Source organism: Canis lupus, chromosome X (assembly GCF_048164855.1).
Source record: "Canis lupus baileyi chromosome X, mCanLup2.hap1, whole genome shotgun sequence".
NCBI lineage: Eukaryota > Metazoa > Chordata > Mammalia > Carnivora > Canidae > Canis > Canis lupus.
In genome coordinates this window covers 17697312-17839649 of record NC_132876.1, presented here as the reverse complement: position 1 = coordinate 17839649, position 142338 = coordinate 17697312, and the positions used below count along the sequence as shown (strand labels likewise).

The 142338-nt window shown below is 48.1% G+C and overlaps 2 protein-coding genes and 1 non-coding gene across 18 annotated transcripts; 2 read left to right on the top strand and 1 right to left on the bottom strand.

Annotated features, from left to right (window-relative positions):
- The first annotated feature begins 40074 nt into the window (after positions 1-40074).
- On the top strand, positions 40075-103925 carry ZNF75D (zinc finger protein 75D). Of its 14 annotated transcripts, none has more exons than XM_072816854.1 (9): positions 40273-40538; positions 42062-42588; positions 44038-44230; positions 44952-45043; positions 45378-45504; positions 70022-70200; positions 70367-72029; positions 91002-91079; positions 99569-99952. In XM_072816854.1, exons 2-6 carry the CDS (start codon positions 42142-42144, stop codon positions 70027-70029), a joined length of 867 nt encoding a protein of 288 aa, XP_072672955.1. In that variant the 5' UTR covers positions 40273-40538; positions 42062-42141; the 3' UTR covers positions 70030-70200; positions 70367-72029; positions 91002-91079; positions 99569-99952. The 14 variants fall into 14 exon arrangements, with proteins under 14 accessions (XP_072672943.1, XP_072672955.1, XP_072672954.1 ...); XM_072816853.1 differs by having other exon boundaries at positions 70022-70568; positions 71177-72029; XM_072816848.1 differs by lacking the exons at positions 70022-70200; positions 70367-72029 and adding an exon at positions 100537-103837 and having other exon boundaries at positions 99569-99735.
- On the bottom strand, positions 65119-65225 carry LOC140628914 (U6 spliceosomal RNA). The gene has a single exon (XR_012026839.1). It is a non-coding gene; the product is annotated as a U6 spliceosomal RNA (small nuclear RNA).
- Positions 103926-110431: 6506 nt separating the features above from the next.
- Positions 110432-125046, top strand: ZNF449 (zinc finger protein 449). 3 transcript variants are annotated; one of them, XM_072816857.1, is made up of 6 exons: positions 110698-110984; positions 111364-111437; positions 112675-113122; positions 114906-115110; positions 121751-121864; positions 122068-125046. In XM_072816857.1, exons 3-6 carry the CDS (start codon positions 112769-112771, stop codon positions 122949-122951), a joined length of 1557 nt encoding a protein of 518 aa, XP_072672958.1. In that variant the 5' UTR covers positions 110698-110984; positions 111364-111437; positions 112675-112768; the 3' UTR covers positions 122952-125046. The 3 variants fall into 3 exon arrangements, with proteins under 3 accessions (XP_072672957.1, XP_072672959.1, XP_072672958.1); XM_072816856.1 differs by lacking the exons at positions 110698-110984; positions 111364-111437 and adding an exon at positions 110432-110554; XM_072816858.1 differs by lacking the exon at positions 111364-111437 and having other exon boundaries at positions 110663-110984.
- The last annotated feature ends 17292 nt before the right edge of the window (positions 125047-142338 follow it).

Here is a 142338-nt window from a genome sequence, read left to right as displayed (position 1 = left end):
AGGCAGCCCCTGGGCTCTGGAAGCGCTTCAGACCGGAAACGGGGACGCTTCCGAAGCGGCAGGAGGCCCGACCCACGTCAGCGTCGTCTGGGGCCCAGCCTCGTCTGGGGCCCTGGCGGCGGGGCGGGAGGCTCAGGGCCTGCCCAGGAGCTGGAGTCCGCAGGGCGGGCACTGCCGGCCTGGGAAAGTGGTGCGCCCCGACGCAGTACCTGTCTGAGCCACCGGAGGGCGCGTGGGTCTCTGGGACGCGGGAGGCGCGGCTCCCCGCGCGCGTGCCTGGACCAAGGACCCGGGGCGCGCGCGAGGACGGAGGACTGGCACGTAGAGGAACGATGGGCGCGTGGACGAAGGACGCGTGGCGAGCGCGGGGACAAAGGACACGCGGGGGCGCGGGGACAGAGGACAGGCGCGTGGAAGAATGATGGGCGCGTGGACGAGCACGGGCGGCGGGCGCGAGGAAGAGGACGAGCGACACGTGGGGGGCGCGTGGCCAGAGGGCGGGCGCGTGGACGGAAGATGGGCGGCGGGTGCGTGGACGAAGGACACGCGCGGCCCGCCCCTGTCCCGCCCGCCGGACTCCCTGCCGCCGCTCCCTGCGCCCCAGGCCGGGCCTTGCCCAGGTTGTCTGGGGCGAGGAGCGCCCGGCGGGGCCCTGGGTCATCCTGGTGGGGAGCGCGCCCGCACCCGCACCCGCACCCGCACCCGCACCCACACCCGCACCCGCCCGGGCGCCCCGGCAGCTGCCTGGTAACCGGATTTTGGACGTTCCCGAGACGCGTGGCCCTCGCTTTTCCCCGAGTGCGTGCCCGCTTTGCACGCAGCCTTCTTATCCCGGGGCCGAGTGAGCGCGGGCTCGCTCAGGCGGCTTTGGGGAGAAGCCGCGGTGCATGCAGTGAGGCTGCCCTGCGGGAGAGCGCATGGAGGGACGGCCGGACCATCTGGGCCCTCCCTGGTGGTCGTGCTGGAGGGTTGGGGCCCGTGTGGGGAGGGCTGCCAGCTCTGAGGCCCAGCACGGTCAGGGCACGTATGTCCACAGCCCAAGCGGCCCGCTTCCTGGATGCCTCGGAGCCGCGAGGAAGGCTCGGGGCTGAGGGCGGGCGACCGCGCACGCTCTCAAGGAATGGGTGCTCGCGAGCAATCCCCCTGCAGGAGCGCTTCCTCTGGGCCAGGCCGGCCTGCTGCCCGTGGCTTCCGTGCAGCTGCATGCGCCGCCGCGGGAAACCTGGGGAAACTGAAGGTTCAAGGAGAGACCCTGGGCGTCCTTGCAGATACCTTCCCCGAGGTGGGGGGAGGGGGGGCAGAGGCGCGGCGGCGGGCGGGGCCTGAGCGGCTCAGTTGCTTGAGCTTGGGATCCTGGGGGTCAGCTCAGGCCCTCAACTCAGGGTCCTGAGGTCAGGATCTCCCGCGCTTGTCAGTCTCTCCCTCCCTCTCCCTCTGCCACCCGCCCTCCCTCAAGGGAAGAAATCATTCCTTGTGCAAAAGAAACTTGCCCAGGGATGGGGTGGGAACAGCGCTGTCTTCCAAGACTGGGCAGGAAGAGTCCTGAGTCGTTTTCTGTTTCATGGCCTCCAGGGACGAGGCCGGGGACCCCAGGGCTGTGAGCAAAGAGAGGGAGAGCATGTGGGGGGCGCGGGTGGGGGCCGGTACAGGTCTGGAGACCTGTGCTGACGTGCACGTGACCACCCCTGTGTCCACCAGCCTGGCCCCAGACGTTGCACTAAGAACCTTTGGATGTTGCTACACGTGAGCATTGCAAGGGCTATCCACTCTAGCCCGGTCGCCATAACCCTCTGGCATATTCTGTGTGACCTGGGACGCGTCATTCAGTGCTCCTGAGCCACAAGCCTCAGGCCCCTCCTCTGGACTCCGGGCATGAGCTTTGGGTGAGGGCTGGGGGACCCGGCCTATGCATACGCTGCCCCCACTTGTGCGTCGGCCCGCCTATATACAGAAACAGAAGACGGCCAACAGTAGAGTGGCAGTGGGGTTACAAGCCGCCAGATGGATAGGGCTTCGCTTAAGGGGTGGGGTCCTTAGCCTTAGGCCTGTGGAGTTTCAGAGCCGAGCTGTCCCATAGGACTTCCTGAAATTCTGTCTCTAGAGCACTTGAAATGTGGCCAGTGGGAATGAGAAACTGAATCTTTCAGATTAATTCAACTGAAACTGCCACACGGGACGTGCACTATCGTATGGGGCAGCACAGTCATAGAGGGCCCTTGGATGTTCATGGACATTTTGTAAACCTTTGACATGGGATGTGTGTGTGTGTGTGTGTGTGTGTGCGCGCGCGCGCTGTGTATTTCTGGGAAGTGAGTCCGTGGCTTTCATCAGCTTCTGCTAACTACGGAAGAGGTCAGGACCTGCAGCTTTATGGCTTTGGGAGAAAGGAAGCAAGGTGAGGGAGGTGAGTGTGGCCTCTGGTAACCACTGCGGTTGCCCCTTTCTGCATTTGTCTGTGGCTGGCTTCTCGGGATGAGCTCCTACGTCGTTGACTTCTTCCCAGCAGGCTAGGACCGCTAGCCCAAAGCGCACTGGTGTGAAGCTCAGACTCTGATGCATCCTGCGGTTTTATATTTTTTAAGATCTTCTTTATTTGGCAGAGAGAGACAGAGCGCAGAAGCAGAGGGAGCAACAGAGGGAGAGTGAGAAGCAGGCTCCCACTGAGCAGGGGACCTGATGCGGGGCTCTGTCCCACGACTCGGGGTTCACGGCCTGAGCCAAAGGAGATGCTCAACCGCTGAGCCACCCAGGCGCCCCTCTCTCTGTGTCTCTCATGAATCAATCAATGCAATCCTTTTTAGGAAAGGAATAGAGTGTGACCCTTGAACTCGGGGGTGTGAGCATGAGCTCCTCGTTCAGTGCAGACAGGACTCAGAGGCAAATAAGCTTTTTACAAAGGGAGCACCTTTTAAGTGCGCAGCGCCCATTCTAGCCCTCCCACCACAGTCCAGCCACTAGCTTTCTGTCATATCTTATGGACATTTTAAAAACTTTCTATGAAATAGTTCATCGCATGGATGTCTCGCACTTTATGAAAACAACCGGCTCTTTTGGATAGAGCCCTTGGTTCCACATCTCCAAACCTCTAAGTCACGCTTGATGGAAACGCCTGGGCACGCAGACCCACTTGCTGTATGTTTTAGACCCGTGACAACGGATGAGCTGGAACACTGGGCCGTGTCCCCTGAAAGGGGAGTCACTGGAGAACGGTCTAAAGATATGAACGGAGAAGAGACAGCTCAGAGAATTCGGAAGAGCAAGTGCCCTGAGGTTTTAGGAGTCAATACCTTAGAGCAGGCGCCATATCTGAGGTGGAGTCTCAGTGTGAATGAGGGCGAGGGGGTCCCCGGTTGCTACTCCTTCTGCCCTAGGACAGGAACAGCTTCCTCGCAGCTCTGCAGAAGCAGCTTCTGCACGCGGCTGTGGATCTCCTGGGACAGGAGGGCCAGGAGCTGCACGGACACCAAGGGACCTAGGACCCGTTCCAGGGTGCGCATCTCGGGCCGAAGCCACCGACCGCTGGCAAAGCTCCAGGAGCCGCCTGACGGTTTCCTGGGGCCCAGCGGCACGATCCACAGGGGCAGGTAGGAGGCCACCAGGCTGCGCCCTCCAGCTGGGCTGGGCTGGGCTGGGCTGGGGGCAGCTCCTGGCGGCAGGTGCAGGAACTCCCGGGCTGTCACAGTCGGGAGGCCTTTGGCTCCTGGGAGCACGGGCCAGACGCCAGGGTCAGGTTCCGAGCCCTCGTGACCCCGAAAGCAGACGCGACCGCCGCCGACCAAGGAGCCCGCGCCCGGGGCGGGCTGGCGGGCGCCAGACCTTAAAAAGCAGGTGCACGACCGCCGTGCCCCGGGCTCCCAGTCACAGCCCGGAGGGGCCGCGGCCTGTGTGGCTTCGGGGAGTGGGGCTCCCGCCCCCTCGACCCGATTCTGCGCGGCCTTGGGAGGCCCCATCGCGGGCGGCTGTCTCCTCTCTGTCCGGGACCCACGCACCACTAGGCCCTGCTCCCACCAGGGAAGTGGCAGCAGCCCTAAAGTCTGGCGTCCGAACACCAAGGGCTCCAGCTGAGCTGCGGACCAACGTGTGCACCACTTGGCCTCAGTGACAGCCTCTGCCTGGCGCCGGCTCAGCCAGGAGGGAAAAAATGGGACCCCAGCCGCGGGGCGGGGACTGGCCCAGCCCCGCCCCGCCCCGCCCCGCCCCGCCCGCCAGGGACCAATTGGAAGACAAGAGGCGGGGCGGCGAGGCCAACCCCAGCCCCCACGAGCCCTCTGCTGGCGGCCCAGGGCGGAGAGGAGAGCACCGGGCTAGCCAGGTGGAAGCTCAGGTGTCCAAGGGAAGAAAGTAGGAAGGTAGCTCAAGGCCACTGGGACCCGCCAGACCAAGGTCAGAGGCATCAGCCCAGGAGAGCTTCTGAAAGTGCCAACTGTCCAGCTCCTGCGAGATGCGGTGCGTCAGGGTGTCGGGGTGTCGGGAAGGGGGGCCCCAGAGACGTGCAGTGTTCCGTGCAGGGCCTCCCAGGAAATTCTCCCTGCACTGAGACGTTTGAGAATCAGCGACCTGGGCGGAAGAGCCCGAGGGGGTCCCCACCGCTCCGGTTCCTCTCGACTGGACGGCAGAGAAGCCCTCGCTAGGATCAAAAACGGGGGATGTGCCACCCAGGCAGCCCCTGGGCTCTGGAAGCGCTTCAGACCGGAAACGGGGACGCTTCCGAAGCGGCAGGAGGCCCGACCCACGTCAGCGTCGTCTGGGGCCCAGCCTCGTCTGGGGCCCTGGCGGCGGGGCGGGAGGCTCAGGGCCTGCCCAGGAGCTGGAGTCCGCAGGGCGGGCACTGCCGGCCTGGGAAAGTGGTGCGCCCCGACGCAGTACCTGTCTGAGCCACCGGAGGGCGCGTGGGTCTCTGGGACGCGGGAGGCGCGGCTCCCCGCGCGCGTGCCTGGACCAAGGACCCGGGGCGCGCGCGAGGACGGAGGACTGGCACGTAGAGGAACGATGGGCGCGTGGACGAAGGACGCGTGGCGAGCGCGGGGACAAAGGACACGCGGGGGCGCGGGGACAGAGGACAGGCGCGTGGAAGAATGATGGGCGCGTGGACGAGCACGGGCGGCGGGCGCGAGGACGAGGACGAGCGACACGTGGGGGGCGCGTGGCCAGAGGGCGGGCGCGTGGACGGAAGATGGGCGGCGGGTGCGTGGACGAAGGACACGCGCGGCCCGCCCCTGTCCCGCCCGCCGGACTCCCTGCCGCCGCTCCCTGCGCCCCAGGCCGGGCCTTGCCCAGGTTGTCTGGGGCGAGGAGCGCCCGGCGGGGCCCTGGGTCATCCTGGTGGGGAGCGCGCCCGCACCCGCACCCGCACCCGCACCCGCACCCGCACCCGCCCCGGCGCCCCGGCAGCTGCCTGGTAACCGGATTTTGGACGTTCCCGAGACGCGTGGCCCTCGCTTTTCCCCGAGTGCGTGCCCGCTTTGCACGCAGCCTTCTTATCCCGGGGCCGAGTGAGCGCGGGCTCGCTCAGGCGGCTTTGGGGAGAAGCCGCGGTGCATGCAGTGAGGCTGCCCTGCGGGAGAGCGCATGGAGGGACGGCCGGACCATCTGGGCCCTCCCTGGTGGTCGTGCTGGAGGGTTGGGGCCCGTGTGGGGAGGGCTGCCAGCTCTGAGGCCCAGCACGGTCAGGGCACGTATGTCCACAGCCCAAGCGGCCCGCTTCCTGGATGCCTCGGAGCCGCGAGGAAGGCTCGGGGCTGAGGGCGGGCGACCGCGCACGCTCTCAAGGAATGGGTGCTCGCGAGCAATCCCCCTGCAGGAGCGCTTCCTCTGGGCCAGGCCGGCCTGCTGCCCGTGGCTTCCGTGCAGCTGCATGCGCCGCCGCGGGAAACCTGGGGAAACTGAAGGTTCAAGGAGAGACCCTGGGCGTCCTTGCAGATACCTTCCCCGAGGTGGGGGGAGGGGGGGCAGAGGCGCGGCGGCGGGCGGGGCCTGAGCGGCTCAGTTGCTTGAGCTTGGGATCCTGGGGGTCAGCTCAGGCCCTCAACTCAGGGTCCTGAGGTCAGGATCTCCCGCGCTTGTCAGTCTCTCCCTCCCTCTCCCTCTGCCACCCGCCCTCCCTCAAGGGAAGAAATCATTCCTTGTGCAAAAGAAAGTTGCCCAGGGATGGGGTGGGAACAGCGCTGTCTTCCAAGACTGGGCAGGAAGAGTCCTGAGTCGTTTTCTGTTTCATGGCCTCCAGGGACGAGGCCGGGGACCCCAGGGCTGTGAGCAAAGAGAGGGAGAGCATGTGGGGGGCGCGGGTGGGGGCCGGTACAGGTCTGGAGACCTGTGCTGACGTGCACGTGACCACCCCTGTGTCCACCAGCCTGGCCCCAGACGTTGCACTAAGAACCTTTGGATGTTGCTACACGTGAGCATTGCAAGGGCTATCCACTCTAGCCCGGTCGCCATAACCCTCTGGCATATTCTGTGTGACCTGGGACGCGTCATTCAGTGCTCCTGAGCCACAAGCCTCAGGCCCCTCCTCTGGACTCCGGGCATGAGCTTTGGGTGAGGGCTGGGGGACCCGGCCTATGCATACGCTGCCCCCACTTGTGCGTCGGCCCGCCTATATACAGAAACAGAAGACGGCCAACAGTAGAGTGGCAGTGGGGTTACAAGCCACCAGATGGATAGGGCTTCGCTTAAGGGGTGGGGTCCTTAGCCTTAGGCCTGTGGAGTTTCAAAGCCGAGCTGTCCCATAGGACTTCCTGAAATTCTGTCTCTAGAGCACTTGAAATGTGGCCAGTGGGAATGAGAAACTGAATCTTTCAGATTAATTCAACTGAAACTGCCACACGGGACGTGCACTATCGTATGGGGCAGCACAGTCATAGAGGGCCCTTGGATGTTCATGGACATTTTGTAAACCTTTGACATGGGATGTGTGTGTGTGTGTGTGTGTGTGTGCGCGCGCGCGCTGTGTATTTCTGGGAAGTGAGTCCGTGGCTTTCATCAGCTTCTGCTAACTACGGAAGAGGTCAGGACCTGCAGCTTTATGGCTTTGGGAGAAAGGAAGCAAGGTGAGGGAGGTGAGTGTGGCCTCTGGTAACCACTGCGGTTGCCCCTTTCTGAGTTTGTCTGTGGCTGGCTTCTCGGGATGAGCTCCTACGTCGTTGACTTCTTCCCAGCAGGCTAGGACCGCTAGCCCAAAGCGCGCTGGTGTGAAGCTCAGACTCTGATGCATCCTGCGGTTTTATATTTTTTAAGATCTTCTTTATTTGGCAGAGAGAGACAGAGCGCAGAAGCAGAGGGAGCAACAGAGGGAGAGTGAGAAGCAGGCTCCCACTGAGCAGGGGACCTGATGCGGGGCTCTGTCCCACGACTCGGGGTTCACGGCCTGAGTCAAAGGAGATGCTCAACCGCTGAGCCACCCAGGCGCCCCTCTCTCTGTGTCTCTCATGAATCAATCAATGCAATCCTTTTTAGGAAAGGAATAGAGTGTGACCCTTGAACTCGGGGGTGTGAGCATGAGCCCCTCGTTCAGTGCAGACAGGACTCAGAGGCAAATAAGCTTTTTACAAAGGGAGCACCTTTTAAGTGCGCAGCGCCCATTCTAGCCCTCCCACCACAGTCCAGCCACTAGCTTTCTGTCGTATCTTATGGACATTTTAAAAACTTTCTATGAAATAGTTCATCGCATGGATGTCTCGCACTTTATGAAAACAACCGGCTCTTTTGGATAGAGCCCTTGGTTCCACATCTCCAAATCTCTAAGTCACGCTTGATGGAAACGCCTGGGCACGCAGACCCACTTGCTGTATGTTTTAGACCCGTGACAACGGATGAGCTGGAACACTGGGCCGGGTCCCCTGAAAGGGGAGTCACTGGAGAACGGTCTAAAGATATGAACGGAGAAGAGACAGCTCAGAGAATTCGGAAGAGCAAGTGCCCTGAGGTTTTAGGAGTCAATACCTTAGAGCAGACGCCATATCTGAGGTGGAGTCTCAGTGTGAATGAGGGCGAGGGGGTCCCCGGTTGCTACTCCTTCTGCCCTAGGACAGGAACAGCTTCCTCGCAGCTCTGCAGAAGCAGCTTCTGCACGCGGCTGTGGATCTCCTGGGCCAGAAGGGCCAGGAGCTGCACGGACACCAAGGGACCTAGGACCCGTTCCAGGGTGCGCATCTCGGGCCGAAGCCACCGACCGCTGGCAAAGCTCCAGGAGCCGCCTGACGGTTTCCTGGGGCCCAGCGGCACGATCCACAGGGGCAGGTAGGAGGCCACCAGGCTGCGCCCTCCAGCTGGGCTGGGCTGGGCTGGGCTGGGGGCAGCTCCTGGCGGCAGGTGCAGTAACTCCCGGGCTGTCACAGTCAGGAGGCCTTTGGCTCCTGGGAGCACGGGCCAGACGCCAGGGTCAGGTTCCGAGCCCTCGTGACCCCGAAAGCAGGCGCGACCGCCGCCGACCAAGGAGCCCGCGCCCGGGGCGGGCTGGCGGGCGCCAGACCTTGAAAAGCAGGTGCACGACCGCCGTGCCCCGGGCTCCCAGTCACAGCCCGGAGGGGCCGCGGCCTGTGTGGCTTCGGGGAGTGGGGCTCCCGCCCCCTCGACCCGATTCTGCGCGGCCTTGGGAGGCCCCATCGCGGGCGGCTGTCTCCTCTCTGTCCGGGACCCACGCACCACTAGGCCCTGCTCCCACCAGGGAAGTGGCAGCAGCCCTAAAGTCTGGCGTCCGAACACCAAGGGCTCCAGCTGAGCTGCGGACCAACGTGTGCACCACTTGGCCTCAGTGACAGCCTCTGCCTGGCGCCGGCTCAGCCAGGAGGGAAAAAATGGGACCCCAGCCGCGGGGCGGGGACTGGCCCAGCCCCGCCCCGCCCCGCCCCGCCCCGCCCGCCAGGGACCAATTGGAAGACAAGAGGCGGGGCGGCGAGGCCAACCCCAGCCCCCACGAGCCCTCTGCTGGCGGCCCAGGGCGGAGAGGAGAGCACCGGGCTAGCCAGGTGGAAGCTCAGGTGTCCAAGGGAAGAAAGTAGGAAGGTAGCTCAAGGCCACTGGGACCCGCCAGACCAAGGTCAGAGGCATCAGCCCAGGAGAGCTTCTGAAAGTGCCAACTGTCCAGCTCCTGCGAGATGCGGTGCGTCAGGGTGTCGGGGTGTCGGGAAGGGGGGCCCCAGAGACGTGCAGTGTTCCGTGCAGGGCCTCCCAGGAAATTCTCCCTGCACTGAGACGTTTGAGAATCAGCGACCTGGGCGGAAGAGCCCGAGGGGGTCCCCACCGCTCCGGTTCCTCTCGACTGGACGGCAGAGAAGCCCTCGCTAGGATCAAAAACGGGGGATGTGCCACCCAGGCAGCCCCTGGGCTCTGGAAGCGCTTCAGACCGGAAACGGGGACGCTTCCGAAGCGGCAGGAGGCCCGACCCACGTCAGCGTCGTCTGGGGCCCAGCCTCGTCTGGGGCCCTGGCGGCGGGGCGGGAGGCTCAGGGCCTGCCCAGGAGCTGGAGTCCGCAGGGCGGGCACTGCCGGCCTGGGAAAGTGGTGCGCCCCGACGCAGTACCTGTCTGAGCCACCGGAGGGCGCGTGGGTCTCTGGGACGCGGGAGGCGCGGCTCCCCGCGCGCGTGCCTGGACCAAGGACCCGGGGCGCGCGCGAGGACGGAGGACTGGCACGTAGAGGAACGATGGGCGCGTGGACGAAGGACGCGTGGCGAGCGCGGGGACAAAGGACACGCGGGGGCGCGGGGACAGAGGACAGGCGCGTGGAAGAATGATGGGCGCGTGGACGAGCACGGGCGGCGGGCGCGAGGACGAGGACGAGCGACACGTGGGGGGCGCGTGGCCAGAGGGCGGGCGCGTGGACGGAAGATGGGCGGCGGGTGCGTGGACGAAGGACACGCGCGGCCCGCCCCTGTCCCGCCCGCCGGACTCCCTGCCGCCGCTCCCTGCGCCCCAGGCCGGGCCTTGCCCAGGTTGTCTGGGGCGAGGAGCGCCCGGCGGGGCCCTGGGTCATCCTGGTGGGGAGCGCGCCCGCACCCGCACCCGCACCCGCACCCGCACCCGCACCCGCACCCGCCCGGGCGCCCCGGCAGCTGCCTGGTAACCGGATTTTGGACGTTCCCGAGACGCGTGGCCCTCGCTTTTCCCCGAGTGCGTGCCCGCTTTGCACGCAGCCTTCTTATCCCGGGGCCGAGTGAGCGCGGGCTCGCTCAGGCGGCTTTGGGGAGAAGCCGCGGTGCATGCAGTGAGGCTGCCCTGCGGGAGAGCGCATGGAGGGACGGCCGGACCATCTGGGCCCTCCCTGGTGGTCGTGCTGGAGGGTTGGGGCCCGTGTGGGGAGGGCTGCCAGCTCTGAGGCCCAGCACGGTCAGGGCACGTATGTCCACAGCCCAAGCGGCCCGCTTCCTGGATGCCTCGGAGCCGCGAGGAAGGCTCGGGGCTGAGGGCGGGCGACCGCGCACGCTCTCAAGGAATGGGTGCTCGCGAGCAATCCCCCTGCAGGAGCGCTTCCTCTGGGCCAGGCCGGCCTGCTGCCCGTGGCTTCCGTGCAGCTGCATGCGCCGCCGCGGGAAACCTGGGGAAACTGAAGGTTCAAGGAGAGACCCTGGGCGTCCTTGCAGATACCTTCCCCGAGGTGGGGGGAGGGGGGGCAGAGGCGCGGCGGCGGGCGGGGCCTGAGCGGCTCAGTTGCTTGAGCTTGGGATCCTGGGGGTCAGCTCAGGCCCTCAACTCAGGGTCCTGAGGTCAGGATCTCCCGCGCTTGTCAGTCTCTCCCTCCCTCTCCCTCTGCCACCCGCCCTCCCTCAAGGGAAGAAATCATTCCTTGTGCAAAAGAAAGTTGCCCAGGGATGGGGTGGGAACAGCGCTGTCTTCCAAGACTGGGCAGGAAGAGTCCTGAGTCGTTTTCTGTTTCATGGCCTCCAGGGACGAGGCCGGGGACCCCAGGGCTGTGAGCAAAGAGAGGGAGAGCATGTGGGGGGCGCGGGTGGGGGCCGGTACAGGTCTGGAGACCTGTGCTGACGTGCACGTGAGCACCCCTGTGTCCACCAGCCTGGCCCCAGACGTTGCACTAAGAACCTTTGGATGTTGCTACACGTGAGCATTGCAAGGGCTATCCACTCTAGCCCGGTCGCCATAACCCTCTGGCATATTCTGTGTGACCTGGGACGCGTCATTCAGTGCTCCTGAGCCACAAGCCTCAGGCCCCTCCTCTGGACTCCGGGCATGAGCTTTGGGTGAGGGCTGGGGGACCAGCCTATGCATACGCTGCCCCCACTTGTGCGTCGGCCCGCCTATATACAGAAACAGAAGACGGCCAACAGTAGAGTGGCAGTGGGGTTACAAGCCACCAGATGGATAGGGCTTCGCTTAAGGGGTGGGGTCATTAGCCTTAGGCCTGTGGAGTTTCAGAGCCGAGCTGTCCCATAGGACTTCCTGAAATTCTGTCTCTAGAGCACTTGAAATGTGGCCAGTGGGAATGAGAAACTGAATCTTTCAGATTAATTCAACTGAAACTGCCACACGGGACGTGCACTATCGTATGGGGCAGCACAGTCATAGAGGGCCCTTGGATGTTCATGGACATTTTGTAAACCTTTGACATGGGATGTGTGTGTGTGTGTGTGTGTGTGTGTGTGTGCGCGCGCGCGCTGTGTATTTCTGGGAAGTGAGTCCGTGGCTTTCATCAGCTTCTGCTAACTACGGAAGAGGTCAGGACCTGCAGCTTTATGGCTTTGGGAGAAAGGAAGCAAGGTGAGGGAGGTGAGTGTGGCCTCTGGTAACCACTGCGGTTGCCCCTTTCTGCGTTTGTCTGTGGCTGGCTTCTCGGGATGAGCTCCTACGTCGTTGACTTCTTCCCAGCAGGCTAGGACCGCTAGCCCAAAGCGCGCTGGTGTGAAGCTCAGACTCTGATGCATCCTGCGGTTTTATATTTTTTAAGATCTTCTTTATTTGGCAGAGAGAGACAGAGCGCAGAAGCAGAGGGAGCAACAGAGGGAGAGTGAGAAGCAGGCTCCCACTGAGCAGGGGACCTGATGCGAGGCTCTGTCCCACGACTCGGGGTTCACGGCCTGAGCCAAAGGAGATGCTCAACCGCTGAGCCACCCAGGCGCCCCTCTCTCTGTGTCTCTCATGAATCAATCAATGCAATCCTTTTTAGGAAAGGAATAGAGTGTGACCCTTGAACTCGGGGGTGTGAGCATGAGCCCCTCGTTCAGTGCAGACAGGACTCAGAGGCAAATAAGCTTTTTACAAAGGGAGCACCTTTTAAGTGCGCAGCGCCCATTCTAGCCCTCCCACCACAGTCCAGCCACTAGCTTTCTGTCATATCTTATGGACATTTTAAAAACTTTCTATGAAATAGTTCATCGCATGGATGTCTCGCACTTTATGAAAACAACCGGCTCTTTTGGATAGAGCCCTTGGTTCCACATCTCCAAACCTCTAAGTCACGCTTGATGGAAACGCCTGGGCACGCAGACCCACTTGCTGTATGTTTTAGACCCGTGACAACGGATGAGCTGGAACACTGGGCCGTGTCCCCTGAAAGGGGAGTCACTGGAGAACGGTCTAAAGATATGAACGGAGAAGAGACAGCTCAGAGAATTCGGAAGAGCAAGTGCCCTGAGGTTTTAGGAGTCAATACCTTAGAGCAGGCGCCATATCTGAGGTGGAGTCTCAGTGTGAATGAGGGCGAGGGGGTCCCCGGTTGCTACTCCTTCTGCCCTAGGACAGGAACAGCTTCCTCGCAGCTCTGCAGAAGCAGCTTCTGCACGCGGCTGTGGATCTCCTGGGACAGGAGGGCCAGGAGCTGCACGGACACCAAGGGACCTAGGACCCGTTCCAGGGTGCGCATCTCGGGCCGAAGCCACCGACCGCTGGCAAAGCTCCAGGAGCCGCCTGACGGTTTCCTGGGGCCCAGCGGCACGATCCACAGGGGCAGGTAGGAGGCCACCAGGCTGCGCCCTCCAGCTGGGCTGGGCTGGGCTGGGCTGGGGGCAGCTCCTGGCGGCAGGTGCAGGAACTCCCGGGCTGTCACAGTCGGGAGGCCTTTGGCTCCTGGGAGCACGGGCCAGACGCCAGGGTCAGGTTCCGAGCCCTCGTGACCCCGAAAGCAGACGCGACCGCCGCCGACCAAGGAGCCCGCGCCCGGGGCGGGCTGGCGGGCGCCAGACCTTAAAAAGCAGGTGCACGACCGCCGTGCCCCGGGCTCCCAGTCACAGCCCGGAGGGGCCGCGGCCTGTGTGGCTTCGGGGAGTGGGGCTCCCGCCCCCTCGACCCGATTCTGCGCGGCCTTGGGAGGCCCCATCGCGGGCGGCTGTCTCCTCTCTGTCCGGGACCCACGCACCACTAGGCCCTGCTCCCACCAGGGAAGTGGCAGCAGCCCTAAAGTCTGGCGTCCGAACACCAAGGGCTCCAGCTGAGCTGCGGACCAACGTGTGCACCACTTGGCCTCAGTGACAGCCTCTGCCTGGCGCCGGCTCAGCCAGGAGGGAAAAAATGGGACCCCAGCCGCGGGGCGGGGACTGGCCCAGCCCCGCCCCGCCCCGCCCCGCCCCGCCCGCCAGGGACCAATTGGAAGACAAGAGGCGGGGCGGCGAGGCCAACCCCAGCCCCCACGAGCCCTCTGCTGGCGGCCCAGGGCGGAGAGGAGAGCACCGGGCTAGCCAGGTGGAAGCTCAGGTGTCCAAGGGAAGAAAGTAGGAAGGTAGCTCAAGGCCACTGGGACCCGCCAGACCAAGGTCAGAGGCATCAGCCCAGGAGAGCTTCTGAAAGTGCCAACTGTCCAGCTCCTGCGAGATGCGGTGCGTCAGGGTGTCGGGGTGTCGGGAAGGGGGGCCCCAGAGACGTGCAGTGTTCCGTGCAGGGCCTCCCAGGAAATTCTCCCTGCACTGAGACGTTTGAGAATCAGCGACCTGGGCGGAAGAGCCCGAGGGGGTCCCCACCGCTCCGGTTCCTCTCGACTGGACGGCAGAGAAGCCCTCGCTAGGATCAAAAACGGGGGATGTGCCACCCAGGCAGCCCCTGGGCTCTGGAAGCGCTTCAGACCGGAAACGGGGACGCTTCCGAAGCGGCAGGAGGCCCGACCCACGTCAGCGTCGTCTGGGGCCCAGCCTCGTCTGGGGCCCTGGCGGCGGGGCGGGAGGCTCAGGGCCTGCCCAGGAGCTGGAGTCCGCAGGGCGGGCACTGCCGGCCTGGGAAAGTGGTGCGCCCCGACGCAGTACCTGTCTGAGCCACCGGAGGGCGCGTGGGTCTCTGGGACGCGGGAGGCGCGGCTCCCCGCGCGCGTGCCTGGACCAAGGACCCGGGGCGCGCGCGAGGACGGAGGACTGGCACGTAGAGGAACGATGGGCGCGTGGACGAAGGACGCGTGGCGAGCGCGGGGACAAAGGACACGCGGGGGCGCGGGGACAGAGGACAGGCGCGTGGAAGAATGATGGGCGCGTGGACGAGCACGGGCGGCGGGCGCGAGGACGAGGACGAGCGACACGTGGGGGGCGCGTGGCCAGAGGGCGGGCGCGTGGACGGAAGATGGGCGGCGGGTGCGTGGACGAAGGACACGCGCGGCCCGCCCCTGTCCCGCCCGCCGGACTCCCTGCCGCCGCTCCCTGCGCCCCAGGCCGGGCCTTGCCCAGGTTGTCTGGGGCGAGGAGCGCCCGGCGGGGCCCTGGGTCATCCTGGTGGGGAGCGCGCCCGCACCCGCACCCGCACCCGCACCCGCACCCGCACCCGCACCCGCCCCGGCGCCCCGGCAGCTGCCTGGTAACCGGATTTTGGACGTTCCCGAGACGCGTGGCCCTCGCTTTTCCCCGAGTGCGTGCCCGCTTTGCACGCAGCCTTCTTATCCCGGGGCCGAGTGAGCGCGGGCTCGCTCAGGCGGCTTTGGGGAGAAGCCGCGGTGCATGCAGTGAGGCTGCCCTGCGGGAGAGCGCATGGAGGGACGGCCGGACCATCTGGGCCCTCCCTGGTGGTCGTGCTGGAGGGTTGGGGCCCGTGTGGGGAGGGCTGCCAGCTCTGAGGCCCAGCACGGTCAGGGCACGTATGTCCACAGCCCAAGCGGCCCGCTTCCTGGATGCCTCGGAGCCGCGAGGAAGGCTCGGGGCTGAGGGCGGGCGACCGCGCACGCTCTCAAGGAATGGGTGCTCGCGAGCAATCCCCCTGCAGGAGCGCTTCCTCTGGGCCAGGCCGGCCTGCTGCCCGTGGCTTCCGTGCAGCTGCATGCGCCGCCGCGGGAAACCTGGGGAAACTGAAGGTTCAAGGAGAGACCCTGGGCGTCCTTGCAGATACCTTCCCCGAGGTGGGGGGAGGGGGGGCAGAGGCGCGGCGGCGGGCGGGGCCTGAGCGGCTCAGTTGCTTGAGCTTGGGATCCTGGGGGTCAGCTCAGGCCCTCAACTCAGGGTCCTGAGGTCAGGATCTCCCGCGCTTGTCAGTCTCTCCCTCCCTCTCCCTCTGCCACCCGCCCTCCCTCAAGGGAAGAAATCATTCCTTGTGCAAAAGAAACTTGCCCAGGGATGGGGTGGGAACAGCGCTGTCTTCCAAGACTGGGCAGGAAGAGTCCTGAGTCGTTTTCTGTTTCATGGCCTCCAGGGACGAGGCCGGGGACCCCAGGGCTGTGAGCAAAGAGAGGGAGAGCATGTGGGGGGCGCGGGTGGGGGCCGGTACAGGTCTGGAGACCTGTGCTGACGTGCACGTGACCACCCCTGTGTCCACCAGCCTGGCCCCAGACGTTGCACTAAGAACCTTTGGATGTTGCTACACGTGAGCATTGCAAGGGCTATCCACTCTAGCCCGGTCGCCATAACCCTCTGGCATATTCTGTGTGACCTGGGACGCGTCATTCAGTGCTCCTGAGCCACAAGCCTCAGGCCCCTCCTCTGGACTCCGGGCATGAGCTTTGGGTGAGGGCTGGGGGACCAGCCTATGCATACGCTGCCCCCACTTGTGCGTCGGCCCGCCTATATACAGAAACAGAAGACGGCCAACAGTAGAGTGGCAGTGGGGTTACAAGCCACCAGATGGATAGGGCTTCGCTTAAGGGGTGGGGTCATTAGCCTTAGGCCTGTGGAGTTTCAGAGCCGAGCTGTCCCATAGGACTTCCTGAAATTCTGTCTCTAGAGCACTTGAAATGTGGCCAGTGGGAATGAGAAACTGAATCTTTCAGATTAATTCAACTGAAACTGCCACACGGGACGTGCACTATCGTATGGGGCAGCACAGTCATAGAGGGCCCTTGGATGTTCATGGACATTTTGTAAACCTTTGACATGGGATGTGTGTGTGTGTGTGTGTGTGTGTGCGCGCGCGCGCTGTGTATTTCTGGGAAGTGAGTCCGTGGCTTTCATCAGCTTCTGCTAACTACGGAAGAGGTCAGGACCTGCAGCTTTATGGCTTTGGGAGAAAGGAAGCAAGGTGAGGGAGGTGAGTGTGGCCTCTGGTAACCACTGCGGTTGCCCCTTTCTGCGTTTGTCTGTGGCTGGCTTCTCGGGATGAGCTCCTACGTCGTTGACTTCTTCCCAGCAGGCTAGGACCGCTAGCCCAAAGCGCGCTGGTGTGAAGCTCAGACTCTGATGCATCCTGCGGTTTTATATTTTTTAAGATCTTCTTTATTTGGCAGAGAGAGACAGAGCGCAGAAGCAGAGGGAGCAACAGAGGGAGAGTGAGAAGCAGGCTCCCACTGAGCAGGGGACCTGATGCGAGGCTCTGTCCCACGACTCGGGGTTCACGGCCTGAGCCAAAGGAGATGCTCAACCGCTGAGCCACCCAGGCGCCCCTCTCTCTGTGTCTCTCATGAATCAATCAATGCAATCCTTTTTAGGAAAGGAATAGAGTGTGACCCTTGAACTCGGGGGTGTGAGCATGAGCCCCTCGTTCAGTGCAGACAGGACTCAGAGGCAAATAAGCTTTTTACAAAGGGAGCACCTTTTAAGTGCGCAGCGCCCATTCTAGCCCTCCCACCACAGTCCAGCCACTAGCTTTCTGTCATATCTTATGGACATTTTAAAAACTTTCTATGAAATAGTTCATCGCATGGATGTCTCGCACTTTATGAAAACAACCGGCTCTTTTGGATAGAGCCCTTGGTTCCACATCTCCAAACCTCTAAGTCACGCTTGATGGAAACGCCTGGGCACGCAGACCCACTTGCTGTATGTTTTAGACCCGTGACAACGGATGAGCTGGAACACTGGGCCGTGTCCCCTGAAAGGGGAGTCACTGGAGAACGGTCTAAAGATATGAACGGAGAAGAGACAGCTCAGAGAATTCGGAAGAGCAAGTGCCCTGAGGTTTTAGGAGTCAATACCTTAGAGCAGGCGCCATATCTGAGGTGGAGTCTCAGTGTGAATGAGGGCGAGGGGGTCCCCGGTTGCTACTCCTTCTGCCCTAGGACAGGAACAGCTTCCTCGCAGCTCTGCAGAAGCAGCTTCTGCACGCGGCTGTGGATCTCCTGGGACAGGAGGGCCAGGAGCTGCACGGACACCAAGGGACCTAGGACCCGTTCCAGGGTGCGCATCTCGGGCCGAAGCCACCGACCGCTGGCAAAGCTCCAGGAGCCGCCTGACGGTTTCCTGGGGCCCAGCGGCACGATCCACAGGGGCAGGTAGGAGGCCACCAGGCTGCGCCCTCCAGCTGGGCTGGGCTGGGCTGGGCTGGGGGCAGCTCCTGGCGGCAGGTGCAGGAACTCCCGGGCTGTCACAGTCGGGAGGCCTTTGGCTCCTGGGAGCACGGGCCAGACGCCAGGGTCAGGTTCCGAGCCCTCGTGACCCCGAAAGCAGACGCGACCGCCGCCGACCAAGGAGCCCGCGCCCGGGGCGGGCTGGCGGGCGCCAGACCTTAAAAAGCAGGTGCACGACCGCCGTGCCCCGGGCTCCCAGTCACAGCCCGGAGGGGCCGCGGCCTGTGTGGCTTCGGGGAGTGGGGCTCCCGCCCCCTCGACCCGATTCTGCGCGGCCTTGGGAGGCCCCATCGCGGGCGGCTGTCTCCTCTCTGTCCGGGACCCACGCACCACTAGGCCCTGCTCCCACCAGGGAAGTGGCAGCAGCCCTAAAGTCTGGCGTCCGAACACCAAGGGCTCCAGCTGAGCTGCGGACCAACGTGTGCACCACTTGGCCTCAGTGACAGCCTCTGCCTGGCGCCGGCTCAGCCAGGAGGGAAAAAATGGGACCCCAGCCGCGGGGCGGGGACTGGCCCAGCCCCGCCCCGCCCCGCCCCGCCCCGCCCGCCAGGGACCAATTGGAAGACAAGAGGCGGGGCGGCGAGGCCAACCCCAGCCCCCACGAGCCCTCTGCTGGCGGCCCAGGGCGGAGAGGAGAGCACCGGGCTAGCCAGGTGGAAGCTCAGGTGTCCAAGGGAAGAAAGTAGGAAGGTAGCTCAAGGCCACTGGGACCCGCCAGACCAAGGTCAGAGGCATCAGCCCAGGAGAGCTTCTGAAAGTGCCAACTGTCCAGCTCCTGCGAGATGCGGTGCGTCAGGGTGTCGGGGTGTCGGGAAGGGGGGCCCCAGAGACGTGCAGTGTTCCGTGCAGGGCCTCCCAGGAAATTCTCCCTGCACTGAGACGTTTGAGAATCAGCGACCTGGGCGGAAGAGCCCGAGGGGGTCCCCACCGCTCCGGTTCCTCTCGACTGGACGGCAGAGAAGCCCTCGCTAGGATCAAAAACGGGGGATGTGCCACCCAGGCAGCCCCTGGGCTCTGGAAGCGCTTCAGACCGGAAACGGGGACGCTTCCGAAGCGGCAGGAGGCCCGACCCACGTCAGCGTCGTCTGGGGCCCAGCCTCGTCTGGGGCCCTGGCGGCGGGGCGGGAGGCTCAGGGCCTGCCCAGGAGCTGGAGTCCGCAGGGCGGGCACTGCCGGCCTGGGAAAGTGGTGCGCCCCGACGCAGTACCTGTCTGAGCCACCGGAGGGCGCGTGGGTCTCTGGGACGCGGGAGGCGCGGCTCCCCGCGCGCGTGCCTGGACCAAGGACCCGGGGCGCGCGCGAGGACGGAGGACTGGCACGTAGAGGAACGATGGGCGCGTGGACGAAGGACGCGTGGCGAGCGCGGGGACAAAGGACACGCGGGGGCGCGGGGACAGAGGACAGGCGCGTGGAAGAATGATGGGCGCGTGGACGAGCACGGGCGGCGGGCGCGAGGACGAGGACGAGCGACACGTGGGGGGCGCGTGGCCAGAGGGCGGGCGCGTGGACGGAAGATGGGCGGCGGGTGCGTGGACGAAGGACACGCGCGGCCCGCCCCTGTCCCGCCCGCCGGACTCCCTGCCGCCGCTCCCTGCGCCCCAGGCCGGGCCTTGCCCAGGTTGTCTGGGGCGAGGAGCGCCCGGCGGGGCCCTGGGTCATCCTGGTGGGGAGCGCGCCCGCACCCGCACCCGCACCCGCACCCGCACCCGCACCCGCACCCGCCCCGGCGCCCCGGCAGCTGCCTGGTAACCGGATTTTGGACGTTCCCGAGACGCGTGGCCCTCGCTTTTCCCCGAGTGCGTGCCCGCTTTGCACGCAGCCTTCTTATCCCGGGGCCGAGTGAGCGCGGGCTCGCTCAGGCGGCTTTGGGGAGAAGCCGCGGTGCATGCAGTGAGGCTGCCCTGCGGGAGAGCGCATGGAGGGACGGCCGGACCATCTGGGCCCTCCCTGGTGGTCGTGCTGGAGGGTTGGGGCCCGTGTGGGGAGGGCTGCCAGCTCTGAGGCCCAGCACGGTCAGGGCACGTATGTCCACAGCCCAAGCGGCCCGCTTCCTGGATGCCTCGGAGCCGCGAGGAAGGCTCGGGGCTGAGGGCGGGCGACCGCGCACGCTCTCAAGGAATGGGTGCTCGCGAGCAATCCCCCTGCAGGAGCGCTTCCTCTGGGCCAGGCCGGCCTGCTGCCCGTGGCTTCCGTGCAGCTGCATGCGCCGCCGCGGGAAACCTGGGGAAACTGAAGGTTCAAGGAGAGACCCTGGGCGTCCTTGCAGATACCTTCCCCGAGGTGGGGGGAGGGGGGGCAGAGGCGCGGCGGCGGGCGGGGCCTGAGCGGCTCAGTTGCTTGAGCTTGGGATCCTGGGGGTCAGCTCAGGCCCTCAACTCAGGGTCCTGAGGTCAGGATCTCCCGCGCTTGTCAGTCTCTCCCTCCCTCTCCCTCTGCCACCCGCCCTCCCTCAAGGGAAGAAATCATTCCTTGTGCAAAAGAAAGTTGCCCAGGGATGGGGTGGGAACAGCGCTGTCTTCCAAGACTGGGCAGGAAGAGTCCTGAGTCGTTTTCTGTTTCATGGCCTCCAGGGACGAGGCCGGGGACCCCAGGGCTGTGAGCAAAGAGAGGGAGAGCATGTGGGGGGCGCGGGTGGGGGCCGGTACAGGTCTGGAGACCTGTGCTGACGTGCACGTGACCACCCCTGTGTCCACCAGCCTGGCCCCAGACGTTGCACTAAGAACCTTTGGATGTTGCTACACGTGAGCATTGCAAGGGCTATCCACTCTAGCCCGGTCGCCATAACCCTCTGGCATATTCTGTGTGACCTGGGACGCGTCATTCAGTGCTCCTGAGCCACAAGCCTCAGGCCCCTCCTCTGGACTCCGGGCATGAGCTTTGGGTGAGGGCTGGGGGACCCGGCCTATGCATACGCTGCCCCCACTTGTGCGTCGGCCCGCCTATATACAGAAACAGAAGACGGCCAACAGTAGAGTGGCAGTGGGGTTACAAGCCACCAGATGGATAGGGCTTCGCTTAAGGGGTGGGGTCCTTAGCCTTAGGCCTGTGGAGTTTCAAAGCCGAGCTGTCCCATAGGACTTCCTGAAATTCTGTCTCTAGAGCACTTGAAATGTGGCCAGTGGGAATGAGAAACTGAATCTTTCAGATTAATTCAACTGAAACTGCCACACGGGACGTGCACTATCGTATGGGGCAGCACAGTCATAGAGGGCCCTTGGATGTTCATGGACATTTTGTAAACCTTTGACATGGGATGTGTGTGTGTGTGTGTGTGTGTGTGTGTGTGCGCGCGCGCTGTGTATTTCTGGGAAGTGAGTCCGTGGCTTTCATCAGCTTCTGCTAACTACGGAAGAGGTCAGGACCTGCAGCTTTATGGCTTTGGGAGAAAGGAAGCAAGGTGAGGGAGGTGAGTGTGGCCTCTGGTAACCACTGCGGTTGCCCCTTTCTGAGTTTGTCTGTGGCTGGCTTCTCGGGATGAGCTCCTACGTCGTTGACTTCTTCCCAGCAGGCTAGGACCGCTAGCCCAAAGCGCGCTGGTGTGAAGCTCAGACTCTGATGCATCCTGCGGTTTTATATTTTTTAAGATCTTCTTTATTTGGCAGAGAGAGACAGAGCGCAGAAGCAGAGGGAGCAACAGAGGGAGAGTGAGAAGCAGGCTCCCACTGAGCAGGGGACCTGATGCGGGGCTCTGTCCCACGACTCGGGGTTCACGGCCTGAGCCAAAGGAGATGCTCAACCGCTGAGCCACCCAGGCGCCCCTCTCTCTGTGTCTCTCATGAATCAATCAATGCAATCCTTTTTAGGAAAGGAATAGAGTGTGACCCTTGAACTCGGGGGTGTGAGCATGAGCCCCTCGTTCAGTGCAGACAGGACTCAGAGGCAAATAAGCTTTTTACAAAGGGAGCACCTTTTAAGTGCGCAGCGCCCATTCTAGCCCTCCCACCACAGTCCAGCCACTAGCTTTCTGTCGTATCTTATGGACATTTTAAAAACTTTCTATGAAATAGTTCATCGCATGGATGTCTCGCACTTTATGAAAACAACCGGCTCTTTTGGATAGAGCCCTTGGTTCCACATCTCCAAACCTCTAAGTCACGCTTGATGGAAACGCCTGGGCACGCAGACCCACTTGCTGTATGTTTTAGACCCGTGACAACGGATGAGCTGGAACACTGGGCCGTGTCCCCTGAAAGGGGAGTCACTGGAGAACGGTCTAAAGATATGAACGGAGAAGAGACAGCTCAGAGAATTCGGAAGAGCAAGTGCCCTGAGGTTTTAGGAGTCAATACCTTAGAGCAGGCGCCATATCTGAGGTGGAGTCTCAGTGTGAATGAGGGCGAGGGGGTCCCCGGTTGCTACTCCTTCTGCCCTAGGACAGGAACAGCTTCCTCGCAGCTCTGCAGAAGCAGCTTCTGCACGCGGCTGTGGATCTCCTGGGACAGGAGGGCCAGGAGCTGCACGGACACCAAGGGACCTAGGACCCGTTCCAGGGTGCGCATCTCGGGCCGAAGCCACCGACCGCTGGCAAAGCTCCAGGAGCCGCCTGACGGTTTCCTGGGGCCCAGCGGCACGATCCACAGGGGCAGGTAGGAGGCCACCAGGCTGCGCCCTCCAGCTGGGCTGGGCTGGGCTGGGCTGGGGGCAGCTCCTGGCGGCAGGTGCAGGAACTCCCGGGCTGTCACAGTCGGGAGGCCTTTGGCTCCTGGGAGCACGGGCCAGACGCCAGGGTCAGGTTCCGAGCCCTCGTGACCCCGAAAGCAGACGCGACCGCCGCCGACCAAGGAGCCCGCGCCCGGGGCGGGCTGGCGGGCGCCAGACCTTAAAAAGCAGGTGCACGACCGCCGTGCCCCGGGCTCCCAGTCACAGCCCGGAGGGGCCGCGGCCTGTGTGGCTTCGGGGAGTGGGGCTCCCGCCCCCTCGACCCGATTCTGCGCGGCCTTGGGAGGCCCCATCGCGGGCGGCTGTCTCCTCTCTGTCCGGGACCCACGCACCACTAGGCCCTGCTCCCACCAGGGAAGTGGCAGCAGCCCTAAAGTCTGGCGTCCGAACACCAAGGGCTCCAGCTGAGCTGCGGACCAACGTGTGCACCACTTGGCCTCAGTGACAGCCTCTGCCTGGCGCCGGCTCAGCCAGGAGGGAAAAAATGGGACCCCAGCCGCGGGGCGGGGACTGGCCCAGCCCCGCCCCGCCCCGCCCCGCCCCGCCCGCCAGGGACCAATTGGAAGACAAGAGGCGGGGCGGCGAGGCCAACCCCAGCCCCCACGAGCCCTCTGCTGGCGGCCCAGGGCGGAGAGGAGAGCACCGGGCTAGCCAGGTGGAAGCTCAGGTGTCCAAGGGAAGAAAGTAGGAAGGTAGCTCAAGGCCACTGGGACCCGCCAGACCAAGGTCAGAGGCATCAGCCCAGGAGAGCTTCTGAAAGTGCCAACTGTCCAGCTCCTGCGAGATGCGGTGCGTCAGGGTGTCGGGGTGTCGGGAAGGGGGGCCCCAGAGACGTGCAGTGTTCCGTGCAGGGCCTCCCAGGAAATTCTCCCTGCACTGAGACGTTTGAGAATCAGCGACCTGGGCGGAAGAGCCCGAGGGGGTCCCCACCGCTCCGGTTCCTCTCGACTGGACGGCAGAGAAGCCCTCGCTAGGATCAAAAACGGGGGATGTGCCACCCAGGCAGCCCCTGGGCTCTGGAAGCGCTTCAGACCGGAAACGGGGACGCTTCCGAAGCGGCAGGAGGCCCGACCCACGTCAGCGTCGTCTGGGGCCCAGCCTCGTCTGGGGCCCTGGCGGCGGGGCGGGAGGCTCAGGGCCTGCCCAGGAGCTGGAGTCCGCAGGGCGGGCACTGCCGGCCTGGGAAAGTGGTGCGCCCCGACGCAGTACCTGTCTGAGCCACCGGAGGGCGCGTGGGTCTCTGGGACGCGGGAGGCGCGGCTCCCCGCGCGCGTGCCTGGACCAAGGACCCGGGGCGCGCGCGAGGACGGAGGACTGGCACGTAGAGGAACGATGGGCGCGTGGACGAAGGACGCGTGGCGAGCGCGGGGACAAAGGACACGCGGGGGCGCGGGGACAGAGGACAGGCGCGTGGAAGAATGATGGGCGCGTGGACGAGCACGGGCGGCGGGCGCGAGGACGAGGACGAGCGACACGTGGGGGGCGCGTGGCCAGAGGGCGGGCGCGTGGACGGAAGATGGGCGGCGGGTGCGTGGACGAAGGACACGCGCGGCCCGCCCCTGTCCCGCCCGCCGGACTCCCTGCCGCCGCTCCCTGCGCCCCAGGCCGGGCCTTGCCCAGGTTGTCTGGGGCGAGGAGCGCCCGGCGGGGCCCTGGGTCATCCTGGTGGGGAGCGCGCCCGCACCCGCACCCGCACCCGCACCCGCACCCGCACCCGCCCCGGCGCCCCGGCAGCTGCCTGGTAACCGGATTTTGGACGTTCCCGAGACGCGTGGCCCTCGCTTTTCCCCGAGTGCGTGCCCGCTTTGCACGCAGCCTTCTTATCCCGGGGCCGAGTGAGCGCGGGCTCGCTCAGGCGGCTTTGGGGAGAAGCCGCGGTGCATGCAGTGAGGCTGCCCTGCGGGAGAGCGCATGGAGGGACGGCCGGACCATCTGGGCCCTCCCTGGTGGTCGTGCTGGAGGGTTGGGGCCCGTGTGGGGAGGGCTGCCAGCTCTGAGGCCCAGCACGGTCAGGGCACGTATGTCCACAGCCCAAGCGGCCCGCTTCCTGGATGCCTCGGAGCCGCGAGGAAGGCTCGGGGCTGAGGGCGGGCGACCGCGCACGCTCTCAAGGAATGGGTGCTCGCGAGCAATCCCCCTGCAGGAGCGCTTCCTCTGGGCCAGGCCGGCCTGCTGCCCGTGGCTTCCGTGCAGCTGCATGCGCCGCCGCGGGAAACCTGGGGAAACTGAAGGTTCAAGGAGAGACCCTGGGCGTCCTTGCAGATACCTTCCCCGAGGTGGGGGGAGGGGGGGCAGAGGCGCGGCGGCGGGCGGGGCCTGAGCGGCTCAGTTGCTTGAGCTTGGGATCCTGGGGGTCAGCTCAGGCCCTCAACTCAGGGTCCTGAGGTCAGGATCTCCCGCGCTTGTCAGTCTCTCCCTCCCTCTCCCTCTGCCACCCGCCCTCCCTCAAGGGAAGAAATCATTCCTTGTGCAAAAGAAACTTGCCCAGGGATGGGGTGGGAACAGCGCTGTCTTCCAAGACTGGGCAGGAAGAGTCCTGAGTCGTTTTCTGTTTCATGGCCTCCAGGGACGAGGCCGGGGACCCCAGGGCTGTGAGCAAAGAGAGGGAGAGCATGTGGGGGGCGCGGGTGGGGGCCGGTACAGGTCTGGAGACCTGTGCTGACGTGCACGTGAGCACCCCTGTGTCCACCAGCCTGGCCCCAGACGTTGCACTAAGAACCTTTGGATGTTGCTACACGTGAGCATTGCAAGGGCTATCCACTCTAGCCCGGTCGCCATAACCCTCTGGCATATTCTGTGTGACCTGGGACGCGTCATTCAGTGCTCCTGAGCCACAAGCCTCAGGCCCCTCCTCTGGACTCCGGGCATGAGCTTTGGGTGAGGGCTGGGGGACCAGCCTATGCATACGCTGCCCCCACTTGTGCGTCGGCCCGCCTATATACAGAAACAGAAGACGGCCAACAGTAGAGTGGCAGTGGGGTTACAAGCCACCAGATGGATAGGGCTTCGCTTAAGGGGTGGGGTCATTAGCCTTAGGCCTGTGGAGTTTCAGAGCCGAGCTGTCCCATAGGACTTCCTGAAATTCTGTCTCTAGAGCACTTGAAATGTGGCCAGTGGGAATGAGAAACTGAATCTTTCAGATTAATTCAACTGAAACTGCCACACGGGACGTGCACTATCGTATGGGGCAGCACAGTCATAGAGGGCCCTTGGATGTTCATGGACATTTTGTAAACCTTTGACATGGGATGTGTGTGTGTGTGTGTGTGTGTGCGCGCGCGCGCTGTGTATTTCTGGGAAGTGAGTCCGTGGCTTTCATCAGCTTCTGCTAACTACGGAAGAGGTCAGGACCTGCAGCTTTATGGCTTTGGGAGAAAGGAAGCAAGGTGAGGGAGGTGAGTGTGGCCTCTGGTAACCACTGCGGTTGCCCCTTTCTGCGTTTGTCTGTGGCTGGCTTCTCGGGATGAGCTCCTACGTCGTTGACTTCTTCCCAGCAGGCTAGGACCGCTAGCCCAAAGCGCGCTGGTGTGAAGCTCAGACTCTGATGCATCCTGCGGTTTTATATTTTTTAAGATCTTCTTTATTTGGCAGAGACAGAGCGCAGAAGCAGAGGGAGCAACAGAGGGAGAGTGAGAAGCAGGCTCCCACTGAGCAGGGGACCTGATGCGGGGCTCTGTCCCACGACTCGGGGTTCACGGCCTGAGTCAAAGGAGATGCTCAACCGCTGAGCCACCCAGGCGCCCCTCTCTCTGTGTCTCTCATGAATCAATCAATGCAATCCTTTTTAGGAAAGGAATAGAGTGTGACCCTTGAACTCGGGGGTGTGAGCATGAGCCCCTCGTTCAGTGCAGACAGGACTCAGAGGCAAATAAGCTTTTTACAAAGGGAGCACCTTTTAAGTGCGCAGCGCCCATTCTAGCCCTCCCACCACAGTCCAGCCACTAGCTTTCTGTCATATCTTATGGACATTTTAAAAACTTTCTATGAAATAGTTCATCGCATGGATGTCTCGCACTTTATGAAAACAACCGGCTCTTTTGGATAGAGCCCTTGGTTCCACATCTCCAAACCTCTAAGTCACGCTTGATGGAAACGCCTGGGCACGCAGACCCACTTGCTGTATGTTTTAGACCCGTGACAACGGATGAGCTGGAACACTGGGCCGGGTCCCCTGAAAGGGGAGTCACTGGAGAACGGTCTAAAGATATGAACGGAGAAGAGACAGCTCAGAGAATTCGGAAGAGCAAGTGCCCTGAGGTTTTAGGAGTCAATACCTTAGAGCAGACGCCATATCTGAGGTGGAGTCTCAGTGTGAATGAGGGCGAGGGGGTCCCCGGTTGCTACTCCTTCTGCCCTAGGACAGGAACAGCTTCCTCGCAGCTCTGCAGAAGCAGCTTCTGCACGCGGCTGTGGATCTCCTGGGCCAGAAGGGCCAGGAGCTGCACGGACACCAAGGGACCTAGGACCCGTTCCAGGGTGCGCATCTCGGGCCGAAGCCACCGACCGCTGGCAAAGCTCCAGGAGCCGCCTGACGGTTTCCTGGGGCCCAGCGGCACGATCCACAGGGGCAGGTAGGAGGCCACCAGGCTGCGCCCTCCAGCTGGGCTGGGCTGGGCTGGGCTGGGGGCAGCTCCTGGCGGCAGGTGCAGTAACTCCCGGGCTGTCACAGTCAGGAGGCCTTTGGCTCCTGGGAGCACGGGCCAGACGCCAGGGTCAGGTTCCGAGCCCTCGTGACCCCGAAAGCAGGCGCGACCGCCGCCGACCAAGGAGCCCGCGCCCGGGGCGGGCTGGCGGGCGCCAGACCTTGAAAAGCAGGTGCACGACCGCCGTGCCCCGGGCTCCCAGTCACAGCCCGGAGGGGCCGCGGCCTGTGTGGCTTCGGGGAGTGGGGCTCCCGCCCCCTCGACCCGATTCTGCGCGGCCTTGGGAGGCCCCATCGCGGGCGGCTGTCTCCTCTCTGTCCGGGACCCACGCACCACTAGGCCCTGCTCCCACCAGGGAAGTGGCAGCAGCCCTAAAGTCTGGCGTCCGAACACCAAGGGCTCCAGCTGAGCTGCGGACCAACGTGTGCACCACTTGGCCTCAGTGACAGCCTCTGCCTGGCGCCGGCTCAGCCAGGAGGGAAAAAATGGGACCCCAGCCGCGGGGCGGGGACTGGCCCAGCCCCGCCCCGCCCCGCCCCGCCCCGCCCGCCAGGGACCAATTGGAAGACAAGAGGCGGGGCGGCGAGGCCAACCCCAGCCCCCACGAGCCCTCTGCTGGCGGCCCAGGGCGGAGAGGAGAGCACCGGGCTAGCCAGGTGGAAGCTCAGGTGTCCAAGGGAAGAAAGTAGGAAGGTAGCTCAAGGCCACTGGGACCCGCCAGACCAAGGTCAGAGGCATCAGCCCAGGAGAGCTTCTGAAAGTGCCAACTGTCCAGCTCCTGCGAGATGCGGTGCGTCAGGGTGTCGGGGTGTCGGGAAGGGGGGCCCCAGAGACGTGCAGTGTTCCGTGCAGGGCCTCCCAGGAAATTCTCCCTGCACTGAGACGTTTGAGAATCAGCGACCTGGGCGGAAGAGCCCGAGGGGGTCCCCACCGCTCCGGTTCCTCTCGACTGGACGGCAGAGAAGCCCTCGCTAGGATCAAAAACGGGGGATGTGCCACCCAGGCAGCCCCTGGGCTCTGGAAGCGCTTCAGACCGGAAACGGGGACGCTTCCGAAGCGGCAGGAGGCCCGACCCACGTCAGCGTCGTCTGGGGCCCAGCCTCGTCTGGGGCCCTGGCGGCGGGGCGGGAGGCTCAGGGCCTGCCCAGGAGCTGGAGTCCGCAGGGCGGGCACTGCCGGCCTGGGAAAGTGGTGCGCCCCGACGCAGTACCTGTCTGAGCCACCGGAGGGCGCGTGGGTCTCTGGGACGCGGGAGGCGCGGCTCCCCGCGCGCGTGCCTGGACCAAGGACCCGGGGCGCGCGCGAGGACGGAGGACTGGCACGTAGAGGAACGATGGGCGCGTGGACGAAGGACGCGTGGCGAGCGCGGGGACAAAGGACACGCGGGGGCGCGGGGACAGAGGACAGGCGCGTGGAAGAATGATGGGCGCGTGGACGAGCACGGGCGGCGGGCGCGAGGACGAGGACGAGCGACACGTGGGGGGCGCGTGGCCAGAGGGCGGGCGCGTGGACGGAAGATGGGCGGCGGGTGCGTGGACGAAGGACACGCGCGGCCCGCCCCTGTCCCGCCCGCCGGACTCCCTGCCGCCGCTCCCTGCGCCCCAGGCCGGGCCTTGCCCAGGTTGTCTGGGGCGAGGAGCGCCCGGCGGGGCCCTGGGTCATCCTGGTGGGGAGCGCGCCCGCACCCGCACCCGCACCCGCACCCGCACCCGCACCCGCACCCGCCCGGGCGCCCCGGCAGCTGCCTGGTAACCGGATTTTGGACGTTCCCGAGACGCGTGGCCCTCGCTTTTCCCCGAGTGCGTGCCCGCTTTGCACGCAGCCTTCTTATCCCGGGGCCGAGTGAGCGCGGGCTCGCTCAGGCGGCTTTGGGGAGAAGCCGCGGTGCATGCAGTGAGGCTGCCCTGCGGGAGAGCGCATGGAGGGACGGCCGGACCATCTGGGCCCTCCCTGGTGGTCGTGCTGGAGGGTTGGGGCCCGTGTGGGGAGGGCTGCCAGCTCTGAGGCCCAGCACGGTCAGGGCACGTATGTCCACAGCCCAAGCGGCCCGCTTCCTGGATGCCTCGGAGCCGCGAGGAAGGCTCGGGGCTGAGGGCGGGCGACCGCGCACGCTCTCAAGGAATGGGTGCTCGCGAGCAATCCCCCTGCAGGAGCGCTTCCTCTGGGCCAGGCCGGCCTGCTGCCCGTGGCTTCCGTGCAGCTGCATGCGCCGCCGCGGGAAACCTGGGGAAACTGAAGGTTCAAGGAGAGACCCTGGGCGTCCTTGCAGATACCTTCCCCGAGGTGGGGGGAGGGGGGGCAGAGGCGCGGCGGCGGGCGGGGCCTGAGCGGCTCAGTTGCTTGAGCTTGGGATCCTGGGGGTCAGCTCAGGCCCTCAACTCAGGGTCCTGAGGTCAGGATCTCCCGCGCTTGTCAGTCTCTCCCTCCCTCTCCCTCTGCCACCCGCCCTCCCTCAAGGGAAGAAATCATTCCTTGTGCAAAAGAAACTTGCCCAGGGATGGGGTGGGAACAGCGCTGTCTTCCAAGACTGGGCAGGAAGAGTCCTGAGTCGTTTTCTGTTTCATGGCCTCCAGGGACGAGGCCGGGGACCCCAGGGCTGTGAGCAAAGAGAGGGAGAGCATGTGGGGGGCGCGGGTGGGGGCCGGTACAGGTCTGGAGACCTGTGCTGACGTGCACGTGAGCACCCCTGTGTCCACCAGCCTGGCCCCAGACGTTGCACTAAGAACCTTTGGATGTTGCTACACGTGAGCATTGCAAGGGCTATCCACTCTAGCCCGGTCGCCATAACCCTCTGGCATATTCTGTGTGACCTGGGACGCGTCATTCAGTGCTCCTGAGCCACAAGCCTCAGGCCCCTCCTCTGGACTCCGGGCATGAGCTTTGGGTGAGGGCTGGGGGACCAGCCTATGCATACGCTGCCCCCACTTGTGCGTCGGCCCGCCTATATACAGAAACAGAAGACGGCCAACAGTAGAGTGGCAGTGGGGTTACAAGCCACCAGATGGATAGGGCTTCGCTTAAGGGGTGGGGTCATTAGCCTTAGGCCTGTGGAGTTTCAGAGCCGAGCTGTCCCATAGGACTTCCTGAAATTCTGTCTCTAGAGCACTTGAAATGTGGCCAGTGGGAATGAGAAACTGAATCTTTCAGATTAATTCAACTGAAACTGCCACACGGGACGTGCACTATCGTATGGGGCAGCACAGTCATAGAGGGCCCTTGGATGTTCATGGACATTTTGTAAACCTTTGACATGGGATGTGTGTGTGTGTGTGTGTGTGTGTGTGCGCGCGCGCGCTGTGTATTTCTGGGAAGTGAGTCCGTGGCTTTCATCAGCTTCTGCTAACTACGGAAGAGGTCAGGACCTGCAGCTTTATGGCTTTGGGAGAAAGGAAGCAAGGTGAGGGAGGTGAGTGTGGCCTCTGGTAACCACTGCGGTTGCCCCTTTCTGCGTTTGTCTGTGGCTGGCTTCTCGGGATGAGCTCCTACGTCGTTGACTTCTTCCCAGCAGGCTAGGACCGCTAGCCCAAAGCGCGCTGGTGTGAAGCTCAGACTCTGATGCATCCTGCGGTTTTATATTTTTTAAGATCTTCTTTATTTGGCAGAGAGAGACAGAGCGCAGAAGCAGAGGGAGCAACAGAGGGAGAGTGAGAAGCAGGCTCCCACTGAGCAGGGGACCTGATGCGAGGCTCTGTCCCACGACTCGGGGTTCACGGCCTGAGCCAAAGGAGATGCTCAACCGCTGAGCCACCCAGGCGCCCCTCTCTCTGTGTCTCTCATGAATCAATCAATGCAATCCTTTTTAGGAAAGGAATAGAGTGTGACCCTTGAACTCGGGGGTGTGAGCATGAGCCCCTCGTTCAGTGCAGACAGGACTCAGAGGCAAATAAGCTTTTTACAAAGGGAGCACCTTTTAAGTGCGCAGCGCCCATTCTAGCCCTCCCACCACAGTCCAGCCACTAGCTTTCTGTCATATCTTATGGACATTTTAAAAACTTTCTATGAAATAGTTCATCGCATGGATGTCTCGCACTTTATGAAAACAACCGGCTCTTTTGGATAGAGCCCTTGGTTCCACATCTCCAAACCTCTAAGTCACGCTTGATGGAAACGCCTGGGCACGCAGACCCACTTGCTGTATGTTTTAGACCCGTGACAACGGATGAGCTGGAACACTGGGCCGTGTCCCCTGAAAGGGGAGTCACTGGAGAACGGTCTAAAGATATGAACGGAGAAGAGACAGCTCAGAGAATTCGGAAGAGCAAGTGCCCTGAGGTTTTAGGAGTCAATACCTTAGAGCAGGCGCCATATCTGAGGTGGAGTCTCAGTGTGAATGAGGGCGAGGGGGTCCCCGGTTGCTACTCCTTCTGCCCTAGGACAGGAACAGCTTCCTCGCAGCTCTGCAGAAGCAGCTTCTGCACGCGGCTGTGGATCTCCTGGGACAGGAGGGCCAGGAGCTGCACGGACACCAAGGGACCTAGGACCCGTTCCAGGGTGCGCATCTCGGGCCGAAGCCACCGACCGCTGGCAAAGCTCCAGGAGCCGCCTGACGGTTTCCTGGGGCCCAGCGGCACGATCCACAGGGGCAGGTAGGAGGCCACCAGGCTGCGCCCTCCAGCTGGGCTGGGCTGGGCTGGGCTGGGGGCAGCTCCTGGCGGCAGGTGCAGGAACTCCCGGGCTGTCACAGTCGGGAGGCCTTTGGCTCCTGGGAGCACGGGCCAGACGCCAGGGTCAGGTTCCGAGCCCTCGTGACCCCGAAAGCAGACGCGACCGCCGCCGACCAAGGAGCCCGCGCCCGGGGCGGGCTGGCGGGCGCCAGACCTTAAAAAGCAGGTGCACGACCGCCGTGCCCCGGGCTCCCAGTCACAGCCCGGAGGGGCCGCGGCCTGTGTGGCTTCGGGGAGTGGGGCTCCCGCCCCCTCGACCCGATTCTGCGCGGCCTTGGGAGGCCCCATCGCGGGCGGCTGTCTCCTCTCTGTCCGGGACCCACGCACCACTAGGCCCTGCTCCCACCAGGGAAGTGGCAGCAGCCCTAAAGTCTGGCGTCCGAACACCAAGGGCTCCAGCTGAGCTGCGGACCAACGTGTGCACCACTTGGCCTCAGTGACAGCCTCTGCCTGGCGCCGGCTCAGCCAGGAGGGAAAAAATGGGACCCCAGCCGCGGGGCGGGGACTGGCCCAGCCCCGCCCCGCCCCGCCCCGCCCCGCCCGCCAGGGACCAATTGGAAGACAAGAGGCGGGGCGGCGAGGCCAACCCCAGCCCCCACGAGCCCTCTGCTGGCGGCCCAGGGCGGAGAGGAGAGCACCGGGCTAGCCAGGTGGAAGCTCAGGTGTCCAAGGGAAGAAAGTAGGAAGGTAGCTCAAGGCCACTGGGACCCGCCAGACCAAGGTCAGAGGCATCAGCCCAGGAGAGCTTCTGAAAGTGCCAACTGTCCAGCTCCTGCGAGATGCGGTGCGTCAGGGTGTCGGGGTGTCGGGAAGGGGGGCCCCAGAGACGTGCAGTGTTCCGTGCAGGGCCTCCCAGGAAATTCTCCCTGCACTGAGACGTTTGAGAATCAGCGACCTGGGCGGAAGAGCCCGAGGGGGTCCCCACCGCTCCGGTTCCTCTCGACTGGACGGCAGAGAAGCCCTCGCTAGGATCAAAAACGGGGGATGTGCCACCCAGGCAGCCCCTGGGCTCTGGAAGCGCTTCAGACCGGAAACGGGGACGCTTCCGAAGCGGCAGGAGGCCCGACCCACGTCAGCGTCGTCTGGGGCCCAGCCTCGTCTGGGGCCCTGGCGGCGGGGCGGGAGGCTCAGGGCCTGCCCAGGAGCTGGAGTCCGCAGGGCGGGCACTGCCGGCCTGGGAAAGTGGTGCGCCCCGACGCAGTACCTGTCTGAGCCACCGGAGGGCGCGTTATTGTCTAGGAGGCGGGCGAGCAGAATAATGGTGGGTCCTGGTTTCGTGGGCGAGCGACACGTGGTGGGTGCGTGGACAGAGGACCAACGCTTGGATGAATGAATGATGGTCGCATGCAAAGTAGACGGGCTGCTTTTGCGTGGTCCGAGGACAATCCTTCTCCCCCTGGCAGGCCTGACTCTTTCTGCTGCTCCCTGAGTCCAGGGCGGGGCCATCCCGCCTCTTTTCCAGGACTTTGAGCACCTTTTAGTCGTTAGACATCTTGCTGGGGAGCTGTCTGGGGCCGCGCCGGCACCCGTGCCCTCGGTGGTAGATTTGTCACTGGCCTTTAGACGTCCCAAGACATATCCCCGTCACCTTTCCCTGACTGTCGGGTTTACAAGCACCCTGGTTATCCGCGAGCTGTGTGTGCAGGGGCTTGTTCAGTTGGCTCTGGGGAAGACGGTGTGAGTGCAGGCATGCAGTGACGTTGCTCTGCGGGAGAGCGAATGGAGGGACAGCTGGATGATCAGAGCCCTGGTGGACATGCTGGAGGGTTCTGGCCCCTGTGGAGAGGCCTGCCTGCTTTGAGGCCCAGCACTGTCAATGGGGCTCTACAGCCCAAGGCAGCCCACTTCCTGGATGTCTTGGAGCCAGGGTTGATTGTGGCTAGGGTGTGGGCTGCACACGCTTTCTAGGAATCGATCTTAGTTGCAATCACCTTACAGGAGTGCTTCTGGTCTGCCAGGCCAGGCAGCAGCCCTTGGCTTCAATGCACTTCGATCCACAGGAGGAAAATTGAGGAAGCTGATGGATGGTGCAAGGAGAGACACTGGCTGTCCTTCCAGAAACATTCCTAGGGCGGGTGGGCAGTGGGCTGTAGAGCAGGATATCTAGATGGGTCAGCTGATTGAGCTTGGGATTCTTGGTTTCAGGTCAGGTCCTAAACTCAGGGTCTTGAGTTCAGGCACCGGCTCAGCCAGGAGTTGCCTTGACATTCTCTTCCTCCCTCTCCCTCTGCCTCGCTGTCCTCACTTAAGGACAGAAATCATTCTTTGTAAAAAGAAACTTGCCCAGAGATGGGATGGTAGCCGTGTCATTTTCCATGATTGGCCAGGAAGAGCCATGAGTCGTTTTCTGCTTCACCCCATCCACGGAAGAGCCTGGGAACTCCAGGTGTGTGGGCAAAGAGAGGGAGAGCATGTGGGGGGGCGCAGGTGGGGGACGGTACAGGTCTTGAGACCTGTGCAGGTATGCACGTGACCACCCCTGTGTCCACCAGCGTGGCCCCAGACGTTGCACTTAAAACCTTTGGATGTTGGTACACATGAGTATTGCAACAGCTATCCATTCTAGCCCTGTCGCCATAACCCTCTGGCATATTCTGTGTGACCTGGGATGAGTTATTTAGTGCTCCTGAGTCACAAACCACAGTCCCCTCCTCTGTACTCAAGCATCATACTAGCCCCCACATCTTAGCTTTGGGTGAATGCTAGGACACCTGACCTATGCAGGAGGCTTAGAACAGCTCTTGGACACAGCAATAGGAATGTGATCTCATGGGTTGTGTGGGCTACCTTCCTTTCGCATGTTCGTCTTTGCCTTGGTTAACCTCTCAGAAGCAGATGTCCATTTGGCTGGCATCTGTATGACAGTCCTCATGCACTCCTGGCTACCCTAAAGCTAAGAGAAAGAAAAACAAAGTGTTGTCTTCTAGAGATTGTATTCCTGCAGTACTCCATCTCCCTCAATTTACAAATGTCCTAGTACTTTACAAGAGAAAGAAAGCTTTCTTCTCAATAACCAAATTTCCAGTTGGAAACTCCTAAAGATTGTAATGCTTTACTAGAGGGAAAAGAACTTTAACCTGACAGTGACAATGCTTCTGGGTGGCTTGTAGGTCTTCTTTACCATATGAAAGTTCTTTTGATACTCTCCCTTTTTCATTACCTCCCTCAAGTCTAAAGTATATAATTAGCCATCCCTGAAAATTCCGAGCAGCAGCTCTTTCATCCCAAGGGTCCTGACTCCTTGCTTTAATAAAACCTCATTTTTTGCACCAACGATGCCTCAATATTTTTTTTTGGTTGTGGCCCTGGGCCTCACCTACATTCAAAAAGTAAATCTCGGAGCACCTGAGTGGCTCAGTAGTTGAGCGTCTGCTTTTGAGGCAGATTCCGGGGTTGGAACCTCAACCTCAATGGTTGAGGTCGGTTCCGGGGTCCTGGGATTGAGTCTAGCATCGGGCTCCCACAGGGAACCTGTATCTCCTTCTGCCCATGTCTCTGCCTCTGTGTGTGTGTGTCTCTTATGAATAAACAAATAAAATCTTTAAATACTCCATCTCAATGAAGTACTGATAAATGCTACAACATGGATGAGGCTTGAAAACATCAGTCTTAATGAAAGAACCCAGACACAAAAGGTCACATATTGTGTGATTCCATTTATATGAAACGTTCAGAATAGGTAATTATATAGAGATAGAAAATAGACAATTGCCTGCTTATGTTAGGGTTGGTGAAGGGGAATTACAGGAATTCAATTGCCATGTTAATGTACAACTCTAAGAATATAGTAAAGACTACTGACTTCTAACACATTTTAATTTTTTAAAAGATTTTTTAAAATCTTTAAAAATTTTTAAAAATTTATTCATGAGAAACACACACACAGAGTGAGAGAGAGAGAGAGAGAGAGAGGCAGATACATAGGCAGAGACATAGGCAGAGGGAGAAGCAGGCTCCATGCAGGGACCGTGATGTGGGTGGGACTGGATCCCAGGACTCCAGGATCACGCCCTGAGCTGAAGGCAGACGCTCAACTGCTGAGCCATCCAGGCATCCCTAACATATTTTAATTGAGTTAATAATACAATTTGTGAGTTAGATCACAATCGAGCTGTTACAGAATCTAATTACTAGAACCAGAAGTCAAAGTCATGTTTATTTGTTTGTTTGTTTAAGATTTTATTCATTTATTCATGAGAGACACAGAGAGTCAGATACATAGGCAGAAGAAGCATGCTCCCTGCGGGGAACCCAATATAAGACTTGATCCCAGGATCACAACCTGAGCCAAAGGCAGATAGATGCTCAACCACTGAGCTACCCAGGTGCCCCCAAAGTCACGTTTAATAAGTCATTAATACAGGGGCACCTGTGTGGCTCAGTAGGTTAAGTGTCAGACTCTTGCTCTTGGCTCTAGTCTCGCTCTTGGAGCTGTGGGTTTGAGCCCTATGTTTAAGAAAATAATACCTCATTAATATTGTCAGGCATCAGTTTCAAGAGCTACCAATTTTAGAATGGAATCTACTTGGCAATTGTTTTTCTGATTACTACTTGTTGCGTCTTCTTCAGCACAAAATGAAACCTTTGAGATTCATTTGTCACATCAACAAAATCAAGGTGGTAGTCCAAATCATCATACAGCAGATACTTTTTTAAAAAGGATTTATTTATTTGAGAGAGTGAAACAGAGTTTGCACAAGCAAGTGTGGGAGAGGGCAGAGAAAAATCCTAAGCAGACTGCACTGAGCATGGAGCCTGACATGAGTCTCAAGATAATTACCCCAAGATCATGATCTGAGCTGAAACCAAGAGTCAGAACCAAGAGTCAGGTGCTCAACTGACTGGGCCACCCAGGCACCCCATGGATGATACTTTAAATTCAGCAGTCTGTTCCTCATTAGTCTCTCCTATTCTGAATAACTGCCTTCATCATCACAACTTTACTTATTGGAGGTAGCCTTTTCTTCTTCATTCCCATTTAACCACATCCTGTCTTTTTGCAAGTTTGCTTCTAATTCTCCATATTTCTCAAGAATTTATCTATGACTGCCCTCTTCTAAGCCTCTCAGAACACTGTCAGGTTCCTTTCTGTAAAGATAGTTCTTTGGTTTACTCCATCTCAGCTCTTGGCGTGGTTAAAAATCAGTTTTGTGTTGTGGATCTTATTTTTTTAAAGATTTTATTTATATGTTCTCATTCATTTGGGGAATATAAATAATAGTGAAAGGGAATAGAAGGGAAGGGAGAAGAAATGGGTAGGAAATATCAGAAAGGGAGACAGAACATAAAGACTCCTAACTCTGGGAAATGAACTAGGGGTGGTGGAAGGGGAGGAGGGCGGGGGTGGGGGTGACTGGGTGACGGGCACTGAGTGGGGCACTTGACGGGATGAGCACTGGGTGTTATTCTGTATGTTGGCAAATTGAACACCAATAAAAAATAAATTTATTATTAATAAAAAGATTTTATTTATTTATTCATGAGAGACAGAGAGAGAGAGGCAGAGACACAGGCAGAGGGAGAAGCAGGCTCCATGCAGGGACCTTGACATGGCACTTGATCCCAGATCTCGCACTGGGCTGAAGGCGGCACTAAACCGCTAACCCACCCATGCTGCCCTGTGTTGTGGATCTTAATTCTGGAAACTCCTCTTCCTTCTCTTGCTCATTGTAACCTTATTCAAAAAATGGTTTTCGGGATCCCTGGGTGGTGCAGCGGTTTGGCGCCTGCCTTTGGCCCAGGGCGCGATCCTGGAGACCCGGGATCGAATCCCACGTCAGGCTCCCGGTGCATGGAGCCTGCTTCTCCCTCTGCCTGTGTCTCTGCCTCATTCTCTCTCTCTCTCTCTGTGACTATCACAAATAAATAAAAATTAAAAAAAATATTTTAAAAAAATGGTTTTCTTCAAGTTGTTTCCACATACTGAGTTTGCCGCTCAGGATCACGCCTTGGTTCCTTTGGTGAATCAAGGTTGAAGGTTGAAGTGTTTAAAAGAAGAAAAATGCCCTGTAGCTTTTACATTTTTTAGTGTTTCAAACATATTAGCCCAAATTTAACCATAAATGTCATCTAGGTGTTATGTGTGTAATTAGAAACCCCTAATTTTTGCAGTTTTATAAAAAGAGAACATAGCTCAATGTTTGGTTTTATTATTAACCATATTAACAATACATAATGAAATTTGTTTTAAATAAATTACAAATTGTCTTCCTGGAGTCTATAGTCCTTTTGAAGATTTTTCTCTTCGAAGCTTATAAACCATATTAGGTTAAAGAGACTATTATGCTTATTTCTATATTCATTCTAAATGCTTAACTGTTTAATCCACAGATAATTTATATTGAAGAGTTACAAGGTATAACTTTATGCAGATTAAGATATAAAGCTCACACGGTGTAAAAACCGTACGATTAAAAAAAATAAAAGAAAAAGAAAATGCCTTTTATCTAACTACCCTGTTGGTTAGTGAGTGATTCAATTGAAGGGTAAGCCCAGGAAGGAATGGTTCAGATGTAACAATGTCTTGACTTCTTCTTCATTGTCAGAAAACATTGGGTTGAAAATACATGACCTTAGGAACATAGTTTGACCCTACCACCCAGCAATTGCACTGTTGGGGGTTTACCCCAAAGACACAGATGCAATGAAACGCTGGGACACCTGCTCCCCGATGTTTATAGCAGCAATGTCCACAATAGCCAAACTGTGGAAAGAGCCTCGGTGTCCATCAAAAGATGAATGCAGGGATCCCTGGGTGGCGCAGCGGTTTGGCGCCTGCCTTTGGCCCAGGGCGTGATCCTGGGGACCCGGGATCGAATCCCACATCGGGCTCCCGGTGCATGGAGCCTGCTTCTCCCTCTGCCTGTGTCTCTGTCTCTCTCTCTCTCTCTCTCTCTGTGACTATCATAAATAAATAAAAATTAAAAAAAAAAAAAGATGAATGCATAAAGATGTGGTTTATGTATACAATGGAATATTACTCAGCCATTAGAAATGACAAATACCCACCATTTGCTTCGACGTGGATGGAACTGGAGGGTATTAGGCTGAGTGAAATAAGTCAGTTGGAGAAGGACAAACATTATATGTTCTCATTCATTTGGGGAATATAAATAATAGTGAAAGGGAATATAAGGGAAGGGAGAAGAAATGGGTAGGAAATATCAGAAAGGGAGACAGAACATAAAGACTCCTAACTCTGGGAAACAAACTAGGAGTGGTGGAAGGGGAGGAGGGCGGGGGGTGGGGATGACTGGGTGATGGGCACTGAGGGGGGCACTTGACGGGATGAGCACTGGGTGTTATTCTGTATGTTGGCAAATTGAACACCAATAAAAAATAAATTTATTATTAAAAAAAGGAACATAGCTTTGAAAGATCGATTCTGAAATCATTTCTCTGTTGAGGCAAACACCTTTACTAGGGTCATATGTCACAGATAATGCACTGTCTTATTGCAGGCTTTGAGGCAGTTTTGTTTTTCAAAAACTTAATTTGAGTCTCCTCTGCTTTTGCAGGTAAACAGTTAGATAAGTACTCTTTATTTTTCTCCTAGGCCTGCAGGTCTCTTTTCTGCTTCCCAGGGAAACTTCTCCCACAGACTTCCAAAAGAGGTGTTTAAACCCCACAGCCCTACTGAGTTAGTTTCTTCTCTTTCAATTCATAGGGACAGTTTTCATCCAAATGGCTCAATACTAGGTAAACATGGATAATTTGGAGATGCTGACAACCGAAGATAGTCAGGTTCTTAGAAAGATGACTTATCCAGAAGACTATGCTGAGCACCACAAGGGATAATGGGGTGAAACAAGGCTCTTGGGATACCTGGGTGGCTCAGTAGTTGAGCGTCTGCCTCTGTCTCAGGGTGTGATCCTGGTCTGGGAATCGAGTCCCTCATTGGGCTCCCCTGGGGGAGCCTGCTTCTCCTACTATGCCTCTGCCTCTCTCTTAAAGTTTTTTTTTTAAGAGAGAGCATCTGCCTTTGACTCAGGGCATGATCACGGAGTCCACCGGGATTGAGTCCCACATTGAACTTCCTTCATGGAGCCTACTTCTCCTTCTGCCTGTGTCTCTGCCTCTGTGTGTGTAAAAATAAATAAATTCTCACATGAATAAATAAATAAATTCTCTTAAAAAATAAAATAAAATAGAGAAACAAGGTTCCTCCTGTCTCACGGGGAAGAAACAATGCAGCAGAAAAAGCAAGGGAAATAGCAAAAGACCTCAATTTTTCTCTAAAATTTGCCACTGCAATCCACATGATCCTGAGGCCATTATGCCTTACAATTCAGGAGGCTTGGGACAAATCTAGTGACGATTTTCAGGGCGGTGGCCCTCACTTGGGGTGGGGGTGAGGTTCCAGGTAGAAAGGGCTGCTGGCTGCCAGAACGCGACCAGAAGGATCTGCACTTGGCAAGTCAGGGCCACGTGATCGCGGCACCTGGGGTTGGTAGGCTATACAGCTCGCAGGCGACAAGCCGCTGCCGTGGCTCCCCCCACCGGCCTTTAGTGGGCCTGGAAAAGGCGCGTTCGCGTCCTAGCCTGAGCCTGAGCAGAAAGCCGGACTCCCAGGACGGAAGGGAGCGGGGTCACGTTGCCTGCCTGGCTGCGCCCGAGACGCCACAGGTAGAGAGAGGGAGACGACTGGGCGTGGTTGTCACGTAGCCACCGGAAGCGCATTCTTTCTTTTCCGGTTGGGCTAGGTCCACAGACCGCGACCCCAAAATGGCGAGTCGGGGCACAGCCTCGGGAAGCTAGAGGGGTCGGGTGGGGGAACAGTTCTTCAAGGCCCCCGCGCTCCCGAGCTCGGAGCTTCCGTCACCAGGCCCGGAGAGGCGCGGGAACCGGGCGCTCCCTCCCCGAGGCGGCGGGGAAGGCGTAGCAACACTGTAGCCAAGTTGAGGAAGAGGGAAGTGGCGTCCGCGGAAGCTCGGGCTGGGCAGAGGTAATGAAGAAGCTGCGTTGGCCCTGGGATTTGGTGGCCCGCGCCCCCTTCGCTGCTGGCCGCACGTGCCAGTGGCGGCCCCACTTCTCCCGGGGCGGTGAGCTGGGGCGGTGAGCTGGGGCGGGGCTGGCAGCCTCCCGCCACGCACCAGGCGGTCGGTGGCCCGCGGCTGCAGGGCCAGGCGAGTGCCCTTGCTCCTTCCGCCCCGTCCAGCCGCCGCCAGCACTCTTTGTCCCCCATGTGCACGTGCAGCCCAGTGATGCACCCTGACCATCCTCGGGTGGTGGGCTGGCCGCCCGCGCAGTCCCTGGGAGAGCGCTGGTGGTCAGGCCCTAGGGCGTCTCGGATTCTTTGGGGGTGGAGGGGCAGCAGCAGTGTCTTCCGCTGCACCTGGCGGAACTTCCCCGTTTCCGCTCTGGCTGCTGGTCAGGTCGCTGGAGCAAGGGGCCTTTCAGCCTCAAAGATGTTAGGCTCTGCTGACATAGATATAGAGGAGGTTCCCCTGTACCTTCCGAGCCTGGAGAAGTGGCAGGGAACCGAGCATTTCTTTGAATACCCGTGGCATCCTCAAGAGAACTTTGTTGCTGTTACTGCTGGAAACAGAAAGGGTGACCTTTCTGACCCTGAAAGGGTCACCCTTAGCCTTACTTAAAAGATCTGTGCGTCCCTAAGGAACTGTAAAGTCAGGAGAAGAGTTACCTTTACTAGGACCCTTCCTGTCTCAGGAACCTTAATCATCACCCTTTGTCTCATTTTTTACAAGCTGACATTGTGTTTGGAAAACAAGGCCAAGTTGTCTTTCCAGTAAAATAAGCAAAAAGTTAATAACACAAGTTATTAGCACCATGCCCTTGATGAGTCTTCCCAAAAAGTACCCCCCCAATTGTTTTTTGACACCTGGTTGCTCAGTTGGAGGATATTTGCTGAGAGGGATTAGGTTACTTTTTCCCCTAATGGCTTTACTTTTCTTATCTGGTTGTCTCAGCTCTCCTGCTGTATTAATACAGTGGAAAATGTTCCATGAGGTAAAAGTTTCAGCCTTCATTAGGGGTGGAAGGGGCATAGTAGTTGTTTCCCCCTAACTAAAGACAAAAGACTGGGCTGATCTGTTAAAATTTAGAGAAACTCAGATATGCCCTATTTGTGCAGGTGAAACAGGAAGCACACAGATTAAATATTGGATATTCTCAAAACTCCATTTAGCGAGTGAGTTGGCACCCACAAGCTTTTCCTCGACCTTAAACCAAAAAAAAAAGAAAAGAAAAAAGAAAAAAGGAAAGTTACCAATTGAGGTTTGTCTTCTCTGAGCTGTGCTTTGTTTATCAAGCTGAGTGACAAAAAGAAATAGATATCTTGAAGGAACCTGTCATCGTAAGTGTCCTCATACTTGGCAGGTGATTTTAAAGGGGAGCCTGGACAAGTTCTTTTCTGTTTGTTCTTCTCTGGTAACTATAAATAGCAAGTAAATATATATGTCATGTTGCTTTCCTTTTGACATGTACTTTTTTTCTCCCCTCTCTCAGTGCTCTTGGGGAGAAGATCCACTCATTGGTTTTATACCAAGCCTGACAAGGCCTCAGTTGTCAAAGGTGGCACCAGGAGAATGTCACACATAGGAATAAAACTGTTCCTAGAGCAAATGATGATGAGACATCTGGAGGTGAATGCATGCTTATACCCACACATGGAGGCTTTGTGGGAGTCTAAGGGGTCCGTGAAAGAGAGCTCCAGTGAGAGTCAGAAATCCAGCCCAGAGATGGACAGTCTTGGTCCTGAGACCGCTCGCCAGCACTTCCGGAGCTTCTATTATCATGAAGCACCTGGACCCCTTGAGGCTGTCAGCCAACTTCAGGAATTATGCCACCAGTGGCTGAGGCCAGAGACCCACTCGAAAGAGCAGATCTTGGAACTCCTGGTGCTAGAGCAGTTCCTGTCTATTCTGCCCAGGGATACCCAGAACTGGGTGCGGAAGTATCATCCACAGAGCATCAAAGAGGCTGTGGCCCTGGTAGAGCGCTTTCAGAGAGAACGTGGTGGAATAAGTGATGAGGTGAGATGATCCTTTACACGTACAATTAAATAGAACAAAGGTGGATATATCCGGGCTAGGGGGGAGGAGTCAATTTCCTAAAAAATTATTTATTTATTTATTTATTTATTTATTCATTCATTCATTCATGAGAGATGCAGAGAGAGACAGATACATAGGCAGAGGGAGGAACAGGCTCCCTGTGAGGAACCTGATATGGGACTCGATCCCAGGACCCCAGGATCACCACCTGAGTCCAAGGCAGATGCTCAATCACTGAGCCACTCAGGCACCCCTGGGGAGGAGGGATCAATTGACTATTGAGGTGGATTAGGTCCCTCCTCTTTAATTCCTTTAGGACTGCTATGCAGGATCTGAAATCAGAGGTGTGTAACAGCAGTAGATGATAGCTTTCAGGCTTCCTGGCCATCTTTTCCTGGCCTTAGGAAAAAACATATGTATTTTACCCTCTTTCAGGCCAGGGCAAACTGGGAATGGTGGGCCTTGTTTGGCATGGCCGAGAAGAGAAGACTTAAGTTCTTAGAAGCAGAAATAAAAGGCAAGATGGAGTTAGGAAAGGGAGGAAAAAATCTGGAAAAAAATGCACAGCACTTAGAGATCAAAGGAGAGAGGGCAGAAAATAGAAGTATAAATCAAACAACTTTGGGAAGACTGCAAAGAAAGAGAAGAGATGGAAAGAAAAAAGGGATGCAAGGATACAGAAAGAAGAAACCTGCTAAGAGGGGAGTGGATAGAATCAGGGTGTGGAAGGGTAGTGCCTTCTCTAGTGTGAGTGCCTGTCTCTCAGCCAGGAGGAAAGAGCCTCCATTGCCCTCACATAGTGGTCTGCCCTAGGCCTTCCTGAGAAGTGGGGAGCCAAGGGTATGCCCTCAGCAGATGGCAGCACCCTTCTTTTCCCTGGGGGCCTGCTCTGAAGGGCACAGGACAGGGCATATTTTTGGTGTCTTACTATAACAGAATCTTAGGGAAGAGTCCGAACTTTCCCCCCAGTTTTTCCTCCACTGTATCTCCTTTCTCCCTGAAGTCCTTCCCTGGCTGTGGAAGGATTGGGAAAGATGACCTATAGGTATCTTTTTTTAATTCAAGTTTGTTTGTTTTAGAGCAAACAGAGAAGTTAGAAATATCCTTAGGCAAGGATCCAAGTTGGGAAAGCAAGCCAGTAAAGGCAGCGTGTAAGAGCCAGTGGGCCCCCACCTTGCCCCCATGCTGCTTGCAGAGGGGTGGAGGCTGGCAGCAGCCACAGCTTTCGTCATCTTATACTGATCTCCCTAGCCGGTGTATGTAGTTCTTTGTGAAGAAGTGGTGACACGGTACCTCTTAATTTTTTATTACTTCTTTGAATGTCACAACTTCCTTCCCGAATCCAGGCTCCACTCTTGTTCATCCCTCCACCACCACCCTCGAACCGAAAGTAAGTTCTGTGCTAATGAGGATGGGGATTATTTCTAGGTCACAGCCCATGAGCTGGGAAAGGAGGCAGTGCTCTTGGGAGGAACAGCAGTGGCCCCAGGCTTTAAGTGGAAGCCAGCAGAGCCCCAACCACTGGGTGTGTTCCAGAAAGAATGTTGGAATACACTCCGGGTACCACAGGAACAGCTGGGCTGGAATACTCACAGAGAAAGCCAGCCTGTATATCAAAGAGGTGAGGAGCTTCATAATAATTCTCTTCTGGGCAGTGTGATAGTTATCGGTTCAGCTGGAATGTCATGGGAATTCTCCAGGTGCCCAGCCATGCCAGCTGTTAGGGTGTCTCTCAAGTGTGAGTACAATAGGCCAATGATGGGTAAAGGTGAGGGTCAGCTGGAGTGCAGAAATACCCAAACCAGACATTCCTTGGATTCACACCAGGGACCTTGCTTCTTAGGAATTTGAGAGAAGATGGAATAGGGACAAGTGGGGTCATCTCCCCCTTCTATGTTAGAGAGGAAACTGGGATCAGAAATGTGTTGTCATGGCAGAAGAAGGTGAGGATTGTGCACCAGGAAAAAAATAATAAAAGACAGAAACCACCTACCCTGGAAGGACCTGAGTCTTTCATTTTCAATCACCTCTAATTCCTGCTTAGCTCAGTAAACAATTTGTTTCATGAGAAGCAAAAAAATAATTACAATAATGGATTTTCTTGTAGTAATTTCTCTCACGAAATCTGGGTAAACAGCCAACTAGGGAACCAGTTTGTTGGCATGGTGGGTATTTGGTTCTCATTTACAATGAGAAGGTCACTTCTGGCACCACACACACACACTTGTGGAGGTGAGCCATCTTTCCTGAAGGACTCCTGATGTCCTGTGTTTTAGAAATCAGCTCAGAATATTTGTAAATACAAAAGAGAGACATTTTCTCTGGCTCTTTTCCATCCACAGCTGTGCCTGCTCAACAGATTCTAGCCTTTTCTGAGCAGAAAAGCACCCCACACTGGAGGATGGCATCTGAGCTCATCTTGCCTGAGTACCAGGTGAGCTGTACTTTCCAGCTTTTTCAGGCAGCCTGAACGCAGCCTTGTCTGTGCTTTTGTCTGCTGCCCATAACCCACAGTGCTTGGAAGGTGCTCTGAGGCACGTTAGCCCTGGATGTTCACATCTGGGCAACTAGGCTTGGCACAGTGGGGACCAGGCCCCTCCCGAGCTGTTTACTGATCTTTGGCTTTTTCCTTTTCTGCCATTTCACTTTTTTCCCCTGAATCTTAATACTCTTCTTTGGTGACTGGCCTGCTGTGTATTTCAGAGATGAGTGATAGGATGGCTTCATGCACTGGCAAGTACTGAACTAAAACCCATTCTCTTCTTCAGAGCTTATTGACATTTGAAGATGTGGCTGTGTTTTTTTCTGAGGAAGAATGGAAATTACTGAACCCTACTCAGAAGATCCTTTACAGTGATGTAATGCAGGAAAACTATGAGACTGTCATCTCTCTAGGTAAAAATTCTTCCTTTCCTTTGCATAGGAGTTGTATAATTGGGCTTCGATTTATGGAAGACTATCTCCCATGGGAGAGTCCCAGTTGCTGCTTGTGTCTCAACTTGATGGTGTGAGGGAAAGGCAAGGCAAATCTAGATCATTCAAAATAGATCCTGACTACAACCATGTCTCCCCCGTCTTATGCTCTTACCATATTAGTCTAAGCTGCTATCATCCCTGATCATGTCCGCTTCACCAGCACTGGATTCCCATTCTCTGCTTCATGTACCCTCCCCAGGCTTCCTTCTCCACCTTCTCCTTGTGCATCCCCCCGCAACCACAGTAGACTAGAAAGAGGATAACTGAGTCTAAGAATTTACCCATTTAAACGTTTGGAATAAATGAAAGTATGAAAGAATCATTCACGCTTCCTGAAGAGAGTCTGGAAGTAAGATGCCAGCCCATGACCTCAGGTTTTATACTCAGAGCATTATTGTTACCCCCTAAACCTGAACTAATCTGTTCAGAGCAAGGGATAACCACAGATCCAAGGTCCCCAAGAGTTCAAGGAGTCTTGGAGAGTCTCCTACAGGTAAGTATATACATGGGAAGAAGAGAAATGTTCTTTGGTAAGAATCTTTATAGGGTATTAACATTCCAAGATTCCATTCCTGTGTTTTCCTAAGTGAACTTCATATTGAGTGATAATTGTAAATTTATATGCAGATTTAAAGTGTAATACAAAGAGAACCCATAGATGCTTTACCCAGTTTTCTTCAATGGTAACTTTTGCAAAAGTATCATATAGTGTTACAACCAGGATATTGATATCTATAGTCTTCTGACCTTCCTGTTTTCCATTTTATTTGTATGTGTGCATAATTAGTTTTGTAAAGGTATTTTTTTAAGATTTATTTATTTTAGGGAGAGAGAGAGAGAACGCGAGCATGCACGCTTGTATGTGTGCAGGGGGAGGGGCAGAGGGAAAGAATCTCAAGCTGACTCCCTATTGAGCAGGGAGCATGATGCAGGACTCGATCTAATGACCCTGAGATCATGCCTGAGCAGAAATCAGGAGTTGGATGCTTGACTGACTGAGCTACACCAGGCGTCCCTAGTTCTGTAAAGTTCTGTTGCAATTATAGGTTTGTATATACAGCTCTGCAGTCAAGATACTGGATAGGTACATTACTGCAAGGACCTTTTTTGTTGCTCTTTTATAATCATACATGTGTCTTCTGTACCTCACCCCATCACCAACCCATGCCAACCACCCATCTGTTCTACATTTTGCCATTTCAAAAGTATTACATGAATAGAATCATAAACTGTAACCTTTTGGCATTAACTTTTTTCATTCAGAATAATTCTCTCAAAATTGATCTGAATTGTTGGATGCATCAGTAGTTGTTGGGCTTTTTTTTTTCTTACTACTGAGTAGCATGCCATGATATTGGGAGACCACAGTGTGTGTAACCATTCACCACTGAAAAGAGATCTTTGCTATCTTCAGCTTGGGGCTAGTGTGGATAAAGCTGCCCTGACCTGAGCATTCGTGTGCAGGATTTTTTACAGAGATAAGTTTTAATTTCTCTAGAATAAATGCTTTTAGAGTGCATTTGCTGGTTCATATGGCAATTAAATGTTTAATTTCCTAAGCACTTGCCAAACTGTTTTCTACAGTGGCTGTGCCATTTTATATTCCCAGCAGCAAAGAACGAATGGTCCAGTTTCTCATGTCCTTGCCAGTGTTTAGTATTCTCTCCCTTTTATGTTTGCTATTCTGATCGATGTGTAGTATTTAGCCCATTGTGGCTTGGATTTGCACTTCCCAATTGGCCAATGATGTTTTACAGCTTTTCATGCACTTATTTGCCATCTCTATATTCTCATCTGTGAAATATCTTTTACCTATACTTTAATTGGATTGTCTTTTAACTGTTGAATTTTGAGAGTTTTTCCTAGATTATAGATTCTAGCACTTTGTCAAATATTTGGATTGCAAATAGTTTCTCCAAGTCTGTATATCGTCTTTTTAATTCTTTTTCCGTGGACTTCCACAGAAGAAAAGGTTTTCATTTCATGAAAAGGTTTCATGAGGAACAATTTTTCATTTTTTCCTTTTATACATTGTATATTTGATGTCAAAGCTAGAACTCTAGCCCTAGATCCCTAAAATTTTCTGCTATTTTTCCCAAAAGTTTTATAATCTTATATTTAAGTCCATGATCCATTTAGGGTTGATTATTTTATAGGTGTGAAGTTTAGGATGAGATTCATTTTTTGGCCTATGGAGAGCCAGTTGCTTAGCCCCATTTCTTGGAAAGGTTATCCTTCCATTCAGTTGCTTTTGCACTTTTGTGAAAGATCAGTTGGGTATATTTGTGTGCACCTATTCTGTTCCATTGAGCTCTGTGTTTGTCCCTCTGTCGATATTGCATTGTCTTGATTACTGTAGCTATGTAATATCAAGGCCACAATATCTGTCAAATAGGCTGATTTTTCCACTTTATTCTTTTTTGTAAAATAAAATTTTATTTTAGTCCTTCTAGGGCCTGTGTCTTTCCATGTAAATTTTAGAGTAAGCTTATCTATATATACAAGAAACTTTGTTGGAATTTTGCTAGATACTATAATAAACCTAAGTATTAGTTTGAGGAAGATTGATATCTTTACTATGTGGATTTTTTTGATCAGTGAACACAGTGTGTGTCTATTTAAGTCTTTGATTTCTTTTTTTTTTAAGTCTTTGATTTCTTTTGTCAACTTTTTATAATTTTCAGTGTACAGATCCTCTATGTGGTTTGTTAAATATATACATTTCATTTTCACTGGAATATTTATAGGTGGTATTATTTTTAATTTTGGTTTCTGCATGTTCATTATTATATAGTAATGCCACTGATTTTGTATTTTGATTTTGTATTCTGTGACCCTACTAACTCACTTATTATTTCTAAAGAGTTTTTTTGTAGCTTCCTTGAGATTTTTATACCTAGATAATCACATTATCTGCAGTGCCTTTTAATATGTTCTTTTTCATGCTGTAACTGCAATAGCTCCAACTTCCTGCTATGTTAAATAAAAGTGGAAAGAGCAGACATCCTTGCCTTGTCCCAGTTTTATCATGAAAACATTGTTTTTCACCTTTACCTATTTATATTAATATGTTTTTTTGTTGTTGAACTATTTTATCAAGTCAATATAATTTTTAACTTAAGTGTTTTTATCATGAATGGATAGTTTGTGAAACACTTTCCTATGTCTGTTGGTAGGAATATGATCTTTAAAAGCTAGTTGAGGGATCCCTGGGTGGCGCAGCGGTTTGGCGCCTGCCTTTGGCCCGGGGCGCGATCCTGGAGACCCAGGATCGAATCCCACGTCGGGCTCCCTGCATGGAGCCTGCTTCTCCCTTTACCTGTGTCTCTGCCTCTCTGTCTCTCTCTGTGTGACTATCATGAATAAATAAATAAAATCTTTAAAAAAAAAAAAAATAAAATAAAATAAAAGCTAGTTGAGGGGCAGCTCCGGTGGCTTAGCGGTTTAGCGCCACCTTCAGCCCCGGGTGTGATCCTGGAGACCCGGGATCGAGTCCCACATCAGACTCCCTGCATGGAGCCTGCTTCTCCCTCTGCCTGTGTCTCTGCCTCTCTCTCCTTCTGTATCCGTCATGAAGAAATAAATAAATAAAATTTTAAAAAAAAGCTAGTTGATATGGTATGTTATGTTGATTGATTTCAAATGTTGAACCGACTTTGCATACTTGCAGTAAATTCTTCTTGATCCTGGTGTATAATTCTTACATACTGTTACATTCAGTTTGCTAGTATTTTCTTGAGTATTTATATATTTAAGTTCATGGGAGATGTTAGTCTGTAGTTTCCTTTTATTTTTAAAGATTTATTTATTTATTTTAGAAAGTTGCATGCACATGCTTGAGCAGAAGGAAGAGGAGGGACAGAAGGAGAGGGAGAGAGAATCCTCAAACAGACTCTTCACTGAGTGGGGAGGCTAATGTTGGGCTCAATCCCTGGACTCTGGGACCGTGACCTGAGCCAAAATCCAGAGTTGGCCTATTAACTACCGAGCCACTCAGGCACCCCAATACTTTTCTCTTTTAGTACTGTCTTTATATGATTTTGCTATCAAGGTGATATTGGCCTTATAAAATGAGTTGGGTTATATTTAATCCTCTTTTCAGGAAGAGATTGTATAAAATTCGTGTTAATTCTTTAAATATTTTATAGAATCCTCCAGTCACACCATATGGACTTGGATTTTGGAAGGAAGCTTTTAAACTATGAATTCAACTTGTTTAATGGTGATGGTGCTATTCAGATATCTATTTCATGTTGTTTGAATTCTGTTAGTTTGTGGTTTTGAGAAATTGGTCCATTTTTTCCTAACTTTTATTTTTTTTCCTAACTTTTAAAAGTTATGAACATAAGGTTGTTGGTAGCATTCTCTTACCATCTTTTTATTTTCTATTTTTTTTCTTTTTAATTCATTTTCTATTTTTAAAAAAGATTTATCTATTTATTTTTTAGAGAGCGTGTGAGCCAGGGGAGGGGCAGAGAGAGAAGGAGAGGGAGAGAAGCAGACTCCCTGTTAAGTGTGGAGTTTGAAGCAAGGCTTGATCTCAAGATCCTGAGATCATGACCTGAGCCAAAATCAAGAGTCAGATGCCCAAAGAACTGAGCCACCCAGGTGCCCCTCTTACTATCCTTTTAATTGCTGCAGAATGTGTAGTGGTATATCCAATTTACTTCCTCCTATTGGTGATTTGGATTTTCCATCCTTTTATTTTTGTCAGTTGTGATAGAAGTTTATCAATTTTTAAAATTTTTTTGAAGAACAGGCTTTTTGTTTGGTTGTGACTTTTGCTATGATTTTTATTATTTACTTTCTTTAACTTGCTTGCTTTGAGTTTATTTTGCTTTTTTCTCTAATTTATAGAGGGTGAAACTAGATTATTGATTTGAGACCTTTCCCCTGTTCTATCATAAGCATTCGGGGCTGTACCTTTTCCTCTGAGCACTTTGGCTGCATTCCACATATTTTGATATATTTTAATTTCACTTTTTTTCTTATTTAGTTATTTATTTATTAAAGGTTTTTTTTTTTAATTTTACTTATTTATGATAGTCAGAGAGAGAGAGAGAGAAAGGCAGAGACACAGGAGGAGGGAGAAGCAGGCTCCATGCACCGGGAGCCCGACGTGGGATTCGATCCCGGGTCTCCAGGATCGCGCCCTGGGCCAAAGGCAGGCGCTAAACCGCTGCGCCACCCAGGGATCCCTTATTAAAGGTTTTATTATTAAGTAATCTCTACACCCAGCATGGAGCTTGAGCTCATGACCCTAAGATCAAGAGTCTCCCATTCTACTGACTGAGCCAGCCAGGAGCCCCTAGAATTCAATTTTCATTCAACTGTGTATTTAAAAAATTTTTTGAGACTTTCTCTTTGAATCATGGAAATTTTAGAAGTGTATTTTTCTGTTTCCACATATTTTTAGATTTTCCTGTTGTCTTTCTGTTTTTTTATTAAGATTTTATCCATTCATACATGAGAGACACAGAGGGAGAGAGAGAGAGAGGTAGAGACACAGAGGAAAAGCAGGGTCCATGCAGGAAGCCTGATGCACAACTTGATCCCAGGACCCCAGGGTCATGCCCTGGGCTGAAGGCAGGCACCAAACCACTGAGTCACCCAGGGATTCACTGTCTTTCTGTTTTTGATTTCTAGTCTGATGCTATTTTTGTTAGATTGCCTTTTTTCACTCAAGTTGTGATTTTTTTTTTTTTTTTTTTGGTTCTTGGTCTGATGGGTGATTTTTTATTGTATCCTGAACATTTTGTTTATTATGTTAGGAGATTCTGGGTCCTATTTAAATATTTTAATGTAATAGTCCCCCTGTTTTAGTTTAGCACATAGGTTTTTTCCTGCTTTTGTGGGTTATGCTTCCAGCGATAGTTTAATTTTCAGAGCCTTCATGGTGTTATCATGATTTCCTTGGTTCATATGCTACTGCTACGGCTTCTTTTTTAAAAAATATTTTATTTATTCATGAGAGAGACACACACACAGAGAGGCAGAGACACAAGCAGAGGGAGAAGCAGGCTCCACACAGGGAGTCCGATGTGGGATTCGATCCCTGGACTCCAGGATCACGCCCTGGGCTGGAGGCAGGCACTAAACCACTGAGCTACCCAGGGATCCCTGCTAGGGCTTCTATATGTCCCTGCTGGTGTTGCTTGAGGGTGAGGAAGGTACTTACCCAGGCCAGAGTACCTCTCAGTGGGAAAGAGGAATCTCAGACCCTAATGGATGAAGAGGCTTCCTGGGCCAGGCCACTGTGGCTACTTACTACTGTGCCTTACACTGTGCCTCTTACTACTTCTGCCCCTCCACTTTGGTGTCTCCAAACTGGGGTTCTGCATGCAGGCTTCCCATTCAGACTGGTGAAGAGATAAGCCTGTCCAGGCAGCTTTCTGTTGCTAAGTTGAGTGTTGGAAAATGCTAGCTTGGGGCTCCATTCCTCTGGTGGGTGTGGGGATGTAAGACCATCTGCTGTGTTATTCTGCTAGTTCTGGAATCCAATACCATTTTGCTTTCATTTTACCATGTTTTAGAATTCTTTGCCGGTTGTGCCTTGCATTCTTTCATCAGTTGTTGTCCCTAGTGGAGAGGATCAGGAGGAAATGTGCCTGTGCCATTTTTTCCATATTGGACCAGAAATCATTTGTTCTGTGTTTTTTTTTAAAAGCAATCATCATTGATTTTTCTCTCCATTCCTATAGTTGTCTTGTTCTGGGACACAGACGGCTGACTCTTCTGTTTATTCCAACAGGGTTAAAGCTCAAAAATGACACTGGAAATGACCAACCTATATCTCTTTCTACATTAGAATTACAAGCATCAGGATGCAAAGTATTAAGAAAGGCCAGAGTGAAAGTTGCCCAGAAAACAACAGGCAAAGAAAATCATGATGGTACACGCAGGGTCCAGAAACGGCACCAAGCTTTTCTAGGGAGGAAAAGAAAGAAACTTTCAACCTGTACACAAGCGCTTCCAAAACATATGGATCTTCATGGGAAAGGCCATGCAGGAGAGAAACCTTTTAAGTGTCAGGAATGTGAGAAAAGCTTCAGAGTTAGCTCTGACCTTATTAAGCACCAGAGAATTCACACTGAAGAGAAGCCCTATAAATGTCAACAGTGTGATAAGAGGTTTAGATGGAGTTCAGATCTTAATAAGCACTTAATGGCACACCAAGGAATAAAACCATACAGATGCTCATGGTGTGGGAAAAGCTTCAGTCACAATACAAATCTACACACACACCTAAGAATTCATACAGGCGAGAAGCCCTTTAAATGTTATGAATGTGGGAAAAGATTTATTCAGAACTCTCACCTTATTAAGCACCAGAGAACCCACACAGGTGAGCAGCCATATACTTGTAGCATATGCAGGAGAAATTTTAGCAGGCGGTCAAGCCTTCTTAGACACCAGAAACTCCACAGAAGAAGGGAATCCTGTTCAGTACCTCCAGTCTGAAGAAAGTCACCATATGGATCTTGACCTTAGAGGTGATGAAAGAGTATAAAACTGTGATACATCGATGATAGGAACTTGTCACCCACAGGAAATTTGAGAGGGGTACATGTCCTGCTTTACAGAAAGGAATCTAAGCTGTCTCTCTTGTTCAGTATTGTATTTTCCGTGCCTAGCACAAGACTGATACACAATGAGTACTTGATAAATAAAGGAGTGGAAATATAGCTATTATATATCTATAGTTATCTATTCATCTATCTATCTATATATCTTTCTGGTTATTCAGCTTCCCCATACCCTCTGCAATCTAAGTTCTGCAAGTGTCAGGTGCTCAGCAAATACATGGTGGCCATGAGTCCTACTCTCATTCTTTCTGAAGAGAGATGGAATAGAAAAGTATTCAGGTCCTCTGAGGGGAGCTTAGAATTTCTAAGCTGGATAGTGTTTCTCTGGCCATTATTCTGCCGACATGAACAACCAAGCTCAGGGCCGAGGGAACTTTATTCTGTACCAGGAAGAGAGCATTCAGTGTTTGCCCTGGGAAAAGTGCCCCCATTACAGTAGCCATTCCCTGGAGTGCCCACTACCACAGTGTTTTCTCTCAAGAAGTTCCAAGAAGCAAGTGAAGGCCTGAATACCACCACAGACCTAGGGACCTTGCAAGCACTTGATATCTCTCCTGCTAATCCTCTCCACACTGAGGTATATGGAATGAAATGATGAAGGAAGCAGTCTGGGCCCTCATCCACACATTTGTCTTTTTGTAGAAAGCCCAGGGCCATGTTAAATGGCTTTTTTTTTTTTTTTACTTTTCACAATGTGGGCTAGAGGCTTTCACATTGGGGCCACACTGCTCCAGGGCCTAAAGGGAGGCCCATTTTTATGGGTTGCTCAGCCACAACCCCATACACTTTGGATGATCTGCAGGAAAGTCTGGAAGTTTTGTACACTGATTTGCTGAGAATGGCAAGGTGAGACCTGTGGACTAGTAGCCTCAGTACACAGTGGATAGCAGGAGGGAGCCTCTGAAGTGTTGGAGCAAAGTAAGGCCCGTGGGCTAAAGGGATGTCCCCCACCCCAGTGAGAAGTAGGTCAGATGGAAACTGTTTTGTGATGTTGGTGGTTTCTCTTCCTTCCCTTGGCCTCGGATTATCTCCTGAGAACGTAATGTGATGTCAAGGGAAGGGTGAGGAAGTTGAAGGATATGGATTTATAGCTATGTCAGATCCTAGTTTAAGATGTTGGCTGAGAAAACAAAAATTAAAAAAAATGTTGGCTGAGGCTTCTCTATATTTATTATTTCATAAAATTTTCCCCCTTTTTCTGAAGATTTTATCTATTTATTCATGAGAGACACAGAAAGAAAGGCAGAGACATAGGCAGAGGGAGAAGCGGGCTCCCTGTGGGAAGCCTGATGTGGGACTCGATCCCAGAACTGAAGGTGGATGCTCAAGCACTGAGCCACCAAGGTGCCCCCAAATTTTCCTTTTTAATGAAATGAGGAATGTCAAACTAGGCTACCCTTATGACCACCACAAGGAGGCTTAAAAAGCAGCTGGGAATGACGGAAACAACCACTAACTGAGGATGCTTTTTTTGTGTGCTTATTTTCTTTTTAAAATAACAGAGATGAGGGGATCCCTGGGTGGCGCAGCGGTTTGGCGCCTGCCTTTGGCCCAGGGCGCGATCCTGGAGACCCGGGATCGAATCCCACATCGGGCTCCCGGTGCATGGAGCCTGCTTCTCCCTCTGCCTGTGTCTCTGCCTCTCTCTCTCTCACTGTGTGCCTATCATAAATAAATAAAAAAAAATTAAAAAAAAATAAAATAAAATAACAGAGATGAAGACTGATCTAAATGTTTATGGAACACCCACTGTGGCCCATCAGTGTGAGGCATGTTCACATCTCATTTGATCCTCACAGCAGCCCTTAGAGGATGGAATTATCATTTCTGTTTTACAAATCTGAAAACAGGCATAGAGGGGGCTCTTGATAGAAAAAAATATCTGGAAGTATCTATGCCAAAAAAGTGACTGCCATCTCTGGGTTATTTGGTAACCATGGAGTTTTGTTTAATGTTTAGTATGAAACAAGAGATGCTTCTCTCTAGTCATTATGAAGCAATAAGCCAATGTCCCCATTGAGCTAGATGCACTGATAGCAAGTAACAGAACCAAAATAGTCCCCAACATATGTGCAGTGTCGAGGGGGTGATGGCTAGGGGTGAACCTTTTTTGGACAGTATTTGCACTATGGGGTGTATTCATCCTCAAAATAATGGAGGAAAGGAGTGACTAAAATGGCTACTAAGAAGAATGCAAGCACTAAGCCCAGAGGAGGAAGTGACCCAGAAGGAAAAGATTCCATTTTATTCCTGAAGGCTTGGAGACTGACTGCCCCACCATTCCTTCTAGAACTGAGATTGTGCTCTTGAAATTAACGGAAAATTCAGCTTCTTTCAGAGGGCATTCTCTTTGTGTGACCCTGTTTGGTACCACCCTGGATGGCTCCTGTCATACCACCATTCAAAGGACCTTTGTTCGTGTAGCATTTAGAAAGGGGAGATGGACTCGAAAGTTGAAGGAAGTACTACATCAATGGAGCAAGCAGTTACTGCCCACTTCCAAGATTCAGCAGAATTACTGAAAATGAGTCAGTAAAAGGGCCCTCCTGTTTCCATAAAGCTGCCAACCCCTATTATTATACCTGTTGGTGTGAAAGCTCATTTTGGAGGTCCTCATCTACACTGGCATCCTCAGGAGAGGTCAGAACTAGGGAAGCTGGGTCCTATTTTAGAGATCAATTATTTAAGGCAAGCAGCAGAAAGGCCTTTAGATGCAAATGGGCCGAAACACAGAATTCAGGATACCCTGTTCTTTTTTTTTTTTTTTTTTTTTTTTTTTTTTTTAATTTTTTATTTATTTATGATAGTCACAGAGAGAGAGAGAGAGAGAGGCAGAGACACAGGCAGAGGGAGAAGCAGGCTCCATGCACCGGGAGCCCGATGTGGGATTCGATCCTGGGTCTCCAGGATCGCGCCCTGGGCCAAAGGCAGGCGCCAAACCGCTGCGCCACCCAGGGATCCCAGGATACCCTGTTCTAAATTCAGACCACACTGCCCTTTGAATACAAGGGCTCCAGGAAGAAAGGACATTCCCTGCAGTTGTGGGACTGGATTTAGAAGTTGGGGCTCCTGGCTGACTCATCAATACCTATTTTTCCCTTTCAGCCTTGTGATATAGCTTCCTGGGGCCCCATTCCCAAGGCATCCTGACCACTCCTGTCAGCCCTGATTGTCAGAAAAAGGAGAGACATGGGCACTAGGGGATAAAATGGCAGAATGAAATCAAAGAGAGATGTCATTCTGCTTTATACTTGCCTGCCACCTCCCCAGCATATGGCTAAGAGATGGGAACTCCACTGCCTTTCTGAGGACACAGCAGGAAGCCCGGAGACTGAAGGAACAGGCTGATTAGTCATCTGAGGGACAGAGCAAAGAGGCAGAAGGCTCCATCCCACTGGCAGAGATGGGACCAATGAGACAAAGGCTGGCCTGAACCTGGTGTGAGGGCTGTGGGCTCAGATCCCAGTGTGTATGCTCCTGTCCTCAGGGATCGAGGGGCAGGCATCATAGGGAAGACAGGCTGAGTGGAGAGGAAGAGCAAGGAGCTGGGTGAGCAGAGGCCAGCAGTCCTCTTCCACTCAGATCTGCATCTGTAAGGCCTGAGGTTGGGGGTCGAGGGCTCACAGAGCATAGTACTGCCACTTGCTGCTGCTGAGGCACAAGGTCATGTCTGAATCAAGGCTCATTCATGCAGAACCCAAGTCTCTACCTTCTCTCTCAAAGCAGACCATGGCATGGCTGCCCCCAGGAGTCTGGTTGGGTCCCTCTATAGTTACAGCTGCAATCACATAAAGCTGTATCCCCTGCTCCCTGCAATCATGTAGGACACCAGGGCTGAAGGAGCCTTGGAAGCCCAGGAGACCACGCTCCTTATTTTACAGAAGAGGCCACTGGAGCTTAGGGTGTTTCCCTTCCCAGGGCCTTGTTGGCAGGGGGAGGGACTGAAATAGTCTCCCAAGCCCCAGGCCTCTCTCTCCAGACATGACACATTCAGCTCCTGGCAGTAGCTTCTCGGAAGTATCATTCTTAAACCTCTTGGTTGTCTCCCATAGGGTGAGAAATCTCTTCTGAGCAATGGATTGTTTTGTTCTTGGAGGACTCCAAGCCCTGTTCTGTCAAGATAACCCCTCAGGTAGGAGGTTCCACTTCTGAGCTCTTTAAGAAAGAGCTGCTCTGTTAACAGGGGATGCCAGTCCTCCAAAAGTACATCTTGTCCCTTTACAGAGACTAGGACCAGGGAATCATCCCCCTTCTACCCATTCTCAGGTGCAAAGGGGTCTGGGACTTGGAGATTCACAGGGAAAGCTGGGCATGGGGCACACGTCCCTGGAGAGGCAGCCTCTTCTCAGAATACCTCAACCACTTATTTCTGTCCTACATATTCAGGAATGTTCCTGCACCACCATAGTGACCCAGTCACTCTTTGCTTAAGCTTCCAGCAGCCCCCGGTTCTCACATCCTTTATGTTCTGCTCCCTACTTGGGTTTCCAGGCTCTACTTTGTCTGCCTGGCTCCAAGAGAGCCAACCCTCTTTCCTGTGTTCTAACTCACAGATCCAATGCTGAGCCATACTGTTAATGCACCTTCAGGTTTTGTTTTTAGCCCCCAGTATGGCCTTCCGACCTGTCCCAATCCTTCCTTCAATGTCACATCGCCTCTTCCTCCTTAAGCTCCCTAAACTCCATACTGTCCCCTTAGAACAGCATTCATTCATTCATTCATTCATTCATTTTATTTTATTTTATTTTATTTTTTTAAAGCAGTTCTTTTTTTAAATTTTTATTTATTTATGATAGTCACAGAGAGAGAAATAGAGAGAGGCAGAGACATAGGCAGAGGGAGAAGCAGGCTCCATGCACAGGGAGCCTGATGTGGGATTCGATCCCGGGTCTCCAGGATCGCGCCCTGGGCCAAAGGCAGGCGCCAAACCGCTGCGCCACCCAGGGATCCCCATTCATTCATTTTAAAAGATTTTTATTCATGAGAGACACAGAAAGAGGCAGAGACACAGGCAGAGGGAGAAGCAGGCCCTCTGTGGGGAGTCTGGTGGAGGATTCGATCCCAGGACCCCAGGTTTATGCCCTAAGCTGAAGGCAGACGCTCAACCACTGAGCCACCCAGGTGTCCCTAGAACAGCATTTAAAACCCAGATTTTGTTGAAACACTGATTGCTGGGCCTCATTCCCATAATTTCTACCTCAGTTGGCCTCGGGTAGGGCCAGGAAATGGGCATTGCTAGCAAGTTGCCACATGATGCTGATGCTCGAGCAATGCTCTGTTGAGTAGTGTTATCTTAGAATACTTCTCACGTACTTTCTCCTGTGGACAGAGATAGTCTTAAAACCTCAGTAACTGGTGATGGGTGGCCTGGGGCTAGATGTCAATATAAATTCTCTGAACATATGGGGTTGGTCACTTTAGCTTTAAACGTGAACTTAATCTGCACTTTACTCTCATGTAATTGGAAAATCACTGCCAAAATTTAAGTGTGACTGTAAAGGTTCTTGGTGTTCCCTGAATTTTGAGATTTCCATCCCATCTCCCTGATCTTTTTATTTATTTTATATATTTTTAAAAGATTTTATTTCTTTATTCATGAGAGACACACAGAGAGAGGTAGAGACGTAGGTAGAGGGAGAAGCAGGTTCCCTGCGGGGAGCATGATGCAGGACTCAATCCCAGGACCTCAGGATCATGCCCTGAGCCAAAGCCAGATGCCCAAACACTGAGCCACCCAGGCATTGCCCGTCTCCCTGATCTTGCTGTCTGTTTCAGTCTCTGGGACAGCCAGCGTGCCTGGCCTCCTGGCTGTGGGCCCTGGTGGATCAGTCACCAGGAAGCTGGCTGCATTGTAAGGACCTCTGCGATCTGGTGGTGTCTGGGAATGGCTCTGACCAAAACACCTTGGGAGCATCCCTGCACACTGGTTTTTCTCCTTCCTGGTGTTACGTCTCCTCCAATGTCCTGCCTGCCTGCCAGCCTTTTAGAGCTCCGTCCACCCAGCATGCTGTCCTCACTGGAAACTGACCTTGGCAGATGTCATCGAGCAGTCCAAAACGATGCAATAGGGAGCACAGGGGACTGGCATTCCCCAGGGAGATTGGCCCTTTTCTGAGCGTTCCTACCTCCTTCCTCATTTTGGAGATAGGTGGGGTCAAAAACCATCCAGTGCTCCAGAGGTGAACTTGGCAATTGTTGCAATAAAGTAGACCCTGCACCTTCGCTGAGGCCTGCTGGCAGCCTGGGTGCTCAGGACCCAGAGATCCCTCTTGGAGATGAATCTGAGGAGCCACTTCTGAGGAGTCCATTAGTGACCAAGGTTCACTTGTGCCTGGCAGGCATGTGTCAGGACTGTCCAAGGGAGATTGGGCACAGATAGTTTTACAGGGATCTATTTGAATCCGTAGGTTCCATACGTCCTTCTTCCTAAAACTGATATGAAGAAAACCCAAAGGGAGGTTCTCCTTCACCATCCTCCCCTTCCTCACCCACCTTCCACCACTCTTCCATGCTCTGATCTTCCCGTGGTGCATTGCCCCAGAGTTTAAGATGTCTGAGGAGCCAAAGGGGCATTTAAAATATCCTAGCTGGAAAACTGAGTGACTAATGACTGGTCAGGGAATCCTGCATATCACATAGTTTTCCATGTTTTCCTTTAGACAGAATTGAAGTAGGACTTATTAATCAACTGATCAATTGATAGATCATTGGGGAAAAATGGTGATCTTTCAGTACTTGATTTATGCCATATACCTCTAAGGGAAATTTATAAAATTTGAGTGACCCTGCTATATAACAAAATTTTGCACATGCCTATTGACATATCATCTCTGAAAATGAGAAATAGGAATATAATTGGTGATGAGCGAGGCTTTATTCTGGAAATAATTAATATTCATGATATGAACTAATTTCAAGGATGTCATCTATAGCATTGAGTGGGATTTTCAATAAATATTTATTTTTTGTTTATAAATACCCAAATTTATAATATATTTATGTTGTTTAATCAATATCATTTAATAATTGTAATAATCAAAAGAAAACACATTAACACTTAGAGCCTCATGGTCATAAGACATTTCCCCCCTATTTTTATGTTTTTTTAAAAAGATTTTATTACTTTGTTTGAGAGAGAGAATGAGCTGGAGGAGCAGTGGGAGAGGGAGAAGCAGACTCCCCGCTGAGTAGGGAGCTCACTGCGATGCTCAATCCCAGGACCCTGAGATCATGACCTGAGCCAAAGACAGATACTTAACTGGCTGAGCCACGCAGGTGCCCCTATTTATATGTATTTTAAAGGAAGCTTACTGAAGCATGGGGCAAAGAGGCTCAAGTAGTGAGTGTCCAGCTCAGTGATTGCACTAAGTGAACATCCTTGTAACTACCACATAGATCAAGTAAAAGAATATTTCTAGCACTCTAGGTGTGGGATGGTTGGGTCATAGGGTTTATATATGTTCACCTTCTTTAAACACTGCCAAAATGTTTTTCAAAATGTACCAATCTGCATCCCCACTAGCAGTGTGTGAGGGTTTCAGTTGCTCCTTATCCTTGTCAACGTTTGAAGTTGGCTGTCTTTTTCATATCTGCCACCCTGGTGAGTAGTACGATTATGGCTTTAATCTGCATTTCTTTGGCCAATTAACATGAGCACCTTTTCATGTGTCTAATATGTGATTAGTGAGCATTTGCTTTTTTAAAATATTTTATTTATTTATTCATAAGAGGCAGAGAGAGAGATAGAGAGGCAGAGACACAGGCAGAGGGAGAAGCAGGCTCCATGCAGGGAGCCTGAGGTGGGACTGGATCCCGGGTCTCCAGGATCACACCCCGGGCTGAAGGTGGCGCTAAACCATTGAGCCACCGGGGTTGTCCATTAGTGAGCATTTGAATATACTTTTTTGCAAAGTGCCTGTTAAGTCTCTTGCCCCTATTTATAGTGGGTTCTTTTACTGATATGTTGGATTCTGAATTTGAGTCCTCTGTTGGATACATGTGCCACATGTACTTTCTGCCACCCATGGCTTGCTGTTTCGCTCACTTGATGTCCCCCTAATGAAGAAAACTTCTCAATTGTAATGTCTTCCAATTCATCAGTATTTTCCTTTGTCATTAGTGCTGTTGGAGTCTTGGTGAAGAAATTATTGCCTGAGCCAAGGTCATGAAGATATTTTCCTATGTTGTCATTTACAAGTCATATTATTTTACCTTATACATTTATTACTCAAATTTATCTGAAATTGTCTTCTTAAACAGAACGTGATGTGGATAATTATATAGCCAAAAAAAGAATGAAATATTGTCACAGGGATATTATGACACGTGGACAAATGCTACAACATGAATGAACCTCAAAAAACATATGCTATGTGAAAGAAATCAGGCACCAAAGGTCACATGTTGTATAGTACCATTGATATGAAATATTCAGTAGAGGTAAATCCATAGGGATAGAAAATGATTAGCGGTTGCCAGAGGCTGGGGAGGATGGCGTCTACTTTGGGGTAATGTTTTCAAAGTAGATGTAATGGATGCACAACATAGTGAAGATACTAAATGCTACTTAATTGTATACTGTTTTTGAGGTCCATCCACGTTGTAGCATCAGTTCCTCATTCCTTTTTATGACTGAATTATATACCACTGAAAAGATATACCATATTTTCTTTATTCATTCTTCCACTGAAGGGCATTTGGGTTATTTTCATCTTTTGACTTTGTGAATAGCTCTGTATGAAAATTCATGTACAAGTATTTGTTTGGATGTCTGTTTTTAAAATAGTTGAAAAGACAAATTCTTTCAGGTATATACTCAGGAGTTAGAATTCCTTGGTCAGTTGGTAATTGCATGTGTAAATTTTTGAGGAACCTCCAAATGTTTTTCCGCAACAGCTGTACCATTTTACATTCCCACCAGAAAGTACAAGGGTTCCAATTTCTCTGCATCCCAGCCAAGTCTTGTTAATTTCCATTTGTTTTTAAGTATAGCCATACAAGTGGGTATGAGGTTTTGAGGTTTTTACTTATATTTCCCCAGTGACTGAGTACTAATGTTGACTATCTTTTCATGTGCTTATTGGCCATACGTGTATATACCTTGAACAAATGTCTATTTGAGCACTTTGCCCATTTTTTAACTGGCTGGTTTGTCGTTTTGTAGTTGAATAGTAATAGTTCTTTATATATTCTGAATACTTGGCTCTTATAACATACATGATTTGCAAATATTTTCTCCCATTCTGGAGAAATTCATCCCTTTCTTGATGCACAAAAGTTTTTACTTTGACTGAAGTCCAAGTTATTTTTTTTTCTATACTTGCTTGTACTTTTGGTGTCATATCTAAAAAAAAGCCGCTGCCAAATCCAAAGCCATGAAGATTTGTCCTTTGGTTTCCTCAGAATTTTGAAGTTTTAGCTCTTTGAACATTTAGGTCTTTGATCCATTTTTGAATTAGTTTTTGTATATATTGTAAGGTAGGGGATTCAACTTCATGCTTTTTCATATAGTCATCCAGTTGTCTCAGCATCATTTTTTGAAGAGCCTGTTTTGCCTCATTGAATGATCTTGCATCTTTGTCAAAAATCAGTTGAATGTAGATGTACGGGCTTTTCTCTGGACTTAAAATTCTATTCCATTTTTCTGTATATATCCTTATGTCAGTACCACACTGTTTTGATTATAATAAATTTTGAAATCAGAAAGTGGGAGGCCTCCAACATTGTTCCTTTTTCAAGGTTGTTTTGGCTATTCAGCATGTCTTACAATTTCTTTTTATTTTTTTAAAAGATTTTATTTATTTATTCATGAGAGACACAAAGAGAGAGAGAGAGAGAGGCAGAGACACAGGCAGAGGGAGAAGCAGGCTCCATGCAGGGAGCCCGACGCGGGACTTGATCCCAGGTCTCCAGGATCACACCCTGGGCTGAAGGCAGTGCTAAACCGTTGAGCCACCCAGGCTGCCCATGTCTTACAATTTCAGATCAATTTTAGGGTTGGCTTTTGTGTTTCTGCATAAAAGGCTATTGGAAGTTTGATAGGAATTGTATTGAATTTTGTAGATTGTTTTGTTTAGTATTGTCATTTTATTTATTTTTAAAGGTTTACTTATTTATTTTAAAGAGAAAGAGTGTGTGTGTGTGTGACTGTGTGTGTGTGTGTGTGTGTGTGTGTGTGTGAGTGGAGGTAGGGGCAGAAGGAGAGGGAGATAGAGAATCCCCAAGCAGACTTCCTGCTAAGTGCGGTGCCTGATGCAGGGCTCCATCCCAGGACCCCGAGATCATGACCTGGGCTGAGACCAAGAGTCAGCTGCTTAACCAACTAGGCCACTCAGGAGCTCCTAGTATTGCCATTTTAGCAATAAGTCTTTCAGCTTTTCTAGGTGTATTAAAATTTCTTTCAGTAATGTTTTGTAGTATTTATGTTCAAACTTTTGAGCCTCCTTGGCTAAATTTATTCCAGAGCATTTCATTCTTTTTGCTATTACTATAAATAGAATTATTTTGTTAATTTCCTTTTCAGATTATTCATTGCTCATATATAAGAATACAACTGATTTGTTGGAGTTCCTGGGTGGCTCAGTCACTTAAGCATCTGACTCTTGGTTTCAGCTCAGGTCATGATCTCACGGTTGTGAGATGGAGCCATATCTCAGGCTCCAAGTTCTGCAGGGAGTCTGCTTGGGATTCTCTCCCTCTGCCCATCCTCCCACTTGTGCTCTCTCTCTCTCTCTGTCTCTAGAATAGGATAGAATAAATAAATCTTAAGAAAAGAATACAATTGATTTTTGCACGTTGCTCTTTTATCCTGCAATTTTGATGAATTTGTTTATTAACTTTAGTGTTTTGTGTGTGAATTCTTTTGGATTTTCTATCTATAAGATCATGAAATCTATTAATATAGTTTTACTTTTTCCATTCCAATTTGAGGCTTTTTGGTTTGTTCATTTGTCTGATTGCTCTAGCTAGAACTTCCAGTATAATGTTGTCCATTTCATCTGGGTTACCTAATTTGTTGGTGTTCAGTTACACCACTTCCATTTCTGATTTTAGTGATTTGACTACTCTAGCTAAATGTCTGTCAACTTTGTTGGTCTTTTCAAATAACTACCTTTTTGTTTGGTGATTTCCTGTATTTTTTTTTTTCTGTATTATTTTTCTATTCTCTCTTTTCTTTATCTCCACTCTAATCTTTATTATTTTTTTCATTCTACTAGCTTTATATTTAGTTTTTCTTGGTTTCTTAAAGTATAATGTCAGGTTATTTATTTATTTCTTCTTTTTAAAATGTATATATTTACAGCTCTCAGTTTCTTTGAGCACGGTCTTTGCTACATCTCATAAATTTTTTATGTTGAGAGTTTTATTTCATATATTTCATTTCCTTTCTGGTTTCTTTTTTGACTCCATATTTTTAAGAGTGTGGTATTTAATTTCCACATATTTATTTTTCTAGTTTTCCTTCTGTTTTTGACTTACAGCTCCATTCTGTTGTGGTCAGAGAAGATATTTTGTGTCATTTCAATCATTTAAAATTTATTGAGACTTTTTTGGGAGGACTTGTAAATTAAGTTAAATTTAATTTAATTTTTTAAGATGATGAATATGAGATCTACCTTTTTAAAAATTGTGAAGTGTACAATACATTATTGTTGAATATATGTACAGTGTTGTACAATGGATCTCTAAAACTTACTCATCTTGCTTAACCGAAACTATGCCCATCAATTAGCAATTACCCATTTCCCCCTGCCCCCCAGCCCTGGCCAACCACCATTCCACTCTGATTCTATGAATTTGACTATTTTAGATACTTCATATAAATGAAATAACATGGTTGTTGTTTTTTTTTTCTCTGACTGCCTTATTTCATGTAGCAGAATGTCCTCAAGGTTCATCCATATTGTCACATTTTGCAGAATTTCCTTTTTTTATGTGGCGTTTCTTTAAAAATATGGAACAATTCACAAATTTGCATGCTGTCCTTGTGTAGGGGTCATGCTCTTCCCCTCCATAAAGAGCCAGTTTTAGTATATGTACTGTTGAAATGAGCATCCTTCTTTTTTTTAATGCTGAATACTCCGTTGCATGTATATACCACACTTTAAATTCATCTGTCAATGCACATTTAGGTTGTTTCCATATCCTGGCTACTGTGAATAGTACTTCTGTGTACATGGGAGTGCTAATACCTCTTTGAGACACTGACTTCAGTTATTGTGGATAAATACTCAGAAATAAGATTACTAGATCATATGGTATTTTATTTTTAATTTTTTGAGAAACCCCCATACTGTTTCCCATAATGACTGCACTATTTTTCATTCCCACCAACAATATACAAAGGTTCCAAATTCTTTACATCTTTGGCAACACTTGTTGTCTTCTTTTTTAAATAGCCTTCCTGACAAGTGTGATACGGTATCTCATTGTGGTTTTTATTTACAATCTCTGATGATTAGTAATTTAGATCATTTTTTTTCATATATATGTTGTTGCATTTGTATGTCTTTTTTGGAGAAATGTTTGTTCAAGTTCTTAGCTCATTTACTACAGAACACTGATGAATGAAATTAAAAAACCAAACGCATGGAAAGATATCCTATGTTCATGGATCAGAAGACTTAATATTTTTCAAATATCTATATTTCCCAAAGCAATCTATAGATTCAGTACAATCCTATCAAAATACTACTGGCTTTTTAAAAATAAATAGAAAAAAACAATTCTGAAATTCATATGGAACCATAAAAGACAATGAATAGCCAAGTCAATCTTGAGGAAAAAAAGTACAAAGCTGGAGGCATAATTCTTCCTTATTTCAAAATGTGTCACACAGCTACAGTAACCAAAACTATATGGTACTGGCATAAAAGTAGATATGTAGACCAGTGGGACAGAATAGAGAGCCTGGAAATAAATCCATGTATATATGGTCAACTGATTTTTGACAAGGGTGCTATGAATTCACTAGGGGTAAGTGATATTCTCTTCAACAAATGGTATTGGCAAAACTAGATATCCACATTGTAAAAGAATTAAATTGGACCCGTATCTTATACCTTACACAACAATCAAGTCAAAATGGACTCAAGACCTAAATATATGGCTTAAGATAAAACTCCTAGAAGAAAACATATTGAGAAAGCTCCATAATATTGGTCTTGGCAATGATTTCATAGATAATATACTAAAAGCACAGGCCACAAAAGCCAAAATAGACAAGTGGGACTATATCAAACTAAAAAGTTTCTGCATAGCAAAGGAAACAACAGAGTTAAAGGGAAACCTATAGAATGAGAGAAAAGTGTTTGTGAACCATAATCTGATGAGGGGTTAACATCCAAAATATATAAGGAACTCTTACAACTCAACAGCAAAAAAACCTAATAACTCAAAAAGTGGGCTATATACTTGTGACTTAACATATACTCTATCCTGAGAAGAGTCCATGTGAACATGAAAATGTATGTTCTACATTTTGGGGGTGGAATATACATGTATGTTAGGTCAAGTTGATTTATAGTGTTGTTCAAGTCCTCTATTTCATTATTGATCTGTCTGGGTGTTCTATCCATTACTAAAAGAGAGAAGTGAAATTTTTGACAATTGTAAAACTATTTCTCCCTTTGAATTTGTCAAATATTGTTTCATATATTTGGGGACTCTAGTAAGGTGTGCATATGTCTATAATTGTCTCCCTCTGCCTGTATCTCTGCCTCTCTCTCTGTGTGTGTCTCTCATGAATAAATAAATTAAATCTTTAAAAAAATTAAAATAAAGTGATTTTCTAAGGGTTTACCCTGGGACTACAATTAACATTTTAAACTTGAACAATGTAGTTAGATAATTTTTTTAAAAATATTTTATTTAGGGATCCCTGGGTGGCGCAGTGGTTTAGCGCCTGCCTTTGGCCCAGGGCGCGATCCTGGAGACCCGGGATCGAATCCCACGTCGGGCTCCCAGTGCATGGAGCCTGCTTCTCCCTCTGCCTATGTCTCTGCCTCTCTCTCTCTCTCTCTCTCTCTCTGTGACTATCATAAATTAAAAAAAAATATTTTATTTATTTATTCATGAGAAACACACAGAGAGAGGTACAGACATATGCAGAGGGAAGAACAGGCTCCCTCAGGGGGCCCAATGTGGGACTCAGTCCCAGGACCCCGGGATCACGCCCTGAGCCAAAGGCAGACACTCAACCACTTAGCTACCCAAGTGCCCCATAAGCATCTTTCTTGATGGCTTCAGCAAAAGCCATTTTATCATTTGGGTTGGGCTACATGCTGACTAAAGAGTGAGAAGGGTTTAAGATGATAAAGAGGTATTTTGATTGTTTAGGCCTCTGGTCATTCGTCTACTTTTGAGGTTGGAAAAAAGCATATGAGCCCCACCTGTGTCATGTGGGGGTGAGAAGGATATTAGGATGGGAAAGATTGGGATCCCTGGGTGGCGCAGTGGTTTGGCGCCTGCCTTTGGCCCAGGGCACGATCCTGGAGACCCGGGATCGAATCCCACGTCGGGCTCCTGGTGCATGGAGCCTGCTTCTCCCTCTGCCTGTGTCTCTGCCTCTCTCTCTCTCTCTCTCTCTCTCTCTGTGTGACTATCATAAATAAATAAAAATTAAAAAAAAAAAAGGATGGGAAAGATTTGGGTCATCTGAGTGGCTCATTGGTTGAACATCTGCCTTTGGCTTGGGTCCTGATCCCAAGGTCCTTAGATCGAGTCCTGCATCAAGCTCCCCTCAGGGAGCCTGCTTCTCCCTCTGCCTGTGTCTGTCTCTCTGTGTGTCTGTCATGAATAAATAAAATCTTTTTTTATTTTATTTATTTTATTTTTTAAAAATTTTTATTTATTTATTATAGGCACACACACACACACACAGAGGCAGAGACACAGGCAGAGGGAGAAGCAGGCTTCATGCACCAGGAGCCCGATGTGGGATTCGATCCCGGGTCTCCAGGATCGCACCCTGGGCCAAAGGCAGGTGCTAAACCACTGCGCCACCCAGGAATCCCTAAAATCTTTTTTTAAAAAAAGAGTTGACCATGGAGGAATGCTTTTGGAGCACAAAGGACATATTTAAAGCAAACTTGGAAGAAATAAAGTGTTTATAAAAGACATGATGATTTTTCAACTGAGTTTCAGAAAGTGGTGAAAAGGAGTTTACTAGATTTTATAAAAGGGAGACATTTAGAAAAAAAGAATAGTTCTTGGATGAAGCTAGATTTTCAAAATAGTATGTTAAGAAGTTTGATATATCTAGAAGTTAGATACATTTGTGGCTAAGTGGACAAAGATGAGGCTAGAGAAGTAGGCAGAGGCCAGATCAGGAAGTATCTTGTGTCCTAAACTAAGTCATTGGAACTTCATACTGAAAGCATTGGAGATCTCCTGAAGAATATTCAAAAAAGAATGTTTTCATAACTTCACCCTGTTCTACTCTGAAAAGCAGTGTACAGGATGGGTTGGAAGGGGCCAGACAGAGGTAAGCAAGTTAAGAGACTCGAGTAGAGACACACTCTTTGTCCAACATCATGGTCATCAAAATACCAACTTTCTCCCATCCTTTTTTTAAAGGATTTTATTTATTTATTCATGAGAGACACAGAGAGAGAGTCAGAGACATGGGCAGAGGGAGAATCAGGCTCCCTGTGGGAAGCGGATGCGGGACTCAATCTCAGGGCCCCGGGATCACGTCCTGAGCCAAAGGCGATGCTCAACCACCGAGCCACCCAGGTGTCCCCGTGGTCAACTCTTGAACAACACATTTTATAAGATGTTTGATTAATGTCTGCCTCCATTTTATTGTGTGTTCTCTCTCTCTGTTTTGTTTTTGTTGTTGTTGTTTATTTTTTTCGTTGTTTTTGAGAGAGAGAGAGCAGGGTAGGGAAAGAGGGGGAGGGAGGAGACTTTTTAATTTTTTTCATCTTTTTTTTAATACATTTATTTTTTTATTGGTGTTCAATTTGCCAACGTATAGAGTAACACCCAGTGCTCATCCCATCAAGTGCCCCCCTCAATGCCCGTCACCCAGTCACCCCCACCCCCTGCCCACTCCCTTTCTACCACCCCTAGTTCGTTTCCCAGAGTTAGGAGAGGAGACTTTTTTAAAAGCATTTATTTATTTTAGAGAGAGAGTGAGCAAACTGGGGGGGAGGGGCAAAGGGCGAGGGGAAACAGATTTTCTCCTGAGCATGGAGCCTGGAGGTGGGGCTCAGATCCCATGACCCTGAGTCATGACCTGACCCAAAACCAAGAGGCTCAACTGACTGAGCCACCCAGTCGCCCTGGAGAGAGAAAATATTTTTTTAAAGATTTTATTTATTCATGAGAGATACAGAGAGAGAGGCAGAGACACAGGCAGAGAAAAAAGCAGGCCCCATGCTGGAAGCCCGATGCAGAACTCAGTCCCAGGACTCCGGGATCATGCCCTCAGTCAAAGACAGATGCTCAACCACTGAGTCACCCAGGCGTCCCTGGAGAGAGAAAATCTTAAGGAGGTTCTACATGCAGTGTGGAGGCCTGATCTCATGATCCTGAGATCATGACTTGAGCCAAAATTAAAAGTTGGTCACTTAACTGACTGAGTCACTCAGGCATCCCTGTGTGCTCTTTTATAATAAGCAAAGGTGTTCTATTCAGTGTTTTCATCTTCAATAGTTAGCCCAGGACCTGGTACATAGTAGAAAGCCAGAAAATGCTTTAAAGAGCTAAAACGCCTAGCACTTGTCAGGCCCCCCACCATTAAACCCAAAAAACAAATTGTACCTTCTTTACTTTCAAAATTCTTTGTGGATACCAGCACTATTTTAATTTTATGAAACTTTTTGTTTGTTGCTACCTAATTCAAGGCGGATGATTCATACGTGGCTGTACTACTGATGTACTTAAGAAGCTGAATTCCACTGATTATTCGTTTCGTGGCTCCCTTCAGTCTATTCTGAGGCCCCAAGATGGCAAGGATCACATTTGATACATTGGTCCACAGCTAAGCCTGACTTACAAAAGGTGCTCATTGAATGTTTGCCAGGTAAACACACACCTCCATGTTTTCCCAAGTAAGCTCTCAATGATTTATAATTAGGCTGTGAATGTTTTCTTTTCTGTCATATACCATGTCTCCTTTTAGTCTCCTTAAAGCCCTAATTTTACATTTTTCCTCTTACTCTGCAACTATTTTTATGTTCTCCATGTAGCCAATAGGAGGTGAGTCGTATTCTTGCCCCTACTTCCTCTGAATCTAAATGAGAAGCAGAGACAGCTAAATGGGAGTCGGACACCAAGAGTCCTAATGCAAGAAAGTCATGGCCTCTGCATGTCTATCCGATGCAAGTAAGGACAACACAGACCTGCAGGCCTAGTGTAGGAGCTCTGGGAAGCCAGACCAGTATCAATTCGGTATGTGGCTATGACGTCATGAATCTCATGGAAACTTTCTGTTGTTGAAGCCCCCTGGTCTGGGACTGCTATGGCAGTCCTCACAAATCAATACACATGGGTATGTTAGGAAGCATTTGTATTCACTTCTTCCACTGAAGTGCTAAGGTGTGGTGTGACCAGTTGGAAAGGATTCTAGAATAAGAGTCCGAGGTCAGACGACTGGGTGTCCATGCTTTCTGTTGACTTGCAAGTCCTGGAGCAAGTCACATTTCTCTAATGATCCTTGGTTTCTGCCTCTCTGAAGTAATCGTACTTGCTTCATTCACTTTACTGAATGGCTTCTAGGATCACATTTATAGCTATGAAATCACACTATAATTACGAATCGGCTTACTCATATCCGAGGTTATTATTCCCACCATTCTCATTATGGGGTTGAGGAGTTTGCCTTCTCACCTACTTTCCAATTGTGCCAAGTGTAAGAAGGGAGCACAGGCTCTGTGATTTTCCTTCTTACTGAGAAGCAGAGGACAATGAGAAAGAGGGGAGAGGAAGGTGCAAACTGGAACCAGTGATGTTCAGTTTGCTTTTCTCATAATTTGACCTCATTTGGCTTAATTTTTCAGAGAAAACTCTCCTCACAGAAACCAACAATATGGGACATCCATCTGTGTAAGGAAAGGATCAGTCTGTGCAGAGTATCTATTGAGTACCTACTGTGTGTACCAGGCACTACATTACAGGGCAAGCAAAGCACATAGGCCTTTGACTTTACAAAGTGTACTGTGCAATGGAGAAGAAAGAACTACTGAATAATTACAGACATCTAATTTAACTACTTGTGAATTTCCAACTGCACAAACATTTCTGGAGGATTAGAGTGTATCTCCTTGGGACTCATCTGGGTCCTGTTACAGTGCTGGCTAGGGAGGGACAGAGACACCCATCATCCAGTCACGGCTACAGATGGACTTGGGAGAAGCAAAACGGAGGTGAGTTAGTTACTTCTCTAAATGGGCAATGATTCAGAAGGGCTGACTAGCATTTTATTTTCCTGGTATGATTTTTCAGGTTGCAGCTACGTTTACATATTAAAGGTCCTGAAAGAAAAGATGAGGCCAGAATTGCTGAGCCTTGCCTGATGAAGCCTAGGACACAGGAAGTGCTAAGTAGCCAAGAGCAGGATTGGTGACCCTGGAAGTGCAACGTGATTCAGGTGCCGAAGGATGGCCCTGCCTCTCAGGAGGAGGCGGAGAGCGCACTGCAGGCAGTTGAGAAGGCAACACCAAAGGATGTGGGCTGCACGTGTGCACATGCACGCACATGCAGTCATCCTTCTCTTTTTTGCACATCATATTAGGAGGATCAAGGCTATGAAACTTTGTTTGATGCCTGTTTCTTCGCAGTTCCTAAAACCAGCCCATCCTTTAGGAAGACAGAAAAGAAAACCATTCTGCTAGGACCGCACAGTTCAGGAAGGTATGGTGAATTTTAGGTTACAGCGTGCCTGGGCAATGGGGTGAACAGGCATTTAGCCAAACATTCCTTTGGATGTGTCTGAGGGCAGTTTTGGTTGAGATTAACATTTGAATCCGTAGAGGGAGTAAAGCACCTGGCCTTCCCCAACATGGGTGGGCCTGGCCCAAGCAGTTGAAGCCAACATAGACCAAAAGGCCATGTAAGAGGGAATTTCTGCCTGACTCCCTAAGCTTGGACAATTGGTCTGCTCTTTCCTGTGGACTGGAACTTACATCTTTGGTTCTCTTGGGTCTCCAGCTTGCTGACTGCAGATTTTGGGATTTCTCAGCCTCCATCATCTTGTTAGATGATTCCTATAATACATACATATGTATATACGTACAAACATACATATCAATTCAACCTTTATATCATCAGATAAATCCTTTGCAAAAGAATTATGCTTTTCCCCACCTTTGAAACAGATAAAAACAAGAGTTTATAGAGAGAATGTTAACAACTCTGGCCAATTATTTATATATATAATATCATAAACCAAATATTAACAAACTGTGCAATTCTATCACATTTTCTCTGAAATGTCATCCATCATAATAAAAATCCTGATTTCAGGTATGTTTCGTGAGGGGGAGAAAAGGTCAATTCATATCAGGATGAATCTTTTCATCGTTCAATGGGGAAAAGCCCTCCCTCTCCCCCAAAGTCCAGGGCAATGATACAGGAGTTGTATTTTATAAAGAAGTAAAAAAAAAGATATATTCCCAGCTAAGAGTGAGATAACTCTCTCCAGGAACCGATAGAGGATCCCAGACAGAAGAAAAAGGGAAAAATTAAAATTAAAAAAGAAGAAGAAAAAGAAGGGAGTGGAAACCATACACATAGCCTGTTAGGCTTCATGGCCAAAAGTAAATTGAATGACCAGAAATGCACATCCAGAGCTAGGGGTGGAAGACAGGGTAGGTCATCCTCAGGAGGCGGAGGAGGGAGGAAAGGCAGAAGCTGAAACAAGTTTTCTGTTGTTTCCCCTGCTGAAGACAGTCAAAACAGTTCTTTTCCAGGGGTACGCACGCTTGCCCCAGAGACACAGGCAGAGGGAGAGGCAGTCTCCCTGCATGGAGCCTGATGCAGAACTATATCCCAGGACCCTGGGATCAAGACCTGAGACAAAGGCAGACCTCAATCCACAGGTGCCCCTGTCTCTGCCTCTCTCTCTCTCTCTCTCTCTGTCTTTCATGAATAAATAAATAAAGTCTTTAAAAATAAAAATAAAATGCCCTTATTGGAGCCCAAGCTAGAGCCAATAACTGAGGGTGTCTGGGTGTGGTGAAGAAATCTAAATTTAAGAAGTCCAAAGTTTAAAAAGCTCTTGCAAGAACTTCCCCCTCCCCTCCTGTCAGCACAGGGGAAGGTAGAGAGTGCTGGGCCCCAGTTAAGGAGACAGTGGGGCCTCCATCCTGGCCTGTGCCTCTCTGCTTCCAGGCCATCATATGAGCTGGCACATGGGGGAGAACCCCGCTGGTCCCGCCCTGGTGCCACGAGGAGGACTCTCCCACCCTGCCTTAGTGGCTTCCATCAGGAGGCCGCCTGGCTACTACCCCCTGGCCCCCTGCAGCACTGTACCCAGTGCCAGAGAACCTGGAGGCCCTAAGTCCTGGAGCCAGAGGCATGGACTCCCTGATGGGAGTGGCAGGGTTCCCTTGGGTGGCTCAGATCACACAGCAACTGCCCAGGGAGGACACAGGTAGAAGAGACAGCACAAGGCCACTGTGCATCCCCAGGCCTGGGAAAGGAACCAGAGGCGGGTCCCTCCCGTGTCCCTGGGAGCAGGAATGCAAGGGGCAGTGCAAAGAAGGTCCCTGTGCCTCACCAGACAAAGGAAAGGAATGAAATGCAGGTCCTTGTGTGTCACCAGGTGCGGAAAGGAAAAGGGTGGCTCATGGTGGGCCCTGTGTGTACTAGAGATGCTAGCCTAGGGATCTGGGCCCCTTTTATCCCCCAAAGCCACGGGACCTGGTCACCTCCAGTCCTGGCCTGGGCTTTAACGCGAGTTGCAGCGACCCATTAGGTGCCTTTGTCCTTCCAAGGAGCTCAGGGAAAAGTGACTGGCGGCATGCCCCAGGCAGGCCTCTGGGGCACCAGGGAAAGTTGTTCGCCCCGACGCAGTACCTACCTGAGCCACCAGAGGGCAGGGACGCGAGCGGCCGAGCTCCAGTCCTGCTAGGCTATTTCAAAAGGTCACCGCCAGCGGCCTGTGGACAGAAAGAGGGCACGGGGATGAAGGAGGGGAGGCAGGCGCGTGGAAAGAGGACACGCGGCCTGCCTCTGTCCCGCCGGACTCCGTGACGCTGCTCCCCGTGACCTGGCCAGGCCTTTCCGAGGTTGTCTGGGGCGAGTAGTGCCCTTCGTTGGGGCACTGGGACATGCTGCTGGGGCCACTCCCGCGCCCGCTCCTGCACTCTCGCCAGCACCCTCGCCCCGCCCCAGGCAGCCGACTTGTCACTGGCTTTTAGACGCATCCCCTTCGCCATTCCGCCTTTCCCCGAGTGCCGGCTTTGTACAGAGCCTTGTTATCCTAGGGCTTAGCAAGTGCAGGCTCTCTCAGGCGGCTTTGGGGAGAAACTGCGGAGTGCAGTGAGGTTGCCCTGTGGGAGAGCAGATGGAGGGACAGCTGTACTATCAGGGCCCTGGTGAACGTGCTAGAGGGTTGGGACCCGTGTGGGGAGGGCTGACAGCTCTGAGGCCCAGCAGTTAGGGAGGGTCCACAGCCCAAGGCGGCCACTCCTGGATGCTTTGCAAGCACGAGGAGCAATCACCCTGCAGGAGCTCTTCCTCTAGGCCAGGGCAGGCAGCTGCCCTTGGCTTCCATGAACTTTCGATCGCAGCAGGAAAATTGAGGGAGCTGATGAATGGTACAAGGAGAGAGACTGGCTGTCCTTTCAGAAACATTCCCAGGGACGGGGGCGTGGCACATGGGGGCGGGGTGCCTGGGTGGCCAGTTGGTTGAGCTTGGGATTCTTGGGGTCAGCTCAGGTCCTCAACTCAGGGTCCTGAGGTCAGGCTCCCACTCAGCCGGAAGTGCGCTTGACAGTCTCTCCCTCCCTCTCCCTCTGCCACCCCGCCCTCCCTCAAGGACAGAAATCATTCTTTGTAAAAAGAAACTTGCCCAAGGATGGGATGGGAACAGTGTCATTTTCCATGATTGGCCAGGAAGAGCCATGAGTAGTTTTCTGCTTCACCCCATCCATGGAAGAGGCCGGGTACCTCAGGGGTGTGAGCAAAGAGAGGGAGACCATGTGGAGGATGGGGGGCTGGGATACAGGTCTTGACCCCTGTGTAGACATGCACATGACCACCTCTGTGTCCACCAGCGTCGCCATAGATGTTGCACTAAGAACCTTTGGATGTTGGTACACATGAGCATTGAAAGGGCTATCCACTCTAGCCCCATCACCATAACCCTCTGGCATATTCTGTGTGACCTGGGACAAGTTATTCAGTGCTCCTGAGCCACAAAACTCAGTCCCCTCCTCTGTACCCAGGGCATGATACTAGCTCCCATCTCCTAGCTTTGGGTGAAGGCCAGGGGACCTGACCTATGCAGGAGGCTTAGAACAGCACCTGGACACAGCAGGAGGAATGTGATTGGTGTCCTTTGTTCTTCACGCAGCCCAGGTGGCCGGTGGCCCGCCCTGTAGCGGTGTATTTTTCTTCCGAGGAAGCCTCGCATGCCCTAGCAGGAGGCCGGTCACGCTGATGCTGGCTGAAGTACACATGCCTTGAGTGGAGAAGAATGAAGGCTCATGGATTTGCAGCCTTTGGAGGCATGGCTGCAGCTAAGATGCCCATGGCTGAAGGTGACCAAGGGTCACTCAGAGCCACCTGGACCTTCAGGGTTGCTCAGCAGAGGTGTGAGTGCTGCCCCCCACTTCTTCTGTGGCCCATATATATCTATGGAAACAGAAGACAGCCCACAGTAGGCTGGCAGTGGGGTCTCACACTGGTACTTGTGTGGTGGGTTCTCCTTAAGGCAAGTATCCTTAGCATGCTGAAATTCAAGAGCCCAGCTGGTGGAAAGAACGTTTTACACTGATGGCCAGGGAGCACTGGAAATGTAGCTAGCACCAGAATTGGTATTTTCATCACTCGGGACTTAAATGTCTGTGTGTCTCTAGTGGCTCCCCATAGGACGACAGCACAGTTCTCGAGGGTCTGTGGATGGGCTGGGACATTTTACGTATCTTTTGGAACTTAGATGCAGAATGGGACTTGTATGTGTATTTTTCTAAGAAGTGAGTCCAGTCCATGGCCTTGCCATCAGCTTCTTAAAACCATAGAAAGGCCAGGGGCTGCTGCACCAGGGATGTAGTGGAAAGTCAGCAAGGTAGGGAAGGTGAGAATGGTCTCTGGTAACCACTGGTGTTCCTCCTTTCTGATTTTGGCCTCTCCTCAGCTGTGGGTGCCTCCACCCCATGCCTACAAAAAGAAACAGATCAGAATTGAGACTGGAGGCCCCAGAGCCACTGTACCTCACCAGAAGGGGGGTGGCTATGGCCCTGGGTTGTGCGATCCAGACCTCCCTGAAAATGGGCTTTGTGTTTCAGTACTATGATGCCCCCTGTGAAGCCTTCTGCCAGCGCTTCAGGCAGTGTAGTGCCCCAGCCGCCCCTCCCCCCAGGCTTTCAAAGGACTCTGGGAGCTTTGCTGCCAATGGTGAGGCCCAGCATGCACGCCAAGGACCAGCTCCTGGAGCTGCTAGTGTTGTTGCAGTTCGTAACCATCCTGCCCATGGAGACAGGGACCCGGGAGATGCCACTGGGGCTGCAGAACACAGGAAGAGTTGTAGCAGTGAGAGACGACTTCTGCACAGAAGCTGAGCTAGCGGAGCAGCGGGTGGGCATTGCCTTTGGTGTCTTGGTGACGAGACCCCGCTAAGGAGTAGAGGCAGCCGGCTCTGGGTCAGATGTTTGTCTCCATGTCCTTTTGGACCCCAGGATCCCGGGGAGGTCCTTTCTATCTCTGGATCAGTGTATGGCTCACTTCTCTGGGTATCAGACCCAGTCCCTTCCTACAACAAAGACTCTGTAGTGTCCCCTTAGATACACGGTTGTATATTCATAGGTTGGGGACGTACCCACATTCATCCTCCAGTAACATCAATATTGTGTGGTAGGCTGTGCCGGCCAGATCTGGCCACAGCCTGTGTTTGTATACCCGGGAGCTGCGGCAGTTTTAACCTGTTAAAGGGTTGCTTTTTAATTTTTAAGGTTTATTTATTTATTTGGGAGAGAGAATGAGCACTAGGGGGAGGAGCTGAGGGAGAGGATATCTCAGGCAGACTCCTGGCTGAGCGTAGAGCCTGATGGGGGACTCCAACTCACCACCCTGAGATCAGAACCTGAACCAAAACCAAGAGTCAGATGCTTAACTGACTGCAACAGCCATGTGACCAAAGGGTTGCTTTATTTTATTATTTTTTTAGGGTTGCTTTATAGAACAAATTAGGAGGATAGTAGGGGACAGGCTGATATGACCACGAAGCCTAAAATGTTTCTTATCTGGCTCCTTATAGGAACATGTTGCCAACATGAGTCAAGTGGAGCCCAGAAAGGATATAAAGGAAAGCGAACATAGTTTGTCATAATCGAATAAGCATATGAACACACATGCTGGGGCTTGACTGCACCGGAAAACCTCATGAGGTTGTCATGTGCCCCCATCCCCTCTATGTACAGTCTCAATATGAAGGCAACAGTCACCAACACTGCTGATGGTATAATTTTCGGAAGGGGCATCCCATGTTAGCAAATCTAAACAATAAGTGATAGCGTGGTTGTTTGGTTTCCAAAGTAGGGCTTTCCTAGAAGATTCAAGTCATGCTACAATATGCAAAAAATGTTTTGTGCTTATATGAGCAGCAGGATAAGGTCTTGACAAGATCTTTTACGTTTAGCGACAATGCTGAGTTTACTGAGACCCCACGTTTCTGGTGGTACCAGCTGGGATGAGGTGGTGGATTCCTCTCCCCCATGTAGTCTGTTCCAGTTGTGATTGTCTGACAAGGCTTCTCAGATTTCTAGTGCAGGCCAGGTCCACATGGTTAAGGTGCTAAGGTTCTTGAATAAAAAGTGTTACAAACATAAAATTTTTAAAAATATTTTATTTTTTTTAATTTTAGGGTGATAGAGCATGAGCAGGGGTAAGGGCAGAGGGAGAGAAAGAATCTCAAGCCAACTCAGAGCCGAGTGCAGAGTCCTATGCGGGGCTCAATATCACGACCCTGATATCACAAACTGAGCATAATCGAAGTCAGATGCTCTACTGACTTAGCCACCCAGACATCCCAAATATATTGATAATTTTAAAGATTTACCTCCATCTGTGTACCCAAGACAAGAATACCCAAGACAAGAATAGATGCTGACAGAGGAATCTGGGGGGGGGGGGAGGGCTTTCCCTCCCCTGCATGTCCCCAAAAGCTCTGTTGCATTCCTTCCTGAGTTCCTGTATGCTGAATCTCCCTGATCTGAAGGTGCATCTGATCTCATTTCCCACACATGCATGTATTTGAAGCCAAGTGGACAAGTCCTGTGGCTGTAGCTGGTAGTAGGACGAAGGCCACAGTTAACTTGCTCACCTTTGTATCCTGACACCCTGGTCCAGAGTCTGGCACTGAGAGGGGGTCTGAGGGGGCCTGGGTCAGGCATCACAGTGTTGGTGGGCCCCCATGAAAACTGAGAGGATGTTCTGGGGTGGACAGCGGTCCTGCTCTGAAGCATTCATCTCATGGCCACGCCCTGGGCTCAGGACCAAAGGGCCTTCCTGCCACGTGGTCATCAGAAGATCCCACAGGGAGGGGAAAGTATTGTCATGTCCACTTTACAGACCAGTCAGGGAGACACAACCAGGGGAAAGTGGGCACCTGGCTAGTGTCACCCGGATCTGGAGGCCCAGCAGCCATTCCCTGCCGTGTGTGCTCCTGCTTCAGCCTCTGGGGCAGCTCCTTCCACAAGATGAGTGCAGGGGGGTTCTGGGGCCAATTTTGAAAGGGTCTCCTCTGTAGTCAGTGTTGTCCTCCCAGCTGGGCCCGGCCTTCTTGGTGCCGTGATCACATGTCAGTTGATAAGGTGTGCTAGTGAGTTTGCATTACAGGGCCATCCAGTGGTTAGTGTTTCTCTTTGTGGGCATGTAGAAAGAGTGAATACTCTGTAGAGCATAGGCTATATCACTCATTGGTTCATTCCACAATTATTCCTGATTCCCTTTCATGTGCCAGGCACTGTTGTAGTCAATTGATTCATAGTCTTGAAACAAGAGGACAAAATTCCTGCCCTGATGGAACTTGCCTTCTGTTAATTCTCACTTGGCTTCCTGAGCCATGGAGTCACAGGAGAGAAAAGGGGCAATTGGGGCCAGTGTCGGCTCTGGGTCCCCATGAATGTCATCATGCTAAAGTGGCAGCACACCTGTGGTCACACAGGGAAGCCCACTGTTAGACTGAACAGATGCAGAGACTGTGGATTCTCCCACTGGGTTGATGTGGGGAACATGATTTTGAGACTGCCGGGAGCATGGCTCTGGTCTCCCAGGATGGATGATGTCATGGCACTAGGACCAGGGACCAGGAAGGATCTGTCTGGGCTGTGTTAGAAACAAGCTTTTTTTTTTTTTTTTTTTTTTAAATTTTTTTTTTTAATTTTTATTTATTTATGATAGTCACAGAGAGAGAGAGAGAGAGGCAGAGACACAGGCAGAGGGAGAAGCAGGCTCCATGCACCGGGAGCCTGACGTGGGATTCGATCCCGGGTCTCCAGGATCGCGCCCTGGGCCAAAGGCAGGCGCCAAACCACTGCGCCACCCAGGGATCCCAGAAACAAGCTTTTAATAAGTTACATGAAAACCCACAACATGGAACCCCAATTTTCTGGGGCTCCAGTGTTCTGTGGTGGAGTTTCTGAACTGATGTGCTGGGAATGAGTAGCAGATGTGCTGATGTACAGATCCCTCTCCACTCACTTAGGGTTCACTGCACTGAAGGAAAGGAAGTAAAATGGTCCTCTTGAGCATGGGTTGCAAGGTATGGCCCATGCTGCACTGCTGCCCAAGATAATTCTTAAACAATGACATTTCAGTAACGTACCTGGAACCTAATCTGTGTCTACAGTGGTGACTCTACTGTCCTCCTCATCATCACTGTGATTGTCGTGTCAATACAGGGACTTTGAGGTATCTCGTCATGACTGGTTTCATCCATTATTATTTGTGTTCCTAATTGCACTCAGTTCATTCCTCTGCTGAGGCTGCTCGCATGCGGCTTGAATGGTACATATCCCTGGTACCTGGGCTTTCTCAGCACCAACAGCCCTTCTTTGTCATGTTCAGTGTGTAGTTCTTTGGTTTGTTTTGTTGGAAATGGGAAATGCCATTTCTTCTGCCATTCCTCCAAAGTTCTGTGCCCCCTTTTACTAGATAACCTCAAGTTTAGAGGATCTTATTCCTATCTTCTGTTGCAAAGCATGAGATGACAGGCTTCGTGCAGTTTTCATCCAGAGCACAAAGGTCATCCCAGGATCCCATCTGTGTCCACCTGTCGTCCATGTTTGCCACTCGCTTCGCACATGGGGAGCTCTTTCACTGCATCCTAGGTTTCTTGGCTGCTTCCCACTGTCATGCTGTGGATCCTTTGATGCTGATGGGTAGCCTTTGTGGGATGCTGTAGTTCCCGCCTCCTGTAGGCCTCGAATTCCACCAGCCACCTTAACACCTTCTCTGGGCAGGCTTGCCAAAGGCTCCCCCTCTCATGGAGGAAGAGGAGAGAAAGGGGATCCGCTTTGCTTTTTAGATCCTTCACAAAGCTGGCTTATATTCTCCACTCTGTGTAACTGTCACTTCTGGTACTCGGACTTTAGCTCGGAATGAGCATCTCTTTTTTAAAAGATTTTATTTATTCATTTAAGAGAGAGAGAGAACACAAGTGAGGAGGGGCAGAGTGGGAGGGAGAAAGGATCTGAAGCAGATTCCACACTGAGCACAGAGCCAACACCGGGCTCACTCCCATAACCTTGAGATCATGACCTGAGCTGAAACCAAGAGTTGGATGCTTAAACAATTGAGCCACCCAGGTGCTCTGTGAACATCTTTCTAAATGCACTGACACCATGACTGGTGCTCTGGACATAATGTGAACTCTTGTGGTTGGTAAAGGGCTAAAGTTAATCACACATACATGAGAGGCAGAGACACAGGCAGAGAGAGACTAAGATGAGTTAGCACGACTGTTACCCTCACCTGGGAGTGGAGAGTTCTGTCTGCTGGGGTGGGAAAGTTGCACTTTGTGAGAGCACTGCCCCTGTTAAACATAAATTATGTTCATGAAAACACTTCATTCCCAACTGTTCTCTATAGCTCAGAGGTACTGTTTATGTCACTAGTGAAAAGTATAATGTTCTTGTTGAAACTACTCCAAAGGCATAAGTTATTTTGACAGAGGAAAGATCATACTTCGCAGAAGGTACATTGACCAATACTCCCTGATTTCTCCAAGAAAGATATGTACTAACTAAGGGCTGAAAAGAAGGGTAAGGATTAGAATTTTCCCACATCCATTAAATCATGATGTAAAACATGCCTAATGATATATGTCATCTAAAGTAATGTCATTGTAAGTTTACAGAAATGCTTGTCTAAACGATCCAATATCTGTTTCCAGAATAGTTTTTGTAAGGTACCTGGATGGCTCAGTTGGTTGACCATCTGCCTTCGGCTCGGGTCATGATACTGGGGCCTGGATCAAGCCACACATTGGGTACCCTACACAGTGCGGAGCCTGCTGCTATATCTCCATCTGCCCCTCCTCCAACTCATGCTCTCTCTCTCTCAAGAAATAAAATCCTGGGGGATCCCTGGGTGGCTCAGCGGTTTGAGGCCTGCCTTTGGGCAAGGGCGCAATCCTGGAGTCCTGGGATCGAGTCCCACGTCAGGCTCCCGGCATGGAGCCTGCTTCTCCCTCCTCCTGTCTCTCTCTCTCTCTCTCTCTCTCTCTCTCTCTCTCTATATATATATATATATATATATATATATATATGAATAAATAAATAATAAATATTTTTTTAAAAAAAGAAATAAAATCCTTTAAAAAAGAATAGTTTTAGGGAACTGGATGGCTCAGTTGGTTAAGCATCTGCCTTCGGCTCACATCATGATCTGGGGGTCCTGTGATTTTTTTCCTTTCTTCGTATATATTTCTTTTTTTTTAAGATTTATTGGGCAGCCCGCGAGGCTCAGTGGTTTAGCGCCGCCTTCAGCCCAGGGCGTGATCCTGGAGACGCGGATCAAGTCCCGCATCAGGCTCCCTGTATGGAGCCTGCTTCTACCTCTGCCTGTGTCTCTGCCTCTCTCTCTCTCTCTCTCTTTCTCTCTGTCTCTCATGAATAAATAAATAAATAAATAAATAAATAAATAAATAAATAAATAAAAGATTTATTTATTTATTCATGAGAGTGTGTACACACACACAGAGAGAGAGAGAGGCAGAAACACAGGAAGAGAGAGAAGCAGGCGTCGTGCAGGAAGCCCAACGTGGGACTCCATCCCGGGACTCCAAGAACATTCCCTGGGTGAAAGGCAGTCGCCAAACTGCTGAGCCACCCAGGGATCCCTGTATTTATTTCTTTCTTGAAGTACAATTTGCCAACATACAGCATAACACCCAGTGCTCATCCCGTCAAGTGCCCCCCCATCAGTGCCCATCACCCAGTCACTCCAACCCCCCCCCGCCCACCTTCCTTTCCACCACCCCTTGTTCGTTTCCCAGAGTTATGGGTCTCTCATGTTATGTCACCCTCACTGAATAGTTCCCACTCATTTTCTCTCCTTTCCCCTTTATTCCCTTTCACTATTTTTTATATTCCCCAAATGAATGGGACCATATAATGTTTGTCCTTCTCCAATTGACTTACTTCACTCAGCATAATACCCTCTAGTTCCATCCACGTTGAAGCAAATGGTGGGTATTTGTCGTTTCTAATGCCTGAAAATATTCCATTGTATATATAGATCACATCTTCTTTATCCATTCATCTTTTGATGGACATTGACACTCCTTCCACAGTTTGACTATTGTGGACATTGCTGCTATAAACATCGGGGTCCAGGTGTCCTGTCGTTTCACTGCATCGGTATCTTTGGGGTAAATTCCCAGGAGTGCAATTGCTGGGTCATAGGGAAGTTCCATTTTTAACTTTTTGAGAAACCTCCACATAGTTTTCCAGAGTGGCTGCACCAGTTCACATTCCCACCAACAGTGCCAGAGGGTTCCCCTTTCGCCACATCTCTCCAACATTTGTTGTTTCCTGTCTTGTTAATTTTCCCCATTCTCACTGGTGTGAGGTGGTATCTCATTGTGGTTTTGATTTGTATTTCCCTGATGGCCAGTGATGCGGAGCATTTTCTCATGTGCTTGTTGGCCATGTCTATATCTTCCTCTGTGAATTTTCTGTTAATGTCTTTTGCCCATTTCATGATTGGATTGTTTGTTTCTTTGCTGTTGAGTTTAATAAGTTCTTTATAGATCTTGGAAACTAGCCCTTTATCTGATATGTCATTTGCAAATATCTTCTCCCATTCTGTAGGTTGTCTTTTAGTTTTGTTGACTGTTTCTTTTGCTGTGCAGAAGCTTTTATCTTGATTAAGTCCCAATAATTCATTTTTGCTTTTGTTTCCCTTGCCTTCATAGATGTATCTTGTAAGAAGTTGCTGTGGCCAAGTTCAAAAAGGGTGTTGCCTGTGTTCTCCTCTAGGAGTTTGATGGATTCTTGTCTCACATTTAGATCTTTCATCCACTTTGAGTTTATCTTTGGGTATGGTGTAAGAGAATGGTCTAGTTTCATTCTTCTACATGTGGCTGTCTGATTTTCCCAGCACCATTTATTGAAGAGGCTGTCCTTTTACCAGTGGATAGCCTTTCCTGCTCTGTCGAATATTAGTTGACCGTAGAGTTGAGGGCCCATTTCTGGATTCTCTATTCTGTTCCATTGACCTAGGTGTCTGTTTTTGTGCCAGTAACACGCTGTCTTGATGATCACAGCTTTGTAGTACAACCTGAAATTCGGCATTGTGATGCCCCTGGCTCTGGTTTCCTTTTTCAATCTTCCCCTTCGGGGAAGAATTCGGGGTCTTCTCTGATTCCACACAAATCTTAAGATGATTTGTTGCAACTCTCTGAAGAAAGTCCATGGTATTTTGATAGGGATTCCATGAAATGTGTATGTTGCCCTTGGTAGCATTGACATTTTCACAATATTAATTCTTCCAATCCATGAGCATGGAATATTTTTCCATCTCTTTGTGTCTTCCTCAATGTCTTACAGAAGTGTTCTGTCGTTTTGAGGGTATAGATCCTTTACCTATTTGGTTAGGTTTATTCCTAGGTATCATACGCTTTGGGGTGCAATTGTAAGTGGGATTGACTCCTTAATTTCTCTTTCCTCAGTCTTATAGTTAGTGTATAGAAATGCCACTGATTTCTGGGCATTGATTTTGTATCCTGCCATACTGCCGAATTGCTGTATGAGTTCTAGCAATCTCGGGATGGAGTCTTTTGGGTTTTCTACGTACAGTATCATGTCACCTGCAAAGAGGGAGAGTTTGACTTCTTCTTTGCCAATTTGATTGCCTTTTATTTCTTTTTGTTGCCTGATTGCTGAGGCTAGGACTTCTAGTACTATGTTGAATAGCAGTGGTGAGAGGGGACATCCCTGTCGTGTTCCTGATCTTAGGGGAAAGGCTCTCAGTGTTTCCCCATTGAGAATGTTATTTGCTGTGGGCTTTTCGTAGATGGCTTTTAAGATGCTGAGGAATATTCCCTCTATTCCTATACTCTTAAGAGTTTTGATCATGAATGGATGCTGTCTTTTGTCAAATGCATTCTCTGCATCTATTGAGAGGATCATATGGTTCTTGTGTTTTCTCTTGTTGATATGATCTATCACGTTAATTGCTTTACGAGTGTTGAACCAGCCTTGCATCCCGGGGATAAATTCCACTTGGTCATGGTGAGTAATCTTCTTAATGTATTGTTGGATCCTATTGGCTAGTATCTTGTTGAGAATTTTTGCATTTGTGTTCATCAGGGATATTGGTCTATAATTCTCCTTTTTGGTGGGGCCTTTGTCTGCTTTTGGAATTAAGGTGATGGTGGCCTCATAGCATGAGTTTGGAAGTATTCCATCCCTTTCTATCTTTTGGAACAACTTTAGTAGAATAGCTATGGTTTCTTCTTTAAAAGTTTGATAGAATTCCCCAGGGAAGCCATCTGCTCCTAGACCTTTGTGTCTTGGGAGGTTTTTGATGACTGCTTCAATTTCCTCCCTGGTTATTGTTCAGGTTTTCTATTTCTTCCTCTTCCAGTTTTGCTGGTTTGTGGTTTTCCAGAAATGCGTCCATTTCTTCTAGATTGCCTAATTTATTGGCGTATAGCTGCTCATAATATGTTTCAAAAATCAGTGGTGTTTCCTGGGTATTGGTTGTGTCTCTCCTTCTTCATTTGTGATTTTATTAATTAGAGTCTTTTCTCTTTGGTTTTTAATAAGGCTGGCTAATGGCTTATCTATCTTATTAATTCTTTCAAGGAACCAACTCCTGGTTTTGTTGATCGGTTCTACAGTTCTTCTGGTCTCTATTTCATTGTGTTCTGCTCGAATCTCTATTAACTTCTTCTGCTTGGTGTAGGTTTTATTTGCTGTTCTTTCTCCAGTTCCTTTCGGTGCAAGGTTAGCTTGTGTATTTGAGTTTTTTCCAATTTTGTGAGGGATGCTTGAATTGTGATGTATTTCTCTCTCAGGACTGCTTTTGCTGTATCCCAAAGATTTTGAATGGTTGTATCTTCATTCTCATTAGTTTCCATGAATCTTTTAAATTCTTCTCTAATTTCCTGGTTGACCCTTTTCTTTTATTTAGCAAGATGCTCTTTAACCTCCACGTGCTTGAATTTCTTCCAAATTTCTTCTTGTGATTGAGTTCAAGTTTCAAAGCATTGTGGTCTGAAAATATGCAGGGGACAATCCCAATCTTTTGGTATTGGTTAAGACCTGATTTGTGACCCAGTATGTGGTCCATTCTGGAGAAAGTTCCATGTGCACTTGAGAAGAATGTGTATTCAGTTGCGTTTGGATGTAATTTCTGTAAATATCTGTGAAATCCATCTGGTCCAGTGTATCATTTAAAGCTCTTGTTTCTTTGGAGATCTTGTGCTTAGAAGATCTGTCATTTGCAGAAAGCGCCGCATTGAAGTCTCCGAGTAAAAGTGTATTATTATCTAAGTATGTGTTTACTTTGGTTATTAGTTGATTGATATACTTGGCAGCTCCCACATTAGGGGCATAAATATTCATGATTGTTAGGTCCTCTTGTTGGATAGATCCTTTAAGTGTGATATAGTGTTCCTCTTCATCTCTTACTACAGTCTTTGGGATAAACTTTAGTTTATCTGACATGAGGATTGCTATACCTGCTTTCTTTTGAGGACCATTTGAATGATAAATGGTTCTCCAACCTTTCATTTTCATGCTGTATGTGTCCTTAGGTCTAAAATGAGTCTCTTGTAGACAGCAAATAGATGGGTCTTGCTTTTTTATCCAGTCTGAAACCCTGCGTCTTTTGATGGGATCATTAAGCCATTCACGTTCAGAGTTACTATTAAAAGATATGAATTTAGTGTCATCATGATACCTATTCAGTCCCTGTTTTTGTGGATTAGTTCTTTGGGCATCCTCTTTCTTTTACAGAGTCCCCCTTAGTATTTCTTGCAGAGCTGGTTTGGTGGTCACATATTCTTTCAGTTTCTGCCTATCTTGGAAGCTCTTTATCTCTCCTTTTATTCTGAATGAGAGCCTTGCTGGATAAAGGATTCTTGGCTGCATGTCATTCTCATTTAAGACCCTGAATATATCCTGCCAGCCCTCTCTGGCCTTTCAGGTCTCTGTGGAGAGGTCTGCTGTTAATCTAATAGTTCTCTTCATATAAGTTAGGGATCTTTTGTCTCTTGCTGCTTTAAGGATTTTCTCTTTATGTTTGGAGTTTGCAAGTTTCACTATTACATGTCGAGGTTTTGAACTTTTTTTTTTGTTGTTGTTTTTGGTTTTAGGGGAGGAATCTCTCTATCTCCTGGATCTGAATGCCTGTTTCTCTCCCTAAATTAGGGAAGTTCTCACCTATGAGTTGTTCAAATATGCTTTCTGGTCCTTTGTCCTTCTAGGCGCCCTCTGGAACCCCAATTAAACATCAATTTTTCTTCTGAGGCTGTCATTTATTTCCCTTAAGCTTTCCTCATGGTCTTTTAATTGTTTTTCTCTTTTTCCTAAGCTTCCTTCCTTGCCATCAACTTGTTTTCTATACCACTCACTCTTTCTTTAACTTAATTAACCCTCATCATGGGGGCAAATCACATTTCATAATAGTCGATTTTGTCCCTCAAAAGAGTAGTGGACCTCCAGTTTTGATTGTATCTCATTTAATTGATTTTTAATTTCCACCTGATTAGATCTAAATTCTGCAGTCATGAAGTCTCTTGAATCCTTTATGCTTTTTTCTAGAGCCACCAGTAGGTTTATAATTATGATTCTGAATTGGTTTTCTGATATCAAATTGTAATCCAAATTCTGTAGCTCTGTGGCAGAGAGTACTGTTTTTGATTCTTTCTTTTGTGGTGACTTCTTCTTTCTAGTCATTTTGCTCAGTGCCTAGTGGCTAAAAACGAGCTGTATTTGTTAGAAGCAGAAACTCTTCTCTCTGTAGCATTCCAGCTGTTCTTTCTTTAAATGTCAGGTCAAATCGTATGTTTTCAGGATGATTTGAAAGTTATCTATGTAAGTTGGTGGGGACAGGTGACTTGGGGACTCTACTCTCTGCCATATGCCCCGCCCCCACCTCTCTTTCTCTTTCTCTGTCTTTCTGTTTCTCTCTGTCTCTTGCTCTCTCTTAAATAAATAAATAAATAAATAAATAAATAAATCTTTAAGCAGATGCATAGGTAGCAGCAGCAGCAAAAGCATATTTTTAAAGATTTTATTTATTTATTCATGAAACACACACACACACAGAGGCAGAGACACAGGCAGAGGGAGAAGCAAGCTCCATGCAGGGAGCCTGATGTGGGACTCCATCCTGGGTCTCCAGGGTCACACCCTTGGCTGAAGGCAATTAACTGCTGAGCCACCCAGGCTGCCCAGCAAAAGCATTTGGTAGGGTCCTCACAAGCCAAATATTTTTAAGAATGTGAAGTCATCATGCCACATAACAGCTCTTCATCCATATAAGCCCCTGCCTGATGGGTATATGTATTGCAGGGCATTATTCTTCCCATTGAGTGCTCTATAGAATTGCAGCCAAGGCCCAGTTAAGACACAAAACCAATGGGCACAAGGCAAGTGATATTGCCTGGGTCTAGCATCTGTCAGGCTTATATTGGACTTGAGACACACAATGCAATCTGGGAAACACAGATATATCCAGAAGGAGACAATGACTTAGGGTCATTTTAAGGAGGACCCCAATCTCATAATTCGACCCCTAAATGCTAACTGTTGAAATTTCCAAATTAGGAAAAATTTGGTTTGCATGTCAAGAAAGGAAATAGCACGCATGCTCCAAGAGTGTATTGATGGGTTTATCACACACACACTGAGGCTTTCTGGGATCAGGGCAGAATTCCCAAAATGGGAATTGAAATCTGTCAATAGTCAAACATTACAATGGAGTAAGATAGGGGAACCTGGGTAGCTCAGTGTTTGAGTCTCTGCCTTCAGTTCAGGTGACCCCAATACCTGGGGTCCTGGGATTGAGTCCCACATTAGGTTTGCTGCAGGGAGCCTGCCTATCCCTCTGCCTATGTCTCTGCCTTTCTTTCTGTGTTTCTCATGAATGAATAAATAAAGCCTTTTAAAAAATGGAGTAAGACACTTCATTTCAGATATTTTCTTGACAAACTCTGAAGTGGGAGTGCCTAGGGTTACACATTACAGATGAGAAAATAAGGCTTAGAGAAGTCAACACAGATGTTGTAAGTATCAACAATGGGATTTGGACACACATTTACTTTTTGTTAGTGACTGTGATATTGACTCATGCAAAGTAAAGTGGGGAACGTATGAACTAACATCAAGCTGATTTCCAAATTAAGGGAGCAGAGTATTCTTATCACGTCTGGATTCTTATAAATTAATGATGAATGCCACACCAATTATATGCAGTATATGATTACCCTTTAAATTTCAGGATGTTGCTGCTAGTATATTAACCCTGATTCCAATTGCACATAAATCTCACTTTTATGTCAGTGCCTCATATTGCATTAATAGTAATGTATGTTATTGCCTGAGGACTCACATGTACCTCTCTTCCACTGGAGATGAAGCAACACTGGAGATGAAGTCTGAAGTTTGGTGTGTATGTAAGCTATGGGATCTCGTAGTCTTGTACCTGACTCGGGGTAATGACTCCCTGGGCACCATCAGTTATCACTAGCATCAGTGCTTTAGGCTAGTGCTTCACCTGCCATACTGGTACCCATCTGGGTCACCGACAGACCTCAGGATTCCCACTCCTCATCACTGGAATTGAGCTCATGCATGGCTTCAAGGGTAGTTTCCTAGCATGCTGAGTTGTCCTGGCTAAGGTTCTCAATGGCAGATGTTGGAAGAACTTTCAGAATATTCTCTTGAGTGAACTCTAATAACTGTAGCCAAGGATGTGTCTGTTAGCCATGGTGTAGTGACCAGCTTGAGACCCAGGAGCCCTGTGTCTTTTGATACTGTGAGGATCATGAGCTTTGCCTTACCCCAAGACCTCTTCTTTGTAATTGGATGGAGAGGAATGGGACAGTGTCCTTAGGGAGTGAACTTTGCAGAAATTGAATATACATCCAACTGAGACTGCTTAAATCAGAGTTGACTGGGACATCTGGGTGGCTGTTGGTTGAATGTCCGACTCTTGATTTTGGCTAAGGTCATGATCTCAGGGTCCTGGGATTGAGTGCTGCATCTGGGTCCACACTCAGCAGGGAGTGTGCTAAGGCTTCCCTCTCCCCCTCTCCCTCTGCCCCTCCCCACGTATGTGTTCTCTCTCTGTAAATAAATAAATCTTTTTAAAAAATCAAAGAATTGACCAAGATGAATGCTGTAGACTGAACACTCCCTACATGCTGGACACTGTTCTGAGTGCTTTCATGTTACTTTGTTAATCTTCACAAATCCCTAATGGAGGAGGTCTGGTTGTCATCCACACTTTCAAAGGGGAAACTGTGGATCAGAGAAGCTAAAGGACTTGTCCAAGGTCACACAAACTTGGATTGGAAATCAAACTGCCTGTCCCCCGAGCTTATGCTCCTAACCACTTCATGTAGCAGCATTTTACTTCTGTGACCGAGCATCAATCCTTGCAACTATGACCCAGCAGGATTGGGGTCCATCAGGTCAATTTATTTTGTGACAGCAGATAAAGATGCGACATTAGCTAGCTGTGCTTGACTTAGACCACAGGAGCTATTCTGAGTAGCCACATTTCCTCCAGGAGTAACAATAGGTCTGGAAAAAAGAGCAAAGGAGAAAACAAAAATTTCCTTTCCTTTTGTCCTCCTCTTTTTTCTAAGTCCCAGAGCCTGATTGGTTAAGTGCCCAGAGGAGTCATGGTGACTCACAATGGTTCTCAGACTTTGTGACCACATGTAATGGCAAGATATGGGCACTGGTTACCACCACCTGGGTGACTTCTAGGTCAGGGCTAAATATGGTGTGTTGGAGAGAGGCACTGGAAGAGGTGGAAGCTGGTACAGATACTTGAGTACCATCTCCAGACCTGCTCTTTGCATGATCGACTGTCTTGTCCCAGACCTCTTCGTGAAATGATGCGAAATCTCTCCATTAGCACTTTCTCTGTGGGGTTCACCGAAATGTCCTAACAGTGTTCATTGCATTTCAACAGGTCTACTGGGCAATGGTCAGTGACTCTGACCTTGAGATCCAATCACCCAGTGAAAGCTGAAAAGGAACTCAGTCCCAGGTAGGATTCTCCACTCTTCCCCAAACTCTGGATCATGTTGTGGCTGTGACTCTTAGAGTTCTGCTTTCTTTATGTACCAGTTCACATAAAGGGCATGGATAATTGCAGGAATTTCATCTGAGTAGTCTGATGGCCGTATCATTTTGAAAAATATTTTATTTATTATTCACGAGAGAGAGAGAGAGAGGCAGAGACACAGGTAGAGGGAGAAGCAGGCTCCATGAAGGGAGCCTGATGTGGGACTCGATCCTGGGACTCAAGGATCATGCCCTGGGCCCAAGGCAGGGGCTAAAGTGCTGAGCCACCCAGGGATGCCCTGATGGCTGTATCATTGACATTAAAGTATGACCCACGTGGGTGCCATCTAGAGGTAGGATATGGATTTTCACAGGATATTGGAGGACTGATGGGGAAGATGTTTTGTTTGCTATGGCACTACTCTTTTGAGGGACAAAATAGACTATTATGAGATGTGATTTGTCCCCACATTGGCTGCTCCACTCAGTCTCACATAACAACTGAGGACACTGAGGCACAGATGCCTGGAAGATGGCGCCAGTCACACACTCCTTTTCTTGAGTGTCAGGGAATGCTCAGTCATCCAGATTTCTTCCCATCTCAGATAGAAACATGTAAAACCACAAAGGTACTGTGTTCTGTGATCAAAAGAGATAAACGGGTGAGAATTGTTTCCTTGGCTTTCACGAGGATCAAGCGGAATCATCCTGAAGGGGTGGAAGGATGGGGCTCTGAAGCCAGACAAGTTGGGTTCATATCATAGTTGTGTCACATGCTAGCTTATGTGACCTTGGGCCAGTGACATACCATCCCTGGGCCTCAGTTCCCTGCCCTGGATAAATGGGCATGACAGCGGCACCCACCATAGATGTGAGAAGTTAAACAAGCTGTTGTGTAGGAGACCAGAGAGTGGGTGTCAGCACGTCATCTCTCCCTCCTGAGTAAAGCTTCTTAAAGCTACAGACAAGGGTGGAGAATCTTTCCTGGCTAGGTAAGCTCTCTTACCTTGAACTGCATTTACAGGTTGGTTCCCTGTTCCTTTGATTTGGGGTTTGGTACTTTTCTTCTGAACTCCAGTGCCTTTCCCTTGGAGGAGACAGGCAGAGCAAATGAATGTGGGCCAACCTGCCTGGGTGTTGGCACCTCTCTCTGTCTCAAATGTATGCTTCTGAGGAATCTTGTTTTACTTAAAGTATTTTGCAGAATTCACTTACACATATTTTTGCATTCTTGTTGGAGAAAATACAAGAATTACATTTATAGAGATCAATTCATAAGGCCCTCAACATTAGCAGTTTGCTGTAAACTTTTCAGATCTTCTTTTTTTAAAAAAATATTTAAATTTCAATTAATTAACATTTATTATTGGTTTCAGAGGTAGAGATCAGTAATTCATCAGTTTTATATAATATCCAATGCTCGTCAAATCATATGCCCTCCTTAATGTTCAACACCCAGTTACCCCCTCCACCGACCCCCTCCCCTCTAGTGACCCTCAGTTTGTTTTTTATGATTAAGAGTCTCTTATGGTTTGCCTCCCTCTCTGATTTCATCTTTTTTATTTTTTCCTCTCTTTCTCTATGATCCTCTGTTTTGTTTCATAAATTCCACATATAAGTGAGATCATGTGATAATTATCTTTTTCTGATTGACTTATTTCACTTAGCATAATATTCTCTACTTCCATCCATGTTTCAAATGGCAAGATTTCATTTTTAAAGGCTGAGTAATATTTCATACATACACACACACACACACACACACACTTCTTTATCCATTTATCTGTTGATGGACATCTGGGCTCTTTCCATAGTTTGGCTATTGTGGACATTGCTGCTATAAACATTGGGATGCAAGTGCCCTTCGGATCACTACATTTGTATTTTTGGGGAAAATATCCAGTAGTGCAATTGCTGGGCTGTAGGGTAGCTCTATTTTCAACTTTTTGAGGAACCTCCATACAGTTTTCCAGAGTGGCTATACCAGCTTGCATTCTCACCAACAGTATAAAAGTGTTCCCCTTTCTCTGCATCCTCAGCAATATCTGTCGTTTCCTGACATGTTAATTTTAGCCATTCTGACTGTAGTGAGGTGGTTCCATACAAATTTTAGGATTTTTTGGTCCAACTCTGTCAAATACATTGATGGTATTTTGATGGGAATTGCGTTGAATGTATAGATCACTCTAGGTAACATAGACATTTTAACAATTTTGTTTTTTAAAGACTTTATTTATTTATGAGAGGCAGAGAGAGAAAGAGAGAGAGAGAGAGAGGCAGAGACACAGGCAGAGGGAGAAGCAGGCTCCATGCAGCGAGCCTGATGTGGGACTCGATCCTGGGTCTCCAGGATCACGCCGTGGGCTGAAGGCAGCACTAAACTGCTGAGCCACCTGGATGCCCAACAGTTTTGTTCTTATAAATCCATGAGCATGGAACTTTTTCCTATTTCTTTGTGTCTTCCTCAATTCCTTTCATGAGTGTTCTATAGTTTTCTGAGACAGAAACTTTGCCTCTTTGGTTAGGTTTACTCCTATGTATCTTAAGGTTTTGGGTGCAATTGTAAATGTGTTTGACTCCTCAATTTCTCTTTCTTTTGTCTCATTGTTAGTGTTAATGCAACTGATTTCTGTGCATTGATTTTATACCCTGCAACATTGCTGAATTCCTGTATGAGTTCTAGCACTTTGGGACTGGAGTATTTTGGATTTTCTATATAGAGTATCATGTCATCTGCAAAGAGTTTGACTTCTTTGCCAATTCAGATGCCTTTTATTTCTTTTTGTTGTCTGATTGGTGAGGCTAGGGCTGTGTTGAACAGCAGTGGTGATAGTGGACATTCCTGCTGTGTTCCTGACCTTAGGGGAAGCTCTCAGTTTTTCCCCATTGAAAATGATATCCGCTGTTGGCTTTTTGTAAATGGCTTTTCTGATACTAATGTATGTTCCCTCTATCCCTACACTATGAAGAGTTTCAATCAAGAAAGGATGTGATGCTTTGTCAAATGATTTTTCTGCATCTGTTTCAACTGCATCTGTTGAGAGGATCATATGATTCTTGTCCTTTCTTTTACTAATGTAGTGTATCACATTGATTTGTGGATGTTGAACTACGCTTATAGCCCAGGAATAAATCTCACCTGGTCGAGGTGAATAATCCATTTAATGTACTGTTGGATCCTATTAGCTAGTATTTTGGTGAGATTTTTGCATCTATGTTCATCAGGGATATTGGTCTGTAGTTCTTCTTTTTGGTGGGGTCTTTGATTTGATGATCAAGGTAATGCTGGCCTCATTGGAAGAGTTTGGAAGTTTTCCTTCCATTTCTGTTTTTTGAAATAGCTTCAGAAGAATAGGTATTAATTCTTTTTTAAATGGTAGAATTCTGGGAAGCCATCTGGCCCTGGGCTTTTGTTTGTTGGGAGATTTTTGATAACTGCTTCAATATCCTTGCTGGTTATGGGTCTGTTCAGGTTTTCTCTTTCTTCCTGTTTCAGTTTTGATAGCTTATATGTCTCTAGGAATTCATCCATTTCTTCCAGATTGCCTATTGTTGGCATATAGTTGCTCATGATATGTTCTTTTAATTGTATTTCTTCAATGTTGGTTGTGATCTCTCCTCTTTCATTCATGATTTTTTTTATTTGGGACTTTTCTCTTTTCTTTTTGATAAGTCTGGTCAGGGGTTTATCAATCTTATTAATTCTTTCAAAGAACCAGTGCTTAGTTTCATTCATCTTTTCTATTGTTCTTTTGGTTTCTATTTCATTGATTTCTGCTCCAATCATTATTTCTCTGCTCCTGCTGAGTTTAGGCTTTATTTGCTGTTCTTTTCCAGCTCCTTTAGGCATAAAGTTAGGTTGTGTATCTGAGACCTTTCTTGTTTCTTGAGAAAGCCTTGTAATGCTATAGGCTTCCCCCTTAGGACTGCCTTTGCTGCATCCCAAAGGTTTTGAATAGTTGTGTTTTCATTTTCATTTGTTTCCATGAATTTTTTTAAATTTTTTATTTGTTTATGATAGGCACACAGTGAGAGAGAGAGAGAGAGAGAGAGAGAGAGAGAGAGAGAGGCAGAGCACAGGCAGTGGGAGAAGCAGGCTCCATGCACCGGGAGCCCGACGTGGGATTCGATCCCGGGTCTCCAGGATTGCACCCTGGGCCAAAGGCAGGCGCCAAACCACTGCGCCACCCAGGGATCCCTGTTTCCATGAATTATTAAAATTCTTCTTTAATTTCCTGGTTGACCCACTAATTCTTTAGGAGGATGCTCTTTAGCCTCCATGTATTTGAGTTCTTTCCAAATTTCCTTTTGTGATTGAGTTCCAGTTTCAAAGCTTTGTGGTCCAAAAATATGCAGAGAATGATACCAATTTTTTGGTACTGGTTGAGACCTGATTTGTGACCCGCTATGTGATCTATTCTAGAGAACTTTCATGAGCACTTGAGAAGAATGTGTATTGTGTTTCTTTAGTATGGAATGTTCTGAATATGTCTGTGAAGTCCATCTGGTCCAGTGTCATTCAAAGCCCTTGTTTCCTTGTTGATATTCTGCTTAGTTGATCTGTCCATTGGAGTGAGTGGAGTGTTAAAGTCCCCTACTATTATTGTATTATTATTGATGTTTCTTTAATTTTGTTATTAATTGGTTTATATAATCAGCTGCTCCCAAGTTAGGAACACAAGTATTTGTAATTCTTAGATCTTCTTGTTGGAAAGATCCTTTAAGTATGATATAGTGTCCCTCTTCATCCTGTACTACAGTCTTTGGTTTAATATCTAATTTGTCTGGGATCCCTGGGTGGCGCAGTGGTTTAGCGCCTGCCTTTGGCCCAGGGCACGATCCTGGAGACCTGGGATCGAATCCCACGTCGGGCTCCCGGTGCATGAAGCCTGCTTCTCCCTCTGCCTATGTCTCTGCCTCTCTCTCTCTCTCTGTGTGACTATCATAAATAAATAAAAATTAAAAAAAAAGATTTAAAAAAATATCTAATTTGTCTAATATGTCTAATATGAGGATTGCTATTCCAATTTTCTTTTGAGGTCCATTAGCACAATAAATGGTTCTCCACCCCCTCACTTTCAATCTGGAGGTATCTTTGGGTCTAAAATGAGTTTGCAGACAGCATATTGATGAGTCTTGCTCTTTTATCCAATCTGATATGTTGTGTCTTTTGATTGGGGCATTTTGCCCATTTACATTCATGGTAACTATTGAAATATATGAATTTAGTGCCACTGTATTACCTATAAAGTCACTGTTTCTGTATATTGTCTCTTTTCCTTCTTGGCCTATGTTACTTTTGGGCTCTCTCTCCATTTAAAGGATCCCAGTTAATATTTCATGTAGGGTTGGTTTAGGGATCACAAATTTTTTTAGTTTCTGTTTGTCCTGGAAGCTTTTTAAAAAAGATTTTATTTATTCATTTGAGAGAGAAGGAGGGAGAGCAGAGGGAAGGGCAGAAGCAGAGGGATGAGCAGGCTCCCCCAATGAGCAGGGAGCCTGATGCATGGGTCTTAATCCCAGAACTCTGGGATCAAGACCTGAGCCTAAGGCAGATGCTTAATTGACTGAGCCATCCAGGCACTCCTGTCCTGGGAGCTTTTTTATCTCTCCTATTTTGAGTGACATCCTAGCTGGATAAAGTACTCTTCACTGCATATTTTTCTCACTTAGCACACTGTATATATCATGCCAGTCCTTTCTGGCCCACCAGGTCTCTGGGGTACGTCTCCTGCCAGTCTAATGTTTCTACCCTTGTAGGTTATGGATCCCTTGTCTAAGCTGTTTTCAAGATTTTCTATTTGTGTCTGAGATTTGCAAGTTTCACTAGTATATGTCGGGGTGTTGACCTATTTTTATTTATTTTTTAAAATTCTTTTATTTATTCATGAGAAACACACAGAGAGAGAAGCAGAGACACAGGCAGAAGGAGAAGCAGGCTCCATGCAGGGAGTCTGATGTGGGACTCAATCCCAGGACTCTGAGATCACATGCTGAGCCACAGGCAGATGCTCAACCACTGAGACACCCAAGCATCTCCTTTTTACTGATTTTGAATGAGGTTCTCTGCCTCCTGGACCTGGATGCCTGTTTCTTTCCCTGGATTAGGGAAGTTTTCTGCTATAATTTGCTCCAATATACCTTTTGCCCCTCCTCCTTCTTCTTCTTTAGGATCCCAATTATTCTAGTATTTTTTTACTTTATGGTATCACTTATCTCCCAAATTCTCCCCTTGTGAGCCAGTAGTTCTTTTTTTTTAAACTTTATTTTTGTTTATTTATTTATGATAGTCACACAGAGAGAGAGAGAGAGAGAGAGGCAGAGACATAGGCAGAGGGAGAAGCAGACTCCATGCACCAGGAGCCCGGCGTGGGATTCGATCCCGGGTCTCCAGGATCATGCCCTGGGCCAAAGGCAGGCGCCAAACCGCTGCGCCACCCAGGGATCCCGAGCCAGTAGTTCTTTATCTCTCTTTTTCTCAGCTTCTTTATACTCCATTGTTTTGTCTTCTATATCACTAATTCTCTCTTCTGCCTCATTTATCCTAGCAGTTAGTCTCCATTTTTTTAAAGATTTTATTCATTTATTCATGAAAGACAGAGACAGAGAGAGAGAGAGAGAGAGAGAGAGAGGCAGAGACACAGGCAGAGGGAGAAGCAGGCTCCATGCAGGGAGCCCAATGTGGGACTTGATCCCAGGACTCCAGGATCATGCCCTGGGCCAAAGGCAGGCACCAAACTGCTTAGCCACCAGGGATCCTTTTTATTGCATCTCATTAATAGCCTTTTGGTTTCAACTTGATTATATTTTAGTTCTTTAATTTCTCCAGAAAAGGATTCTCTAGTGTCTTCCATGTTTTTTCAAGACCACCTAATATTTCAGATCTTGTTCGTTGTTTTTACTTTTATCTGTATAGATGACCCTGTGAAGAAAAAACAGAGGGCATAAGATACATACTGTTTTTCAAGTTTCTTTCTTAAGTTACCACTTCTTGGAGATCATTTCCATGTTGGTGCATAGAGGATCCCTTTTACCCTTCTTTAAAAATTTTATTTATTTATTTGAGTGAGAAAGAGAGATAATGAGAAAGGGGGAGGGGCAAAAGGAGAAACAGACTCCCTGCTGAGTGGGAACCCAATGTGGGGCTCAATGTGGGGCTCGATTCCAGGATCCTGGGATCATGACCTGAGCTGAAGGCAGATGCCCAAGCGACTGAGCCATCCAGGGGCCTCCCTCTTACCCTTTTAAATAGCTGAATCTTATTTCATATTATTGAGATATAGAGCTTATTTACATAAGGAAATTTGAAAAATTGCCTGTGTCTTCTTAAGTCAATGTCTCTGGAATAGCCAAGTCATTCACTTAGATGTTTTACCAAAAACTAAGGTTAGATATGAATTAAAGACATAAAAAAAGATATTGCATACTTCTCCAAGAATAAAATATGAAATAATGGAAATAACATATCCAGTTCACACTGGCCACAAAACACATGTGAATTTCATATCTTATTTTAATTTTTTATATTATATATTTTTATTGGAGTTCAAATTTCATATTTTATTATTTAATTTTATATTTTAAGATTTTATTTATTGTGAGAGAGTATGTGTAGGAGGAGGGGCAAAGGGAGAGGGAGAGGGACAAGTAGACTCCCCACTGAGTGGGAGTCTGATGTGAGGCTCAATACTAGGACCCTGAGATCATAACCTAATCTGAAAACAGATGCTTAACTGACTGAGCCACCTAGGTGCCCCATTTTTTTTAATAGAGGGAAATATGCACGAAACTTTTTTATGAGTCAACTGTTTTGATGCTAAAAATACCATTTCTTGGGGATGCCTGGGTGGTTCGGTTGGTTGAGAGTCTGCCTCTTGGTTTCAGCTTGGGTTATGATCTCAGGGTCGTGGGATTGAGCCCAGCTTAGGGCTCTGCGCTCAGTGTGTCTGCTTGTCCCTCTCCCTCAGCTCTTCCTCCTGCTCTCTATCTCTCTCTCTCTCACTCTCTCAAAGAAATAAACAAAATATTTTTTAAAAATACCATTTCTTGCTGGAGTGGAACATTAATTACTGTGATCTTAAAATTTTTTTTTGCAAAACAAATCCATGAATTCAGTGCAAGCACAGTCATGAACTGTACTAGGTTTTATTTTGCCATGAAATAAAATGAGCTGATTAGTCAATTAAATGATGGAGAACATATGTGGGAGTAGCTGTTGATGGTGAGCTTGCCATAAAAGAGATGAAAATCAACACTATAAGCTTAGCAATTAAAATAGGAATTGAAAATATGGCAGTGGAGCAGAATAGATTCTGACAGAATGGGAGATATGACAAGGTTGGTATTTCCAAACAGATTGTGCCCCAAAGCAACATTCTCTGACCATGCTGGAAAATGTGTGTGGTGAGGAGGTGGCAGGGGGAAGAGGCCCTGGGCCCAACTGGATCAACTGGGTTTCATCATCTTTTTCAGACTTCCTTGGTTGTATTCCTTCCAAAGCCATCTGTAGCATCAGCCAGTCATGGAGAAAGGATGCTCTGAAGTCAGTCCCAGCACACCCATACCGAGCATCAAGAGGAAGGCAGATGAATACTTAAAATCCATTTTGTCCTCCAAAAACGTGCTGAGCTTTCTACTTGGTAGGCAACTAGGGAGCCACAAAAATGATCTGGATCTGTCAAAGTGGCTATGGATGCTGACACGAGCCACACCAGGGTGGAGGTGACCTTTGCCAAAAAACCACATAACTTACCTGCTTACGCCTGCCAGCAATTTTGGAAAATGCATAAAAAAGGCTTAGAATAACAAACTCTTGCCTTGCTTCAGCTGTTAAAATAAAAGCTGCATTTTCACTTCTATGGTTTGATACGTTTTTATGCCCAAGCAGCTTTCTTGGGTTAGTTAAACCAAACAGGGAATTCCATTCAATGGAATGCAATGGAACCAATGCTAGAATTGTATGCAGGAGCTCTCAGTCTGGGAGGCTGGAAGATCACACGGCAAGTCACAATTCTTCCACCTTTAGCCTGAAACAAAAGCAAGGGGGCAGTGATGTGGAATTGGTCCCCCACCCCCACCCCCCCGGAACCTAGACTCCTCTCCCTAGGCATTTGAGGAGACACCCACTGTGTCTCCCTGGAAAACCTAGCTGCTACCCTGGTGAAAGTTTAAGAACGGGCCTCAAGCAGTGTGGGAAGTTTAGGATACCCATATTTTTTATTCTGAGGCTCATGAGAATATCATTTAGAAATTACAGCGTTATGTCTTTGTTGGCTCTATTTCATATAAAAAAATCAGAGCACAAGGCATTTTAACATGGGAACGTCACACTTTAACAGCTCCAACCAGTCTTTAGGGTAAACTTGCTTTAAGCTTATGTGCTCCTTGCTTGCTGACCTAGGTCCTTTGGTCTGTAGTGGAACTAACCTACTTTCCTTGAGATTTGCAGAATACTGGCCTTGAGGACTGGAGTTCCGGACTTTCCCAGAAGATAAGGCCTAACCGCCTTTGAAAACTGCCCCCAACTGATGCCAGCAAGTCTGTTCAAGGACATGTCAACATGTGGCTAACCACCTGGGCACCTGCTTCTCCTGTGCCCCCTTTTCCTGAGCCCTGTCTTTTAAAACCCTCAGGCCGGGATCCCTGGGTGGCGCAGCGGTTTGGCGCCTGCCTTTGGCCCGGGGCGCGATCTTGGAGACCCAGGATTGAATCCCACGTCGGGCTCCCAGCATGGAGCTTGCTTCTCCCTCTGCCTGTGTCTCTGCCTCTCTGTCTCTCTCTGTGTGACTATCATGAATAAATAAATTAAAAAAAATAAATAAAACCCTCAGGCCCCTCCAGACGTGGAAGATGGTCTATGAAACCTATGCCCACCATTCTCCCAGGTTGGTGGCTTTATGAACAAAGCAACCTTTCCTTTCCTACTATCACTTGTCTCTTGAGTATTGATTTTTCACTGGTGAGCAGCTGAACCTGAGTTGGGAAGCAGTTCTCTGTCCAGGACCAATACCCGCAAAGCCTTCTGAAGGTAAGGGCCCTTCTCACTGCCCTCAAGCCCTTCTCATTGCCCTCAAGCCCTTCTCACTGCCCTCAAGCCATTGCTGGCCAGGTCTTCTTCGGCCGGGTGCACTTTGTGGTGGCTGGCAGCGGAGAACTTATGGGACTGAGGGCCCCAGCCCCTCTCGGCAGGACGGGAGGGGGGGCCAGCTCCCCAGGCAGAGCCCTCCAGGAGCCTGCGGAGCGCGACTATCCCTGGGGGAAGTGAGCACAGTAGCGAGGACATGGCGGGGGGGGCGTGGGGAAGCCGGGGAAGACACGACAAGGTTGAGCGGGGATTGTCCCCATGCCCCCCCCAACCCTCCGCCTGTCGGAGATGCTACCCTGCTACTTCCCTGCCCCTCCTGCCGGCACCTCAGGGCGCCGGCTCCTTCCTGCCCATCGGTTAGGTGGGACAAATCCGGCCCTCCGCATCCTATCCCCTGGTTCACGGGCCTGTCCCCTCGCTATGCTGGGGGCCATTGCAATGTGCCCTCTGGTGCTCGGCAGCATGGGCGTGCTACTGTGCACACAGGTCCCCAACCCGGCGCAGCAGCTGGCACCACCTACCGCTTATCTCCCAGGGGTGGCTGATGTCCATTGACACAAAAATTGTAAAACTGTTGATGAGGCACAATTTATCTATTTACTTTCTTTTGTTGGTTGTACTTTTGGAATTGTGCTTTTGTATGTAAAAAACCAGGACCAAATCTAAGGTCATAATTCACCTCTGTTTTTTTTTTTCTAAATGTTTTATAGTTTTAGGACCTACATTTAGGTCTTTGATCCTTTCTGAGTTAAGTTTTGTATATGATGTGAGGTAAGAGGCCCATTTTATCCTTTTGCATGTGCCTACCCAGTTGTCCCAGGATCATTTGTTAAAAAAAGATGTTCTTTTCTTCACTGAACTGTGTTGGTGTCTTTGGCTAAAATCAGTTGATTATTCAAAGATCCAGCATATGTAATGAACCCTTACAACTGAATAACAACAAGTCAATATCCCAACTTAAAAATTAGTGAGGGAGGGGCACCTGGGTGGCTCAGTGGTTGAGCTTCTGCCTTCTGCTCAGGTCGTGATCCCAGGATCCTAGGGTCGAGTCTGCATCTGCATCTGGCCCCCTGTAGAGAGCCTACTTCTCCCTCTGCCTATGTCTCTGCCTCTCTCTCTCTCTGTATCCCTCATGAATGGATGAATAATATCTTTTTTAAAAATAAAAATAAAAATTGATGAAGGACTTGTATAGAAATTTCTCAAAGGAAATATGCAAATTGCCAACAAGCACGTGAAAAGATGTTCAACATCATTAGTTACTAGGCAAATGCAAATCAAAACCACAATGAGGTACCATTTCACACTCACGAGGCTAACCAAAACCAAAACCAAAACCAAAACCAAAACCAAAATAAAACAAAACAAAAGAGTAATTAACACATGCTGGAGAGGATATGGAGAAACTGGAACCCTCACATGTTGCAGGAATGTAAAATGGTGTAGAACTTTGCAAAACATCCCAGCAGTTCCTCACAAAAGTAAACAGAATTACCAATGACCTATCATATACCCAAGAGAAATAAATACATATGTCTACACATACACTTGGAGACGAATGTGAATCTTACCTTTATTCATAATAGCCAAATCGAAGAAACAAACCATATGTCCAACAAATGATTATTGGATAAACAAATTGTATATCCATATAATGGAATATTTGGCCATGCAATTGGATGATGTAGCAATACATGCTACAACATGGATGAACCTCAAAAACATTGTGCTAAGTGAAATAAGCTAGAAACAAAAGGCCACATTTTATATGCTTCCATTTGTAGGATAGGAAAATCTATAAAATATCCTTGTCTTGTTTCTGATTATGGGGGGAAAGCATTTAGTCTTTCACCATCAAGTATATTAACTGTAGGCTTTTTATAGATAGTCTTTACCAGGTTGAGGAATGAATTGAGGATATTGATGTTTACTGGAAGATTTCTCAAATTTCTTTCTGGTGCCAAATGAATATTTTTCATTAGAAACCATTGTGCGATGCTGTTGAATTTACCTAAGCCATACTCTCTGCACATGGACTGTGTATCATCATCAGGCAAGGGGTAACCTTAACATTTTTCTCTGGCAGAAGAAATGTACATAATCCACTCTTAGTAAGAAATAATATTATCAGAAAGAAATGAGGCTTCCTTTCAAGAAAGGAAGGGAATTTTCATTAAAATCACTTGCAAGTTAGATTGAAGGCCAAAAAATGTTTCAAAATATATGCATTTTTCCCCGTTCAACTGTTCTTGCTATTCTTGAGCTCCTGACATTCAGTGTTAGGAATTCTTTTATTGCTAAGAAATTTGCTAGTAGGTCTTCCTGTAATATATGTTAAGACTTAGCTATTTCAACTGCCTGTGAAATGTTTGGATAAGTTGTAACCCTTAAACCAGTAGTGGTGATTTTGCACATTCTAAAATTGTATGTTGATAGAGTGATTCAACAGTAATTTTTCTAACCTCTTCTTAAAAGGCTGATGAATCTAAAACCTCAAATTTCTGATTATGATGTACAGAGATCCACACATTCCTTTACTACTGCAGTAAAATATTTTAGATAAAGTGACTTTCTGAAAAAAAATCAAACATTGCAGTGATTTTTGTTGTTATAAACTTCCACTTCCCTGACCTAGGTCTGGTACTAGGGCTTTGTTTTCATTGTCATATAAATGTGCTACTGATTCTCTCTACCTAGGAGCCTTCTGCCATCCTCTCCTGCTACTGGTGCCACAGGGAGGTGTGGCTCTCCCTCGGGGTCAACCCATGTATCACAGATACTCTTTTGTGGCCCTGGGATCTTTATTGTCCCCAGCATCAACCTCACTTTTCTATAAAACCAGTTGAAATCTGTTCTGGTTTCTTTTGTGGGACTATTAGAGCATAAAAGTATGTATATGATGTAAAAATAGTAATATAGAAAACTGAGCTGTGCCTTCAGGAAGGGGCTTGGACCTGCTGTTTGAAATACAGCTACAAGAGAATGGGAGGTCATCAGTCCTGCCTTCCTGTCGCAGGCTATATTCCCTGAAAGTCCTGCCAGTGTTAGCTCACACTGACCCCAGGGCCAGAGACTTAGAAGAAAGGAAATATGCTCACTTTATCTGTGCACCATCGGCACACATGCATGTATGCACCAGGCTCTGTGCTGAGTGCTTGACGGGTGATGTTCCGGGTAACGCTGCCATCTCATGCAAGCAGCAGAGGATAGGTCGGCCTGTGAAGGTTGCCAGCAGGGGCGCAAGATTGGAGGCTGGATGAAGAGTTCTCCCATAGGATATTTTCTAGTGCCTCTTGAGTATCTGGGCTCCTCACTGTTCTAGGCTCAAGGCACAATGCCTCAGGGAAAAACACCATGTGGTGATGACAGGGGAAGATCTGCCTGGGGGAGGTGACAGGGTGGAGGAGAGGTGACAACCGGAAGCGTGGGTCTAATACAATAAAAAAGAGCCTAACTTCTGATGTGTTGATAGCAAATAGAACTACGTGTGACTGGGAAACTCCAGATGGAGGAAAAAAGATGGGTAAGCAGAAACGGATCTGAGGTCCAGAGGAAAATGAGGTAAAAAAAATCAAAACCCCAACTGGTGTGTGCTCTGCTCCAAAGACAAGCAGCAAATCCTCCCTCCACCACCAGCAGACAGACTTCAGACAAGCCCAGCGCCAGTTAGTGGGTATCTGGATCCCTCTCCATATCTGGTGCTCTGTGAAGGGGCTGGGATTGACTTTGGGTACTCCAGTAGCTGAAGAGTGACCGTGGAAGGGTGCATGGGTGGCTCAGTCAGTGAAGTGTCTGCCTTTGGCTCAGGTCATGATCCCAGAGTCCCAGGATTGAGCCCTGTATCAGGCTCCGTGCTCAGTGGAGAGTCTGCTTTTCCTTCTTCGTCTGTTCCTACTCTCTATCTCAAACAAATAAAATCTTAACAAAAAAAGAAAGAAAAGTGATGTGATGTGGAGACAGTGGAGACCGTCCCAGTGAAAGGAAACAGAAGCTAACTGTGACCCCTTGCTGAATCAGTGGCAATATTTTCACAGTTGTGACTCACTTCCTGTACATGATGCATGAAAGCAAATGGAAGGGTTGTTCTTTCTTCCCTGTTTTGATGTAGTTCTGATTATAAGGTACATGGGTCTTGTTTCATGAGGTCTTTGGATCCCTGGGTGAGCATGAACCATGATTTTTTTAAAAAGTCTTTCCCCAACTTTGGACAGTGCACAGTGTATACTCTCCACCAAACTCCATTGATTATTCATTTGTCATAGTCGATTATGGCATCCCTTGAAGAGAAACAAATGGGTATTCTACAAAATTCTTACTTGAGCTTATTTTTTTAATATTTTATTTTTATTTATTCATGAAAGACACACAGAGAGGCAGAGAAATAAATAGAGGGAGAAGCAGGTTCCTCATGTATGGAGCCCGATGTGGGACTCGATCCCAGGACCTGGGTTCATGACCCAAACCAAAGGCAGATGCTCAACCACTGAGCCACCCAGGTGCCCCACTTGAGGTCTTTAAATGGAAGAGTTCCTGGTGGAGGGCATTCAAGTCTAATCTCAATCGATTGATAGCCCCTCAATTGACTCCCAGATGTGAGCCAGTTTATAGATCTGGAACCCCTTGAATGAAGGGGAGGCCGGGTCCCCTGAAGAAAAATTTCACTACACTGCCAGAGATATATACTCTTGATCTTTCTGTCAGCCTTCCCCCAAAGGGACTTATGGCCTATTATCAGGGTGACTTGCATTAGGGGAAAGGAAGTAACCAGCCTTTTGTGGGGGGAGAAACGAACACTGCTTCTGAGCTGACATGAATTCCAAGGGGCTCAAAGTATTGCTGTGGCTCACCAGTCAGAGTGAAGCTCATGGAGATCAGGTGATCAATGGAGTTGTAGCTCAGTACTGACTCACGGTGGGCCCTTTAAGTCCCCAAACTTACCCTATGGTTATTTCCCCAGTTCCAGACTATAACTAGAACACATATACTCAGGAACTGGCAGAATATCCACATTAGTTCCCTGACCTGTGGAGTGACAGCTATTATTGTAAGAAAGGCCAAGCGGAAACCACTAGAACTTTCTTTACTTAGGCCAATAGTAATCCGAAAGCAATGCTTCATTCATCCAGGAATTTCAGAGAGTAGTGCCACCATCAAGGACCTGAAACATGCAGGAGTGGTGATTCCTACTACACGACAACTCACCTGGCATATATTTTTTCTTTTTCAAATCTTTATTTCTTTATTTAAATTCTAGTTAGTCATCTTGGATATTTAACCTGTGTAGAACACAAATACATCTCAGGGCTCTTGAGTGGTGCAGTTATTTAAGTGCTCCACTCTTGGTTCAGGCTTGGGTGGTGACCTCAGGGTCGTGATCTCAAGGTCAAGAGATCAAGCCCCCCTTGGAGCTCTGTGATGGGCTCAGTGCTCAGCGTGGAGACTTCTTGAGATTCTCTCTCCTCTCTCTCTCTCTCTCTCTCTCTCTCTCTCTCTCTCTCTCAAACTACATAAATAAATATTTAAAAAAAGAAAAGCAGATATATCTTGGAGGACAACAGTGCTTTATTGTAAACTTAAGGAGGTCGGGATTCAGGTTACACCCACTGTTTCAGATGTGATGTCATTGCTTGAGTGAATTAGCACAGCCTGTGGTAGCTGGTATGCAGCTCTTGATCTGGCAAATGTCTTTTCCTCCCACTCAATAACTGTTAGTAAAGACTACCAGAAGCCTTTGATGTCACCAGGCAAGGCCAGCAATACATCTTCATTGTCCTACCTCAGGGATTTCTCAACTGTCTAATCCTGTGTCCTAATTTAATTCCTGGAAACTTGATAGACTTTCCCTTCCACAGGATTATCACAAAGGACTATTACATTGATGATGCTAGGATGATTGGACCTAGTAAGCAAGAAGTAGCAACTACTCTAGACTTCAGGGCTTCCCTGAGTGATCACTGGCTCCAGCTAGAAGATCAGGGACCTTCATGCTGTTCCCTAAGGGAAAGTTTCCTTCAGAAGCATTTCTGTTCCTAGCCCATTGTTTCTGACCATAAGTCAACCTGCCATCACTTATCATCATAAAAGGGCCCAATAGCAAGAGAGATTATTACAGGAATCTGAGGGCCAACTTTCAATAGAGGAACACAGTTTGGAGGGCACCTGGATGGCTCAATCAATTAAGCTTCCGCCTTCCACAGGTCATGATCCTGGAGTCCTGGGATCAGGCCCTGCATCAGGCTCCCTGCTCAGTGGGAAGTCTGCTTCTTCCTCCCCCTCTGCTCCTTCCTGCTGCTTCTTCTCTCTCTCTCTCAAATAAAAAAAAATTTAAAAAAATAAACTACAGGGGTTTTTGAGTGTGAGTCTGTGATTGTGGAGGGGGTGGGGAAACCTCCTTCCCACTGCCACCTTTTCACATAGATCCTCCCAAGTACTGCATTCCCACTTATCCTCTCCACCTCTTTGGGGTGCTCCCCTTCTTCACTGCAACTTAAGCAAACCTAGGAGTGGGGTCCAGGGAGTGTGGCCTCAAAGTCTCAGTGCTGAGTTTGGGACAGATAGGGCTAGGCAGGGAAAGATAAGGAGAGGCCCCAGAGTCAGGCTCCTATAAATCCCAAGGACACTGAGATGCAACAAAAACAGAAGATAATTAAGAAGATCTGGCCATCTGGCCCTAAATGTTAGGGAACATCGTCCTTTGATGGCTACAAAGTAATCACAGAGACCCAGCAGACCCAAAACCAGCCATCTGCCATTCATTAGAGATGGCACAAGAAATCACAAGGCCATAAACTCCCTAGAAGGCCTCTCTATAAAAGGCCAAACAAAAAACCTTCAGTCCCAACTCTGTCCCTACCCCTCTCACTTCTGAGAACTTTCTCTGTATCTTTGCTTAAAAAAACTTCTATCACTTTACTCACTCTTCTTTGTCCACGAGATTCATTCTTCACTCCGAGAGACAAAAACCAAACATTCCTGCAACAGTGCCAAAATGTTTCCCTGAGCTCAGTGTTAAGTGAGACCGAGCTCTGCGGATAGGACGAGATCGCTGACCCCAAGGTAACAACCGCAAACCTTGAGTGTGTTTGCTCAGAGACCAGGTCTCCCTGTGTTGCCCAGGCTGGAGTACAAAGGCTCTGGACAGGCACGAACCCACTTCTGGTGCCCAGGCCAATTCTGACCTGCTCCATTTGCAACCTGGGCACAAGTCCACCTCTCCTCAGGCAGCCTGGAGGTCTCCTGCTTCGGGGAGGTTAGCCCAAGTGAAGGCGAACTTGGGAACGAACGTAGCCCGCACAGCCGACCAGCAGAGCGCACGCCAGCCCAGAACTCCTGGGCTAGGGCAGTCCTCCCGCCTCCGCCCCTGGCATCTCTGCATCTCTGCCGAGCAGCTGGGACCAGAGGCGCGGCCGCCACACCAGGAACGCTCAGCTGGAAGCACTAACTATCCACCACCAGCAGTGTCATCACACGGATGTGCTGATCCTCTTTGAGTCCTCCAAACCACCCCAGGAGCCGGTAGGCCCAAGGGGGAACAGTAACTTGCGCAGAGTTACACCATTAGTGGGCAGCCAGCAGAGCCAGCATGCAAACCCTTGGGATCCCAGTGGAGCGCACCCTGACGACCTCAGCAGGAACAGCGCCTCCCCGCGGAGACAGGTGCGCCCGGGGAAAACCTGCAGGATCCAAGTGGCAAAGGAAACCACAAAAGGTCACTTGCCCAAGTCAGGTCTCCCGGGACAATCAAGAATGTGAATGGGCAAGTAAGAGTCCATGGGCTCTCAGTCTTTCAGGCAACCCAGACCAGATAGGAGCCCGCGCTCACTCTCTCTCTGACCTAGTCCCTCGCCCCCAAGCTCTGCCTAGACTCTGCGAGAGGCACAGCTTCCTCGCAGCTCTGCAGAAGCAGCTTCTGCATGCGGCTGTGGATCTCCTGGGCCAGGAGGGCCAGGAACTGCTCGGACGCCAAGGGACCTAGGACCCGTTCCAGGGTGCGCATCTCAGGCCGAAGCCTTTGACCGCTGGAAAAGCTCCAGGAGCTGCCTGATGGTTTCCTGGGGCCCAGTGGCAGAAGCCACAAGGGCAGGCGAGAGGCCACCAGGCTGCGCCTTCAGGGTGGGGTGGGCTGTGGTGGGCTGTGGTGGGGTAGGGTCAGCTCCTGGCGGCAGGCACAGCAACTCCGGGGCTGTTACACTCAGGAGGCTTTGGCTCCTAGGAGCCCGGGCTGGACGCCAGGGTCAGGTTCCTAGGCCTTGTGACCCTGAAACCAGCTGTGACCACCATCCAAGGTGCCGGACGCCCCGGGTGGACGACATTAAACAGCAGGTGCATGACCGCCGTGCCCCGGGCTCCCAGTCCATCAGCCTGAGTCCAGCCCCAGCAGAACTGTGTCCAGGGCTGTGGCCTCTGTGGATTCTGGGTGGTGGGGTTCCTGCACACTCTCCACCTGCTTCTGTGCGGGGTTGGGAGGCACAATCGCAGGTGGCTGTCTCCTCTCTGTCCGGGACCCACGCATGACTTGGTCCTGTTCCCACCACAGACATAGCAGCAGGCCTAAAGTCTGGCATCCGAACACCAAGGGTGCCAGCTGGGGAGCAAGGTTTGCATGATGTGGCCTCAGTGACAGCATCGCCTCTGGCCTGGCGCCAGCTCAGCCAGGGAGGAAAATGTGACCCCATTGGAGGGCTTGGCCCGTGAGGGATCATTTGGAAGACAAGAGGCAAGGCGGGGGGGAGAACCCCAACACCCCCCAACACCCAGGAGCCCTCTTCTAGTGGCCAGGGCTGAGAGAAGCACACTGGGTAGGGAGATCAAAGCTCAGGTGTTGAACGGAAAAAACTAGAAAGGTACCTGAAGGTCACTGGTACCCGCCAGACCGAGACCAGAGTCATAAGCCCAGGAAAGCTTATGAAAATGCGAATTGTCCAGCTCAGGCGAGATGCTGTGCATCGGGGTGTCAGGGTGTCGGCAAGGGGCCCAGAGATGTGCAGTGTTACGTGCAGGGCCTCCCAGGAAATTCTCTCTGCACTGAGAGGTTTGAGATTCAGTGACCCAGTTGAAGGGGATCCCCACCCCTCCGGTTCCTCTGGGGTGGATGAGAGAGAAGCCTCGGTAGGATCAGGAACAAGGGACGTCCCACCCAAGCCCCTGGGCTTTGGAAGCGCTTCTGACCGGAAAAGGGAAAGCTTCCAAAGTGGCAGGAGGCCCCTAGGAGGCCAAGGAAGTGGCGGCCACTCCCACGTCAGCATGCTCTGCGGCCCAGACAGCGGGACGGGAGTTTCTGGGCCTGCCGGGAAATGTAGTCTACAGGGCGGGCGCGCGCCTGCGTTCTGCGCAGCTGCCCCGGGGAGCCTGGGAGAGCCGTGGGCGCCGAGGCGGTGAGTCCCTGAGCGGCCAGAGGGCGTGGCCGTCCCTGGGGCGCGGGCGCGGGCGCGGGCGGCGGGGCTCCCATCCCGCTAGGGCTACGCCAACTGGCCGCCACCAGCCCTGACCTGGCGGCGGGCGCGTGGACGAAGGACACGCGGCGGGCCCCTGTCCGGCCCGGGTCGCCGCCGCTGCTCCCTGCGACCCGGTCGGGCCTTCCCGCGGTTGTCCGGGGTCCTGAGCGCCCGTCAGGACGCTGGGACATCCTGGTGGGGAGTGCGCTGGGGCCGCACCCACACCCCAGGCAGCCGATTTGTAACCGGCTTTTAGAAGTTCCCGCGACGTGTCGCCCTAGCCTTTCTGCAAGTGCCCGCTTTGCATGCACCCTGGTTATCCGTGGGCCGTGAGAGCGCGGGCTCGCTCAGGCGGCTTTGGAGAGAAGCTGTGAGCGCAGGGGTGCAGTGAGGTTGCTCTGCGGGAGGGCGGATGGAGGGACCACGGGACAATCAGGGCCCTAGTGGACGTGCTGGAGGGTTGGGGCCCGTGTGTGGAGGGCTGCCAGCTCTGAGGCCCAGCACAGTCAGGGCGGGTCCACAGCCCAAGGCAGCCCGCTTCCTGGATGCCTTCCAGCGGGGAGGGTTCAGTGCCTGGGGGTAGGGGGGACGGGGGAAGCTTTCTAGGAATGAGTCTTTGGGAGCAATAAATTGGCTTGAGCGGTTCTCCTGTGCCAGGCCACGCAGCTGCAGTTCACTTCCATGCAGTTGAATCTACTACTACAGGAAAGCTTTATGAAATCAATTCTATGATTATTTCCCTGTTACAGACAGAAGCACTGGATGTCAGGGTCACAAAGCCAGCAGGTTATCACATGTGGATGGATCTGCTGCTAAAGTACAGGTTAGCATGGAGTTAAAGTATATAGGGTCACAATGTACATTTGGGATGACTAAGTAGGAAGATCATGAGTATTTCTTGTGCTACTGCAGGGAAGAGTACAGGTACATGAGGCATCTGGGCAAATATGTAGAGAGAGGATCCATAGCATAGGGTGAGTAGTGGTATTGAGATCTGCATTTGACCTCATCTGTGACCTCAGAGATTGCACTAAGAACATTTTGATAGTTTTAGACATGACCGTTGCAGAGATCTGTTCATTTTAGCCTCGTCACCATAACCCTCTGGCATATACTGTGTGACCTGGGACAAGTTATTCAGTGCTTCTGAGCCACAAATCTCAGTCCCCTCCTCTGTACTCAGGGCATAATACTAGCCCCCACCTCCTAGATTTGGGTGACGGCTATGGGACCTGACCTATGCAGGAGGCTTAGAGCAGTACCTGGACACAGCAGGAGGAACATGAAGTGTCCTTCATTCTTCACCCAGAAAAGATGGCCGGTAGCCCACGCTGTTGTGGTGTATTTTTCTCCAGAGGAAGCCCCGCGTGCCCTACCAGGAGGAGGTTCAGGCTGATGCTGGCTGAAGTACACACCCCTTGAGTAGAGAGGAATGAAGGCTTGTGGATTTGCAGCCTTTGGAGGCATGGCTGCAGCTAATATATCTGCATCTGAAGGTGACCGAGGGTCACTCAGAGCCACTTGGACTTTTAGGGTTGTTAGCCAGTGCTCCTTCCCCCATTTCTTTTGTGGCCTGTGTATATTCAGAAACACAAGACAGCTTGTATTAGACTGGGGCTGGGGTTATAGGCCAGCACATCTGTGGATCAATGGAATTCTGGAGCCAAACTGTCCAGTAGAACTGTCTACAATGAAATCTATGCAGCACTTGAAATGTGCTCCATAGATTTGAATGAGAAACTGAATGTGTAATTGCAATGAATTTAAACTGAAACTGCCACATGGGACTTCTTGCTACCATATTGTGTAGCAGAATTTTAGAGGGTCCATATTTGGTCTAGAACATTTTGTAAATTTTTGGAAAATAGATGCGGATTTAGGTGTGTATGTGTATTTTTCTAGGAAGTGATTCCATGGCCTTCATTAAATTCTCAAAATCACCAAAGAAGATTAAGTTCTGCTGCTTTAGGGCTTGGTGGAAAGTAAGCAAGTTAGGGGAAGTAAGTATATCCTCTGGTAACAACTGCTGTTCCTTCTTTCTTGCTTTGCCCTGTCCTTAGCTGTGGGTAGCTCCCCTTGACGCCTGCACAAAGAAACCTATTGGAATCTGAGACTTCTAGCCCCAGAGAAATTGCACACCGCCAGAACAGGGCGATGGCTGTGGCCCTGGGTTGTGCAATCCAGGCCTCCTTGAATCAGGGCTCCGTGTTTCAAGACTATGATGCTGACTGTGAAGTCTTCCGCCAGCGCTTCAGGCAGTTCCAGTACAAAGAAGCAGCCGGGCCTCATGAAGCTTTCAACAAACTCTGGGAGCTTTGTTGTCAATGGCTGAAGCCAAAGATGCGTTCTAAGGAGCAAATATTGGAGCTGCTAGTGTTGGAGCAGTTCCTAACCATCCTGCCCACGGAGATAGAGACCTGGGTGAGGGAACATTGTCCAGAGAATAGAGAAAGAGTTGTGTCACTGATAGAAGACTTACAGAGAGAACTTGAGATACCAGAGCAGCAGGTGAGAAAAGAGTTTGGGATCATGGTAATTAGACAAAGAGAAATAGCAGAGACATCTGATCCTAGATCAGACATTTCATTTTGAGCCCCATGCTTTCCTAGAAGTGGTTTTCATTTTTCTCTTCTGCTGTAATTAGCATATATGGCTCAGTGATTCTCAACTATTAAACCCAACTCGTATTCTATAACAAATATTTGGTACTGCCTCTTCTATCCTGAAATGAAATTTATGTGTAATATAACCAATTTACATATACAAAATAAAAAACATTACTGTAAGGGTTCTGTGATCCATGGGCCAAATGCAGCTTATGGCCTGTTTTATGCAGCCATTATCTAATAATGCTTATTTATTATCTTTGTAAAGAGTTGTTAATACAAGAACTGTATGCAGTAGACCAACATGCCCCACAAAGCGTAAATTATTTATTATCTGACTTCCTATAAGAAAATGTTGCCAATCCGAGTCAAGTGGAGCCTAGAAAGGATATAAAGGAAAGTGAACGTAGTTTGTCATAATCAAATAAGCATATGAACACACACGTTGGGGCTTGACTACACTGGAAAACCTCATGAGGTTGTTGATGCCCCCATCTATGCACAGACTTACTGTGAAGGCAACAGCCACCAGCACTGCTGGTCCTGTAATTTTCCCAAATGGCAACAAGTTAGTAAATCTGAACAATAAGTGATAGAGTGGTTGTTTGGTTTCCAAACTAGGGCTTTCCTGGGAGATTTAAATCATGCTAAATTATGCAAAAATATTTTGTGCTTATCTGTACAACAGAGTGAGGTGCTTGACAGGTTCTTTTTACCTAGATGGAAGTTTGAGGGGCAAGTACAAAGTTGGTAGGGACTTGAAACATTTTAGCACTATGAATGATTGATACATACTCCCATCTCCACCTGCTAACTTCTTTCTTTTTTTAGAAGATTTTATTTATTTATTTGAGAGAGAGAGAGGGAGAGAGAACTCGAGCAGGGAGAAGAGAGAGAAGCAGGCTCCCCATTGAGCGGGGAGCGTGACGTCGGGCTCAATCCCAGGGCTCCAGGACCATGACCTGAGCCGAAGGCAGATGCTTAATAGACTGAGCCACCCAGGCGCCTCTTCACCTGCTGAATTCTGATAGCTGCCTGTCATCATGCCACATCACCCTTTGGTGGCAGCGCACCGCCTCCTGCTCAGAGGCACCTGGCACAGGGCAGAACCTTTGGCAAAAGGGAGAAAGGGCTTCTAGTTGGGCCTTAGGAACCCAGGATTGCGTGTTGATGCGTCTGTGCAGTTAGCCTGCCGGATCTAGAGTTTTCCCAATTTCCCTGCCTCCCCTTCCCAGGATAGAATGACTTTATGGTTTTCCCTTCCTTTCTCTGTCTTCTGGGTTTGGCTTGCTATATAAGATTTTACCTGCCTGTAGCCCAATTGTGCACTGCCCAGTGTGGTGTGTGGTAGCCACCAGCCAAGTGTGGCTCTTGGGCACTAGAAATGTAGCTAGTCCAAATTGAGATGTGCTGTAAGTATAAAACAGTCATCACATTCAGAAGACTGAGTATGAACGATGAAGTAGGCGAAATATCTCATTAATACTTATTTATATTGATTACACTCTAAAATTGTGGTGCTTTAGCTATATTGGGTGAAATAGTGCATGTCATTAAGATTGACTTAACCTATTCTTTTTCTGTATGGGTACTGGAAACTTAACATGACATGGCTGGCTCACATTGTTGCTACTGGGCAGTGCTGGTCTAGACTCGAGATTGATGGGTTCTGCCGTTTTCCCCAGATCGATAGGCAGGAAATGCTCTTGGAGGAGCTGGCACCAGTGGGAACGGCACATGTAGCGCCCAACATCCACCTGGAGTCACCCTCACTGCAAGTGATGGGACCTGCCCCAGAAGCCCCAGTGGCAGAGGCCTGGATCCCACAGGCGGGGCTGCAGGAGTTGGACTATGGTGCCGCTGAGGATTGCCAGCCCTTCCTGGACCCTGGTAAGGCAAGGGTATGAGTTCCCTTTTGTGGTTTGTATGTTGAGAGCTCCAGAGCATCCTGGGTTTGGGGTCGTGTTAGAAACGTTGGTCACTGGATGGAAAGGAGTGCTGTGGTGAAGAGCAGGAGGAGGGATACCTTTCTGGGAACAGTTAGGAACAAAGCTCGGGACAGCAGATGGGATTCAGAACCCCTTAAGCTATGACCCTGCTCAGGAAGCCTATTTTCCTCTTTTCATTTTTTTTATTTTTGTAAAATACACATAACATGAGGTTTAGAATTTAATCATTTTTAAAAAGATTTTATTTATTTATTTATTAGAGAGAGAGCATAAGCAGGGGAGGAGCAGAGGGAGAAGCCGACTCTTCACTGTGCAGGGAGCCCAAAGCAAGGCTCGATCTTGGGACTCCAGGATCATGACCTTAGCTGAAGGCAGACTCTTCATTGACTGAGCCCCCCAGGTGCCCCAACATCTTAATCATTTTGACCTGTATAGTTCAATGGCATTGACTACATTCATAATGTGACACCATTCCTACCATCCATTTCCATATCTATTTTCATTTTGTAAACTGAAACCCCATGCTCATTTAAACAAGAACTTTCCATCTCCCTAGCCCCTGGAGACTACCATTCAACTTTCTGTCTCTATAAATTGGACTCCTCTATGTACCTCATGTAAATGGAATCATACAGTATTTGTTGTTTTGTGACTGGCTTATTACACTTAGGAGAATGTCCTTAAGGTTTTTCCATTTGTAGTGTGTGTCAGTATTCCTATCCAACTAAAGGCTAACTAATATGCCAACGTATGTATTACCAAATTTGGCTTATCTGTTTTACCTAAACATATGCTTGGTTTGCTTCTATGTTTTAGTGATTGTAAGTAATATTTGTATGAACACAGAGGTGCAGATATCTTTTTGAGACCCCACTTTTACTTTTTTTGGGCCATATAAGCAGAGGTGGAATTGCTGAATCATATGGTAATTCTATTTTTTTAATTGAGGAACAGCCACGCTGGTTTCCACAGGAACTGTACCATTTTACATGCCCACCAACAATGTATAACTTTTCCAGTTTCTCCACATTCACTAACACTTGTTACTTTCTCTTTTGTGATAGTAGCATTCCTAATAGGCGTGAGGTGGCATCTCACAGTAGTTTGGATTTGCATTTCCCAAATGATTAAGGATATTGAACATGTGCTTATTGGCCTTTTGGATATCATCTTTGGAGAATGTCTGTTTACATCCTTTACACATTTCAAAATTCATGTTGCTTTTTGTCTTTGGATTTTAGAGTTCTCTATATATGATTGGCAAATATTTTCCCATTTGTGGGTTGCCTTTTTACTCTCTTTAAGCTGCCTTTTAATGGATAAATTTTAAATTTTTTTCATGAAGTACTCTGTATCCATTTTTTTGTTGTTGTTGCCTATACTTTAGGTGTCACATCCAAGAAATCATTGACAAATCCAATGTCAAGATGCTTTTCCTCTGAGAGTTTTTTTTAAGATTTTATTTATTTATTCATGAGAGACATAGAGAGAGAGAGGCAAAGACATAGGCAGAGGGAGAAGCACGCTCCCTGCAAGGAGCGTGTTGTGGGACTTGATCCCAGACCTGGGAGCATGCCCTGAGCAGAAGGCAGATGCTAAACCGCTGAGTCACCCAGACATCCCTCCTCTGAGAGTTTTATAATTTTAGGTCTTTGATCCATTCTGTGTTAATTTTTGCATGCACTGTGATGTAAGGTTCTAACTTCATTCATTTGCATATGCATAATCCACTTTTTCCAGCACCATTTGTTGAAAAGAGTATTGTTTTTCCATTGAATGACCTTGGTATCATGGTTAACAATCATTTCACTATATATATGAAAGTTTACTTATGGGCTATGTATTCTATGCCATTGGTCTATATATACCTATCTTTATGCCAGTACCGAACTATTTTGATTACTGTTACTTTTTAGTAAGTTTTATTTTATTTATTTATTTTTTTTTTAAATTTTTATTTATTTATGGTAGTCACACAGAGAGAGAGAGAGAGAGAGGCAGAGACACAGGCAGAGGGAGAAGCAGGCTCCATGCACCGGGAGCCTGACGTGGGACTCGATCCCGGGTCTCCAGGATCGCGCCCTGGGCCAAAGGCAGGCGCCAAACCGCTGCGCCACCCAGGGTTCCCTTTTTTAGTAAGTTTTAAAATCAGGAAGTGTGAGACCTCTAGCTTTTCTCTTCCTTTCCAAGATTTTTTTTTTTTTTTTGTCTATTTGGGTAACCCTGGAGATTATATATGAATTTTAGGTATGGATTTTTCTATTAATTTTTTTTAGAGAGCAAGCAAGTGTTGGGGGCAGAGGGAGAAGGAGAGAGAATTATAGGCAGGCTCCATGCCCAGAGCAGAGCCTGATGTGGGGCTTGATCTCACAACCTTGAGATCATGACCTGAGCAGAAATTAAGAGTTGGACACTTAACTGACTGAGCCAGCTGGTTGCCCCAGGGATTTTCTGTTCATGAAAAAAGTATCATTGGGGTTTTGACAGAGATTGTATTGAATCTGTAGATCACTTTTGGTAGTATTGACATCTTAACAATATCAAGTCTTCTAATCCATGAACATGGGATGTGTATTCCTATATTTATATCTTCTTTAATTTCTTTTGCCGATGTCTTGTAATTTTTATTTTAAGTCTTTCACGTACTTATTTAATTCCTAATTATTTTATTTTTTTCAATGTTATTGTAAGTGGAATTGTTTTCATAGTTTCCAGAATTGTTCATTGTTAGTGTATAGAAATGGAACTAAGTTTTGCATGTTCACTTTGCATCCTGGTACTTTGCTGAATTCATTTATGAATTCTATCAGTTTGTTAGCGGAGTCTTCAAGGTTTCTACATATTAGGTCATCTAATCTGCTAATAGAGATCACTTTACTTCATCCTTTTCAATTTGGATGCCATTTATTTCTTTTTCTTGCCTAATCGCTCTGACTAGGACTTCCAGTACTGTGTTGAATAGAGTGGGCAAATAGGCATCCTTGCCTTCTACCTAACCTTAGAGGAAAAGCTTTCAGTCTTTCACCGTTGAGTATGAAGTTCCCTCTGAGTTTTTCATATATGGCTTTTGTTATGTGGAGGTAATTTCCTTCTGTTCTATTTTGTTGAGTGTTCTTTTATCATGAAAATGTGTTGAATTTTGCTTTTTCCACATCATTTGAGATTATACTGTTTTTTTTTCCCTCATTCTGTTAATGTGGCATATTACATTGACTGATTTTCATATGTTGAAAAATCTTTGCATTCCAGGATCATATATCACATGACTAGGGGTGGTAGAAGGGGAGGAGGGCGGAGGGGTGGGAGTGAATGGGTGACGGGCACTGGGGGTTATTCTGTATGTTGGTAAATTGAACACCAATAAAAAATAAATTAAAAAAATATCACATGATCATGGTGTATTATCCATTTAATATGCTGCTGAATTCAATTTGCCAATATCTTGTTCAAGTTTATTTTTCTATCAGTGTTCATAAGGGAATTGGTATGTAGTTTTTCTTATAATGTCTTTTCTGGCTTTGGTATCAGGGTAATGTTGGCCTCAGAGAATGAGTTAGGAAGTGTCTCCTTCCCTTCATTTTTTTTTTTTTTTGGAAAAGTTTGAGAATGATTTGTATTAGTTCTTCTTTATATGTTTGATAGAATCTACCAGTGAAGCCATCAGGCTTTTCTTTGTCAGGAGATTTTTGATTGCTGCTTCAATCTCCTTACTGGTTAGAGGGCTATTCAGGTTTTTCTATTTCTTTATGTTTTAGTCTTGGTAAGTTTTATGTTTCTGGAAATTTATCTCTTTCATCTAGGTTATCCAATTTGTTTGTGTACAATTGTTCATAGTACTTTTAAAATTATTTTATCTATGTAGACGCATTGATAATATCACCACTTTAATTTTTTAAAATCTTTATTTAAATTCAATGCAGATAATAACATATACTGTATTATTAGTTTCAGAAGTAGATTTTAATGATTCATCAGTTGTAAATAACACTCGGTGCTCATTTCATCATGTGCCCTCCTTCATATGTCACCAAGTTGTCCCTACCCCCTCCCCTGCTCCCCTCCACCAACACTCTGTTTCTTAGAGTTCAATGTCTCTTATGGTTTGCCTCCCTCTCGATTTTCATCTTATTTGTCCTCTTTAATTTTAACAATTTGAGCCTTCTTTCTCTTTTTCTTAGTTCATCTATTTAAAGGTTTGTCAAGTTGATTAATTAAAAAAAAACAATTTTTGGTTTCACTGATTTTTCCCTATTATCTTTCTAGTCTTTATTTTGTTTATCTCTGCCTATTCTTTTTTGTTTCCTCCCTTCTACTAGCTTTGGGTTTAGTTTTTCTTCTTTTCTCATTTATTAAATTGTAAAGTTTTGTTATTGTTTTGGGATTATTTTTGTTTACTAATGGAAGTGCTTATAGCTATAAATTATCTACTTAGCACTGCATTCATTGTATCTCTAAGTTTTGGTGTTGTGTTTTCATTTTTGTTTATATCTAAGTATTTTGTAACTTTCTTTGTGATTTGTTCTTGCCATCCATTGGTTATTTAAGAGGTTTTATTCAATTTTCACAAATTTGTCAGTTTTCCAGTTTTCCTTCTCTTGTTTCTAACTTCATCCCACCATGGTTGGAATAAGTACTTTGAATGATATATATGTTTTTAAATATATTGGAACTAACTTGTGGCCTAACATATGGTCTGTATCCCATAGACTGTCTCATGTACACTTGAGAAGAATCTGATATTTTTATTCTTAGTGGGTGTTAAGTGGTATCTAATGGAAGTTTTCATTTACATTTCTTTAAAGACTAATGGTGTTAGTCTTTATTTAGTCAATAAGCCAATCTTTTCATTGGCTTATTGGTCATTTGTATATCTTCATACAATGATATGGAGAAATGCCTATTTAGGTTTTTTCCTATTTTAAAATTGGATTATATGTATTACTATTATTGAGTTGTGGATGATCTTGGTATATTCTAGATAAAAATTTGTTACTAGATATATGACTTGTAAAAATACTTTCATGTTCTGTGGTTTGTCTTTTCACTTCCTTTTTTTTTAAAGATTTTATTTATTTGAGAGAGAGTGAGGGAAGGAAAGCACAAGCAGGGGTAGAGGGAGAAGGAGAAGCAGATTTCCTTGCTGACTGAGCAGAGAGCTCGGTCTGGGGCTCGATCCCCAAACCCTAGGATCATAACCTGAGTCAAAGGCAGAACTTTAACCAACTGAGCTACTCAGGCACTCCTAGATACCTTTTCTTTCTTTCTTTCTTTCTTTCTTTCTTTCTTTCTTTCTTTCTTTCTTTCTTTCTTTCTTTCTTCTTCTTCTTCTTCTTTCTTTCTTTCTTTCTTTCTTTCTTTCTTCTTTCCTTTCTTTCATTTCTTTCCTTTTTTTCCTTCCTCTCTCTCTCTCTCTCTCTCTCTCTTTATGTCTTGCTAATATTGCTAATATTATTTTAGTAAGGCTAATATTTAAGAAAATAATGTGACCCTTTAAATAGCATCCTACATTTAGATTTAAAATCAGCAATTTCCATCCCACACTTTACTGAAGACCACTATACTTTGCTAGAGCTGAGGAAAGCTAGGAGGGGTCGTGGAAAGAGAATGCATGCCACACCAGCTCTCAGTGGAGAGAGGGATGGTAGGACACAGGGGATAGTAGTGAAGAATCTTGTCTAGTTGTTCTTTGTTTTTTAGAGAGGGAGAGAAAGAATCTTAACCAAGCTCCACACTCAGTGCAGAGTGCAATGTGGGGCTCGATCTCACACCTGAGGTCATGACCTGACTGAAATCAAGAGTCGAGTGCTTGACCAGCTGAGCCCCCTGTGCACCCCGTTGTCCTGGTTGTTCTTAGATTGACAATGAGAAACACTTTGAGAGTTTGGGTTAATTTCAAGAGAGTCCACTTCTAGATTTGGCTTGAAACAAACACTGCTTTTGCTTGTTGCCAATTTCATCATTTTCCATTTTAATGTGAAAATCTCAATGGAAATTATTCTAGTATACAGTTTCATAACCCATGCTTTTAGCTCTCTCTTCATTTGGTGCTCAGTAGCAGCATTTCTCAGTTAATATGCCAAAACTTTATGAAGATTTACTTCCTATTTTGGCTCTAACCTGAATAATCAAACATTGAAATAGATACAGAGATCATTTAGTGCATTGATTTCTTTTTTTTAAGATTTTATTTACTTATTCATGAGAGACACAGAGAGAGAGGCAGAGACATAGGCAGAGGCAGAAGCAGGCTCCCTGAGGGGAGTCTGATGTGGGACTCAGTCCCAGGACCCCAAGATCATGACCTGAGCAGAAGGGAGAGGCTCAGTCACTCAGCCACCCAGGTGCCCCTAGTGCATTGATTTCAACACAGAATAGATTCACTCTCCTTCCATAGATTCAAGGAGAGTATCCTTGAATTTCATGTTTTATTCTTATCTTTAAAAAATAGACTCTCGTAAGAGGTCCGGGTGGAGTAGTTCTGATTAGGGAGGAAGTAGATATTAGGCAGCCACATGTCCAATATATCATCAGGGAAAAACCTTGATGATGTCATCTATTCTTCTCATCTTTCTTGTGGCTAGGATATCCAATACCAAAGCTTGACGTGAGCTTTCCATTGGAGCCTCGGGAAGAGGTGTGGGTGAAGGAACTACAAGATTCCAAAGAAATGAAGCAGTTACTTGATTCCAAGATTGGTAAGTAATTGTTTACTGATACCACAGAGAAAAGAAAAGAAAAATTCAACCTGATCAGGATAAAGAGTTTGGGATTCTCCTTGGGAATTTCTGTATTCCTACTGGTGCCTAAATACAACTCTTCACTTTAGCTCATGGTTTTTTCTTTTTTTTTTTTTAATGTGGGACACAGTGATAGCAGCCATTTCTGTTTCTTCCCTCAGGTTTTGAGATTGGGATAGAAAACGAAGAAGATACTTCAAAACAGAAAAAACTGGAGAACATGTATCCATTCATTGTCACTCTAGAGGGGAATGCTCTCCACGGTCCCATTTTGCAAAAGGACTATGTACAGTTAGAAAATCAATGGGAGAGCCCCCCAGAGGATTTGCAGGCAGATTTAACAAAACTGATAGATCCCCAGAACCCCCCTGCTGGAGAGAAGCCTGAGAATCCCAACGTGGAAGAACCTCTCAACCCCAGGCCCCAGAAGAAAAAGAGTCCAGGAGAAAAACCTCACCGATGCCCTCAGTGTGGAAAATGTTTCGCTCGGAAGTCACAACTTACAGGGCACCAGAGAATTCATTCAGGGGAGGAACCTCATAAGTGTCCCGAGTGTGGAAAAAGATTCCTTCGTAGTTCAGACCTTTATAGACACCAACGGCTGCACACAGGGGAGAGGCCCTATGAATGCACTGTGTGTAAGAAGCGATTCACTCGGCGCTCACACCTCATAGGGCACCAGAGAACCCATTCTGAAGAAGAGACTTACAAATGCCTTGAGTGTGGGAAAAGCTTTTGTCATGGATCAAGTCTCAAAAGACATCTGAAAACTCATTCTGGGGAAAAACCTCACCGATGTCACAGTTGTGGTAAAAGTTTTAGTAGACTGACAGCTCTGACTTTACATCAGAGAACTCACACAGAAGAGAGACCTTTTAAATGCAATTATTGTGGGAAAAGCTTTAGACAGAGACCAAGCCTTGTTATTCATTTAAGAATTCATACAGGGGAAAAGCCATACAAGTGCAGTCATTGTTCTAAAAGCTTCAGGCAGAGGGCAGGCCTTATTATGCACCAAGTCACTCACTTTAGAGGACTTCTTTAAGGATTATCCAAGGAAACAGGCTTCTGCAGAAATTGATGCTAACTAAAAAAACAAAAAATCTTAACCTACAGCAGCCTGTTTGTCTTCGCAGAATCTTTTCATTTGAACTTATGAGAACAGGTTTTAAAAACGATTTTAAAACCCTATCTTCCAAAGTATATGAATTCTAGAGTGTCTGTCTACTCTTGCAATGTTCTCAGATTTGATCTTTTCCTGTCTCTGATATTTTTCTCATTACAGTGAAATGTTTTGTGTCCCAGGCCAAACCTATCATAGATATAAAGCATATCATTGATGACAATCCTTTTCAGGGTAGGGTTAATATGATGAATAATCATGTCTATCAACATATCCACTATAGCAGCACTGTAATTATTCTGCTGTCATTATTAAAAGTGATTATATTAGTTCAAAGCTTTGTGTCCTACGTAGCAAGGAAGGAGACAGTGTATTTTGTCAAATAATAAAAATGTGTCAGGAACACATTTGCCTGGTAAGAACTGGGTTATTTCCACTGAAAGTTTTTTATGTTTAAGGAAATTAAGATTTTAACCTTTACTAATGAATTGTATGGAGTTTGTTAGTCTGTGTAGTTGGTGGTCTAGGCTGATGCTGCTTAGATCTGAGTACTAATTTGATGATTTATTTTGTTCACAGAACAAGTAAGCTCTTTGTGGAAGAATCCATTTGACAGTTGATGTCATACAAGTAGAATCAGATTTAATTTAGATTGACTGAGGAACCAGCATCTGTTGCTTTTTACTCTCCTTTGGTTTTCATCCCTGTGTCTCTCAGTGCTTTTAAGACTTTCCCCATTCTTTACTTCAGTGTCCCCCTAACTATGTGTTGTAGAGCCCTTAGTTCTACAAGAAATTTTACAAATGACTTAGGGAATCCTTGCTGTCTTCACTTTCTAGATTCAGAGTGCACATCAGCATGTAAGAATCTCTGAGAGACCCTCCAGTAAAGGTGGAAAAAAAGCACCTCTTTTGGCTCAATGTTTTGCCTACCTAGTTGACCCCAGAACCCTTTCTCATGTACACTCACTAATAACCCACGGAAGTGGTATTCTGCAAATATTCCTTGGAATACCTTATCTTTAACAAATGTATCTATAGCTATCAATATAATCTTCTTGCTCCCAAGCCTAGTTATCTCCAGTTGTTTCAAGGGTGTTATGAAAAATTTTCTACATATATACCTTTTTTATTTAATACACAGACACATCAATCTGTGGAGATGAGCATCACTAATTGAGATAATTTATATGTCACTCGGTGATTCTCAGCCTCTTTGAATTTTACTTATAATCACACACACTTATTGCTACTTATATAAACATTCTCATGTAATCGTGGTCATGACTCAAAGTCCCATAGCAAGGGAAGAACTCTGTCAGTTATAACTGTTAACACCTGAAAATATTCATTCAGCCTAGTTCCTTGTTATAAAATACAAGAGGTAGGACATTCAAGCATTTTCCCTTTATGAAGATACCAGTCATTCTTTCCCCAAACTAGAATTAGGAAGATTATATATATATATATATATATATATATATATATATATATATATATATATATATATATTATATAATATATATATTTTCTATTCCATTGAAGTTCTTGTAAGTGATGTTGAATATAAATATTTCGAGGGCAACTATGTGCCCACCTTGTCCTGTTCTAGGCTTAATGGAAATCAGTAAAGACATTAATCCATGAGTCAGGTTCATAAGGAGTTTATAATATTGTTAGTTAAACAAGAGTTGGGAAACACATGGAGAACCATGCAAGAGAGTTTGGAATTAGTGCCAAATCATATCAAGTGCTAGAGCCAGGGTGTGTCCTTAATTCTCGTCATCCGGGTCCCTGTATGATGCTGCTATAAGTGTGGGGTTAAAGTTGAGATCCCAGTAGCAATAAACATGTAACATGGGAGGAGTCTGAATGTAGAGATGAACAATACAGAATGTAATGGCTTCTCTTTTCTCTCTTGTGGACTTGCATATAAACCAGGACAGTGCCTTAGAATGAATGTGCCCAACTGCTCTGTATCTATGCAATATTTTAATAAAGTGGAAATGTGTATGTTCTTCCTGCTTCAGTCACATTAATAATGGTTTGCACAACTCAGAACCACTTCTTTGAGCTGTGGCAACAAGCACCACAATTGACTCCTGCTCCCACCCAAAGTTGCAATCACTTTACTCTCTGCACCCATGGTACTGGATTTATTCATCATTTTGATAATTTAATACAGTCAGTTTTAGCTGGCAGGCTCAGTTGCCATCATAATATGAGCCACATCCTCCCTCTCATCTATAGCATAAATGTACAACTGAATTTTGCAGGATATTATCCATTTCTTTGTTCTGGTATCCTGTATATAGCAGGCACTAAGAAATATTTGTGGCATTGAATCAAGAAATATGTGAAATAGTTCTTGGAAACATATACTGGTGGATGTCCCTAGTGGATCCTAGTGGATGTGCCTAGTTATATTTCTGAATGTTTCCAAAAGGTAATGGCAAAATACAGTACCTACCTCCTAAAGCACTTATGAAGGGCAAAGCCCCAGCATCCACCTCGTAAGTGCTGTGAAGGTTAAATGAAATGTGTTGTTCCGGCCTTACACAGTGTAAACTTTCAATAAATATTCAGGATATTGCCTCTTCATTCTCTGCTTTTTAATGATAAAAAGCATTTAAGTTATGGATTTTCCTCTAAATATGGTTTTAGTCACCTTCTATAGTTGTATATATAATGTCTCTATTAGGCTTTTCTGGAGAAACAGAACTAATGGTGTGTGTGTGTGTGTGTGTGTGTGTGTGTGTGTGTAGAGAGAGAGAGAGAGAGAGAGAGAGAGAATGATTACAGGAAGTGGCTCATACAGTTGCGAAGATAAGTAGCATAACCTGCTGTCTGCTAGCTGGAGAGCCAGGATAGCTGGTGGTATATAATTCAGTTCTAGTTGGAACACAGAACTCAAGCCTGATGGCATAACTCCCAGTTCAACGTGGAAGACTTGAGAATTGAGGTAGGGGGGTTGCATGTATAAGTCCCAGAGTCTTAAAATCAGAGAACCAGGAGCTTTAATGTTCAAGATCAGGAAAGGATGGACATCCTAGCTCAAGAAGAGAGCAAGGGAGTTTGCTCTTCCACCTTTTTGTTCTATTCAGGCCCTCAAGATTGGATGCTGCCCACTCCACCTGGTGAGAGCAGATTGCTTTGCTTAGTCACTGAGTCAAATGCTAGTGATCTTTTTTAACACCCTTCTGACAAGCCCAGGAATAATGTTTTACCAGCTATCTGGGCATCTCCTAGTGCAGTCAATTGGCACATTAAATTAACTACCACAGTGTTATTACTGATGATTTCAAAATTACTTGTTTTGCAGTTTTTGTTATAATTCCTCTTTGATCCAAAGCAATATGATATTGCCATTTTCTTTTTACTTTTCATTTTGCCACAATGTGATTAGAAAATAGCTTCATTCTATTTCTGCTTTCAAAGTTCATTTAGGGTGCTCCGCATCACTTGCCATCAAGGAAATACAAATCAACACCACAATGAGATACCACTTCACACCAGCAAGAATGGTGAAAATTAACAAGACAGGAAATAACAAATGTTGGAGAGGATGTGGAGAAAGGGGAACCCTCTTGCACTGTTGGTGGGAATGTGAACTGGGCATAGCCATTCTGGAAAACTGTGTGGAGGTTCCTCAAAGAGTTAAAGATAGAACTGCCCTATGACCCAGCAATTGCGCTGCTGGAGATTTACCCCAAAGATACAGATGCAGTGAAAGACTGAGACACCTGCACCCCGATGTTTAGAGAAGCAATGTCCACAATAGCCAAACTATAGAAGGAGCCTCGGTGTCCGTTGAAAGATGAATGGCTAAAGAAGATGTGGTCTATCTATACAATGGAATATTAGCCATTAGAAATGACAAATACCCACCACTTGCTTCGACGTGGATGGAACTGGAGGGTATTATGCTGAGTGAAGTCAATCAGAGATGGACAAACATTATATGGTCTCATTTATTCGGGGAATATAAAAAATAGTGAAGGGGATTAAAGGGGAAAGGAGAGAAAATGAGTGGGAGATATTAGACAGGGTGACAGAACATGAGAAACTCCTAACTCTGGGAAACGAACAAGGGGTGGTGGAATGGGAGGTGGGTGGAGGGTGGGGGTGAGTGGGTGACAGGTACTGAGGTGGGCACTTGATGGGATGAGCACTGGGTATTATACTATATGTTGCAAATCAAACTCCAACAAAAAAATATACCAAAGAAAGGCAAGGCAAAAAATAAGTAAAATAAAATAAAATAAAATAAAATAAAATAAAATAAAATAAAATAAAATAAATAAAGTTCATTTAGGGGAAAAATAAAGTTCATTTAGGTTATTTAAAAAAATACTTATTTGAGAGAGATTGTGCATGCATGCAAGGGGTAGGAAGGGCAGAGGGAGAGGAGAAGCAGATTCTCCGCTGAGTGTGGAGCTATATGTGGGGGCTCCATCCCATGACCCTGAGATCATGACCTGAGCTGAAACCAAGAGTCAGATGCCTTAACTGACTGAGCCACCCAGGTGCCCTCATTAAGGTTTTTTTTTTCCCAAGAGTTATAGGTGATAAGATTTGTTAAGTATTCTAAAGCCCTAGAAAATAAGGATTCTAGATGTAAGGTACACACTTAGAATAGTGTCTTGGGCCTCTCAATTACTTCGATGTCTTCAGGGGTGTCCTTGGTGCTTGCGAAGGGGCAGTGACAGAAGAGATTGGGTTGCTACCCATTCTGCCTCCCAGCATTTTGTACTCCCTGTTCTCTTGGTAAGAGGATTTTTTGGGAATCCACTCTGGGTGTTATATAGCAATAGTTAACAGCTGTCCATCTATCAAAGGTGGCAGTAAAAACAGGAGGCCAAAGGACCTAGGAGAGACCCAGCCTCTCCACTCCAAGCTGACAGAGCTGTCCCCTGGATTCTGTAGTGGTCTGTCCCCCCGAAAGTAGAAAGAACCTGCACTGGGTGCCTTGAGGTGAGAATCCAGGCAATAAGGAAACATGTAGGTGAATCAGCCCTGGGCAGCTCACCAGCAGGTCAGGGAGGGGAGACATTGCACTTGGCCCTCTTGCACTTGCCATCACATGACATTTGGAAGAGAAGCAGTGGTGGCCGCCTCCAGAAAGTTGCAGGAGCTTTCTTCCTAAAATCTCCTGTCACTTCTAGCCTACGGATATGGGCTGGATAATCTCATAAATCACCAAAGCTCACACATAAGCCCTGAGCAGCCTGTGCTTCTTTTCTAGTCTTCTGTAACAGATATGCAATGGATGGGAAGACAGCTCATCTCCTTGTCTCTCTGTAACATTAATAATCAATGTACTCAGTTCCCCAGTTCTGGAATTTTAACTATTGAGATTGAAGGGTGGTGGTGGACTCTTTTCTCGCCATAATGATGGATAAGTTAGTCTCTATCTAGCCTTTTCCATCTAGCTTGACCTGAGGATCCAAAGATATTAAAATATGATTTCTCTTTCCTCTCAATGAATGAAACTCATCACAATCCCCAATATACAGGAAACACTGATATGTAAAATCGAAATTTTATCTCCAAGGATTACCTGGAAACCTGATTCATCTATTAGAGAACCAGTTTACATTAGAAAGATACATAAACTACTGAGTCACTAAAGAATCCCTCTAGATTTTTGTTCGAACTAAAAAATATGAGTAGTCCATGTTGATTTTATGCAATTCAGCATTACACCCGGAATTTCCCTTAGACAGAGCAATAGTGGATTCCATCCACAGCCCTCCCTCTCCTGGACACTCCTAGTACCTCTTCATCTTTCAACATAGCCCACATTTTTTAAAAATAACTTTTTAAAAAGATTTTATTTATTTATTTATTTATTTATTTATTTATTTATTTGAGAGAGAGAGAGAGAGAGAGAGAGAGAGAGAGAGAGATTGATTGGTGGGGGGTGGAGGAGCAGAGAGAGGGACAAGCAGACTCTGAGCCCCGATGGGAGGATGAGATCAAGACCTGAGTCGAAATCAAGAGCCAGACGTTCAACCAACTGAGCCCTCCAGGCACCTCAACATGGCCTGCGTTTGAAGGGCTGTGTGCCAGAGAAGAATGTCTAGAATGAATAATACTCTGTCCCTCATACCAGACTTTTTTACAGCCCTTAAACTACTCACTTCATCATAATCCCTTTCAAAACAAAATTCCTTTTCTCTCAGGTTTACTGAAGGCCCTGTTCTGATTCCTACCTCAACTGACCCACATTTTACGCATCTAGAGAAGTCAAAAGTGTGAAACAGAGAAACCAAACCACTCCTCTGAATGCAACTTCCACCTTATCCTTCCACCACTCCAGCTGCTAAAGAGCTATAAGAAGTTAAATGAATCTGTTGTGTCCACAACACCTTCCTGGAGAGTGATGAAGTCAAGCCAGGGCACTCCTTCCATCCACTTTGGTGATCTTCGAGTTCCTTTCAGACCTCCTTCTCAATGCACTGCATTATGATAATGGAATCTCCAAACTTTGGAGTCTGATTTTCACCTCAGAGGGCTTGTATTAACTTCCTCATGCCCCTATGCCTCTCTAAAGGCCCCTGAGGTTACAAGCATCAGTGAGCCATTCGGTTAATTGAGCTATTGTACCAAGACCATACCTTGTACACAAGGGGAGAGGTCACCCATATTTGTACAGGTGGCCCTGAAAATTCAATTCTTCTGTGTGATGCCAGAAAGCCTCCTAGTACAAGTAATTTGCTCGTAGTAAATGTGCATATTGCTCCAGGAGGTAGTCCTTAGTACGGAGAACTTCATTTGCCCTCAAGAAAATGGCTCACTTGCTTTTTCTCCTCTGCTAAAAGCCATTAGCATTGAGCTGTTGGTAGTCTGAACCTATTTGTCATGTTGGTCTTCTCAGAGGGGCACTTGCATTGCCTCAGAGGGGTATTGCTTACCAGAACTTTATCTGGGAAGCTTTAGCCCTCTGCATTTCACTTTACAAAACTCATTCAAGGTTTCGCTTTCCTTGCCTGCACCTGATAATGTGATGATATTGTTCCCCCAAGGAGTAAACAATACATGGTTTCAAGTGGGGTTAGAGGATTTGAGTGTCTTTTTTTTTTAGAAGGGGAGAGAGAGAGAGGCAGAGGGAGAGGGAGACAGAATCTTAAGCAGGTTCCCCACCCAGCATGAGACCCAACACAGGGTTCAATCTCAGGACCCTGAGATCATGACCTGAGCTGAAATCAAGAGTTGGGTGCTTAGCCGACTGAGCCACCCAGGCAACATGTCTTACTTTTTAAATTTTTTTAATTTAAATTTTAGTTATCATACAGTGCAATATTGATTTCTGGAGTATCTCAGTTTTGATTTGAAACCACATAACATAAACTTGTACAGAGGTGGCCTGCTTCTTGATCATGGCCCAAAGGTTCCTGGGATAGTTATACTGGATTGGAGCCCTGTGTGATTCAGGAGATTTAATAATTCTGCTGATATCAAGTGTGTGCCATCTGTAGCCTCTTCCTGACTTTGAGGCTACCTATAGGTATGTATGCTGGTGGACACTGAGGAATAGCAGGGTCCCTTAGCCAGCCTGGACACCTGGCCTGGGACAGCACTGGCCACCCAGTTTTTACTGCAGGAGCCCATTAAGATTCCAGCCTGGAAAAGGGTAAGGTTCACTATAAGTCGCAGCACTAAGCTAGCTGACCTTGGGATAAGTTTAAGTTAAAAGTGACATACAAGGACACCTGGACACCTGGGTGGCTCAGCGGTTGAGTGTCTGCCTTCCGCTCAGGGCACTATCCCAGGGTTTCGGGATCGGGTCCCACATAGGGCTCTCTGCATGGGGCCTCCTTCTCCCTCTGCCTATGTCTCTGCCTTCTCTCTGTGTCTCTCATGAATAAATAAATAAAATCTTTTTTAAAAAGTGACATACATACAATGATGTTTGGTGGAGTAAGCTTAAGTTTTACTGTGAGACGACAATAAGAATGATGATACTTCCTGGAGCTGCTACTGGTCAGGAGACAAGGAACATTAAGACCAAGACTCAATTAATGGGGATGTCCAATGTGTGACAATAGCATAAGAACGACTGCTACAGGTCCAGGCCTTGGTGAGGTGGGGGCGGGAGGAGTGCGCCTGCGCATTAGAGCTGCCTGGGGAGGCGGGGTTGGGGAGTGGAGTCCTGCTCCCACGGGTAGGTGGGCTGGTCTCATCTCCACCTCCTCTGTCTGTACTCAGTGACCAGGTCCCCTATACAGAAATCACATCGCACTGGATAATTGAATGAAACGGGGACAAGTAAAGCATTGATTACAAATGTCTTAACGATGAGCAAAAGTGGCAGGAAAAATTATATTAAGACAAGTGATACTGGAAGCAATTGAATCTCAGAAGGATGGAACATTCTGTGCAACAGATTCTAGTGGCAGAGAGTGAATTTGCACATATGCAGAATTCAGAATGATCAAAATTCAAGCCCTACTTCAGCTTGCATTTCTGCAGCTGGATCAGGCACTGGACAAGTCTCCCCAGTTGTAAGTCTAGTGCGTGCAGTTACCTTCAGGCCCAACTGTAGGTGACCAGGGAGCCACTGAGACACCACAGCATTTGGTTATTCCATCTACAAATACAAACTGTTCAGGTGGTAGGCAGAGACAGAGGAGTCTTCAGAATCGGAAGTTGTAACCAAGCCCCATAAATGTAGAGAAATCCTTTCCCAAAGACCCTTTATATATAGAAAAAGACTGAATTAACTTTTCTCTGATGTGCCTAGTGTTCCCAAGATTGAAGAAGAAAATCAGAGGAATGAAGAATTCCACTTAACATTGCTATCATGGCAATAGTGGCTATCATGTGTCAGGCTAGCACAGGGTACTGGGGCAGGTGCACAGTCCTGTATGATGCAGTACTAGCTTTGAGTCTTCTTGGCTCTCATGGAAGCAACATGGGTTTGGCATGAAATTATTCCATTTAAAAATGTATCATGAATACTTAACCTGTGTATCAACATGAAATGTGAATGTTAAAATGAGAAATTCATACTGAGAGCTGTCAATAGACTTTTGAAAAGTAAAAATTTTTATTACTGACTATAGAAGAAAATCTGGGGTAAAAATAAACAAGGGAAAGTTTTTCCTATTTATATGTATTTTTAATATTGAAGTATAGACATAAAATGTGATATTAGTTTCAGGTGTACAATGTAGTAAATTGACAGTTCTATACATGACTCAATGCTCTCTATAAGTGTGGTCACCAAACAATGTTATTACAATATTATTGACTATATTCCTTATGCTGTACTTTTCATTCCCCTGCCTTATTTATTTTATAACTGGAAGTTTGTGTCTCTTATTCCCTTTCATCTATTTTACCCATTCCCCCCACCCTCCTCTCCTCTGGCAACCACCAGTATGCTCTCTGTATTTAAGAGGCTGTTTTCATTTGTTTGTTTTGTTTCAGATTCCACATGTAAGCAAAATCATATGGTATTTGTCTTTCTCTGTCTGATGCATTTCATTTAGCATAATATCCTTTAGGTTCATCCATGTTGTCACAAATGGCAACATCTCATTCTTTTTTATGGTTGAGTAATATTCCATTTTGTGTGTTTGCATATGTGTGTGTGTGTACCATATCTTTATCCATTCATCTCTTCGTAGATATTTGATTTTCTTCTATACTTTGGCTACTGTAAATAATGCTGCAATAAACATAGGGAGGCATGTACCTTTCAAATTAGTGGGGATTTTTAAAAGATTTATTTATTTATTCATGAGACACACACACACATACAGAGAGAGAGAGAGAGAGAGAGAGAGAGAGGCAGAGACATAGGCAGAGGGAGAAGCAGGCTTTTCTCAGGAGCCCAATGTGGGACTCGATCCTGAATCCCGGGATCACGACTTGAGCCGAAGGCAGCTGCCCAACCGCTGAGCCACCCAGGCATCCCATCAAATTTGTGTTTTTGTTTTCTTTGGGTAAATGACCAGTAGTGGAAGTACTAGATCACATGATATTTCTATTTTTAGTTTTTTGAGGAACCTCCATACTGTTTTCTACAGTGGCAGCACCAATCTACATTCCCACCAACAGTGCAAAAGGATTCTCTTTTCTCTAAGATTCTCGCCAACACTTATTATTGCTTGTCTTTTTGATACTGATCATTCTGACAAGTGTGAGGTGATATCTCATCATGGTTTTGATTTACATTTCTCTGATGATGAGTGATGTTGAGCCTCTTTTCATGTGTCCATTGGCCATCTGTTTGTCTTCTTTGGAAAAAAATCTCTATTCACTCCCTCTGCCCATTTTTTTACATTTTTTAATTTAAATTCAATTTGCTAACACATAGTATAACATCTGTCCATTTTTTAATTAGGCTGGTTTTTTGAAGTTGAGTTGTATAAGTTCCTTATATATTTTGGATATTAACCCCTTATCAGATGCATCATTTGCAAATATCTTCTCCCATTCAGTAGGTTGCCTTGTTGTTTTGTTGATGGCTTCCTTTGCTGGGCAAAAGCTTCTTATTTTAGTGTAGTCTTCGTAGTTTATGTTTGCTCTGATTCCTTTGCTCGAGAGAGAGATCCATAAATATGTTGCTAAGGCTAATGTTCAAGAGGTGACTACCTGATTTCTTTTAGGGGTCTTATGGTTTCAGGTGTCACATTTAGGTCTTCAATCCATTTTGAGATTATTTTTGTTTATGATGTAAGAAAGTAGTCTATTTATATGTTTATATCTATCTCCTGTAAAAATTTAAAACATGTTTTTATTGTCTTTATGATGCATGCAAGCATGATAAGATACAAATGTTTGTATTTTATTCTTGTTGGGTTTTGCTACCAACAACTACATATTATACTTACTAACCTAATATAAGTACATTTGTTTTCTAAATATATTTTAAAGATTTAATCTTATTTATTTATTTGAGAGAGAGAGAGAGAAAGAGAGAGAGAAAGGTAGTGGAGGGGCAGAGGAAGAGGGGAAAAAGGATCCTAAGCAGACTCCACTCTGAGCACAGAGCCCAACACAGGGCTCGATTTCACGACCCTGAGATCACAGCCCAAGCTGAAACCAAGAGTAGGACGCTTAACCGCCTGCACAACCCAAGTGTCCTATTTTCTAAATATATTTTAAATGTTATTCTGTTTTCACTACTTTCTACTGAATTAATCTGTGTTGCAGGATTTTTTTTTTCTAAGAGAGAATGGAAATTTTTATTTTTAAACCATGGCAATTTAGTAGACTATTTTATTTTAAATATTAAGCACCAAACAGTCACAATTACTTTTTAAAATGACTTCCATGAATTAGATTAATGTTCAGAGTGAGACAGCTACTTGGAATGAAGTGAGGGTTCAGTGTTTGATAACAGGCTTATCGGCCTGACTGGTGGAATAATCGTAAGGTGCAGTATTACCACTGCAAGTGACCACTGGAGTGAAATTAAGATTCAGGTCGAAAGCAGAAGCATGAAGATGACTTGTTCCTTATATGACAAAAGCAGGCAACTTTCACTGGGATAAAGGTTACGGTTCAGTGTGAGATATCAAGCAGGAAGATGAACACTGGAAAAAAAAGTATGTCCTCAGTGTGAAGAATCCTGATGATGTCTGCGGGAATGTTAAGACTCATTGGGCAACAAAACCAATTAGATGGCTGCTCAAGAAAGGATTGTTTCAATTTAACACAAGGCTAATGGCAAATGCAAGAGTGAATTTACTCCTCAATGTGAGACAAAAAGCAGCAAGCTGATTGCTGGGTGAGGTTAGGTTTGGTGTGCAACGGCAAGAAAGAAGATCACTGGGGGAATAAAGTTTAGTGGAACACAACAACCATGAACTTGATGGCTGGAGTAAGGCAAAAACTTTGAACATGACCACAAGCTAGAAGGTCACTGCACAGATAGGATAACGTTCAGTGTGACCCAACAACCAAGAAGATGGCTGATGGATTACAGTTATTGTTCAGTGGGAGTCCACAAACCCAAAGATGACCACTGTGGTAAGGGTTAAGGTAAGTGTCATAAGATCAGACACTTTCAGGATCATGATTGCTTGAATAAGGTTACAGTTGAGCAAGACACAACAGTGTAATGATGGCCACAGGCATTAGATTAAAGCTCCTCCTGAGATAGCCAGCATGATAGGGACTGCCAGAGCAAAGTTAAGATGCAGTATGACACCAGAATATGTGAAGATGACCAGTGGAAGAATGTTTTGCCTCACAAGAGATACCAAGCATTCAGTTGACTGCTGGAGTAAAGTGAATATAAAGTCTGCAATAAGAGCATGAAGAGGACATTGAAATAAGTTTGAGGTTCAGTGACTGGCAACAAGAATGAAGATGAGTGCTGGAGTACAGTTAAAATTCACCAAGCCAACACAAACAAGGAGAGTACTGATGGGGACAGGCTAAAGTTCAATGTGACCCAACAAACATTAACGTTAATAGAATAAGGTTAGGTTTAAAGTGCATCAACAACCTAGAATATTAGTGATGGAATAGGTTAAGATTCAGTGGGCACAGGGGAGCCTGGGTGGTGCAGTCAGTTAAGCATCTGACGCTTGGTTTTGGCTTGGGTCGTAATCTCAGGGTTGTGGGATTGAGACCCTCATTGGGCTCGTGCTCAGTGCAGAGTCTCCTTAGGACTTTATCTCTCTCTCTTCCTCTCCCTCTCTCCCTGCTCTCTCTTTCTCTCCCTCAAATAAAAAGAAATAAATCTTTTTTTTTTTTAAAGACAACTTAAAAAAAAAAACCAGCTACAAAGTAGATGCCTGTTGGAATAAGGGCAACATTCAGCTGAGACAACCTGCATGAAGATGAAGAGGATTGCAGGGGTAGTATCAGCGTTCAGTGTCAGATAATAACTAGGACGATAACCAGCAGAATAAGTTGAAGTTGTGTGTGTCTGTGATCACAGCATGTTGATGAAGGCTGAAATAAGGCAATTTATTCAGTTTGAGACAACAGGCCTGAAGACAACTACTTCAGAGTGTCACATTCCCTGGGGGCCAAGAACAAAGATGACCATCGCAATAAGGTTAAGTTTCAGTGGGAGACAAACAGCATAGTGTTGACTCCTGAATAACAAGCTTCAGTGTGAAATAGCAAAAGTGATGGGAAGGGATGCCGTAAGGAGAAGTTTCAGGGTAATGTGACAGGCACGAAGATGGCTGCTGGAATAATCATCTTCTCTGTGAAAAGGGAGATAAAAGTAGTTGCATATCCCTTGAGGTTTTGAGAAGATTGAGACAGATGAAGAACTGAGTACAGGTGTTGGTCCTAGTTAGGCTTTGAGTCATCGGGGTACCAGCTGTTTGCTGGTTACCATCACCTCTGCTGCCAGCGGCACTGTCACCACCATCAAAATGGTCATTTCCAGCATGTTAGTATCTTTTTCTTTTTTAAAAAAATATTTTTTCTTTCTTTTTTTTTTTTTTTTAGATTTTTTTTTGAGAGAAAGAGAGAGAGCATGTGCGAGTGTGGGGAGGGGTAGAGGTAGAGAGAGAATCTGAAGCAGGGTCCATGCTCAGCACAGAACCCAACACGGGGCTCGATCCCAGGACCCTGAGATCATGACCTGAGCTGAAATTAAGAGTCAGAGGCCTAACCTACTGAGCCATCCAGAAGCCAGTAGTGCCTCTTTCAAAAGGACCATTGCTGCATGGGTTCCGATATTGGCTGGTTTAACAGGAGCCTTTTTGTTTTCGGGAAAGAATACACACAGCTACATTTTCCCGCAAGGCTGATGTCTCCCATCTGTGGTTGGAATCTAGGCTCCAGAAAACCAACCCAGTCACTAGGAAGATTGAAGGTGGCACTCAAGGTGGCAAGCACAGGCCTGAAATTTCCAGCAGGGGTCAGAGGAGAGAAGTGCCTTTCCCTCACCTATATTTTTTTTTAAACAGGGCTTGTTTTCTGTTGTTGGCATATAGCCTCACTTCACGAGGATCCTGAGAAAGGCAGCCACTCAGCAGCCAAGGGGGAATAGTGAAAACAAGAGATTGGGCTTGTTGGGTCAATAGTTCATTCATTCATTCATTCATTCATTGGGATCCACACCCAACATGGAGCTCGAACTCTCGACCCTAAGATCAAGAGTCACACGCTCCACCTATTGGGCAAGCCAGGTGCCCCATAGATGATACATTTAGAGAATGGATAAAGTTACTCTCCAAGTAGGAGGCCACAGAACAGTTCCTCTGTGTGCTGGGAACAGTCCTGTTCTCTCTGCCACTTTCCAACCAGGCTTCCAGCTGGCATCTCTTACTCTGCCCCCTCTAGTAAAGTCCTTGCCCACACATCAATTACTCTGTCATCAGATGGAGAAGGGTTCAAGCAAGGTATCACTCTGTGAGGAGAGCTCTAGCAGAAATCCACAGGTCTTCTCTTTAGTAATCTGTCAGTTACTAGACTCCTCTGTGCCACTTTATGCAATAGCACAGTAGAGACTTTCTACCCTCTCTAGCTATGGAGTTAGGGAAGCTTAACTACAAATATACTAAATTGCTAACAGTGGATATAATTCCAGGTAGGTGGACTTTTGGTTATTTTATTTTATTTATTTTTACTTTTTTAAAAGTATACTCCACACCCAGCATGAATCCCAAAGCAGGGATCCCTGGGTGGCGCAGCGGTTTAGCGCCTGCCTTTGGCCCAGGGCGCGATCCTGGAGACCCGGGATCTAATCCCATGTCGGGCTCCCGGTGCATGGAGCCTGCTTCTCCCTCTGCCTGTGTCTCTGCCTCTCTCTCTCTCTCTCTCTCTCTCTATGTGTGACTATCATAAATAAATAAAAAATTAAAAAAAAAAGAATCCCAAAGCAGAGCTCGAACTCACAACTGTGAGATTAAGACCTTCGCCAAGATCAAGAGTTGGACACTTAACCCACTCAGCCACCCAGGTGCCCTGATTGTTGGTGATTTAAAATCCCATTATACACTTCTGAAATCTCTACACCTTCCACATAAGCACATAATACATCTATTGTTTGAAAACTCATTTCAAAAAGAACAAAAATGGAGTGCGTCCAGCCTTTTTGGGCATCGTGCTTTCTCATCACTTACTAGCAAAAATGCCTCCTACACAGGTAGTCCACAGGGTATAAGTAAATGGCCTTGCCTTAAAGTTTCAGTGAACTGGTGCGGCCACTCTGGAAAACTGTGTGGAGGTTCCTCAAAGACTTAAAAATAGATCTGCCCTATGACCCAGCAATTGCACTGCTGGGGATTTACCCCAAAGATACAGATGCAGTGAAACACCGGAACACCTGCACTCCAATGTTTATAGCAGCAAGGTCCACAATAGCCAAACTGTGGAAGGAGCCTTGGTGCCCACCAAAAGATGAATGCATAAAGAAGATGTGGTCTATGTATACAGTGGAATATTCCTCAGCGATTAGAAATGACAAATACCCACCATTTGCTTCGACGTGGACGGAATTGGAGGGTATTATGCTGAGTGAAATAAGTCAGTCAGAGAAGGACAAACATTATATGGTCTCATTCATTTGGGGAATATAAAAATTAATGAAAGGGAATAAAGGGAAAGGAGAGAAGATGAGTGAAAGTATCAGTGAGGGTGACAAAACATGAGAGACACCTAACTCTGGGAAACGAACAAGGGGTAGTGGAAAGGGAGGTGGGTGGGGGGTTGGGGTGACTTGGTGATGGGCACTGAGGGGGGCACTTGATGGGATGAACACTGGGTTTTATGCTATATGTTGGCAAACTGAACTCCAATGAAAAAAGAAAAATTATGTAAAATGATGAGCTTAGATTAATAACCTTTAATGTCCTTCAGCCCCAAATTTCTAAGATTTTTTTTAAGTTTTATTTTTTTAATTATTTTTTAATTTATTTTTTATTGGTGTTCAATTTGCCAACATATAGAATAATTTCTAAGATTTTATCATGGGCTGATGCCTTGGATTATGAAAACATTGTCTTCTGCCATGATAAAAAATACTTAAATGCTTCTAGAACTATGGTGGATACTCATACTGCCCTATCGTTGTTTTGTTCTTTATAAAAGTAACTTTCTTCTTTATTAATAAAAGTAGGTTGTGGAAAGGAATGTGTGGGGGGATGGGGTAACTGAGTGAAGGGCTTAAGAAGGGCACTTGATATGATGAGAACTGGATGTTATGCTATATGTTGGCAAATTGAATTTAAACAAAAACAATTTAAAAAAAACAAAAGTATACTGCATAATTTCCAAAAAAAAGTTTCAGTGATAATTCATTCTCTTGTGATTAAGGATAATAACAAGAAGAAAGACAACACACTTAATCCAGTACTTTGCTGTGGAATATATCACCCCTAATTTATAGCAAATAATCTCACCAATGAGGAAACATCCACTGAACAGAATTCACATGAGAGAAAATACAAAAGCTTTCATAGGAGTCAACTGCTCAAGAATGATCTAAGAAGCCATACTTCACCATATATTTGGAAGAGAGTAAACTTCCCTTTCCCTGGGGGAGTGGTTTTCCCAATTTTGGAGATTTCCACCAATTAGAGTTCCCCTTCCTGGACTCCTTTGCCCTTTTTTACTTTATTTATTTTTTAAATAATGTATTTACTTATTTTAGAGAGAGAGCACGAGCAAGAGCACATGGGAGCTGGAGGAGGAGCAGAGGGAGAGGGACAAGCAGACTCGACTCCTCACTAAGCATGGAGCCTGACACCAGGCTTGATTTCACAACCCTGAGGTCATGATCTGAGCCAAAATCAAGAGTCGGACACTCCACCGGCTGAACCATCCAGGCACCCCTGCCCTCAATTAAATGTCAATTCTCAGTGGAATTGCTCATTAAACCAAATAACTCAGAGAGGCCTTCCCCCAGCATACAATAAAGGCACTCAAGATGACTGGGTTTCTTTTTTTTTTTTAAGATTTATTTATTTATTTATGAGAGAGAGGGAGAGAGAAAGAGGCAGAGACACAGGAGGAGGGAGAAGCCGGGAGCCTGATGCGGGTCTCAATCCCGGGACTCCAGGATCGCGCCCTGGGTCAAAGGCAGGCGCTAAACTGCTGAGCCACCCAGGGATACCCGATGACTGGGTTTCTAAGGAGAAAGAGGTTTTATAGATATGTTTCTACAGCACCTGGGTGGCACAGTCAGTTAAACATTTGCCTTCAGCTTCGGTCATGATCTCAGGGTCTTGGGATGGAGCCCTGAGTAGGGCTTCCTGCTCAGCAAGGAGTCTGCTTCTCTCCCTCTGTTCTTTCTCTCTCTCTCTCAAATAAATAAAATCTTTATAAGTAAATAAAACTCTTTTTAAAAATAGGTAACCATTTATTTTTTAAAAAAGATATATTTCTCTTTTTCAGCTTTCTTGCTCTAGCAAATAAGCATCTGGTCAAGAAGCAATTATAAATCTGGGTGGTGACTGGCCCTTGGTCACCATCAAGTCACCTGGTAAAAGAACTTGGCCGCCATGGTTCAAATAAGTGGTTTAGGGTTTAACTTCTAAATATGTAAGGCCTCAGCTTTTCACAGGTAGAAAATAACAATGATCCCCACCTTCCTAGGTTTTCACATTATTTAATCACTTATGGTAATAAATCTAAAGGCTTTTCAGTGTCAGCAGGTTCTACAAAAGTGAGGTTGGGTGTTAGATTTCTAATCAAACAGAAATTTCGAAATTTGAATCTTAGGTGTGGGGCTGGCCTCATGAATATGCATCCCGTGCATTCAAACAAAGCCCTGGGGCTTGGTTGGAAGCTTTGCTATTGGTACCTTGAAATTCCTAATAATTTTTGAACAAGATACTTCTCATTTTCATTTTGCACTAAGGCCCTGCAAATTATGTAGCTTTTCCTGACATGAGATGCATGATGCCACTCTGGTAACCAAACCTGTTCATATAGAAAAACAGAGTAACTAGAGATTTCTGCTGAGAATAAAAGTAAAAAATCTCTTTGAGAACATTTTCTAATAGGTCATATTTATATTTGGCCATCTCCGCCCCCCACACTTCAGTCTCAAATTGTCTTTACCTGATCTTCATTGATTTAATCACTGCCCAGAAAAGAAGGGACCTTGTATAAGAAGGGAAAGAGCAGAAAGCTTTCTGCCACTGCCAGTTAACAGGCACCATGGCCTCCAGTGTTCCCATCCTGGATAGTCCTCCAAGGTGCTGGGTGCTGAGCCACATCAGCCTCCATATAAAGGGGCTGAGTCGACCAGGACAGAATGTGGCTCAGAGCAAGGAAAAGCCCAGGGTCTTGGACCACCTCTTGTTTCAGAGCAAGATTATAGAAACATGGTTTCCAAAGGGAAGTCCATTTAATCCCTGAGGAAACTTGCTGGCCCTGGGAAAAGAAACAAACAATGAAAGGACATGATGACCAAGTCTAAAGAGCTTGGATTGGGAGTGGGGGTGGGAAGGGAGATGGGGGGAGGAAGGAGGAGAGTGGAAGAAGATCGGAGTAGGAAGAAATGCTCAACCAGGCACCATTCATGTGTTGCCCCCCAAATATGGATTAAGGACAGGGGTTACTGATTCCTTGACTATCTCCTGCGAGCTGGGGCACTTTACAAAGATAATCATACTTGGTCCTCACAACATTCCTCACAGCAAAGTGTGATTCCCATTTTATGGCTGAGGAAATTCTCGCATGAAACTGAGGTTTGCTGAGAATGAGCCATGGGGTTTCCAGACTCAGACCCTGGGAGACTTGTGAATAAGACACGGTTTATGGTTCTGGCAATGTCCACAAAGCAAAAAAAATGATATATCAAAAGTGAAGATTTGAGTGATACTAATGTACTTATTATTTTGATGGTTGGCTTATGTCTCTGTGACCCCCAGCACATGCCTACACCACACCACTTCTGCAGGGAGAGACTGGGTAGACTGCTGCTCCCTGCTCTCCACTTGGTCCACAGGCCCCATCTTTTCTCTTTTTCCTGGATGGAGCTGGCTTTAAAGAACATTCAGATCCACATTCTCACCTGCAATAAAGGCACTTGAACAGCACTCCCACAATCCTATGCAGCCCACCTTCCTGCTGCTTCCTGCTATGGCAAAGCTTTCTGAAAAAGGGAGAAAAATCAAGATAAACACTTGGGTGTTTAAAAGGTGACATTTAGGTTTATTTTTAAATGAAAACCACTTAATAAAGTCAAGATATCTATGACAGAGTAACCCACAGTGCACAGAAGAAGACAAATAAGGACTGGAAAAAGATGTCACCACCAAGTCAAAGAGCAGGTTGTAGAAATGCCCAGTAGTGACTCTACCACTGCTGGTAGTTCCTCTGTCTAGAGACTCAGAGAAGGAATATCAACACCATCTTTAATGATGGCACAGGGG

What these genes read in the sequence shown, in the direction of transcription:
- ZNF75D (XM_072816842.1), top strand. Translation starts at nt 42,142, where the DNA reads ATGTCACACATAGGAATAAAACTGTTCCTAGAGCAAATGATGATGAGA. An exon ending in GTGGTGGAATAAGTGATGAG is followed by an intron (nt 42,589 to 44,037) that starts GTGAGATGATCC and finishes GATTATTTCTAG; the next exon opens with GTCACAGCCCATGAGCTGGG. An exon ending in TGAGACTGTCATCTCTCTAG is followed by an intron (nt 45,505 to 52,336) that starts GTAAAAATTCTT and finishes TTATTCCAACAG; the next exon opens with GGTTAAAGCTCAAAAATGAC.
- ZNF449 (XM_072816856.1), top strand. Translation starts at nt 112,769, where the DNA reads ATGGCTGTGGCCCTGGGTTGTGCAATCCAGGCCTCCTTGAATCAGGGC. An exon ending in TTGAGATACCAGAGCAGCAG is followed by an intron (nt 113,123 to 114,905) that starts GTGAGAAAAGAG and finishes CGTTTTCCCCAG; the next exon opens with ATCGATAGGCAGGAAATGCT. An exon ending in GTTACTTGATTCCAAGATTG is followed by an intron (nt 121,865 to 122,067) that starts GTAAGTAATTGT and finishes TTCTTCCCTCAG; the next exon opens with GTTTTGAGATTGGGATAGAA.